Below are 121,896 nucleotides of genomic sequence, written 5' to 3' on the forward strand. Positions count from 1 at the left end.
TTTGGACAGTTGTGGTGAGAACACTTAACATGAGTTTAACAAATTTTTAAGTATACACATATTATTGTACAATATTGTACAGAGGACCTCTGGAGCTAATTCGTTTGCTTAACTGAAACTTTATGCCATTGATTAGTGATTCCTCAGCCTCTGGCAAATCACGCTTTGATTCTTGAACTTGACCGTTTTAGATACCTCATGTAAGTGAAATCATGCCCTATCTGTCTTTCTATGACTTGCTTACTTCACTTAGCATAATGTCCTCAAAGTTCACCCATGTTGTCACCAATGGCAGGATTTCCTTCTTTTTAAAGGCTACTTAGTATTCAATTGTATGTGTATATATATCACATTTTGTTTATGCATTCACCTATTGATGGGCATTGAGGTTATTTCCACATCTTGGCTCTTGTGAATAATACGGCAATGAACAGAGGAGCACTGACATCTCTTCAAGCTCCTGAAAACAAACAAGTGGGACTGCATCAAACTAAAGAGCTTCTGCATGGCAAAGGAAACCACGGAGGGAAAAAGCAACCTACAGAATGCGAGACAATATCACACACCTTACACCTGAGAAGGGGCTAATCTCCAAAATGCATAAGGAACTCCTACAATTTAATTGTAAGAACAAAAACACAAACAAACTAATAGCCAGACTGACACATGGGCTAAGGACTTGAGACATTTCTCCCAAGAAGATGTACCAATGGCCAACACGCATGAAAAGATGCTCAACATCATTCATCACGAATGTAAATGTAATCAAAACCACAATGAGATGTCACTCACACCTGTCAGGATGGCTATCCTATTATTAAAAAAAGGAAGAAAAAGATATCAAGATGACAGGTATTGGTGGGGGTGTGAGAAATTGGAACCCTTGTGCCCTGTTGGTGGGAATGCAGAATAGCGTGGCTTCTGTGGAAAACAGCACACAGATTCCTCAAAAAATTAAAACTACAACTACCCCACCATCCAGCGACCCCATTGCTGGGTAGTCATCCAAAAGAACTGAAACCAACGTTGTCAAAGAGATACTAGCACTTCCCTCCCAGTCTCTGCTACTCAGCTCCCTACAGCAGCGCACGAGTCCCTGTAGCTTCTAAACCCAACAAAAAACCTCACACCCCGGCCCAGCTCCCAGGAGGAACCCTAGGTTCTGTACCCCCCCACCCCACCCCTCGCCCAGACCTGCCCGCACGGATAATAGAATTTCGCTCCATGCCGGGAGGGGGGGGGCTCGGCCCAGGCCAGAACACGCTTGGGGAAGGCGCCCCGCGGGAAGTCGGGGCATGCCTGGCTGTGGGGCCATCGGGCCGCCGCCGTCAGGCGGCCGCGCAAGCCGGAGCCGCGTGACGGGGCGACCCGAGGGTGGCGACGCGGGGGGCCGAAACGGGCGGTGCGCTCCCGGGCGCCCGGCTTCCTGGGCTGCCGCCAGCCCAGCTCTGGGGGCGGGGGCGGGGGCGGGGCGTGGCCTTTTAAGGCCGGGAGGAGTGGCTGGCCCGGGGGTCAGCAGCGGCGGGCTGGCCGCAGTCACACGCGCCCCGCGCCCCGGCTCGGTCCCGTCCCGCGCGCACCCAGGCGCAAGGCGCACACTCGCGCTCTGGGACCGATCCGTCCCCTCTCCGAGAGCCCTCATGGGCCCCGAGGCCGCCTGCTCGGGGTGGGGCCTCCTGTCTCGCCTCCGGGTGAGGACGTGGATCGAGCCCGTGGTGGCCTCCACGCAGGTGGCCTCCTCCCTCTACGAGGCGGGGCTGCTCCTGGTGGTGAAGGCGTCCTTCGGAGCCGGGGCCTCGTCCAACCACAGCGCCAGCCCGTCGCCCCGGGGCGCCCTGGAGGACCAGCAGCAGAGGGCCATCTCCAATTTCTACATCGTCTACAACCTCGTGGTGGGCCTGACGCCCCTACTGTCCGCCTACGGGCTGGGCTGGCTCAGCGACCGCTACCACCGCAAGATCTCCATCTGCGTGGCCCTGCTGGGCTTCCTGCTCTCCCGCCTCGGGCTGCTGCTCAAGGTGCTGCTGGACTGGCCCGTGGAGGTGCTGTACGGGGCGGCGGCGCTGAACGGGCTGTGCGGCGGCTTCTCGGCCTTCTGGTCGGGCGTCATGGCCCTGGGCTCCCTGGGCTCCTCCGAGGGCCGCCGCTCCGTGCGCCTCATCCTCATCGACCTGACCCTGGGCCTGGCGGGGTTCTGCGGGAGCATGGCTTCCGGGCACCTCTTCAAGCAGATGACCGGGCACTCTGGGCAGGGCCTGGTGCTGACGGCGTGCAGCGTGAGCTGTGCCACTTTTGCCCTTTTCTACAGCCTCTTGGTCCTGAAGGTCCCTGAGTCGATGGCTGGTCCCGGCAAGGCGCTCCCCGCTGTGGATATGGTGTCGGGCACAGTTGGCACCTATCGTGCCCTGGATCCTGATCAGTTAGACAAGCAGAGTGTGGTGGGGCACCCTCTGTCTCCTGGAAAAGCACAGCCCCCAAGAACTATCATTGCCCTGCTCTTTCTGGGTGCCATCATATATGACTTGGCCGTGGTGGGCACGGTGGACGTGATGCCCCTTTTCATGCTAAGGGAGCCTCTCAGTTGGAACCAGGTGCAGGTGGGCTATGGTATGGCTGCAGGGTATACCATCTTCATCACCAGCTTCCTGGGCGTCCTGGTCTTCTCCCGCTGCTTCCAGGACACCACCATGATCATGATCGGTATGGTCTCTTTTGGGTCAGGAGCCCTCCTCTTGGCGTTTGTGAAAGAGACATACATGTTCTACATTGGTGAGTCTGGCGTTCCTGGGGAGGCAGGACAAGGACACTGCAGACCTCTAGAGTCATGGGGCTGACGTGGCGTGCCGTGGCTTAGGCATGGTGCCCTCTGGGTCTAGGTGTCCCAGCTCAGCACCAGGGATTGGACCTACTGCCTAGGAAGGGGGACAGGATCATGTGCCGTTGAGTTAATCTAGTTGCACTGTGTTGTGTTACCTACGGAAATGTCATGAGTGGTGCCCATGGCTCTAGGAGGTCAGGGGAGGGTTGGTCAGTGGTGCCTGCCGTCAGTAGGGAAGGTTTCAGATTGGCCTCAGGAGAAGGGGTTGGATTTCTTCTCTCCAATTTTAAAGGGATAAACCATTAAGGTAATCAGGCTGAAAAGGTCCCTTCAGTAAAATCATTTCGGGCCAAGCATGGGCTGTTTAAAAATGGATAAAAACTCTCCAAAAATGCCTTCCACCACCTATGTAATAAATTCTCTCAAGGAAGTAGAATGAGGTTTCCATCTGAGGACCACAAGCAGAGAGCTCTAGACCAATGCTCTAATACAACTTTCTACAATGATAGAATGTTCTAGATCTGTGCTGCCCAATAGAGGAGCACTAGCCATGTGTGGCTACTGAGCACTAGAAATGCAGCTAGTCTGACTAAAGAGCAGAATTTTAAATTTGATTTGATTTTAATTAATTTATATAGTCCCTTGTGGCTAATGGCTAACATTTTAGGAAAAAACAACTCTAGACAGTTACCAAGGGCTGTCCCTTGGCTGAGGTCACACATCTCGGAAAACACCTATAACAAAATGGCAACTTAGGTCTGGCCAACTGCCAGTTAGACGGGCAGCATGCAAAGGCCAGAGTACCCCTCTCCCCTTCTCACCACCTCTACCTCTCCTTTTCTCCCTACACACACACACACACACACACACACACACACACACACACAAACACACGCCACCTTGGGGTTATGAATAAGGAAGGAAGGTTGTGTGGCAGCTGCGTAACGTGGCACACATTCCTGGATGCAGTTCGCCAAAGCTCCCACAACCGTCTCCCAGAGGGGTTCGTGAATGGTGACAGAAGACACCTCTGTCCCAGGGACAAGGCGAGGAGTCTCGAGTCACTTCAGTGACAACAGCTCCACTTCCCTAGATGCCACTTAACTCTGCCAATGAAGACACCCTTCACGACCATGCCCGCTGTGCCCTGCCAGCTGGCAGGTGGGTCTGTGGCATCTGTGGCACCGTCAGAGCTCAGGGACTCAGCCTGCCCCGGGGAGGGGGGGTGTTAGTCTACCAGCACAGAAACCACTCCTTCCAGGGCAAGCCCATGGGGTTGTGGGGAGAGGGAGATGCCTGGTGAGGCTTTTGCTTTTTTCTGATTTATTCCTTGGCCAAAGTGGGGCACAATGAGGAGTGAGCGTGCTTGTGTGATTTCCCTCCAGCTCGGGCCGTCATGCTGTTTGCTCTCATCCCCGTCACAACCATCCGATCGGCAATGTCCAAACTCATCAAGGGCTCCTCTTATGGTAAGTAAAAGAAATCTCTCTGAAGTTCTCTGCCCAGCCCGTTTCAGAGCCCTTGGCTTGAGGCACAGGGTTCAGACTTGCAGAAGGCCCACGAGAGAGTTCCAGAAGCAGCCTTGAATACACTGGGAACACTCTGGAGCCCATCCAGGGCAGAGGGGGTGAAGACAGGAGGATGGGAAAGACTCAGAAAGTCGGTCACTGAAAAGCCACAGTCAGAGAAGGATGCTACCACCCACGGGCGGGGCTGCAAGCAGGGAGATCCAGCTGGATAGAGACAGGTCCCGGGGGAGTGAGCCGAGACTGGGAGGGAGCACTGGGAAGGATGCAAGAGTCTCCTGAGAGCTCCTGGAGACTCAGCTAGCAGGGAAAAGGGACAGCAGCACATCTTCTTGGTAACCCCTGTCCCCTCCACAGGAAAGGTGTTTGTCATCCTGCAGCTGTCCCTGGCTCTGACCGGGGTGGTCACCTCCACGGTGTACAACAAGATCTATCAGCTCACCATGGAAAAGTTCATTGGCACGTGTTTTGCTCTCTCCTCCTTTCTCTCCTTCCTGGCCATCATCCCAATTGGGTAAGACAGAAGCCGTGTCTGTGGTTGGGCCTGGGGCCCTGGGGCAGACATCTGGGCTGCTGGACCATCTCCAGCCTATTATCATAAAGATTTATTTGCAGCGTTTAGGCCGTGGGTCCTAGTCGGCTCTCCCAAAAGAAGTCCTCCTGTTCCCCCCAAGCTAATAATCTGGCAATATGGGAAACCCCCAAAGGCCTAAATACTGAACAGAGGGCCACGTGCAGCTGGTACACTTCCTGGCAGTTTGGTGGTTTGTTTCTAAGAGCCACACACACTTCCTTGTAATCAGAGGCTGGGATTAGAAGCCCTCTCGAACCACTTCCACCCCTTTTGTTTAGGTCTCTTTAGATGAGAAACATCTTGCCTCATTTCTAAGTATTCTTGGCATGGCTTCCAAAGGCTTGGCACCCAGTGGCCTCTGTACTCAGCTCCGCTCCCCCCCCCCCCCGGAAATGTCATACACCACTGGACTGTGTGAGCTCCCCAGAGGATTTAGGAAGTTCCTCTGACCTCTCTGGGGGAGTTGTCTCATTTGTCAAATAAGAGCAGTCAGGTCAGAGCTATAACAGGCAGGAAGAGCGCGAGAGAAGCCAAAGAGAGGCACTCCGCTCCCAAGGTAAGAGCACTGGCCTAGCACATCACCGAAATGGTCCAAAATCGTCTTTGACCAGCCCTCTCCAGTGCGAGTCACCAGAGCAAGCCACACTGCAAGCCATACACGAGATTTTAAGTTTTCTAGTAACGTTTAAAAATGATACAAGTAACAGGTGAGGTTAATTTTAGTAACACATTTGATTTGACCCAATATATCCAAAATATCACTCTAACACGTAATCAATTTACAAAAGTATCAATGAGTTTTGGGTTTAAGTCTTTGGAATCTGGTATGTGTTTTACGTGGATGGCACTTTTCTGTTTGGACTCAATTAGCCACATTCCAAGTGCTTGGGGGCCAGTGCGACTAGTGGCTGCCACATTAGCAGAGCCTTGGGCAGTTTGGGCCCGTTTAGCCCTTCTCATTTAGAGAGGGCCTCTCATGCTTCTATCAATCCCACCAGAGGACAAAGGAATACAGTAAATATATCCACACTAAGGGGCAAGGGATTTGATGAAGATTTGCATTTTAGGGGACCTGCCTGGTAGCACAGAGAGCTCTACGTATCAGTCATGGTGGCATTACAGACGGCCCAGTAGAAACCAATTGAAGGCAGGTTGGAAGAAGCGAGACGTGGATGGCAGTAAGGCCCTTGTTAGAATTCTCATATCGCGTCATAATGTAGGTCCCTGCCGACATAGAGGATGAACCTCTTGAGCCATCAATCATGAAGGCTCTTTGCTCTATTTCGTGGTTGAGAAAAGAAAGATATGAAGATCAGAAAAGGAAGGAACAGAGGGAGGGTGGGAAAGAGGGAGGGAGAGAAGGAGGCAGGGAGGGAGGGAGGAAAGGAAGGGAGGAAGGTAGGTCAACAGCTGAGAATTTGTGCAAGCAGCAGCACGATCAAGAGCACCCTCTTGGCCCTGTTCTTATTTTTTCAAGGTGTGGGACTCAGCCAGACCTGTCCTCAGACTGCCCAGCCCTTAGGCCTTTTCCTGGGCCCTATTTTTATGGGAGTCTTTGCTGAATAGGTTGGGCTCAGCTAGACCTAGCATGCAAGGCGAATTTCCCAGCTGTTTGCCCAAGTAAGTAATGGATTAGTAGCTGTGCCGCTTGGAAGTTACCCAGCCCTATTTGGGAGCTGGGTGAAACAGTCTCATTAACCTACACAAGCAAACAAAGGAAAACAAAAGAAAACAAGCCTGACAAATTAATGTGCGGCATAGCTAGAGAGAGAAACAGACAAATGAAAGCCATGAGAAAATACGGTAATTGGTCCCTTTCTACAGTTTCGTTGCTTCTCATGTGCACGCTCAACGGGATGCTGGGCCTTTGTTAAGAGACTTTAGGGCACATGAAGAAGGTGGGTGGCCCTCGACCTCTCACCCCAGTACGCAAGTGTAATGTGCACTTGGATTCGGTCATACCTTCCGTGCATGGCGTCTTCCGCAGGCCCTGCGGGGTCTTTGTGATCTTCTATCACAGAGGCAGGGACAGAATCTTGAATCCATCAGGTAAGTACTTGAGTGCTTATGTGAATGAGGCGCTGAAGTGGTTGATCATTATTTCTCTCTCTTGCGGTCATTTAGCAGTAAAGAGACCCATGGGCAAATAAAGCCTCTTTTGCTGTATCCTAGAATCACCTAGAAAGGTTTAAAAATCCCTGATGTCTGGATCCCACCCCCAGAGAGTCTGACTCCGTTGATCTGGAGTGCAGCCTGGGCACAGGGCTTTTTAAACGCTCTCCAGATGATTCGAATATACAACCAGGATGGAGAACTCTGGTATAAAGGGAGTGTTTCCATTACCTTTCCCTTCCATGGAGTCACTAAATGAACAGGATCCTGAAAAATTCTTACAGCTAGAAGAGGCCAAGGCTGTACCATCCATCAAGTGAGCGAACCAGGGAAAACCAGTAGAACTTCCCAACCACGAGAGAAAAGCTACATTCCAAGGATATAAAAGCCTAGGAAGGCACGTCAGAGCAGGGGAACAGACGAGGCAGCGGAGGGCAGAAGGCTGGGAGGGGAGGTCCCTGGGCCAGGGCTGCCAACAGCCTTTCTGCAAGAAGGGACTGTGCCCCCAGCCCTTCCTGGTACCGACATGAGCCAATTTCATGTTTCTGTTGAGAACCCGCCTTCTCCTGCTTGCTCTTCTTACGTGCAATTGGGAGATGCTGAAGGAGTAACCATCCGGCTCTGCCCATCCTCAACCTACTTGCCACTCTACTCTTCTCCGCCCTCCCCACCCTTTTAAAAATAATAGTAATAATAGCAAACATGTAAATAGCCCTTATTATGTGCCAGCTACGACCTACATGTTTTAATGAATTTAATCTTCCCCTAAAGTCCTCTGAGGTCATTACTATTATTATTTTTGCAAATAAGGAGACAGAGACTCTAAGGTATTCTGTAACCTGCCAGAGGTTCCACAGCCAATAAGCGGTGGAGACAAGAGTTGAACCTGGGCAGTCTCTGACCTATCACAGGACATTGCTTCTTAGAAGAGTCACCCGTGTCTGGGTGCCACCTGTCCCCTCTCCTTGGAGAGCTCACCGCGCGAGCTAGCTGCTCTCTCCTGAGCGCTTACTGAACTGACACGTGATCTACCGCCATCTCTCTCCTCAACCTCCATCCGCTTCACGGTCAGCCTCTGCAAAGGCTCGTGTGCACCTGCTGCCTGTGTCCTCACCTCCCACTCATGTTTCAACCCACCCGTCTGAGGCTCCCCATCAACCACCAGAGCTCTTCTCACTAAAGCCACTAACCGCTCTTCAAGGCTGACTCCACTGGACTCCTTGCAGCGCTCTTCCCACATGATTGCCTCGTGGTCCCCACGCTGGTGGTCACTCTTCACCATCCCTGGGCTTTCTCAACACCTCATTGCTTCTTCTCGACAAACCTCCAAGTGGAAGATTCTTTGGGGCTCTGCTGTGGGTTCTCGTTTCATATTTTCTCTCTCTAAGCAAACCAAAGTACTTTTAAAGCTTCAAATTACCATCTACGTTTCCAAAATTGGGTTCTTGATGCCCTCCCACGCCTGTTCCCTCTCCAGTCTGTGTCCCCTCAAGAAAAGGCACCACCGCTCACTCAGGAAGAGAAATCTGAGTCACCAATGTCCGCCCTCTTCTCCATCTCCCCTCACGTCCAATCCAGCAGGCCTCATTGAGTCTACCTTCAAAATAGGCCTCAATTTCATCCTTTTCTTTTTATCGCCACTGCTACCACCCCGAGGCCGGAGCACTTGAACAACTGGATTGGCCTCTGAACCATTCCCCCCATGTCCACTCTTGTCCCCACCCCCATTCTCCCTCCACCAGGTGCCCAGGGCAAGTTCCTTCAAGTATTTAAACAGATCGTGTCATCTCCTGCTCAAAGCTCTGCCCTTGGCTTACATTGCTCTCAGGATACAACCCGAATGTCTTCCCACGGACCACAAGGCCCCACATAATCTGCCCTTGCCAACCTCCCTCATGCTGCTGCTCACCACCCTCCCCAACCCCATGCGTCAGCCCCAGTGGCGGCCCTCATGTCCTTCCCCATTTTGCACCTGTGCCTCCTTCTTACCCAGCTAGCTATGGTCTTAAACATGCTTTTCTCAAAAAGGATTTGAGAAAATCCCCTTCTCAATCTAAATTAGGTCCTTCTATCATATGCTCCCAAAGCTTCCTGTACTTTCCTTCATAGCAGGACAGTTGACAGTGATTATCTTTTCATATGCCTGCCCACTGGACTGTAGGCTGCCTGGGGGCAGGAACCATGGCTTTCCGGCTCAGCACGGATCTTCTGTGTCCAGCAGAGAGCCTGGCATGTAAGAAGTACTCAAAAAGTATTTAAGGAATGATCTGTTAGAAGGGTGTGGCCCCTACTTGCCAGGCCTGCTGACCTTCCCTCCATCCCCCAGAGCTGCCTGTTGGCTGACCCTGAAGGCAGGGGCTGGCCCGTCACCTGGTGGCCGTGGGGTGGGTCTGCGCAGAGCTGGGCTGGAGTCAGGGCTGCAGCCTGCATTCACGTGGTCCTGGGGTAGCTGCCTCCATGGCTGGGCTTTCCTGCCAGCTTCGTAATACAACGAGTTTTGTTTCAAGTACAGTTAAGTGCTCCTCTCTGTAGAGCCCTGGGGCTTATGGGAGATGGGAAGTCAGAGTTTTCGGAAGTTCTCACGAAGCTCTCTCCCTTAGAAGGTGTGGATTCACACTGGCACCCCATCCAGCAGCTCCAGGAGTTGGCATCAGCCAGGAAGAGCTGTGCTCTAGCCTAGAAACAGGGGCCCCTAGAGCGCAAACATAGAAAAACTCAAGGACCCCAGAGGTGGAAGGACATGCCAAAGGTCACACAGATCCAAGACTTGGACTCAGAGCTCCTAATTCCTCTGCATTCCCTTAGCTACAAATATTTGAGAACAATGCAATGAGGATTTGTGGAAGAGATAAAGGGGCTATGGAAAGGCAGGAGATGAGGCAGCTGATTCTGCTTGGGATTAGCCAGTCTCGATCTTGAAATACACACGGGGGGTTATCATCAGGCAGAAGTGAGATGGAGAGAGATTCCAGGAAAAGGAAAATGTAGACGCAAAGCGCTTGAGATGTTGTAGGACTGGAATGGGCCTGGGGTAGGAGAAATTCCCTCGGGCCATCTCTCCACTCAGAACAGCCTTCTGGGCATGACAGACGGAGCCTCTCAGTCTACAGGTGACCAAGAGGCGGCCATTTGTGGGAAGGAAAAGGCACACCTTTTGCCCCATTCCAACTGCTGGCTTGTAATTCTGGATTGTAAATTCTTACAGAATCGTGGCCTATAAACAAGCCTCGTGGTTGCAATACAGAGACATCACGGAGACATGAAGGTGCTGTCTCACAGGAGCTGCGAGGACCAGCAAAGGAAGGGACTGGGTGCTGGTGACCAAGGCAACCCACCGCCCCCAAACCCCAAGTTCCAGCCAGAGTTAGCCTCAGAATGACCCGCTCTGGCTCAGGGGTCCCTGGTGGGTGGGGAACAGCACTTTCTTGGTGATAGAACTTTCTCAGTTTTCAGATGTCCCTGATAGACAGAGGTTGGGCTCTGGGGGCAGTAGAGTGTGAACTTTCAAGGGTTATATGCAGGCTGCATACACAGTCATGCCAGATGCACAAAGGGCTTCTGACAGCCCCCTTTCTTCCAGGACCTGTCTCCTGGGCTCCAAGGTACAGCTAACTGGTCACCTGGGTGCTGCGCTGGGAGTCCCACGTGAAAACTCAAACCAAAGCACACATTTTCAACAGCCTAAGGGGAACACAGACGGGATGTTTTATAAGAACTCCCAGTGTTTTAGAAGATTTGGGGCTCAGGCTCTTAGCTTCAGGGTAGTTTAATTGCTGTTGTTACTGTTGCTTTTAGGAAGCAAATATCAAAAGACTTTCTTTAGTGGAATATTATATTGAATATTTTCAGTCAAAAATTCCCAGAGCAGGTGGTGTGAAGAGGGATCTTAGGAGATCTCCAGGAGGAGATCTGCTAAGAGCCATTTTATGTTGCGGAACCTATTTTTATAGCCTATTTTACTTACATACAGAAAAGCAGACTCACTTCCTAATAAAATTGACATTTGTTGTATCTGTGTGAATCATTCTGTTCCGGTCAGACTCATTCTATAACTACAGGCATGGCATTCTCATACTGGGGTAAAACTTAAAGCTACCGAATGCATTTAAAGCTCCAAGGATTTGGGCTCAGAGAGTCTGCATCTCTGATCCCTTGCACGGAATAAACTAAACTTTCTGGCATGTCTCCGAAGGTCCCAGAACCAGGCTAGGTGCTGAGATATGGCAAGAATGTGACTGCTCCTGCCCTGACAGAGTGTGCTGTCTAGCAGGTGGGGCAGACAGAGCAGCCGGCAACAATGTATCCTATGATACATGCTAACATAAAGCAGCAGATAATGAGCGTATGATCCAGATTTAGCAGAGCAGGGAAGGCTTCTCAGAAGTGGCAAATGGTTAAGACTGGAAGGATAAGGAGTTACCAAGGCCAGAAGTTAAGGGCCAGTCCAGGCAGAAGGAATCACAAGCTGGAAGGCCTGAAGGTGAAAATATCTCCAGATAGAGGAATTCAATATAAGGGGAGTGAGGTAAGGAGGAACAACACACAAATAGAGCCTTTAAAAAAAAAAAAAAAGCTTCTCTTTAAAGTAATGGGGATAGCTGGTGGAAGATTTCAGGCAGGAGCATGGAACGCGTTCTGGCATCCCTGAGAATGAACTGGGGGAGGAAGGAGCAGGAGCAAGCAATACTTGCAGGAAGGAGGCAAGAGCAGAGATGCAGTAATCCAGGTGGTGGGCGATGGAGCACTGATGTTGGATAAGTAGCTACAAGGATCGAGGAAAGTAGAGGGACTTCAAGAAATCCTTGGGAGCCAGCGGTCAACGGGAGTCGGGGACAGATGAATTGCAGAGGGTGAGGCAGATGGAGGCGGGAACGCTCAGATTTGGGGTTCAGGCAACTAGGAAGAAGGCAGAGCTTCTCACTGAGACAGGCAATGTGGATGGAGGAGGGGGGATGGGAGGAGGTGTTCAAGGCCACACTCACCTCTTTAAACCCTCACCAGTTACGCTCGCTCCCTCCGCTGGACTCCTTGCCTGCCGCCCTGGCCGCTGATAGGCTCCCCGAACTAGATGAATCTTTTCATTGGCTGCTCCATTCCTGCTCCTGAAAAGCTGGCTTGCAACATCCAGAAACATTTCCTTACTCGCTCACACTCACCCCTGCCATGAGTTTGTGGGTTTTAACCGGAGCTGGGCTCTCTAAGCCCCAGCACTGGGTTCTTTTCACCAAACCGGCAGTTTTTGGACACTTGCCCCAGGTCATCAATCTTCTGAAGGATGTTCTGGCCCCTTTGATGTTCTCAAAGTGTGGTTTCTGGACCAGCAGCATCAACACCCTTGAGGAACCTGTTAGAGATGCAAATTCTTAAGCTCTACGCAAATCAAACCCTAGAGGTGCGGCCCAACAACGTGTGTTTTTCACAAGCCCTCAAGCTTAAGAACCAATGTTCTTATCTTTGGGCCTTTTTCTCCTTAAGAACCTTTCCCCCTCGCCCTCCTCCTCCTCTTCCTGTGTCCTTAATTCCCGAGACCCAGAAAGCCCTGCCCTTTGTATTCTCCCCAAGTAACCTAGTCTAGTCCCAGGGATTCCAGAATGTTCTTTCCGGCAACTGGTGGACACCTGCACCTGGATTTCCTGAAACAAAAATTCAAACCAAATTCTTCTCTCTCTCCACCATCTAAGCTTACTCCAACCTTTATGTTTTTCTCCTGATTGTTTTCAGATGTCGGTGAATGGAGTCAGCTCCCAGCTCCCAGGCTGGAAACCTCCATGTCATCTCTGAGCCCCTCACCCCGCCACAGAAATCTTTTAAATCCTTCTCTATTCTTACCTCTTGACGCGACTTTTATGATCTATTCCCATCTACTCCCCAGGGCTTTAGCTGACTCTGACCACACTCCTAGCCACAATATCCATCACCTTCTTACAGCAGGTACAAGAAATACATGCGCCACCACCCCCCCCCCCCCGCTTTAATTTTCCATCATCAAAGCAAATGGGAAGGATTGTTACAGAAATCCTTGCTACTAAGTTGGCCATATTTACACAATAGAAGAGTCTTCCAGCAAGAGCTGTAAGTAAGTAAGTAGACACTTAGGTGCTTTGTAGACTTTGCTGCTAGTCTTGTTGGCAACCCTGCTGGGAAAACATGTCTTTATTTCAAATACCAAAATACTGAAGTTCGGAGGGATGGGACTTCCCTAAAACCACAGAGCTAGCAAGTAGGAAAGCTGAGATCTGATCCCAAATCTCTTATCCCACCTTGCTGCCTCACTTTGCATGACTGTAGTCTTACATTAGTGACGTCTGCTGTCCGTAAGCTCAAGTCCACTTCTGGTGCGTCGCGGTCATCAGGTATAAGCTTAACGAGCATTCTGGTCTCTCCTTGAAACGCACTCTAACACTCTAATGAACCACAGACATTTCTTCTTGCCTTACAGATTTTTAAAGAACATGATAGCAGGGGTGCCTGGGTGGCTCAGTTGTTTAAACGTGTGACTCTTGATTTCGGCTCAGGTCATGATCTCAGGGTCGTGGGATCGAGCCACCCCTACCAACCTGCCCGCCAATCATGATGGTCACATACAGACACTAGGTAGTTTCTTCGTGTCCCCAGATGGGTGCCAACCTGTAAGACGCAGGAGAAGGCAAACTGAGGGTAAATCTACAGAGACATGAAGAAGAATTCAAATAGTTCAATTGCATTTTTTTTCCCCGGTTGCTCTGTATATCCTGATTCTTGTAGGCACACTCATACCTCTGTGGAGAAAACAAGAAAACGCAATACACACACGTTTTCCTGTCGTACAAAGTGGCGCAAATGACAACAGGACTCAAGGTAAAGAAAGCATCTTTCATAGGTTTATTGGTCCATTACTTTAAGTTAATTGAGGAAAAGAGACCTTTTAAATTTACAAGCTAATAGTTTATCAAGCAATACAAATTCTTTTGTTTACCTCAAAATGTAATACGAATTTCATAGTAAATAACGGACAGAATTTTTTATACACAGATATATGAAAAAAAGTGGACAAAAACCTCGTACCAGCATCAAAAATGCAACAAAAACTTTTATTTCTTTTTACAATCTCTGGGTTCCAGAACAAAGGAAAAAAAAAAGGTGACATTCTTTTTAAAGTTTGGTAGCTTCATGAAACAGAGACTTTGACCTGGAAATAAATCACTTTCTCATCTACACACATTCTTGAGCACTTTTTTTTTTTTTTCTTCACAGCTTTTGATTTGGCTTATTGGCAGCATGGAGAGAAGAGAAACACGTTTACATGGGGGACTTTATCAATACCTCGGGGGGGGGGTATTTTTTCTGTTAAAATTTTAAATGTAAAGAATGATTTCTACAAATAAGAAATACAGTCCATCCTTTGGACATGACGTAAGCAAAAGTTTTGAATCTCTTTTTTCAACAGTTAAAATACAAGTTAGAAAGTTGGCTGGCAGTTTATTGTATGGGAAGATATCAGATGGACATCATCTCTCAATGCATTCCCAACGCACAGACCTTAGGGGATCAGGCACGTGGACGTACAATGGACAGGGCATTTACTGGACAGGACCAAACCCTCAGGAGTGTCCCGGTGAATGGTGCTGACTGTGGAGAGCTGCTGGCTTGTTGTTCCATGAAAGCCCAGCTGACACAGGTGTCCTTTGAGCACACTGATTCACATTCTGTTTGCAACCTCCTTTCCCCTCCCTGTTTCCATCCTGGGGAAACAGCCATCCCCCTTTTGTCCTTCCAGTACCATTGTGACTGCAGGGCTGGTCTGACACTGCGAACCACCTGTCCCGGGCGGGGGTGTTGACAGGTTTTACCTGCTCTGACCTGGCCCCGGGGCCGCAGGGAGTGCCGGGATCACCTGGTGAGGGGGGCGGCGCAGCCCGGGGAGGTGTGCCTGTAATACCCAGTCACGGGCCTTAATAGGGAAAGCTCTGCGGAAATGGGCTCAAGTATGTGAGGCAACACAGTACGTTTTAGGTTTTTGGCATTTCAACTTGTGGAGAATTTCTATCCGAAACATGCTGCTCTGAGGCCCTCCCCCGCCTGCTCCCCGGTTATCTTTTAAAAAACTGTTCTGCAGAATCGGGGTAAACCATTAATATTGTCATAATCGAGAGTTCTTCGTGCCTCTGGGATTTGTCGGTGCTGACACCCTACGTGCTCTGCCGAAAGGCACTGAGCTCATCTTTCACACTTGAAAACAGACAAACAAAAACGGTCTAGTGGCCCCTGTGTTTCCTTACGTTATCAAAAATATCATTTGGCAATAGCAACACTTAGCTTCCCACTCCCAAAAGGCAGCCCCAATTATGAACCGTACTTTCTTGTTGCTTTAAGAGGGCTGAGGACGGGCTATGTTAGACCTCTAGTGTTAAGCTGAACGACCAATTACGTTTCTAAAAACTCTTTCTGTCCAGAATCTAAAACACACGAGTTGAAGAATAAGGCATATTAATAGGTGTTGACAATTCTCAAAAAGCAGAGTTAGGCTTCCAACACTTCGTGGCATTTTTAAAAGTCTGCGCTGGTTGGTTTTCAAGTGCTAACTACACAGAATGTTTCTCTGTGACTCAAATACCTTATTGGTTTTGTGAAAGTTATTTTTTCGAAAGCACTTATTTACAGGCTGCCTAGAGTAGTAAGAACTACCTGGATAACGCATTTTCGCTGCCACACAGAAAGGGTTACACAGCCATACCCAGAATGCATTTCAAACACAGAGGATTAAGGAACTACAGTCAAAGTCCCTGCGACAAAGGCCCCTCCTCCGCCTTTTCTGATGCAGACAGCCCTGTGCAGCTCTCATCTGGGCTACCGTAGGGAGACCAGCCATCCTTAAAAACAGAAAGCTAACTGTCTACTGGGTGGACTGATGAAAAAATCAGGTTTCTGGTTTATTCACTAAATCAAAAAACCATGAGGAAGCAGAGAACAACTCTGACACACCCAGCTGGATAGGTCCGGCGGGCGCAGGGGATGACATTTTCCTCAAATCTACTGACAAACGCCACCTGCCATCTGAATGGAGAAAACATAAGAGGGCCTGTCCAATCTGTTGCCATCTCGAGGACTCCTGAAAGCGAGAAGGCAAACCCAAATTTCCAAAACGTCTTGTAAGCGGGGATTGCCAAAGCAGGTGTTACTCCAGCCTTACAAGGAGATTGCTCAGTGTGCACGGGCCTTTCGAGTAGGCGTCTGGGAAGGCAGGGGGCAGGCTTGCGGTGCCCGGCCCTGACCACACCCCGGCACTCCACTTTCTGAGCAGAGGCGTTCTTCAGGGCAGCGAGAGGAGAATCCAGTTCTAACCCATCCTGAGACCCACACAGACGAGGCCAACACAGACCCGGGGGCTTGTGGTTGGATCCCACTCTCTTGCCCTTTCTCAGGACAGAGTCTAAAGAAGGACTACTCTCAGTCCAATGAATGGCGTCAGAACAAAGCCAGGGGCCTGGGATTTCAGTGCTATGGACGGCAAGGCCCAGGCGCATGGACACTGGGTGTGGCCTGGGCTGACAGCCGCCGTCCCAAGAGAGAAACTCCACTTGCAAATGCCCACCCAGCCACCATGCCCTCCTCTAAAGCAGGACTTCCTGCCATTTCAACACAAAAGCGGCCTCCTGAGAGCACTTAAATCCCTCGTGTGGATGGTGACTAACAGAACATTTAATTCAACAACATGGAGAACGCACTCCAGTTGTGGCTGAAATTTGGCATGAAGACAAAACTTCCGTTACATTCACCACGGTCCCCGGAGTCGTATCTGTTATTGTTATTCACCTAAACACAGGTGTCTGGGGAGTTCAGCGAGCAGCCCAGTGGAATACGAGCCAATCCTCTCCATAATTGCACTTATCTGAGGTCACCGGGAATCATTATTCAGTCTTATTAAAGGATACAACCCAACCCCAAACCTGGCTGTGTAAGGTGTTCCCTCCTCGTTCAGGAAGAACAGTGGTTCTTTGCTTTGGGCAGAGTAGCCTGGAATCTTCTTGTGAATCCAGCACATGAGAAGAAGAGCAGTGGCCGCATCTGCCACGAAAACAACTGCTCACCTCAGACACCTGCATCTCCCACACCTGCTCAGTGTCTAGGAATGCTCTCTTCCGCCTTTACCTGGATTTGTAACCTGAAGTGAATGAAACTTTCACTCCCCGCACCTGAGGGACAGCCGCCAGGGACCACTCTCCATTCCACGGCCACAAGCTCAAGACTCAGAACCTGTCCAAGTCTGTCTGCCTGAGGTCAAGTGTGTCCTCACACAAAAGCCCCCTGGACATAAACACGAGAGAAGGCAGTGATCTCGGCAGCACGACTTGGCGGAGCCAAGAAGGATGGGGCGAGGAAACCTCTACGAGGCAGTCTTTGGCAGAAGCCTCTGAGTCACTTCTCACAGGGAATCACCTTTGTGCCCACCGAGAGGAAGGGGCAAAGGCCCAGGGCTGCTGACCCTCGGGGGCTGCGGGAGCCTCCCTCCCTGCCTACCGTCCCTTCTGTCTGGGCCAGCCTCCTCCCCTCATCTGACGCCAGCCGAGAGGAAGGGGCGAGGGTCCTTCTCAGGGAAAAAGCGTCTCTCCAGGGAAGTCTGTAATGTGTGCTGGTTCTCCCAGCTCTGCTGTCAACGCTCCCACTCTGTCTAAAGCACAGAAACACCACATGGGGCACAAACAGAGAAAAACAAACCCCGAAGATGCCCGAATCCCCTCTGAGCTCGTCTTCTGCCTCCAATAACGTACAGAATGACTGCGCTCCCCGCTCCCTTCCCGCGTGTCCCAGAGAGGAACCCGGTGACTTTTCTGAAGGGTTGCCCTCTTGCCCCACTAACCTTCACACAGGAATGCTCCCGGGCTTTGGCAACTTAGCAGCAGACGAGGTTCTGGTCTTCCTGTAACTCTTTCCACGGTTCTATCCAAGCACTCGTTACACTGGACAACATTTTTAAAGCACACGTTCCACGAGGCCAGGCTTCACACGCTCCTGCATTTGGGCACTTGCTGCTAAGGTCAGTCTAGTGCCTTCCACGAAATATCAACAGAGGGCCATCGACCCTTTATTAGATACACAACCCTGTTCTACCGGCAAACTGTCAGGCTGCACCCAGACATCCCGACCCGCACCAACGTGATGGCGCAGAGGTAGCATGAAACACGGACTCACACTCGGGGTAGATGAACTGTCCTCACCCTTCTGCTTCAAGGGATCATTTCTAATTGTACCAAACAGAAAATTCGCAGGATCTTAGAATGGCATGAGTGGGTCTGAAGGTGCAGGCAAGTACCAAATGGTAACACAACTTCTAATTTACACCGTGACTTATTCAAACACGATGAAACAGAACCGAACGGCTCTGTGCTGTCCTGCCACCGTGCCACTGACATCACAGCAGTGGCCGCGGGACGGAACGATTCCGACATGCTGCGCGGCGCCCGGTGTCTGTGGGTTAACTTGCGTCTACACCAGCGTCTCGGCACAGCTTGCCTTGCTACGAAAATACTACCGCCTCCTCGAGGCTCTGGTTTCTAATTTTAGAGGGGATGAGCCACGGATGAAAGAACACAACGTGACCTAGGTAGCTTCGTTTCAGGAGCAAACAAAACGAGTTGGAAGACAGATCCTCTTTGCTTTGTGTTGATTTGGGGAAAAAAAAAAAAAAAAGCAAACGTGGCCGTAGTTTGAAGTGAAGACTGGCGATGCAGCTGGCAGTCCCCAGGAGTTTGGCTGCAAACAGAGCAGATTCTCGCTTCTCTAGAAGCAGAGACGGTCTCTGTCACACTTGTCATGTCTGAGGACCCCCCGGTCACTGACTTCTCTTCCTGACTGGGGAGTTATCAAGGGTTACAGCACTTCACGTAGGACATTCACGCTGAGTTTACAAAATCTCGACTGTGTCACGACAGCGTTAACAGCCTCTCACCAAAAGTTTGCCCAAACATTCAGTGGACGTGGCAGGACAACATGAAATGAGGAATTTCGGGTGAGGTAAAGGCAAACTGCCCAGGGCAGGCGTGGGGATGGGGCTTGGCGTGTGCCCGCTGATCCCAGCTCCTGGGGAGCTCCTCTGACTTCCAGACGACACAGATTCCCCACAACAGGCCTACTCTCTACTCTGACGTATCTCACAAGCCAAAGAAAAACACTGAAGAACTTCGCAGAGAAAAATGCACCTTTTCTTTTTCTCCCATTTTATGCAAAAACAAGTTTCCGATCTAGGGCATTCTAGTGTCAGAAGCAAGTTTGGGGAGCGCTGCCCCCCCTCGGCTTCCCGAGGTATCGCGTGAGGACAAGGACACTGGCTTGCTCGTTCTAGCACGGATGCATACGGACGCGGATATACATGGCCCCGAATGAACCAGAAGCCACAAAACAGGCGTCACTCATCAGAAGCGGGCCACGCTCATGGCCACAGGCCACTGTACGCACGTGAAGGACTTTCCACGGAGGTGCCAACAGCTCCTTCTGGGCTGAGGCAAGTCAACGCCCCACAGAGGTCTGTTCCGGAGTCACCACGTGTCCATGGAAAACAGGGGCTGCCTTCTGTTCATGCCTCCCTCGTGTCCTTGAAAAGCAAGACCTGGGCTCTCTTCCACCCCAGGCAACTCTGCGGTCCCCCCCAAACAGGAAACTGTCATGAGATGTCAGAACGTCAGCCGGGCTGTCTCGTCCCTCGGCTGCAAACCTCCTTAGTGTTCCATTTCGTGGGTTCCTTCGTGCCACGGAGGTATGCTGCTTTCGCTGAGAGATGAAGATGGCCTTACGGACTCCACCGAGGAATAAATACTAATGGAAAACCACCGGCAGACGAAGGGGGGAGGGACAGGAAGGGAAAGAAATACACAAAGGAGAGACGCTTCTGCGGCTGTTTGCTCAGTGCCGTCTCTCTGGCACGACGGGGGCGTTCGGGTGCGCCATGCCCTGTGTAGGTAGAAGAGTCTCTGTCCCAGGAGGGAGCTTACTTGGCCTCCTGTTTCTCTTGCAGTAGTGGAATAATCGACTCCCACGCCATGAGGCACTGAAAGGACAACACACACACACACACACACACACAGGATCAACATCAGATTTCAGGATCGGGCTCTTTACCCTCCTCTGGTCTAGCCTCTCACCGTTACTCCCACCGGGTTACTCTGGCTTGTGTACTGGCTAAGTAACATGTGTGTGTCACGTCCAATGTCTACACGTGTTATCCATCACTATGAGAAACTGGGGAGGGGACAGGTGTTTGCTCTGAATACACCATCCCCATCTCTACGCAAGACGGCAGGGTCTCGGCAAGGCCTACATGCACTGTCCCTAGAGCTCACAGCCGAGGAGTGGCACTGTGCTCACTGGAAGACATTCTTTCCCTTCAAAAAGCAGAAAAGGTGACCGGCTGCAAGCCTTCCACGCGGCCCTACGTCCTCAGCCAGGCTGAAGACATTGCTCCAAGTGTGGGGAGGACTAGCTCAGGATGCCAATCACACTGGCAGGGGCCAGCCGCCCGACCCCGAGGGGGTGGAAACCCTGCTCTTCTTTACTGACCTCAGCTTTGCTTGTATGGGCCACTCCTGGATCTCCCAAGAGGGAAAATGGGGAGGGGACTCTATTTATTGAGTTTCGTTGGGTCCAAACACCATGATGTATTTTATATTCACTACTGCTAGTCCTCACAATTCTATGAAGTAGAATTATTACTTATTACACACACACACTTCATAGATGGAGAAAACGAGACCCAGAGAGGTTATATAACTTGCCCAAGACATGCAGCTAGTAGGTAGCAGAGCCAGTAGGTGGCCAAAAGATATTCTTTCCACTACACCAATCCACTCTCATTCCAGATCCTTGTGAAGGGCCGGTGTCTGCATGCACTGAACTTAAAGCCTGACACTCTTCTCTGGGAGCATGCTACTTAGCGAAACGATCCTGCCTTTGCCATCTCTTGCATGAAGGGCAGGCCCCAAGAACCACGCAAGGCCTTCCTTAGCAGCAGCTTGGGGTGAAGCAGGACTTTGTGCTGAACCATCTGGGGGGAGTTCTGAGCAGGTAGGAGGAGAGAGGCATTCTTTGGTCAAGCTGGGGAGCAGAGTGGAGAAACTGCTCCATGCTTCCTTCCTTAGTGACTCTGAGGTTGGAGAAGAAACTAGACTCGGACCCTGCCCTCCATAAGGAAGGCTGGGGAGCCTCTGGGAGCTTGCTTGCAGTGAGAGACCCCATGCAGGGTCCATGGCACCCTGGGCCCTCCTCTCTCCCTAGGCCATCATCTCAGATCTAGAAAGGTCCTTCTATGTCAACAATGGGGAACCAAAGCCACACCAGATTTCCTTCCAGTCTTCAAATGCTCAAACTTCTTCCTACCCCAGGGCCCTTGCATATGCTGTTCCCTTGGCCTGGGACACTTGTTCTCCAAGTCTTTGTCTCCGAGACCCAGGTTAAACGTTATTTCCTCAGACTGGCCTCTCCTGCCCACTCCACTTGCCTCCTTTCATCCCTGATCTGAACTGTGTCCCCAGTATTTTCTCCCGAAGTTTCCTGTGCTTCTCCTGTAGAGCAATGTCTTACTCTGAAGTGACAGGATTTCTGGATTAATGCATATCTTCCACTGCGCAGAGGACTGCTTAATGGCAGGAGTCCTGCTGTTTTGCTTAGCAACCTATCCCCCAGTCCCTGGTGCATGGCAAGGACACAGAAGGCATTTGTTCAATATATGAGGCAGCCAAAACGAGGCCCCCGAGATAATGCCCCTATTTGTGGTATCTGGGAAGATATAAGATCCGGGTTTGAGTCCTGGGACCAGGGCCTTGGGAGTGCTGGGATTAATCATGAGGGGGAGTGATGGACACATCCCATCAGGTTGGCTTCTGTGTAGTGGGAGGGCTGTTGGACAGAGAGGGACAGAAGGGGATCAGGGAAGGTAGTACCACTTAGTATCTATCACGTGCTAGACATGTTCTAGGGACTCGGGGATACATCATTTCACTTTGTCTTCGTAATCCTTCACTGAAGAAAGATCACTCCCATTTACAGGTGAAGAGGCAGACACAGACAGGCACCCTGCGTAAGGCACAGCCAGTACAGCAATGAAGACTTGACTTCACACGGAGCAATCTTTCTATCTCTGGGCAGTCAGCTCTGGCCCCAAAGAGGCACGTCCCCCGCCCACCACAATGACAGTGTGCGTGAGTGGGAATTTTCCAACTTGTGGCCCCAGCAAGAACCGAGTCTGACCCTCGTTCAGTCACTCAAGCTGTGGAACCTTGGGCAGTCTTAAAACCTTACTGAATCTCTGTTTCTTCAGCTTTAAATGGAGAATCAAAACCTACTTTACATTGTCAGGGTGGGGGTTAAATTTAAGGAGATGACACAGGCATAGCGTGCAGCTCGATGCCAGCAGACACGGCAGGGGCTCTACAGAAACGGTTCTGGGACGAGGAGGACAGCACCTTCCTCTCTCCCTCTCAAACAGCCCTGCCCAAGGCCTGGCCACTAAGGGCTATTCCGTGACTGTTCTCCTTAGCTCTCCTCCAAAGAAAGGTGTAGAAACGTGGCCTCTCAGCAGCAGTCAGAACCATCAGAGGCTTTGGAAGACATGGATTCTTCTAGTCTGCGATGAGGATGTGTTTCTAGAATTGTGGTGGGAATAGCCGAGTTAATGCTTATCCCACTTGATTTCATGTCTGCAAGTACTTGTGGGATTGTGACTGGGCCATGCCTCATCTCTAACTTTAAGCTTTCAAGGATATTAGGATTTCTCAGCAGAAATGATCTGGGTTCAGCTATGCCAGGAGCAAACCCTGATTGAGGAGACTTTGCTGGAGCTTGATAAGCGCCCTGTGCGTGTGTGTGTGTGTGTGTGTGTGTGTGAGAGAGAGAGAGAGAGAGAGAGAGAGAGAGAGAGAGAGAAAGAGAGAAAGAGAGAGAGAAAGAGAGAGAGAGAGAGAGAGAAGGGTGCAAAGTCCACTGATCAAGGGGATTCATGGAAAAAAAAACCCTCTCTTTAATATTTTCCTTCGTAATCCTACATACTTTTGGGGGGCTATTTACAAACTGTAGTTTAAAAGTCTGAAAAACAACTGAACAGTATTTTGATAAGGACCCAGTGGACGGCAGAAGGGATCTATGGCACTATGGAAGTGAGGAGCCCTGTATGTGGAACCGCAAGCAGCCTGCCCTAACCTCAAAGCCTCCTTGAACTGGGACGAGCCCAGAGGGCAGTCCCTCGGACTCTGGGAAGCAGCTGGCTGCCAAGACCAAAGGGCACGGCAGAGAAAAGTGCCGCTTCCACGAGGCGCGTGTGCAAGGGAAGCCTCGAGGGCCCCGGGACCAGGGAGGGGCCCTGCTTCCAAACTCAGCGCCCACCTCCATGGTGGGACAAGGGCCGGGGTGCTGCTAAGACCAGACACCCAATGTAAGGGAAGCAGGTGGGGCTGGTGGGCTCTGTACTTTTGGGTTTCTGGCTGGCCCTCGCAAAAGGCTCTGGCTGCTCCGAGTGCTTCCTTCACGCGAGGGCCGGGGGGGTCACCGGCGCACTCCTTACCTTCTCATAATACTGAATGTTCTTGTCCGCCATGCCCATAAGCAGCTGCCGGAAGTCCTGCCTCTTGTTGCCCTGCCACCTCTCCAGGTCGGCTTTCAGATCGGCATTGAAACACTCCATCCGATCCTGACACCTCTCGACATCTGCCGGCACCTGGAAGGAGGGTGTAGCAATGGGGGCTCTTGATTTGGGACTGGTGACCCCACACCTCGAGCTCCCTTGCAAAAGGCCAAAGCCCTACATGAGGGGCTGCAAACACCGCCCCCTCCTCTGGGGGCATTTACTTGAAGGCAGGGCCTTGGGTTTTCAGGTCAAAGAAGGAATTCTGAAAAGTGCTATTCTGACCCAATCTTCAAACCCATCCAAGCACAACAGAGCCTCGTGGGGGAAACACATCCCTAGTTTACAAACGGGAAGAAGAAACCCTGCAAATCATAGTCATAAAACTTTGGTTCCTCCTTTTTCCCCATCTCTATGTAAAAATGTGTGTAGATTTCGCAAGTATACAGCAGCATTTGGCATTGCCCCTCTCCTCGGTCCTATAAGTGAAACCAGAAAAGGTTTTCCTACATCATAGGAACTATTCCATTACCTGTGACGTTGGATAATGCTTACCTTCATTAATCACACAATTAACTGCAATAATAAGAGAATCGGCCCACTTCTCCCTCTGAACCCCACATTACAGATCAACTAGAGACCTGTCTACGCTCCCCCAGATAGCAGACAATCAAAAATGGTGAGTTTAGATTAGGGAATTCTGAGGGAAGGGGAGGAAAATCATTTATGTGCATCAAAAGAATCTGTAATATGAACAAGAAGAAAAATATAGCAGGCTATTTCAAGTTTTTTTTTTTAATTTTTTTTTTAAAAGATTTTCTTTATTTATTTGACAAAGAGAGAGAGCACAAGCAGGGGGAGCAGCAGGTACAGGGAGAGGGAGAAACAGGCACCCCACTGAGCAAGGAGGTGGGGCTGGTGGTCTCTCTGCTTCTGGGTTTCTGGCTGGCCCGTGCAAAAGGCTCTGGCTATACGAGATGCTTCCTTCACGAGAGGGCCAGCACTTGGGGCATGATCCCAGGACCCCTTAACTGACTGAGCCACCCAGATGCCCCTCAAGTTTTTCGTAAAGGAGTTTAGAAGGCTTTCTCAAAATGGAACTCTGTCACAGTTGGAGGGCTTGTGGCTACCTGGGTCCCCAAGGCATAAAGCTGGCTCCTCTCCTCACTCAAGAGCTCCACGGGGCCCTGAAGGTGGCCAGGGGGCCAACATGCCTAAAACTGGGTCAAATACCCACTTGCCAGATGCTTCGCGACAACAAATGAAGCCCTGTGCGTTCTGAGTGCCGGGGTCTGAGATCCCAAAAGTCTCCAAGCTGTGGGTCACCATCAGGGGTCAATCTCTACCCACTAGGGAAGTTTTCTCCCCAGGCCTTACGGGCAAAGAGAGGACCCAGAAAAACCAGTAAAGGGAGGGCCAAGGCTGAGGGAGCAGGACACATTCAGGGCTTCCAGAGGTGCCGAGGCCCCCCAGGCCCCCTGCTGATGGCTACAGGACGTGGGAGCAAGGGAAGAGAGCAGCCTGGGGTTGGGGCATCACAAAGGCCTGGCATGGGAGCTGAAGTTGGGTGAGGCAGGAGGAGGTGGAGAGAAAGACAGAGGGAGGCATCCTGGGCAATTTAAAAGAAAGGAACTTTCCTTCGAAGGGAGAGGCAAGCCTTTTCCAAAGCACTTAACCTCTGGAAGAAGAAAGAAAGAGGACTTGACTTTTTCTTCTGATGCCATGACCGAAGTCACTTTTGCCTTTCCCCGCTGCCTCGTGTGTCACTGTTGTCCAACTTGGGGGAAACTGAAAACAGGTGCACCCCCACCCCCGGCCTTTGCCCCTCCAGAGCCTTCCCCACAAACGCGCAGGGAACCAGCCTCCATGGAGGCTGGGGTCTCTGGGCCTCACTCCCCGGCAGGCACAGTCCAGTTCCCTTATTCCTCTTCTGGCCACTGCTCATGTTACCCCGGGTGAAGGTTCCCTGGAGCACCTTCCTGTTTGCTTAACAAAACCGCTGTAGCCAGCAGGGAAAGCAAAGCTCTGAAAAGGGAACCACATCAAGGCCCAGTGAGAAGAGGGAGGCCCAGGCCTCTGATCCAAAGGATCCGATTCCCGGTGGGGGTCTGTTCTGAACATGGGAACTCTGGGGAACCCACAGAAGTTAAGACTCAAAACCATGGCTCTGGATTTTATGATGACCTTGAGCCTCCATCTGGGAAATATTGGTAACTGATCACTTTCACGATGCACGCTGTGCTCGGCACAGAGGGAGCCGAAGTGCTTCGGTGTCAGTGGGCAGGTCTTATCTCAGATTGCCCACAGTCTAGCTGTGAAGGGAATGAACATGCCCAGATACCATGAAGGGAGGTTACTGGTGCTTTCACTTCACTCTGAGCCCTGTGTTAAGCACATGGGGGAGGAGCTGGAGAACGAGTCCAGCTTAGATGAAGGATCAGGCCTCCGTGAAGAAATACCACTGAGGCTGGGGCGCCTGCGTGGCTCGGTCAGTTGGGTGTCTGACTCGACTTCAGTTCAGGTTGTGATCTCAGGGTCGTGAGATCGAGCCCTGTGTCAGGCTCCATGCTCAGCACAGAGTCTGCCTGAGATTCTCTCTCTCCCTCTGCCCCTTCCCCTGCTCATGCATGCATGCTCTCTCTCTCTCAAATAAATAAATAAACCTTTAAAATAAGAAAAGAAATACCACTGAGGCAACAGTAGGAGGGCACTCCCTAGAGACAGCACATGCAAGTGAGGGAGGGGAGACTGCATCTGGACTCACCTCAGGAATCGCTCACGGGCCACAGTGCCCACAAAGGACAGAGAGAGAACTCCGGCTGGCAAGATGGTGGGGGTCAGCAAGGAGATGAGAAACCTGGGTTCCTGAGTTCAGGTTTTCTCAGTTCCGCTTAACACATGCCCCCTTTTTGGAAAATAGAAAAGCCTTGTGCTTCCTCTAACTATACTGAAAGTTCTAGAGCCAGATTTCAAGAGTTGAAATACCACATCCACCACTTCCTAGATGGGTGACCCGGGGCCTCTCCAGGCCTCAGCTTCCGTTTCTGGATAATAACAACCACCTCATAAGGTTGTTATGAGGTTAAACAAGATATTATGCATAAAATACTTGGTGCCTGGCATAGATTAAATGCTCCACAAATATTTAATCGTTCTGATCAGTGTTAATATTGTAAATTGCTCTTCATAAAAGATAATCTGCCATGTGCACACTCCTCCCCCAGTCAAGAAAGAACGTTATGAAGTTCATTCCAAGTCATATAGAAAGGTTTCTTTTTTGTTTTCCACATATAAAATATTATTTTTTTTTTTAAAGATTTTTATTTATTTATGTGACAGAGATAGAGACAGCCAGCGAGAGAGGGAACACAAGCAGGGGGAGTAGGAGAGGAAGAAGCAGGCTCATAGCGGAGGAGCCTGATGTGGGGCTCGAACCCATAACGCCGGGATCACGCCCTGAGCCGAAGGCAGACGCTTAACCGCTGTGCCACCCAGGCGCCCCTAAAATATTATTAAACAGTTCTTTCAAGCTCCACATCACCCTTCACCCATGCTACCTCACCCCGAGATTTCTCCAGAGATCAGAGATGAGTTAACACCAAAATACATTAGCATGCGATCGCCCGGGGCACCCCGGAACTGGGGCAGTGGCTCTAACAGCACAAGGGAGAGGACAGATCAGGCCCGGCTGGTGGAGACGGAACTGACAGATGTGGCAACTAACTGCACGTGAGAAATGAGATACAGGAAGTCAGAGAGGAGCGGGAAGTCTGCAGTCTGGTGGCGAGGGCGGCAGAAGTGCACCGTGGGGCTCGGGACGAAGGGCAGGGGCACAGACCCGGGAAAGGAGGCAGCTACGGCCATGGGAAGGGGGAGACCCCCCTCCGCAGGAGGGGCTGAGACAACCCAACAACAACACCTGATTTTAATATGAGGACTTGAACAGATCTACCAATGGCCAGCAGGCAGAGGCAGAGGCAGAGGTGGTGCTCATCACCAATCATTAGGGAAACGCAACTCAAAGCCACAGTGAGAGCCACCTCCCACCCACTGAGCTGGCTACTCACAACAACAGCAACATAACAAGTGTTAGCTAGGGTGTAGGAAACTGGAACCTCCACACAAGCGTAAAACAGTAGGGCACGTCCCCAAAAGCTAAAAACAGAATTACCACATGACCCAGCAACTCCCTTCCGGGGGTGTGCCCAAGAGACTGCCAGCGGGGTCTCACAGAGACATCCGTACACCTGTTCGCGGCATCGTTCACGATCGACAAAGGTAGAAGCAACTCACGTGTCTGTCGATGGTCGGATGGATCAACAAAAAGGGGTATATATCCAGTGGACTATTATTCAGCCTTCGAGAGGAAGGAAATTCTGGCCCGGGCTACAACATGGATGAGCCCTGAGGACATCATGCTAAGTGAAATAAGCCAGTTACCAAAAGACAACTATCATGATTCTACTTCTAAGAGCTAGTGAAGCAGTCACACTCACGGAGACAGAAAGCACATCGGTGGTTGCCAGGGGCCAGCAGGGAGGGGAAATGGGGATGTGTTTAATGGCTACGGAGTTTCATTTCCCCAAGGTGAAAAGAGTTTTGGAGATCCGTGGCATAACGCTGCGGATTTACTTCACGCTACTGAACTGTACACTTAAAAACAGATGGTAATTTTGGTTATGTGTGTTCTGCCATGATTCAGATTTTTTTTAAACTATGGGGAAAATCAAAGAGGAGGCTGGGGGTGGTGCCTGAAGGGGAGAAATAATGGAGAAACCTAAACGTGTGGGGCTAGTAAAGGGATCAGCAAAGGTGACTCAGAAAGATGAGCACAGAAGCAGGAAGTGAGTCAGGGTGAGCGGAGCCACAGAAACACAAGGATGGAGGGATTAGGAGGAGGAGAGGGGGAAGGGCTAAAAGGAAGAGACTAAGAGGAAGGGGGAATTGGGATGAGCCGTCCGAAGAGACCAGCTAAAGGTGCCCAACTTAATGAAGAGGAAGGCGGCTGGCATTCTCACTTTTGGCTCTTTCTGGATGGTGTCCTTGTGACAATCGGTTCACTGACTTCTTAGCTTAAATGCTTAGCTCAGTGTTTTAATTTTTTGACTGAGGTGTCGTTAGAGTTGTGGTATCTTGTGTCTGAAGGATGTTGAGACAGAATCATTCAATGCTGTTGGTAGGCTATCGCTTATCACAAGACACCAACAAGAAAAGAAATTACCAGGTGGGCCCTCAAAAGACAACACTTCTAAATAGAGACACAATGGCTCCCTTCTCTCTCATGAGAATTTCCATTACAGAATATGGGTTGTTGGAGCGATGGGAGAAGGGTAATGTGAGAAGAGCTCAGCCATTTTTGTGTGTTGGGGAGCAGGGTGGGAAGCAAATTCACTCAACACTCATTTAAAAAATGAGCTCTCCTATGTACCAGGCATTTCTAGGCCCTACAATATAAATCTCTGCCTATGTTTCCTTCTTGGAGTTAGGTTGGAGATATCACATTATCTGCTTCCTTGATGACAGTAGGTTAGTAAAGTCACCAAAGATTATATAAGGCAGACATGATCCCAAGACTTGGGGGAGAGAGAGAGTTCATGGCTGCTATGGGACAGGTCCCAGGACCAACGACAAAACCAGTTCAAGATGGTGGTCTTCTCAGTCACATGCTGCTGTGTGAAAGGTGGGGCAGAGCTTCCTCACTGGTGCTGTGTGAATGAGGTAGTATCGACCCCCCACGCTGGTCACCTTGTTTCAAGCAACCTGGCCTGTCTATCCAGGCGCACTATACAAATATTTTCATTTTCTACATGAGTCAGAGATGAAAAAAAGTCGAGAAAACACTGAGATAGGGTAAAGATCAATAAGAGGCTACTGAACTGGGCAAACAGGAAGTTACTGGTTCCCTGAAAGAATGCTTTAAACACGCACACACACACACAGACACAGAAACAAATTTCAGAGAATGGCCGGTAAGGAGGAAGAAGTGAGGGCATGAGACGGGCAGAAAGCAGGTGCACTGAGAACAGAGAAGCCATGAGCTCACCTGCGTGTGACTGGCAGTTGCTCACAGACACGGAAACGAAGACCCAAGAGAAGGTCTACATTCTCTCCCCCAGCCGCACTAGTGTTCACCTGCACGTGCTTACAAAAGCCAGAACCTCGACGGAGCAAAGCTTGCTGGGAGCCCCAGAGTGGGGATGAAGGGTTCTAACGTCAGAGCCAGACACATCCGAGGGCCAGGTCCAACTCCACCGCTTGTTAGCTTTGGCACGCATACTGTGTAATTCCCCTGAGCCCAGGTTCCTCATCTTTACAATGGGAATAACTGCACTATGGAAGGTGCTGTAGGAACTACATAAGGGAGGTGACAGAGTCCTGCCCTTCCTTGGCTGACATGACCTCTGGCTTTCTAACCCAGACTGGGATCGCGGTCACCGTGGAGAGAATGGGGAGACGTCAGGCACGTCTCTCCTCACTCGTCCGAAGTGTCTGAAAACGAGAGATGACTTTGCAAAACTCTTGGGTCTGGAGGAGCTCCACGTGAAGAAGCCTCCTTGCCCACTTCTTGCTTTAGAATTAGAGTTCTTGCTCCCTGCCACATTCCCCAGCCCAGAATGGTCACCATGCTGGCGGTTCTAAGAGCTCTGAAAGGTCCATGCTCTTCAAGAGGTCTGTCCAAGTGATCCCAAGTTCCATTTCCCTTCCCTTCTTCTGCTCACCCAGAGAAGCAACAGCTCAGTATATCCTGTTCTCTGCTCCCACCCACCTCCACATGACGCACCTTCTCACCTCGAAGACAACACTACCTGTTTCCAGCAGCTTCTTCACCTGGCGTCGGACCCACTACAAGGCCACCTGTGGGTCAGGGCCTAAAATAGCATCCTTCTCCCCACCCCCTCTTTTTCAATCTTCTGAAGATAACTGTAAGACATTTATAAAGCATTCTCCCTTGGCACCCTCCTTTGTTCTTTCTGGAATCACACGAATAGATTAACACTGAAAAGAGTTCATCGTAGAGTGGAGTAAAATGTGCAACTTCCCTCCATGGTTTACTCTTATTGTTCATGTTAGCGTGTGAGCTTCCTGTCCGGTTTTAAAGGCAATTCCTCGGCCCCTCTTCGCGTCTAGTAACAGCTCTGATACCCGCCCCCCCCCCCCAGCTTCTAAGGAGGGTCACCTTTGAAGGTTTACACAAGTCCACGGTCCTGATGCATCAGAAGGCAGCCTGCAAAGTGCCTATAATTTCTCAGACCTCCAAGTTCAGACGAGGCAAGCCAAGTCCACGCAATTTGAAGGTCCACTCGCCTGACAAGAAAGCACCTCAGGCTCTGCTGAGTTTTCTCAACCTTAGAAACAAAGCAAAACCTTAAATTTTGTGACACAAACATTTGCCCTCAGCTCTAGGCCTCATCCCTGCGCTCGGCCAAGCTGCGGTCAGCAGCAGGGGCCACAGGACGTCTCTCCTTCCTCCTCACGCGGTCACCCCAGTGTGAAATTCACAGTGAGGGCCGTGGAGACCCACAAGGCCATTTCTTTCTTCTGGGTTTTGGTGAAGTGATCAGATTCTGGAACCTCTCCACGGAGGCTTCACAAGACTTCAACTTGCTCAAAACAAGGTAAGCCTCCAGGCTTGCTAAGTCCCTCAGATGTTGTTAACATGCCCAGAGCCCTGAGAAAACTGTCCGTCTGTGGGTAAGAATCCTCTCCTTCCCGGCATCCCCACGACCAACCTGCAAGCAATCTTGCTACTGCTCTCATCATGGACAGCAGAGCCTGCTGGGTCCTTGGGGTAAGAATCTGTCCTGACCTATTTCCTGACACCCTGGCTCTTCTCTCACCAACAGCAGCTCTGGGAAGCAGAGCTCAAAACCACACACAACAAAACACAGCAAGACATTCAGCTCCTCAGACGTCTGAGAGAGACGTCTCTCTACCCGCTGATTGGTTGTTAGGGAGGTCAGGCATTCGGGAGGGCTGAGAAGGGGAAACTTTAGGACACAAGGTAACCAGGCCCAAACAGTGGAGTCAAAATAAATAAATAAATAAGCAAAATTAAAAAAAAAAAGAGCCATAAGGGCAACAAGCCAGGAAAACAAAGATGACAGTCAGCATTCCTGCTAGAACAAGCGAGGCTCGTATGGAAGCAGAGGCCTCACCACGGGCATCTGTTCCTGCATCCCACACGATGCCGCCCTTCACAGCCATCCCACGTATGAAGCCCACGAGGGCTCATGGGCCAGCCAATCCGAGCGGGACGACAGAGCTGGGATGTGAACCCAGGGCCGCCTGAGGCGAAATCCTGTGCTCTTTCGGCCAAACCCTTGTCCACCTGGGGAGGCCGCCGCCCACGGAGCCCTCCGCGGCCCACCGAAATAGCTGCTGCCCCAGATCCGGAACCGGCGGCACAAGTTCTCCCACTGGGAGACCACACCCGCTGGTGCACTGCCATCGTGATGGTCCCGTTTTGTTCATGACCACACTGGCTAAAGAAGGGCGAAATTAACATGGGCCTGGCTCGGCATGCCACCAGAAAGAGGGAAGACCAAGACTGCCTGCCCACAGTGCGCTAAGAGCACGCAGGCATGTGGAGACCTACTGGTTAGTCCCGCCGGCTGGAGAGAAACCCGTCCCCCTCTTCTAGGAACTGCTGTGGTCAAGAGAAGGAGTCGCTCCAGGGGGGTGAAAACAGCAGCAGCAAGAGGATTTCAACACCCACTGGGAGGAGAAGAGGAGTCACCCAGGTCCGCAGGGAGCGTACAGCAACGAGTCAGGGGCCCCAGCTTGGGGGTGGAACGTGGGAGCCAGACAACCGCTGTTCCCTCGGCCCCATCTGCTCCAAGGTGGTGCGACCTTCGGGCAGCCAGCAAGCCAAGGCACAGTCAGCATTCCGTTTGGCCTGTTATTCATAACCTTCAGCTCCCGTCTTTACAAAGGAACCGTCCCGTACAGAGTGGAACATATATTAAATGACAACCCAGCCTCCGAGAAAGCTTGTATCCGGTGCTGAGCAGGGATGAATGCTGACAGGACATCTTTTAAATACAGAATCTTCATCTTCCAAACTAGGCCAGTGGCAGAACTTGCTGTCTCTCCCTCCCTTCCTCCCTCCCTAGCCAGGAAAAGGGACTTCTCTATTTATATTGGAAAGCGAAATTGTTAGAATGAGATTTCAAGGGGCGCCTCAGTGGCTCAGTCAGTTAAGCGCCTGACCTTGATCTCAGGGTCATGAGTTCAAGACCAGCATGGAGCTTACTTTAAAAAAAGAAAGAAAGAAATTTCGAAATATATAAACACAGTATTTCATGTCATTCCTTTAAGGGGCACCGTGTTCCAGAATACCACAGGAACGGTTAGGAACCGGTCAAGGGAACAGGCAGCTGGAAGAAAGGGCGTGGCCATGCACACAGCTACATCCCCATCACCGTCCCCTTGTGACACACAGGACGGAAGCAGACCAACAGCCTGTGGCAAGAGGAATGGGCCAGAGGTGCCTAGCCTTCTGGCCAAGTCCCAGCGGCACACACCGGGCCAATGACAAGAGTCCCTATCCCTATCCCCTGACTTTCCATCAGACGTAGGCAGCCTACTCTCCATGTCGGTCACTACAGGGGACACACGAACCAATGCAACAAACGTGTATTGTACAGCGTCCAGCACGCAGGGCAGACCTCAGGTAGCCAGAGAGCTGGGCAATTTACGGAGCTGCTTTGTGGCTCATTCCTCGCCCACGAAATGGGGAAAGAACAATGCCTTCCCTCTGGGCCTCACGTGACTGTTGTGGTGATCATGTGAAGAAATAAATAAATATATATATATGTATAAAGTACTATATGGAGTCAAGGCGTGCCATTCCTGAGGTGTGGGTTTTGAATTTCCAAAGCTGGCTCCTTTCCAGGTGCGTCTCGGCACGGCTACAGCAGAAGGAGACAAACTGTTCTGATGTCAGACTATTTCCCTGAACCGCGTGCCCCTGCGATTTAACTTTTTTTTTTTTTTTTAAAGATTTTATTTATTTATTTGACAGAGAAATAGCCAGCGAGAGAGGGAACACAAGCAGGGGGAGCGGGGAGAGGAAGAAGCAGGCTCCCAGCGGAGGAGCCCGATGTGGGACTCGATCCCGGAACGCCGGGATCACGCCCTGAGCCGAAGGCAGATGCTTTAACGACTGCGCTACCCAGGCGCCCCTGCGATTTAACTTTTTAATAACATTCCCCACCCCACCCCTTTTCTGAAAACAAATACACCTTCCAAACAAAGAGGAGCACAGTAACATCACGGTAACTCAGAGGCTGTAACACGTGCTAGCTGTGAGATCCTGGGCCTTGGTTTGCTCATCTCTCAAGCGGGAATAATAGCGGGACCCAAACCACGTGACTGTTGTATGGAATCAGTGAGATACTGTAAAGAGCTTTGCACCCAACTTGCGTGTTGGCTATTATGAATCTTGTTTTTATCTTGTTTTATCCTGGGGAGAAAAAGGCAACAAACGGCAGAGGGCAAGACAACAGATGCATGTTGACCTTATGCTCCTCTGTCTGGACCCAGAGCCCTTAAGGACGCTCAGTGCTTCTTGAACTACGTGGCAAAGGACCACGATCTGTTGGCTTCCCCGCCCAGTCCAAAAAGTCATAGACCTACTGTGCGTAACTAGAAGCGTTTGCTCCACATGAGCTAGTCGGACAACACTCCTGCTGCACGTTCAATACCGAATTGCTGTAAAGCGGTTGACTCTCAGCGTCTACACCTTCCTTGTCATGGGTCGGGAACAGTTAGCGGATGAGTTAGCAAAGCACACTTTTGAGAACAGGGATCTAGACTGTTCTTTCCCCTTTCTCCTCAATCCCATTTTACAGAGAGAGGAACTGCCCCTGAATGGCAAAGCTGAAAGTCAAAAACAAACAAACAAAAAACCAAAAGCAAAAAAACCCTCAGGAAACAGCAGAAAACTCAACCCCAAGTACACATTAGAAAGTTCCAGAAATAAGAATATCAAAGAGAACAGAGGACAGTAACAGCAAGAACGCAGCCCAGCTGGGGCTGACCACCACAGCTGCATGGACCTAGAGACAAGGCTTCACTCGGCACCAGTGGGACAGTTACGGCTGCAGCCCTGAGCAGCCCAGCCCTCCCGGCGTGGCCTCCCTGACCTTGGGGCGGTCTTCCTTCCTCAGAGCCACGGCTTCAAGTTTGGCTTCGTACTCCGCTTGCACTTGGTCCCTCTTCTTCAGGACGCTCTGCAGGAGGAGAAAGGGGAAGCATGTCACACGCGTTCACAAAGGAGCCTCCCAGCCCCGGGCAGTTGCTTCTCTACCCCATCCCTCCCCAAGTCATGGCACACCCAGGCCCCGCCACCTGCTCCCTGGACAGTCTGGCTGCCGTGTGACACGTGACATGGACTCTGGAGGAAGCGGGTGGAAGACAGGTGGGACCATTCTCCGAGCTTTCTGGTGCAGTAACTCAGGCTGATGCCGAAGGTGACGGAAGCTCTGGGCGAGGACAAGTAGGGGTAACAGCCCCAGCCATACTGATGAGAGGACTTGGCTGTGCTGAAATGTGAGGCCTGGCAGGTGACAATGCAGGATGTTCTCTGAACCGCTCATGGAAAAGTCTATGTCAGGAGAGTTCTTGACTCTGGTTCACCGAGTTGATCCCTGGTGGACTGATTTGCTCACGGATCCAGCTGCTCGGCTGTCCCCCCCGCTCTAGCCCAGGCATCCAAAGAGCAAAGAGATACCACCCCTACCTGAGCGGGTCCAGCCAGGGAAGAGGCACAGACGTAGCACAAAGCTGCATCAGTGCACGAGGCCAGAATCCCTAGAACCACACGGTGAGCCTGCGAGGGGGAGTGGCAAATGCGCTCCAACAGAGCCAGCCTCGCCAGGGCTAGGGTGAGGCAAGCCAGGTGCCCGGAACACATAACTGAAGGAGACAATCACTCTCGGGCCCCTGTAAGTGCAAGGTCGGCACCTGAGTGTCTCCCTAAATCTGTGCCCTGGGTGCCTCCCTTGGCCCACCTGGTGCTGGCTCCGCCACTGAGACCCCGCTCGGTCGGACGGAAAAGAATGCAATCCACAGCCTAGAAAAGCATCCGTCTCATCCAAGGGTTTCTTTTTTCTTCTTTTAGTGTAAGAAGCATGAGCGGCAAATCAAGAGTGACAAGAATTTTCTTTCCCACTCACTGAGAAGCCACAAAGTGCTGTCAAAGTTTCTAATCTCATTCTTTTCCCAGAGGCACCTTCCTGCAGAGTAGGGAGTCAGGCAGGAGGGAGCCATTCCTTGGCTAAGCAGTGGGCACCTTGTGTCCCTGATAATAAAAAGTGAGGAGTGGCTGAATAGTTGGGTGCGCTCTGGGGGAAACCTTCTAATGGAAGATGTCAACGCAGGGAACCTCAAGTCTTCCCCTGAAGTAAATATTTCCTTTGGGAAGTGTTTTACCCCGTGAAGAACATGAGGAAAAAACCTGCGATAGAGTAGCTTTTCTTTGCTCCTTGTCTTTCTCCTGGACACTCTGAAGGTCCCTCCCCACGCTCACCAAGCTCTGAGTAGGAACGTCTGCAGTGCTGCTCAACAGAACTCTTTATTACGATGGAAACTTTCCATCATCTGCACTTAGCCCCACCTGCTGATTGAACTCTTGAAATTGTCTGGGGTGACCGAGGGACTGGATTTAAATTTTTGTTGAACTAACTGGAATTTAAACTTCAATAGCTACCTATGGCTAGGGGCTGCCATATTGGACAGCACATAAGATAAAGTAAAAACAAAAAAGTCAGGGGTCCTTTCTGGATTTTATAGAACCCAGAAAATATTCTAAATCTACTAGTCTGGTACTAGCAGGAGTAAAAATCATCATCTCTAGACACAAATGTGGTTCTCCAAGGCACAAGGGAACAAGCAGGGAGGGGCTGACTGGAATCCTCATTCCTGCCGCGGACTCTCATCGTGGGACACCTCATCTCTTACTGGAAAAAGCACATACGCAGAGTAGGAATGGGCTGGGCTGTTCCGGGGATACTCTGTCAGTGTGGCAAGAACCTGGTAACCAAAGCTAGAAGTGCTCTCAAAGCAATGCGTTGGAACCCAGTCAGGACAGTGTGGGGCTTCCTGTCTGTCGTTCTGCCCCGGGACTCTGCTGAGGGTGCCAAGGCCCCCAGAGGGGAGGGATGGCACGAGCTCCACACAGCTAGAACAGATAAGATGCATCTCCTCTCCCTATCCTACAGCAGGTGAGGGGGCCCCAAGATTTAGCCATACTCACTTCGCTAGTAGCCTGGGCCCTCTCTGGCCCAGGGGAGAGGTGGGCCTCTGACTCCTCAGCCACTGCTAACCCCCCCCCCCCACCGGTCACCTAGAGTGGCCAGAATGCTGCCTTCTCATGCACACGGCTGGAGGGTTTGCACTACCATCCCCCACCTCTCTGGACGGCAGAAAGACTCACAAGGCGCCTGAAGAAGTGAAAGGATATTATCCCCATTTCACAGGCAAGAACACTGAAGTACAGTGGAGGGACCTGGTGGAGGCCACACTGCTAATGGCATAGTGGTGACTCAGGCATTTCCTGCCACATTCCAGGACAGCGTGTCGCTTCCCGGCCTGAGTGCGAGCCCAGCCACGCTACGGGTTGGGAAACAGGTTTCTGAATCGAGCTAAACTAAACTACCATCCTTGTTAAAAGCATCGTTGCACACAGTTGGTGATGACCCGCAAGGACCAGCCTTGTACTCCGAACAACACAGGCTATGTTGACAAAACTGGTCAAACCGGCCTATGGCTGACGGGGCCTGAGCCTGAGACTGCCAAGGGACCCGGTCAGCAGCTACAGAGAGGTCCCTCTGCCCCTGAGTGACGAGCAAAGCTAGGCATCCTTGAGCTGCTCACAGAACTCTGGAGGGTCTCTGATGCCGGAGGCGAACGTGAACCAAAAGGTGAAGTGCGTGCAGGTACTTCTCCCTGCTACTTTGCGCCCCTCTGCCGCTTCCCCATCGAGCCTTCCTCACCCAGTTTCGGCCCTGCCTTTCCATGTCTTCACTCATGACCCAGGTGCTGGGGCTCCAGGAGAGAACAAAACACACAAAACACGTACCTTCATGGAGCTTACGTTCCAGAAAGGAGGCAGATATCGCACAGTAAAATATACTAACATATGGGGAATAAGGTAGTGCTGAGTGGAGGAGGAAAAAGAAAATGGGACAGGAGGATACAAAGGGCCAAGGGTTTGGGGGACGGCAGAATTGTCCATAAATTGGCCAGGAAGGGCTCGATGAGAGAGTGACTTGTAATTAGACACAAAATACATTGTTCTCATACGCTGTGTTTGTTTGTTTGAATGTAGAACATTTCACGGTGATTTTGAAATGGCCCTAGTAATCTGGTACCTCACTACCCCTCCTTTCAAATGTAGAGACGAAAAACGACTCCATTTCCTTGACAAACAAACTGCAAGGAAAAAGAGACAGGGAGGGATTTTTTTTTTAAATGCTTAAGAAACATATCGAGCAAAGTATGGATTTTATTTGGATCACAATTTCAAAAAACACCTACAAAAGCAGTGTCTGAGACAATTGGGGAAAAGGACGCTAACTAGATATTTGAGGAAATCTTAAAAAAATTTTAGGTGTGATAATAATGTGGTTCTTTTTTTAAAAGAACACTTGTATTTTAGAGATATGTACTAAATTTTTTTGTACGAAGTGATCTGATGCCTGGGATTTGCTTTAAAATAACCCAGGGAGTGGGGGTTGGAGCAGGTGGGAGCCGAGCTGGAACAGGGCAGATCACGAGTGGGCCACAGCTGGAGCCGGCTGACGGGTACATGGGGGACCGTGGTACCTCCACTCTACTTTTGGACGGTTCCATTTTGCCATAATAAAGAAGTTAAACAATGGAACCATAATACCAGTCATCCAAACTGTTAATAACAAGCTAATAATAACCACTGAACTACAATGACAACAGTGTCTGGAAGTTAAATCACAGATACATACTGTGGTTTGGCTTTCAATCTCTATACTGGCTTTTTTCCATGAAAATACCACAACTGTCAGCATCAACTGGAAGGCTCAACATCCCTCCTCCAGCCCCAGGGCTCATGCTCACGTCTTCCAACAGTGAGACCGTAGGCTCACAAACTTAGAGGATGAAGAAGAGGGAGCCCCCAAAACAGCCCCTAGTGCAAAAGGTCAGCAGTCACCAAAAAGCTACCTCGAGTCTGGAAGGTTTCTAAGCTTCAGATCTTTGTGTAAGAGGGACATTAGGGTGCAGGGTGGGGGAAGCAGATGAAAGCAGCAGGAACAGCTCAGCCATGCATAGAGGACTGTCGAAGAGAAATGTTCATCTTCCGTTGTGCCAGGGGCTGATGACCCAAAAGACCCAAGTGGACAATAATGAGTGTTTGGTAATAAAAATGCTCAGATGGGAATAAAAATCAAATACTAACATAGCGCTGTGGCTTGTTTTTGGGTGGCCATTTAGGACAATATTTTCCTGTAGACAGGAACATGAGTCTGACCTTGGTCCTGGTGACATAATTTCTGATTAAATGATGGAACTTGGGTTGCCCCTTTTGACATGCTCTTTTTATATCTTCATTCTGTCAAAAATGGACCACCTGTGAGTTAAATTTTCTAGGGCAATGTGGGTAATATTAAAGCCACACACTTCCCTCTAGTTCTAAAACATATTTGTTACAGAAAATTTGGAAAATAAAGAAAAACATACAAGAGGGGGAAAATCTTATCTTCTAGGCACAACCAGTAACACTTATGTCTTTACTTCTAGTTTGTTCTCTGAATAGACTTCTTTGATGTTTCCCATTTCTGTGTCTTCTCTTCCTGGCAGACTGTTATTTAGATGTTGGATACTGAGGTCTGGTCCTTTCATTTGCATACTTTTTTCTCTCGAATTCTCCATCTATCTTTTTGTTTTACTTTACATGTCATTTCCTTAACTTTTTCTTCTAACTCTTCCATTTTTTTTTCATTTCTATCATGGTTTTAATTGCCATGATCTCTTTGTTCTCTAGGTACTAAAAAAAAGTCTTGTTTTATGGTTGTGCCATCTCTTTCTAAAGATATTAATGATTTTCTTTTCCTGGAAATTTTCTTCTCCCTCAATGATGTTTCACTGAATATACTTTTTTCCTTTGTTTTTACTTGATATTCACATTAGAATTGTCTCTTAAATATTCAGTGACCTTGTCTGCCCCCTCATCCACGAGGGAACACTAAAAAACTGATTGAAAGCTCTCCGCACATTAAGGGCTTGTTGACAATTCTCTACAGGGACCCTGCTGGGTCTTTTCATTGAGGATCCTTCTCCCTCGATCAGTATCTTCAAATCTCTTCTCTTGGCCTGTTTAGATTTTTACAGAAAAGGCTCTTCTAATCCTTGCAGGGAAGATACAAGGCTGAGAACCAAGCAGAGGAAGTGGACTAGGAGTCTCGGCATTCGGTAATATTTTACTCAGCATCCTGATTTTAGGATTTTAGCCCCTAACCTCAACTGTGCCTGGGGTCCCGGGTCCGGAGACCTTGTTTTACCTCCCCCGGAGAATATGCCTCCAGTTCTCCCAGAGGACAGAAGGGACAGTGGCCCCTGGGTGAGGAGGGAGGTCAGCGCTGGAAGCTCTAACTTCTTCTTAAACAGATTCCTGACCAATCTTTCTCTTCAGCTCTCTTTCCTCCCATCCCAGAGGCACTGGGTGCTGCCAATTCTCCACCTTTTTGAAGGATTCCACAGTGTAAACCAGGTGGTCTCCAAGTTTTTTCCCCCACAGTCGATTTCAAAGGCAGTTTCTTCAGTCACGTAAGCCCCTTATCACCTCCTGGTTTGCTCTCCAGTCCCTACTTTACTGCTACTGTTTCCTCTCCTGTTGCTCTTTATCTTTGCAGGCTTAGACTTCAAACAAACAAACAAACAAACAAACAAACAAACAAACAAACAAACAAACCACTCTAGTGTCATCCTGGTGCGGTTTCATGAAAAAGGAGTTTATATATTTAGTCTGCCATCACCGAGAATCTCAGATTGTTAATTTTTATATATTTGTCTTTTTAAAACATTTGAGATCATGTACATTTCTACATCCTGCTTCTTCATTCCTCCAAGAAATTATGCCCTCAATCTATAATTACTTTTATTTAGGAAAGAGGACCTTCCCCCCCCGACTCATTTTCCAGAAAATCTTCCGTTTTGGAGGCGACTGGGTAGCTCCATCAGTTAAGCATCTGCCTTCAGCTCAGGTCATGATCTCAGGGGTGCTGGGATCCAGCCCCGTGTGGGGCTCCCTACTCAGTGGGAAGCCTGCTTCTCCCTCTCCCTCTGCCCCTCCACTCCCCACTCGTGTTCACTCACTCTCTCTCAAATAAATAAATATATAATCTTAAAAAAAAAAAACAAAAAAGAAAGAAAAAGAAAAAAATCTGTTTTTGTTTTCCAAGGCACTAGAAGTGGTCAACCTGAAGCCTAGTCACTCGACTCATTAGCTCCACCTTGTGGCTCATAGGGGAAAAGGAGGGGAGGCTGGAAAAAAATCCACAAAGAACCGACATTTGGAAAAAGCTATCCGGAAACATTGTTCAAAGTATCTCCAACTCAAAGACAAACTATGTCTTTAAAACCAAACTTCTGCATCCACGTCTCATACCTCCAATGACCTCCACGCTATTAAATACAACAGTCCCTGTGGATCATGCTCCTTTTAAAAACATTTCTCTGGTCTTCCTCTACTTTTTTTCTCCTACTGCACTACCAATCCTTCTGAGTCTCCTTTTCTATTTGTTCCTCCTCCTACTTAGGTACTAGGCCACTAAATATTGTCGTGCCTCAGAGCCAGGCCTAGACTAGTTACCTGGATCTCATTTCACTAGATGGTCCACTCCCACCATCTACATGCAAACAACTCCCACATTTCTATTCCCACCCTGAACTAAACTCATAACCAATTGCCATGACATCTCTACCTTAACGACTAATAGGCATTTTGTAACTCAGTGTGGCCAAAACAATTTGATTCCCAACTGCCCAATCTGTTCTGCCCCAAACTTCCCCATCCTAATGAACAGCAACCACTGTCCACCCAGTCACTGAAGCCAAAAACCCAGAAGTCATCACCAATCCCTCCTTTCCTGACTTCACATTAATATAGCAGGAAGCCTGGTCAGCCCTTCATCCAAAATCTACCCCAATCCACCATGTAGCCCAAGCTCTACCACCATAGTTATCTGCCACGTGGCTCCCTGTGACGGTCTCTTAAATGTCTCCCTGCCTCCACTCTCAGTCCCTACAACCCATTCTCCACATTGTTGTAGCACCAGCTGTCTTCTTAAAGTAAAAACTGTATCCTGGGGCGCCTGGGTGGCACAGCGGTTAAGCGTCTGCCTTCGGCTCAGGGCGTGATCCCGGTGATCCGGGATCGAGCCCCACATCAGGCTCTTCCGCTATGAGCCTGCTTCTTCCTCTCCCACTCCCCCTGCTTGTGTTCCCTCTCTCGCTGGCTGTCTCTATCTCTGTCGAATAAATAAAAATAAAATCTTAAAAAAAAAAAACTGTATCCTGTCATTCCCCTGCATAAACCCTGCCTTCCCTTTTGTTCCTAAGACTAAAACCCAGGACTCTTTTGCCAACCATGGCCTTGAAGATGCTACTACTATGTACGTCCTGGCCCCTACCTATCTCTCTGACCTCATCTCTTCCTGCTTGCTCCCTTGCTCATTGGACTCCACTCACAGAAGCCTTTCTGATCTGCAAAGACACCAAGCTCATTTCTGCTTTAGAACATTTGTACTGGCGGTTCCTTCTGCCTAAAATGCTCAATCCTCTGATCCTTGCACAGATAACTCCTATATGTTATTCAAGTCTCCAACTGAAGCCACTTCCTCTGTGTGGCTTTTCCTTACCACCCTCTTCTGACTCAACCCACCCACAAATGACTGTTCTGCAAGACCTCTGAGTTAAGCATGTTCCTTGACTTGTAGGTAAACCATCTCTTAAAAATAACAAGATACGGGACATGCAGTAGTTATATCCCAGTTAATGTTTCAAATGGACCACGATGTCAAATTCAATGAAATATTTGCTAACCACCTTCTATGAATAAGGCAGTAGGGAAATAAGATGGTCCTACTCTAACCTTCTTAAAGCTTCCCCTACTCATGTCCTGGTCACAATGATCCAGTCCTCAAAAGGCACGCCTGAAATCCATAAGGATTCGAAGATGTTCTCTCCCAGCCCATCGCTACTGAATTATATTTTCCCCACACATAGCCCATAGGATGTGAAATCCCATATAAGGGCTCACGTGCACACGTCTTCGGGGTGCTTAATCTGAGTCCTGGGCCTGAGGGTAACTTTGGTATCTCTCCCTCTCACACGCTGTTCACTACCTCTCCTCAGCATCCCTGAAATACATGACCTCAACCATCTTTCTAGCACAAGCTGTCCCCATTGTTCACTGAACATTGTCCATGTCTTCCACATGGCCTGATAACAACCCTACTTTTTCCGTGCTTTCTTTCTACCTCCAAAGGGAACCGAGTGTACCCAGCCACAAGCGCATTCAAAGAGAGACAATTTTAGACTCAGCCTTGAAAACCAGGAACTGATCTGGTTTGCTTTTTGGCCAAGAGTAAAGACACAGGTACAAGGTGACAGCTTATTAGAATTATGGCCATGGAACAGCAAAAAGATTTACTGAGGGGGTTCTATTTCTTCATCTATAAAATGAGCAAGACAGACAAGATGATCGAGATCTAGGAGGTGAAGTCAGTCAAGAGACCTTTTCAAACTCAGAGAGGAACCCCAACCTTAGCCCCATTAGGAGAGGGCTTCGATGATCTCCAGCATTTTCTCCACGCAGGGCTCAGCTGACCCACAACTACTTCAAATTCCTAAGGCGTGGGTCTCTCGTTCCAAACGATGAGGAAGAATACTTGCTTCGGTCCACTCGAGGCCCTCATAATGGAGCAGACTGATAAAACGTCACCACACCAAAACCTCCCCACCAAAACAAAACGGGAAGGACTTGCTCTGTTCTGAAGACCACACAGTAGTTGGTACTGAACGTGTCACAGCCAGGCCTTCGGCAAGCTCTCTACACTCTATGTTTGGTTTTCATGCTGAACAGCAAAGTCGATCCCACTTAAAGTTATTTTGGAAATGGAACTATATGACTGTTGCAGAGGAATAAAATTCAGCTAAGAATTCTAAAAGAGCAGCAATATTATAAGACAAAGGCAGGGGAGCCACTTGAGACACCTAGCCCCCTCTCCCAGCGTCTTTAGACCTGGCCACGCAGACTCCGACCATCATTAGGAATGTGAAACAGCTGAACATCAGTCTAGCCTTGCAGGGAGAAAGTACTGGAGATACGGACCCACGCAGTCGTGGCTTTGGCATCAAGTCACCCCATCTTATCCAGACCACTCTGCAGCGACATTTTCCCTTTAGAAAGAATGGGAGTGGGTTGACCTCATTTCTTTCGAACGAGGCTTAGCTGAGCTCACCAAAGGGGCAGAGCTAGGGTTTCAGAGACCGCCAGTCAACACTTCCTCTTTCCTATGCCCTTCCCAGAAAACACTGCATACACTCCCCTTCTCCCAGCCCGATTAACCTGATTAATGTTTATTCAGGCTTAGTGAACAAGTAACTCAATACATATGCCTCACACAGGGGGTGAAGAAAGAGAGCAAACAAACAAATGTTTCTTTGATGTAGAACTTCAATTACTCACATAAGCTTATGCCACACTATATAATCATATTTTGATAAAGATGCCAGATAAACCTTAGCTAAATGACAATTTCAAATCCTGCTTCAAGTACAAATATATATTAAGTACTAACATACCTGCCATGTGCAAGAACAAAGTAATTTGTATTGTAATATCCCAGGACTGTGTATGCATCAGATTTTCAGTCTGGCAAGGTTAGGGGAGCATTTTTGATGAAGACTGTTAGTCTATATAAGAGACAAATTCAAAGACACCCCAGGGATTGTATAATTTTATTTTTGTCCTCAAAAATAGATACTACTAATTTTATAAGTAAAGCAAAATATCCTGGCTCATTTTAAGCAAGTTACGATGCCTTTTTTTTGAGATGTAATTGACATACATTATATTAGTTTCAGGTATACAAAATAATGATTTGTATATATTGTGAAATGATCAACACAATAAGACTAGTTAACGTCCATCACCACACATGGCTATAAATTTTTCTTTGGAAAACTTTAGGATCTACTCTCCTAGCAACTTTCAAATATACAATACAGTATTAAGTATAGTCACCATGCTGTGTATGACATCCCATGACCTATTTATTACTTATAACTGGAAGTTCATACCTTTTGAGTCCCCTCACCCATTCCACCCACCCCCAACCCCAGATTGCCTTTCTCTACCTGCTTTGGCCACAGAATTAAATATGCCATGTGTAGGTCTCATTAAAAAAAATAAAAATAAAAAAATAAACCCAATGTAATAGGGGGAAATGAGTGGGAAATTTGTGGAATCAGGAGCCGTGGTTTTCAGCCTCAGTTCCAGTAATTACCAACAAAATTGCCTCAGGCTAATGATGTCACATGTGAGTTTTATCCCTATCATCACCATGACTACCATCATTTCCACTCTACAGATAAGGAAATTCATAACATTTCCCAGCACATTGTGAGATCCAGACCCAATCCTGTCATTGAAAGTGTTTTATTATCAGCTTTATAGAGCACACATGAGACAGTGATTCATTCTAGCAGGAACATTTTCCATTGTCCACAATTTAACGTGTATCAAGAGCCTTAAAAGGTTCATATCCAGTGAAACAAAATGGAACATGGGCAGTGGGTATACGGGAGTTTGTCATACTATTCTCTTTGCTTCTATTGTATGCTTGAAATTTTCCATAAGGGCTTTTTTTTTTTTTTAAGTTTTTATAACTAGTTCATTCATTACTTTTTACTCCTCTTCTTAAGGTGTAGAATATTTTCATATTGCCATGATTTTTCTGGTTTTCCATTTTTACAACCCAAAGTTGTCTGATGAGTTTCTTTCAAGAGATTCTTGTCAATCCTCAGCCTGAGCCGTAGATCTGCCCCCAAAACAGATCAATAAATCAGAGGTCTCCTTTGGGAAATAAGAAGATGAGCTACTTAGGATGTTCAACACAGAGCGACATAACTTTTTCTATTGGTAAAGAAGCCTGACTCTTTTCTCTAACTGGTGTCGCATCGTAGGAGTCCCTGTAGCTGTGCTATCAAACAGGTCTAAGTACTGGCTGGGGTAATTTCTAGTGTGGGCATTAAAGCATCTGACCCTATCCTTATTCTGCATTTAGAATTTGAGGCTGGAAATCATTTGTCCTCACAGCTCCTGTCTTTTCTCGTCCATTGCCGCTAGATCAAAGCCATTCTGATTCTTATTGCATTTGTACATCTCTTCCCTCTCCCTCTTTCCTTAAAAGCTTTTCAAATCTTATAACTTCCATTCTACAATTTTACAGTGATATGCTGTGGGTTGGCTCTCTCTTCATTTCTTTTGCTGGGCAAGCAGTATGTCCTTTTAATCTGAAAACTCACATCCTTCAGCTCTGGAAGATTTTCTTGTATTATTTCTTTCATAAGTTCCTTCCATCAGTCTTTTCTGTTCTCTCAGGGACTCTTATCAGACAGATGCTGAACCTTTGAGAGTAAGCCTCTATGTCTCTTATCATTCTTTCACATTTTCAGTACTTTTGCATTTTTGTTCTACTTTCCAACGACTTGGTTTCCTTACTTTACCTTCCAAGATTTCCTCAACCTCATCTTTCAACTTTACTCTTCCATTTCATCTCAGCGAATCAGATTTTAACTTCCAAGAGCTCTAATTATCCACATATTCTTTTTCCACAGCATCCTGGTCTTGTTTAGATGTTATACCTCCATGAACTCTCAGAGAACATTAAGAGTTTCTTCCACACTATTCTTCTTCATTTAATTCACATACTTGGTTCACCATGTGTTCTATTTATATGCCTATGAGGTCAGTCCACATGTGTGATCCTGCCCACCCAGGAAGAAGGAAACCCATGCCATGTGCAAACAGGCAACAAATTACCTTCTGAAAATGACTTAAATAAGGAACGTACTTAAGCGCACAAGAAGTGAGCCAGCTTACCTTCATAGAGTCAGAGTATAAAATATATTCCCTGAGCACAGGTAGAAAATCTTCTGTCATGTCATCTGTCAGCTCTTCCAAGGCCGTCGAGCAGTTGCCAATGCAAGCTGACACACCCTCCAGGGGCTCAGCCAGCTCCCCCTCTAACGCACTCCACGTGGAGTACACAGGCCCATATTCTCTCAGCTCTACAAGGTACTCTAAAGGGAGAAGAGAAACTAATTAAGACTTGGTGGGTAATTAAGACAATCACTGGTATTACTGACTCAGTAACAACTGTAGCCAAGAGCTCTCTATGGTGAGATGTTATTTACTTGGCCATTCACTCACCAAAGCACGCTCTCTTTTAAACACAACATTGTTTATAATTTTTTAAAATCTCTATAAACCCATATTATAGCTAACATCATAACATCACCTGACTTCACCCCGTAATGGGAATGCCATGCTTCTGGATAATGGGGACCACGATGACTTCTGGGGGAAGTGGTAGGAGTTACATCCACCACATATCTTCAGAAATAACCACTCACCTACTCATACAGTGAAGCAGTATTTTAACAACAGTAGGGGCAGAGTTTTACATAGGATTAGGGGGATCTTTTTAAGGGAAAGAAAAATCAGTCGCAATGGACAAATAATAGGAATTTACGAAATATTATGATATGGATGTGGCCTTACATAGGCAGAATCACTCTCATTCAGAGGTCACCCCAACACTTTGGTCCCATCGGAATTTATTCCACATGCTCCTTAGATGTGGATGGTACTGAAAGCTACCTCTAGCACCTGCTGGCCCCACATAATACCATCAGTGGGTAGAGGAGAACGAAAGCACAGGGAACAAGGGCAAATGTTGATTTATTTCCCCTCGGAAGAAAATCTAGTGCATCATTTGTCACCAGGATTCTTTTTTTTTAAGATTTTACTTCTTTACTTCTCAGAGAGAGAAAGAGAGGGAGAGAGAGCACACAAGCAGGGGGAGTGGCAGGCAGAGGGAAAAGCAGGCTTCCTGCAGAGCAAGGAGCCCAATGTGGGACCCGATCCCAGGACCCTGAGCTGAAGATAGATGCTTAACCGACTGAGCCACCCAGGCGTCCCATCACCAGGATTCTTGCCATTACAATAAAATGTTGCCATTTTTTAGTAACCAATGGATAGCGACTACTGGAGAATCCTTTTCGGTGTGTTTCATAGCTTGTGCCAGCATGATCGTTAACACTGTTCCGGTCTCTCTGGCCTACACGTGTGTAAGAAGACAAAAGGCCCTAATATTCTGGGATACAGAAAAGCAGGTGACCACAAGAGGGGTGGGGAGGAAGTGGTGGCAACAACCCGGAAGGTTCCAGAGAGATCTCATAACTACCCAGGTCAGGAAGAATGGGTCTGAAATGAAGCAGGGGTGGGGCAGGTGAGTCAGTTTCAAGTTGGAGACTCATTAGGAGCACAACTTTGGCAAACACGGGTCTCCATGCGGTCCTTTTGAACAATCTTTCTGCCAGAAAAGGTACCAAAGTTTGCTTTTTAAACTATCGTTCCTATGAATGAAGGGAAGCTGAGTCCATGTCTTCACTTTTAAAGCTGAAGTTAAGAGAGAGAGAAGTGGAAACGCCTCGGGCCTGAGAAGTGGCTGCTCGCCATGGGGAAAGCAAACACAGGCTGAGGTGCAGGGCAAAGGAGGGAGCACAAAATTATACTCTGCTCACAACGTCCCCCTCCCCTCCTTGTACTGATTAGTTTCTGAGTGTGGCCTCGTCCTGTCAGGCCAGTCTTTCTGCAGTTTGATTCTGCTGAGCACACGTGAAAGCCATTTCCGCGCACACGCTCCCTGGGCGTGATCAGTATCTGCACGAAGGGCTCACCTATTTCTTCTTTGATGATCCTCTGGGCTATTCGGTCAATGGTTCCCAGTTTGAGCGCAAACGTATCTAAGTAGTCGCCGATAGCTGCAAACTCAAGAGGTCGACTCCTCAGCTTGTAGCCCCCGGTGACGTGCTTGACGGACTCGCCCACTCGGGTCAGCAGCGCCATTCCTTGCTTCTTGTAGGCGTTCAGGTCCTAAGGATGACACATGAACAAACTCAAGGGGCTGCATCACTCCCACTGCCAGGACTCGGTGAACCAACTCCTTTAGGTGGTTCTTCTTGGAAGTGGAAGACTGAAAACGAGGAGCTGAGTTACAGGACTGACCACATACACAAGAGTCCTCTCCCCTCGCCATCAGAATCTCCAAACGCGCACATCTGAGCCCTTTCACCAGAGCCAGACTCTTACCTTTCTAATCAGGTTCACTCACCTGAGCACGCTCTCCTTCAAATTCATGTTTCTAACGTGATGTTTTAAAGCCTCTGACCAAAAAAAAAAAAAAAAAAAAAAAAGTCCCTTTCTCTCATACAAAATATCCTAAGTTATCTTTAGGAAGAAAATTCTAGAGCTGAAATTCATTCCATTCATTTATTTATATGCCAAGCAAAGCCATATAAAGAAAGGAGGGAGAAGAGGGCAGGAAGCAGGAAACAGCGACAGAAAAAGCAGCACAAGAAAACCCAAGCCAAGGACAGACGCTGTAAACAACAGAACATTTTATCCTGAAGGTCTTGGTCGGGGCACACACGGGCAATATGGTGAGCTACATGACGCATTGTATCTAAAGTTAAGATGCGCATTAGTCGGCCAGGTCAAATAACCTTCCTCCTGTCCTTCAACTCTCGGAGGAGTCCACAGCATCTTCTGGTTGTTCTATGTCACCTCCTTTAACGGTGCCTTCAAAAATGGTTTTACAGAAGATCGGGTGTCTGCTGCTTATATCCACCCTCAATACAGACAGAATAATTATTCCGGGTCCAAGTAGGGCATGCCTACAGAGAGATAAGGGAACAAGGCACAAGGCCATTGCTTTCTGGTCACCTTGTCTGGTTTAGGGATGGAGCAGAGAACAGGGAATCACACTTAACACAGACGTCTGGCAGCCCCCTCCCATTTCACAGCCACAGTCATAGGCCCTGGTCTCCACAAGTGTCTGAAGGGTAGACTGCTCCTGATTTCACTTCCTTCTTTGAGCAGTCAAAGAGCACTTCGGCTCTTGATTCCACTCTTTTCCAGCTACACCTCGCTGACAAGAAAGGCCCCTGCCCACCAACCATTCCCTCACCTGCCTGTACCTTCAACTTCTAACCCTTCAGGGCATAACAGACACCCAGGGCTCACCCACCTTCAAAACAGCAGCAATTTCCTCTAGCTCCCCTCCTCCATTTCTCTTATTCCTTTCAAAGTCAGGCTACCTGAGAGAATGTTCTAAAGACTCCATTTCCCTTCTAGCCTCATGTACTCTAGACAAGAAAACATCCCTGTAGACACCTGGCCTTCGCAAGGTGGTAATGGAAGCCTTGCCATTGTTGGCATTGCTTCCACAGACAGTATTTTTTGGGGCAGGGCTTGATCCAAATGGGCTCGTTGGACTGCAAAAGCTCTATTCCAAGTAGAGGCTTAGAAGGGAATCCCCAGTTAACCAAGTCAATGTACTGAATGAGGTTATTTAGCAGTGCCTCTCTGACTGCTGTACCCATTCTACCAAAGACGAAAATACTGATCTGAACGCAGGTGATACTGAGTGTCCCCCCACCTCTCCCAGCATTACTGGCTTCTTCTCAAAGACACTTCTGGTTTGTGATAAGATCAGGTTATCAAGGGAGAGAAGAATGCTTCTTCCTTCACTGGCAGAACATGTCAAGGCCTCACTAAAGAACAAGACCAAGTTATTCAAGGGGTGTTAGAAGATGGGGAACACGGGGAGGGGGAAATGGGGAGCTCCTGTAGTACCACATAGCATAGTACAGTAGCATGTTTCAGTTTCACGAAACGAGAAAGTTCTGGAGATTATAGTTGTAAATATACTTAATGCTACTGAAATGAACACCTTAAAATGGTTAGGATGGTAAACTGTGTATTTTACCACAACCTAAAGAAAAAAAAAAAAACCACGATGGGGTTATTTAGTACATTCAGTTCAGCAAGTAAAACTGAACCAGGCTAGAATTTGTTCAGTGTTAGAGCCAATACCCCAGTGCTTACTCACGGGAAGTTGGACTGTGGTTAAGACGCTGAAGGACTTTTTTTTTTTTTTTTAATCATTTATCTGGCCCAAATACCCCCCCCCACACACACACACAAATCTTTCCTCTTTAATCTCCACATAGATTCCCAATGACCAAGGGTCCGCGTTCTCTTTCTGTGTTTCTGTGTTTCTCTGCTCGGTAAGGAGGACCAAGACTGGGGCCTCCCAGGTCAACAACCTGAATCGTGCGTGAGGCAGTGAGTTGCCCTGCTGGAGAACTGGATGGATTTCATTCTGCATAAGAACTGTATCTGAGGATCTGTTACCAGGAAATACTTATTTTGAAACAGAACAGGAGTTTGATGTGGGGGGGAATGGGCCTCTAGGAGAAAAGAGAAGATGAATTGGAAGGTCATCACTGGGACTAAAAAAATCCCAATGGTGGTTTAAAAAAATATATATATTAAAGGACTTTGCCACGTGGTTTCCAGCATCTGGAGAACGGCACCCTCTCTAAAATCTTTACCGTCAACTGATTTATCTGCAAATGTTTCTCAATTCTGCCATTTTGAAAAAGAAAACTGGGAAGTCCCTGAGCGTCAACACCCTTGCCAACATGGAACAAACCACCTATGGCCCAAGGATGGGAATGTGATTCACGAAGGTAAACAGATGTGGCTACAAGGAGCTGGCATGAGAGTCTGGGCCTGAGATCCCATTTCTGCAGACATTGAGGGCACAGTGCCTTGGACTTCCTGTCAGTTCTGCCAAAGGGAAGTGCACACAGAAGCCAGTGAATAACCAACCTGGGTGTGAACACACAGAATCTGGCAACTGTGTGGGACCCAAATGTTTCTCTGCAAATGCTTGGAAAATGCTGGTCCAACAGGAACATGGCTGTGGGCAAGTAACCCTGAACTTGTCTTGGTCAGGCAGTCTGATATGGCGGGGAAGTGTGGCCTCCGGAGCCATATACAGACCCAATCTCAAATCCTAGTGATGCCACTTGAACACGTCCCGACACCTTGAACTTCAGTTTCCTCATCTGTAAAATGAGGTTACCAGTCACCTCTCACAGGGTTCCTGGGAAGAACACCGTTACCAAACAGTCACTAGCTGTTCTTTCGCTCTGTTCTTTCCACCTGCTGTTGGTCAGAGTGGTCTCACCTAGTAATATGCCAAGAAGTGTGTAAGGAAACACTTATCCCTCCTTTCGGCCAGTGCAAAGGGGTGTTTCTCCTGAATTCTAACACGGAAACCATGCTGATGCAAATGGACGCCAAAAAAACAAAAACAAAAACAAAAAAACCCAGGAATCTGATGACATCCACTATTGTGGGCCATTCACGAAGCTGCTTTGTGAGAGATCAAAGCAGCTTTTGAGAAAGAGCCCGAAAGATGCTAATTTGGGGGAGGAATATGAGACATTCTGTTCTTACCTTAGCAGTGAGGAAAACATTAAAGTGTTCATTGAAAGACAGCACAGGATGATCTGTAATTCTTTTCAGGAATTTATCCAAAGCTTTTCTTCTGGTCTCCACAAACTCTTCTGAAAAACGATCCACAACTCCTTTCACCACAAACTTCTCAGGAAGTGGCTATAAGACAGGAAGAAACAATATCAATAGAGTAATTGATAAGACAGTGAAAAGAAAAACCGCAGGCTAGCAAATAATTCCGTCCAAGAACATATTCCTTATTCGGTTGGATCTTTACGTCGTCATCAATATAAACCTTTGTGAAACATACAGATGCGGTAAATCACAGCTACCCTTCTCAGTTTTATAATGCAAGAAGTAAAATGCTAGAGACTAGTCCCTGGAATACAGGAAACAGTCCATGTTTATCCAGTAAATCCAATATTGCTCCCGTTGGCAGCGCATATTCTAAAATTGGAATAAGACAGAGATTAGCATGACCCCCGCACAAGGATGACGGTAAATGCAACAGTCTGGCTGTCTGTACGTTGCTTCATGCACAGGTGGGATAATGAGAAAGTCAGGGCCAGAAAGACAGTCTAAGGAAAGAAGGCAGACAAGATCAACCACACAAAAATTTATTGAAATAGATTCCATTCTACTCCCAGTTCAAGGGGTAAAAGAACTTGGTGAATGGAGAAATAAGAATATTGGGCAAACCCATGTATCTAAAAAATACCTTTTCCGAGCCAATCTTTTGTGTAGGTTTGCACTCAAAAGTTCTTAAAAATGTAATTTCCTTTGTTCCTCTTAATCAAACAAATGTCTGTGTAATATTTGCTTCGAGCCAATATTGCTGGCAATTTAAAACCACCTGGTCACTAAGGGATCCTTGAGCTTTGACCTATTTCCGTAGTAGCTTGATTAAATGCTTGATTCAAAGGCCTTCCTCATTACTACCACCAGAGAGAGAGAGAGAACCTGCTAGTACACAACTTGAAAATGTTTGGGTTATGAAATATTAAAAGAACATTTACATTAAAAATTGGGCAAACAATTGGTAGATATTTTTCCAAAGAAGACCCGCAAATGGCCAACAAGCACGTGAAAAGATGTTCAACATCATTAGTCACTAGGGAAATACAAACCCAAACCACAGTGAGATACAACTTCACACCCATGATGGTCATAATAAGGGAGTAAAGAAAGAAACAAAAGCAAAACAAAGAAAAGAGCAAGTATTGGGGAGGATGGAGCCAGATTTAAGTCCACAAGCTCCTTCAGCCCCAAACTCTGGCAATAAAGAGGTCTACTTCTTTTATTTTTTTTAAAGATTTTTATTTATTTGAGAGAGAAAGAAAGAGAGCATAGGAGCAGGGGCAGAGGGAGACGGAGAAGCAGACCCCCTGCTCAGCAGGGAGCCTGATGCAGGACTCGATCCCAGGACCCTGGGATCATGACCTGAGCTTTGACTGAGCCACCCAGGCGCCCTGGTTTATTTCCTTTAAATTATAAACCTTCAAGTGCACGCACGCACACATGAAAACAGACACAAGGACTGCACCAACCCGAAGAAGTGGAATCCTAAGGTATATGGAGTGGAGAAATCAAGAAACAATCCCAACTTAGAACCCTTTCAAAGACTCAGAGACTGAGCCCTGGAATGAAGCACTTGGAAGAGCTTTGGAAAGTCAGGATGTTTTCCATCTCCAGAAGAGAGACCGTGGCTCCACGACTCCAGGGTTCGTCTTCCCCTTCTGCCGAGCTGACTTCGGTCAAATTGTACAATCTCCTGGCACCTCAGTTTCTTCTTCGTTTGTGAGAAATAGCTAACAACAGGGTCAGCCTCTCAGGGTTGTTACGAGGATTAAATAAGCTGCCAGGCTGAATGTGCTTCACACAGTTCCTGCCCCCGAGGAAGCCCCAACAAAAGTTTGGGGGGTTCTGTGTGGTAGGAGGGGCAGAGCTCCGGAGCATCATCTTCAGGGGCAGTCATGTTCAGGTGCATCTTGAAATGGTGGCAGTGTGCAGAGAGGAGGCTAAACTGACGGGTTTCTTTTTACCAGATGGGGAGTTCTAGAGGGTACAGCGGAAAGGTTTGGAAATGAAGAAAGAGAGGGGAGTAGAGTCAGGAATGACATTACAGAGCCACGTGGAGATAACACGTCCAACTTAGACACCCGGGGGGAGCTTACGCCTGGGGAGAATATTAGAAACGGGGTACCGGGGCAGATGCATAGGGCCCTCCAGCCCAGTGTTCCGGCCCAGTCGAAAGCACCAGGGAATCTGTCTTAATACGGTTTGGTTGTTCTTTAGGATAACTTCTTTATGCTGATCAGTTCTTCTCCCATTCCCTTAGGTAGCCATTTTCCTTAAACCCTCCACTCAACCCCCCAACTTTTCATGCTAAGCAGATTACCATCTCCCTGACACAGGAACCAGGTGTACAGCCATCACGTAAACATTCCCCAACCATTTTGCTCCTCCACAGAAACCCATCTCCTCTCCATTTCTCAATTCCCGTGGACAACATACCCCACCCTCAACACAACACAAAGCTAACTCTTCTGTGTCTTTGACCATTAGTTCACTATCCTGTATATGCTGTCATCAATTAATTATACTTTCTTTTCCTTGTATCTTCAACATTTCCTCCTCTCCTGGCTCTGTTCCTGAGTCTACAAAAATATAGTTGGTTCTCTTTCTACCCAAAAATAATAAACCCAACTGTTGCTTGACGTTACATCTTCTTTTCCACTCTCCTTCAGGGCTCATTCAACCTTTTTTTTTTTTTTAAAGATTTTATTTATTTATTTGACAGAGATAGAGACAGCCAGCGAGAGAGGGAACACAAGCAGGGGGAGTGGGAGAGGAAGAAGCAGGCTCCCAGCAGAGGAGCCTGATGTGGGGCTCGATCCCATCACACCGGGATCACTCCCTGAGTCGAAGGCAAACGCTTAACCGCTGTGCCACCCAGGCACCCCTCATTCAACCTTTCTGAAAGAATCATTTATCTTCACTTCCACTCCGTCCATTGATGTCTCAACCCCCAATCTTCCTCCACCCCAAAACAAAGTTGTCTTTGGTTCTGCCTTTAAATGCTGCATTTCTTTGCCTTATCCCTACCCAATGCAGACCACTCTTCTAAAGATGATTGATGGCTTTTTTTTTTTTTTAAGATTTTATTTATTCAGGGGCTCCTGGGTGGCTCAGTGGGTTAAGTGTCTGCCTTCAGCTCAGGTCTTAATCCCAGGGTCCTGGGATCCAGCCCCACATCGGGCTCCCTGCTCGGCTGGGAATCTGTTTCTCCCTCTCCCTCTGCTTCTGCTCTCTCAGTCTCTCTCTCTCTCTGTCAAATAAATAAATAAAACTTGAAAAAATAAAGATATTTATTCATTTGAGAGAGAGAGCGAGTAAGGGAGGCAGGCAGAGGAAGAAGGAGAAGCAGACTCCCCGCCGAGCAGAAAGCCCGTCGTGGGGCTTGATTCCAGGACCCTGAGATTATGACCCAAGCCGAAGGCAGATGCTTAACCGACTGAGCCACCCAGGCGTCCAGCTTTCTAATGACCAAATCCAGTGGATATTTTCCTGCTTTTATTTCCTGAGTCCTGGTGAGCACACTCTGGTTTGCTTGTGCTGAATAGGACTTGTGGGGAAAGCTTAATGAGCAAATAAGTGGCTAGGTGTGCCTCATTTAACATAACAGATAATCTCCTGAAATAGTTATTCATTCTTCAGGTTTAGTACATTGAACTTTATGTTTAGTGAATCAGGGAAGCTTGCTATTTAAAGGAACCCTGGAGTGAATCCTTCTGCAAACAGAATTTCCTTCTAAGCACTATTATTCCCAAATGTACATGGCTTTGGAAATTTGTTTCTTCCTATTTCGAGCCTTAAAGGCGATACGCCTACTCTCCACGTGACCTCCATAATTACCTTGTGGTTTCTTTATGCATAGGAATTGGGGTTGCTGATGAAATCACGTGCCTCTGCGGACTGAAACTGAGCTGTTGCAAGTGAGGAGCTCAGCACAGCTCCAAGCACGTGGTAGATGTCACACACACGCCAGCTATTTTTATGACCCTGTAAACACCGAGAACAGAAGGCAGAAGGGGAGTGGACCAGAGGGTGGAACTGCCATACATCTTTGAGGCCAAAATGTTTTTTAAAAACCCTCTGGGATACATACCATTTCACACCCACTAGGATGGCAATAAAAAAAAAAAAAAAAAGGAAGCAAGTACATGGAGAAATTGGAACCCTCATACATGGTTGGTGAGAATGTAAAATGGTGCAGTCTCTGTGGAAAACAGCTTGGCGGCTCCTCAAAAAATTAAGTGTAAGATTAGCATAGCATCCAGAATTCCATTCCTTGGTACGCAGCCCAAATAACTGAAAGCAAGTGTTCAAACAAAAACCCGTACAATCAATGTGCAAGTAGCATTATTTATAATAGTTGGGTTGAGGAAAAGGGGAATGAGAAGTGACTGCTTAATGGGCATGGGATCCCTCTGTGGGGGATGAAAATATTCTGGAATTACAGCGGCGGGGACTGTAAAACATCGTGAATGCACTAAAAGCCACAGAGTTGCACACTTCTTATAATGGCGAATTTTATGTTATTAGAATTTTACCTCAATTTTTTTAAAAAAAGCTGTGGTGATGGAAGCAAATGTCAGAGAGGAGAGAAGATGCTGTGCCGCTGGCTTTGAAGACGGCGGAAGGGGCCACGAGCCAAGGGTTGCGGGAGCTTTTAGAAGCGGGAAAAGTCAAGGAACCAGCTCCCCCCTGGAGCCTCTATGAAGAATGCAGCCCTGCCACCTGGATATTAATCCACTGAGACCAGTTCTGGACTTTTGACCTCCAGAACTATAAGGTGATAAACTTCTGTTGTTTAAATCACTTTCTAAAAAAAAAAAAAAAAGTCTTACTTGGTATGGGGGTGAGGAAGTGGATAGGATAGAGATAAAACAAGATGGGCCATGGGGATAAACGTTGAACTCGGCGGTGAGTACATGAGGGGGTTCATTGCACTGAATCACTCTACTTTGGTACATCTGACATTTTCCATAATGGAAACATTTTTTTAACGCATGACTACGTATATGCATGTACATGTTGGAACCTACAGAAAATCCTATTTGCAGGGCACCTGGGTGGCTCAGTCAGTTAGGCGTCTGCCTTTGGCTCAGGTCATGATCCTAGAGTCCTGGGATGGAGCCCCACATCTGGCTCCTCAGCAGAGAGTCTGCTTCTCCCTCTCCCTCTGCCCCTACCCACTTGTGTTCTCTCTCTCTTGTTCACTCTCTCTCTCAAATAAATGAATCAAATCTTTAAAAAATTTATTTAAAAAAATCCTATTTGTAAAGCATTACAGTAACCTATTAAATATGTCAAGGTTTAACCTTATAAAATACTTCTGTTTTTGTAAACTTGATACTTTGGTAAAGCACTTTCATATGTATTGTATTTCATAATAGTTTATAAGAAAGATCTTATAATCTGTGAAACAAAAGCATACTTCCTGTAGATTGTCATGGAGAGCTACTATTTTGGAGTGTGAAATCTGCACAAAGATTTCAATTGCTCAATTTTGAAATGATCCAACTTCCTCTTGTCAGCATTTAAATTGCTTCTTCAACAAATATTAATTTGCAATTAATTGCAAACTGCAATTAAACAAATATTCAGCAACACACCCACTACATGACAGAAAGCTATTTTTCCTAACCTTATCAAACAAACAGAAAACATTGTTCCTAAGAAAAAATAATAAGAGAGCATTAAGATTAAAAACCTCTCCATAAAAACCACCGTCAAGCCCGGTTTAACTCAAAGTACTTGAAGATTCAACAAATGTTCAACTACTTATTAACTTACCCACTGGGTAAGCTAAAAGCACGCCTATGCTTTTCTCAACAGTACAAAAAAAGGAGGAACCAACTAGAAATGAAGTTAAGAGTTTTTACTGATTATTTCCTATTAAGAAAAACAGCTGTTGCATTACAAATTTCTTATTAATTCCAAATGAGTTTACCACTACCCAAAACAAACTGGGTATAATAAATACAAATGCATCCTTCCAACAAAGCTTCCTTCACAAAAACTGAGGCAAACGGTAAATTTCCAAGTGCAATTAAACACTAAAGAGTTTAATAAATGCATGTGATTCATTTCCAAATTCTACCTGTGCCCATCAAATCACGAAACGTATCTATTGTTGTAACAAGGTGTGGCCCCAGCAAAAGAAGTAGTATTAAAACCAAACTCTGGGCCAAAAAATAAATAAAAAATCAAAACAAAACAAAAACCACGTCATAATGAAGAGTTCCTTGTGGCTCCCACTACTTGATGACGAAGTGAGTTGTCATTATGAGATGACAACTACACACATCCAGCACACTTCTAGTTGTGAGACGGCATTTTAAGAACAAATGAGCATTTCTTGCTAAGTGAAATAAGTCAAGCAGAGAGAGACAACTATCATATGGTTTCTCTCATCTATGGAACATAAGAACTAGGATGATCGGTAGGGGAAGAAAGGGATAAAGAAAGGGGGGGGTAATCAGAAGGGGGAATGAAACATGAGAGACTATGGACTATGAGAAACAAACTGAGGGCCTCAGAGGGGAGGGGGGTGGGGGAATGGGATAGACTGGTGATGGGTAGTAAGGAGAGCATGTATTGCATGGTGCACTGGGTGTTATACGCAAGTAATGAATCATCGAGCCTTACATCGGAAACCGGGGATGTACTGTATGGTGACTAACATAATATGATAAAAAATCATTAAAAAAAAAAAGAACAAATGAGCATTTCTGCTTTTCAAATTACACAGCAATGAAACAATATAAAAAAATATGCTGCAGCACACAGAAAATATCAAACAGGCCAGAATCTGCTAAAGGTATAAAACAGAAAAGACTGAACTGAGAGAAAAGTCGAGCAATACTGACCATCTTGTGATTCTATTCAGGCAAAGGAAAGGTTGGCTGAGGAAGTAAGGGGCTGGGTTTCCCCAGCACGGCCCCAGAAGCTGCCAAGTGTAGAGCCCCAGGGGCTGGAAACAGGCCTCAGGATGGGGAGAGGCCTCTCCAATGGGGAGAGGAAAATGAACGAATGTGGGTCCCTTCCCGGAACCACAGTTTGGCTGGCTCTTCACCTGCGACTTCACATGGTTCCAATGAAGCCCAGGTGAAAGGGGCACTTTATCTCCACACTCCTAACACGAGCAGCAGAAGCTGAAATCCTCACACATTTTTAACCATAGCTGACTTGAGTTGGCAAAAAACAAACAAAACAAAACGGGAACTCATTCTCCCAAATTTTCCAACTAATTCAAAAGACTCTAAAGTTCATCCTGGAAAATAAAACGTGCCAACAGCTAGAAAAGCTCTGGAAACAAAATATATTGGCAGGTGGAGACGGAGATGGGGACCTGTACAACCAGATGTTGAAATGTTCTGTGAAGTTACAGTCATTTGAATCGTGTAGAAGGGGCACCAGATTAGAAAGACCAATGAACCAAAGTTCAGGAGCAGTCCAGGGACACACGAGTCTAATGCAGGATTCGGTCTGATGCACACAAGATGGTAAAGATGATTGATTACTCATAAGTGGTTCTGGAACAACTCTCCAGCTGAAAAAAGTATGGTCCTCCCATCTCACATCAGAACAAATGCCTGATTTAAATATAAAAGATAAAGGTCAACTTCCTTTGCAGATATGTTGTTTTTACAAAACAAAACAAAGAAAATGAAGAGGTAAGTCATAAAAGAAATGCCAATGTCCAGTAAGTTCAGGGGAAGACATTGAGCCTCACCGGTTAAAGAAGGGAAAACTTACTGTTCAAAAATGAAGTCAAAATGGATGAAAGGCTGAAATGTGTGGGCTAAAACTGTATTAAAATTTTAGAAGAGGGGCGCCTGGCTGGTTCAGTCAGTGGAGCGAGCAAGTCTTCATCTCGGGGTCATGAGTTCAAGCCCCATGTTGGGTGTAGAGATTACGTGAAAACAAAATGTTAAAAAAAACAATTTTTTTAGAAGAAAACACAGGTGTAAATCTTCATGACCGAGGACTAGGTGATGATTTCTTAAATAGGACACCTTTAAGTACAAGCAATGAAAAGGAAAAAAAAAAGATAAATTGGACTTCATCAAAATTAAAACCCTTTGTACTTCCAAGAGACGCTATCAAGAAAGTAATGAGACAACTCACTAATTGGAGAAGATTTTTTGCAAGTTGTATCTCTAGTGAGGGATTTGCATTTAGATTATATAAAGAGCTAATAACAAGAAGACAACCCAGTGTAAAGGATCTGAAGAGATATTTCTCCAAGGAAGATGACAGAAGGCCAACAAGCACATAAGAAAATGTTCAACATCATTAGCTGTCAGGGAAATGCAAATCGAACCCACAATGAGATACCACCTCACACCCACTGGGATGGTTATAATCAGAGAGGCAGATAATCACAGTGTTGGTAAAGATGTGGAGAAACTGGAACCCTCGTACCCGCCAGTGGGAAGGTAAAATGATGCAGCCACTTTGGAAAACAGCCTGGCAGTTTCTCACAAGGTTAAATAAACAGTTACATATGATCTGTCAATGAGACGCCTCGAGAAAATGAGAACATACGACCAACACAAAAATTTGCACGCAGATGCTCACAGTCACACTACTCCTAAGAGCCAATAGGTGAAAACAACTCAAACACCCATTAAATGTGAGCAGACAGACCAAAAAAGGGTATATGCATACAATGTAATATTATTTAACAAGAAAAATGAAAGTACTGACAAGTGCCACAACATAGATTAACCCTGAACACATTATGCCAAGTGAAAAAAAAAAATCCAGTCACAAAAGACCATATAGTGTAGGACTCTACTTTATATGAAATGTCCAGAATAGGCAAATTTATAGAGACAGAAAGATTAGTGGTTGCTAAGCGCTGGAAAAGATAGAAGGTTTGGAAGCAACAAGGAGTGGGAGGTTTCTTTTGGGGGTGAGAAAAGGCTCTAAAATTGATTGTGCTGATGGTCGCACAACTCTATATACTAAATATATTAAAATACTTATATACTAAGTATATATACTGAAATAGTATATACTAATACACTAAATACTGATACTAAATATACGAAAAGCCCTTGACTTGTATATTGTAAACGGGCAAACTGTATGGTGAATGAATTATATCTGAATAAAGCTGTTTTTTTAAATAAAGAAATGAAAATATAAACAATAATTAGGTTGCATGTCTACTAGGTCTCCACCTGAAAATAAACTTCCCAGGCAGGGGTCTGTTGTCCATCTTATGACCCCTGACCTCCCCAACAGTACTCACCAGGCCTAATATATATTAAGACTAACACAGAGTCAATGCTTAATAACAGACAGACACTTCCTAGCCAAGTTGCTGCAGAATAACTTCTAAAGAGGAAAAAAAAGAGTGTGTTTCCAGTTTGACTTTCGTATTTGAGTTAGAGATGCTTTCCTATGTTAAATCTCTCTCCACCCCAGACCTGTACCAAGAATTTATTGAATAAATTTACGTCTCCACTTGCTTCTCGAATACCCTCCTACTCACTGCTTCTACCCTGACCATGGGAAACCATACTTAAAAATACCCTGGATCATTCCCCGACATTCTGAAGACTCTCATCCCCTTTCCGTTCTGACTTCAGGGTCCACGCATGAGTATGACCAGCAGGTGTCGCTGTCGAACAAACTTCAAAGACACTAGCTGCCAGCAGGTGGGGCATAATTCCCACTTATGCACAGTGGGAGCTAAGTATAAAGAAAAACTTCTTTCCAAACAGTACAGCATGGAACAGGAGAGAGAAAAAAGAGTAACTGTACAGTGGAGAAACCCGACAAGAACTATATCAAATAAGGTGATCTGGGTTAACCTCAACAGTGATAAATACTGTTGACAGTATGTACCATTCGTATGACGGGATGAGAATGGCACTTTTCCTCCCAAAACATGTGACCCCAATATAATCATGAGAAAAACATCAGACAAATCTCAACTGAGAGACATTCTACAAAATGCCTGACGAGTACTCCTCAAAACTGTCAGTCACTGAAAACAAGGAAAGGCTGAGAAACTATCACAACCAAGGAGACACGGAAGGTGACATCCTAGATGGGCTCCTCAAACAGGAAAAGGACATTAGGCGAAACTGAGGAAATGTGAATAAAGGACTTTTAGTCAATCATAAGTCATCATTACTGGCTCATTAACTGTGACAAATGCGCCACACTAATGTAAAATGTCAAGCAAAACCAGGTGTGGGGTATATGAGAATTCACTGCACCATCGTCACAGTAATTCTGGAAATCTAAAACTGTTCTCAAATAAAAAGTCTACTTAAAAAAAAATTCACTAGCTGCCAATTTCGCCAAATTACGATCCTATTTTAAGGAACAGTTCCTACTGTTTAAAGATGAGTTTCTTCCCCTGAGAAAGGATGCGGTCCCAGGCAAGTCCCATCATCTCTACCACAATATATGCAGCCTCTTTCAACCGTGGGAGAAAAGCACCGGAAGAAGCATTCGTAACACGAAGATTGACAAGTGCTAAGAAGTTATTCAACCAAGGTTTTTACTGAAAGATAAAGCCCTCTGAAGAGTTTTATGACCTAAGTTGCACCAATGCCCCCAAAGCCCAAAGAAACATCTGGGGTCTAAATGGTTATTATTTCTACTGGGGGAAAAAAAAAGTAGTCAGAAAAGCATTCAATATGTATGTTGGTGTAAGTAGTCTTTTAAATTTTATTTGTTCTAGTTCTGTTTTTTTAAATGCGTAGATATAGGCAATAGACAAATATTATGCTGCTTCAAGAAATGGAGTTAGGTGCCTTTTGGTTTTTTAAGTGAAAAACTGGGGTTGAGTGGGTTGTGTACAAGATTCCTGCTTCCCGAATTACCCGTGTCTAAAGAAAGCCCAGCCAGTTGTAATGTGAGGCATCGTTCTTCACCTGGTGGCAGCCACCCAAACCTCAAGAACAGTGTCTAGAAGGGTGAAACAGACAGTCTTTAAAGAGGCAGCAAATAGGAATTAGAACTCTCCATTCCTCAAAAAAATTGTCATAATGAAAGTGAAAACCTACCCCCACGCCACTGAAGAAACCAGCATGATGACAGCAAACCAGAAACCAAAACCTCAAGGGTGAAATAGATTAGACAGTATCCATGAGAATGTCTTACGTACATGTGATGGGAAAACGTGGTATGTCAGGCAGACTCTGCCCTGAATTTAGGGGTGAGAGTTGAGTGAACATTCTCAGGAAAGACGATGCAGGAAAAGAGGAAAAAGTTGCAATGACTTAGTACCTACGGGAATGAGATGAGTGGGCTGGGATTCCTCCAGTTTGTTCCTCAGCCAGTCAAAATCCTGGTACCTTCGACGGACAGAATATTCTGGAAGGTCAAACTCCACCCGTGTACTCTGCAAATAAGAAGAATGGAACAAAATGAGCATAAGGGAATAGTAGCATATCTTGGCAGAAAGGAAGGAAAAAAGCTTTCTTTGAGTAACCACGCTGGACAAGAACACACTTTCCTTCCACCAGAACACCAGCCAAAAGGCATCAATTACCAACATAAAATGATGAGTCCAGGCCCCCAGGGCCCAGTTCAAAAGTCAAGGATCTAGAATGGAAATGTTGAGGGGTTTTTTTTTTTTCTATCCTTAGGAAATGGAATTCAACTACCCCTCAGAATGTGTTTAGAAACATTTGATTCATTTCCTCCAGGCTTACCTTTGAGGATTTCTTTTAGCAGGATAATTCCACTGAGGATATTGCTACTGAATGCCGATCCATGTATCTTTTAAAAGAAATTAAGTCTCCACCTTCTGCTACATATGCTGACAAGCTTTACCAATAGGCAGAGGGGAGACAAGCAAAAAGAGTTAAGAGAACACCTGCTCACTGAGGAGCCGGCCAGACGGGATGAACACAGAAAAGGATTTGCCTCGTCCGCCATATTCTGCCAGATCCATAACCTTGGCACTATATTGTATTTCAAGTGATAAGAAAAAAAAAATCTAGAAGGAAATCACACCAAAATGTCATTGTATTACAGGAAAATATTAATCTCATCCTTTTTCTTTTTTCCTCCCATTTTTTTAAGCATTTAATGTTTTACATCAGTCATCCCTTTTCTTGAATTTAAGTTTTCTGAAATGTGATTGCAGCACTTTGATAATGAAAACCAATGTTAAATAAAATGAAATTAATTTATGCCAAAACAAGATTTTTACACATTTAATTTGCCCAAACTAAAATTGTGTCTCAGCTAAACTATTTCTCCCTATAAGGGTACAGACTATATGACAGTCATAACTCTCGGAAATGAAAGGTCAAAATAAAAATGGTTCAAGCTACATTTTATAAATTTATTCTTTCAGGACAAAAGTCCATTTTAATCCATGACACCAAGAAAAATCTTAAAAACATATAAACAAGAGTCATCCATCAAAGAAAAAGCTGTGAACACCTCTGGCATTGAAAATTATGATTTCATCCTCCCCAAAACCCATGCTCACACAGTCTGAACAAAATTTTGAAGTTAAAGGACTCCGTCTTAGACTGAGCCTCAGTTAACTCTTCCTCAATCTCTTCTCCTGTTTTCTAAGTCCCATGCATACAACCTTCCCCTATGACAGAGGGTATGAGTGGGAACAGGTGAGGAAATTCATTCAACCTAAGTATTTGTGATTAGAAGACTCCCCAAAGGAATTAGCACTACAGAATTGGGGGGGGGGGGAAGAATGCTTAAATTCAAAGAACAAATCACTGCTGATGAATTTTCGTGCATAAGGGTGATGTCAGTTTGAAGGGCATCCCTCCCGAGGCTGGGTGAGAAGAAGCCTGTGTGTGGGCAGTCCTAGCACCTACCAGATTCCTGAGACACTAAGCCTCCTGGAGCCTAGGTTTTCTCAACAGCAAGAAGAGGGTTGGAAGGGACATCCTTCAAAACCGCACAGAGCCTCCCAACAGGCTCTGTCTGAGGACCTGTCAAGATGAGGCGCCCACGAAAGGTCAACTTTGATGTGTGACGAATGCAACTCATTTTCATTGTAAATGTACTGATGGAGGGCTCTACTTTTTGCCTTCCCAAATGTTACATGATATCAACTGATCACTTCTCTTTATTACGCTTTTGCAAATCCATTTCATGAATTATAGTTTATGTAACATTCTTAACTTGGAAACCAATATTTGGTAACTACAAAGAACAGTATGATTAAACACAAGTTTTCTTTCTGCTGTAAACAATTTACTTTGGGGGAACTGGCTCTTGCTCCCCTTCCACTTATTCAGGTTAGACATACTTATTTTAAAACTTCAGGAAAGGGACACCTGAGCTGAAAGCAGACACTTAGCCAACTGAGCCACCCAGGCACCCCATAAGACATCTAATAACAAATACACTTCGATATACTTTTAAGAGAAAACAGCAAGACTAGAAATTAATTGCACACACATTATGATTTCATTAGTGTTAAAAATGTGGATATAAAAAGTTAGGAAAGATCTAGAACTCATGAGAACTGTCCTCTTTATACTCATCCTTATTTTCAAATTTTCTACCATTCTAATACTTTCATAGTCACACATAAAAATGTTTATTTTTTAAAAGTTCTTTTATGGACATAATGGATTAAATAACAATTTGTTTGATGCGCTGGAAAGCAATAAGAAAAAAATCATCATGAAGCAGAAGGATGCACACACTCTCTGACCCAATATTTGTTTTACTTACTTCCACCACAAATTGTTCTAGAAAAGATACAGAGATACATGAAATATGATTAAATGACATAAATTAGAAGTAGGTGAGAAAGATCAAGAAAAAACAAGGACAGACAGAAAAAGTAGAGCCAGGAACGAGGCTAGCAAGAGACACTCACTGTAGAATTCTGCGCACTTGCTAAAAATGGGCCACAGACATTACTGTGAACTTCTGGAGAGAAATCCAGTCAGTTATAAGACTCACAGTACTCATAAAATATGCAGTCCAATAAAATGCCAACTATGAGTCTGTAGTAAATTTTTCCTCTGTGAAATTTAGGGTCTAACTGAGCAAGGAAAATAAAGCAAAGCTCTATTTTCTAATAACAATAAAAAGAGAGAAGTATACACCCACAATTCCATAATCAGGGACAAGCATTACACTGCTTTGTTCTGGGTCCTTCCACACCACGATCCATAATCCAGAATGCCCCAGAAGATCACAAGGTCATGGGTACACACCTAAAGTCAGATCTACAAATAGGTAACTGAGCACAAGAGCTGTACGAAGAATATTCTTTTTGCCACCATCCCATGACTATCCAGGCACCCCTGCCGATTAAAAAAAAAAAATTAATTTTTATTCTTTGGTAAATTCAACACTTTCAAAGACCTAGCACAGAGCCACAGGGCAATCAATCATCCTGCAGAGCACCTGTCCATTGGGCCTCACTTTAATCACAGAGGAACTCTTACTCCCCAGGAGCTGATGCGCCTAGCGACTGTGGCCTGCAGCCCTTCCAGAGAATTCCCATTCAATCTCAAATGTACAGCCAGTTCACTCTGGAGAGGTCTGGTCTTCCTCAGAAGTGCCATCTGTCCAGGCCACAACTGGACCCTATGAAGTCTGGGTGATTGCCCCCTTCCCCGCAAAGGGACCTCCTCTTCCCTTGTCAGATATTAGCCAGCTAATCTCATTCTGCTTCAAAGCACTGCTATCCGAAGAGAATACCCGAGAGTAATGACCAGAGAGGCTTCTGGTCTCTTCTCATGCTCCTCGGGGCTCCCTATGTCTGAGCTTCACACCAAGTCTTCTAGAACACCCACTCCGTACGTTATAAACTCCTGTAGTTCTCCCAGCTGTTCAGAGTCTGAACACCGGCTCTCCCCAGAGACTACAGCCTCCCTGCTGGCCCAGCAGGTGGAAAGCTGCTCGTTTTCCCACATCTCACCCGCTCTGCCCCGGGCCCTCCAAGACCAAGAGTTGCTGTTGCTCTCCCCCTCGCTCCGCACTGCTCCTCACCTCCACTGCTCCACGGCCCTGTGTAAACCCTTTCGAGGCTCATGCCGTCAAGATACCTACATCTCTGTCCCTCTCACACCTGTCATCTACTGACACCCCATCCTGTTCCTGATTCCCAGAGGATTCTAGTGCCAAAGGGGCTTCCTCTCCAAAGCCCCTACATGACCTGGGTGCCCTCGAGATCTGTGTGTTCGCACCCACGACACCCACCTCTGGGCCAGCAGCTTCTCCTTCCACTCCCATTGCCTCCCCTCAGACTGTCATCGGGCAGAAAGTCAGACCTCCCTCTCTCCAACCAGCGCCTCCCGTATTTCAGACCCGTCCACTGCCCAAGACCCCTGGTTTTCCAGCCTCTTGGGACCTACAGTTCGCGGCGTTCTTGTCCACTCCTATCTTCACCCCCTTCCTTATTCGGCATCAATTCCATAACCCATGACTTCCGCCTCTTCTTTGCCACTATCCTCAACGTCCCTTCCCTACCGTCCACCCGACTGGAAAAAGTGCCACCGTGCGCTTCCTGCTGTAGCACAGCGGCTGTGTCACTCCCGGAGGAAAGACAAAGCGGGCAAACACACTAAAAGCCTCCACACTGCCCGGCGGTCTTCTCGTACTTCCTCCGTCAACTGCCTCCCACGTCGGTTGATGCAAAGCCTGTAAAGTTGTGGAACCCTCCCCGCCTTACTTCGAAACCTCCCGGGAGCGCTTCGCAGAGACTTCGTCGCCTATTCCCAGAGAAAACTGCCGCTAGAAGCACAGAACCCTCAACTTCCCGCCACAAAGAACAAAACAAACCAAAACAAAAACTTCCCGCTTCCACTAGAAACAATGGAAGAAGTACACCTCCCCCATCAGAGGCCACTGCTCCCTCCACCTCTGCTCAGGCTGCTCTCCTCGCCCCTGCTCGGCGGCGGCTTCCATCCTGCTCTCCACTCTCACCTTCGTGTCTCCTTCTCTAGCAACGCCAGCTGCTGCGCCCTCACACAAGTCCCGTCCATCCTTCAAACCAAACAACAAGTCCCCCCTCCAGCCCAAATCCACACTTCCTCCAGCTCCCGTTCTCTCTTCACTGCCAAACCACCAACACACAGGTCTTGTCCTCCTCACTCACTCAAACCCCACAGCACACTGGCTTCTGCCCACCACCCCAGGGAGAGTGCGCCCACCAGTCATCCATAACCCTCTTGTCGTCAAATCTAAAAGCTCGCTTTGTCATCCTCATGCAACCTTGGCCTCTGAGTGGTGTCTAGCCTCTGTGGACCACGGAGGTATCTAAAAAGGGGAGCTAGTTGGGGCGGAACACTTGGGATTACTAAGGCGATGGGGTAAGAGACAGAAGGAAGACGGCTCCTAAAGGCCAGGTAGCAGACCGAGCAGAGAGAGCTGGGGGGAGTGGGGCAGAGCCATCCCTCTCTTGAAAATCATGCCTGTTGGAAGCACTGCCACAGACAGAGCTGGATTCGAGTTCTAGCTCCGCCACTTACCAGTTGTGTGTCTTGGAGTAACTTTCTTAGTAGGTCTGTGTCTCAGTTTCCTCATCCGCAAAGAAAACCACCACCAGTACCTCCCTCATTGAGTGTGGATTAACTGGCAATATATTTAAAGGACTCACCACAAAATAAGTTGATGGCTCGTCCATATAGCAGAACACTGTTGCAGTCTTAGAAAACGATAGCACGGTCAGGCTCTGTGCTCAGTAGGGAGTCTGCTTGAGGTTCTCTCTCTCCCTCTCCCCCCCCCCCCCCCCCGCTCTCTCTCAAATAAATAAATCTTCAAAAAAAAAAAAAAAGGAATGATAACATAAAGGTGTGCTTGCTGGCATTTACTAGTACAGAAAGGTGCCCAACACATGAAGTGAATGGGCAGTGTGCAAAATGCTCATTTTTGTAAATGGACATAAATAGTTCAGAAATTTATAACTGACTATTTCTGGCTGGTGAGCTCATTGGTGTTCTTTTATTTTATTGTTTTAGCTTCCTTGAGTTTTCTAGTTTCTCTACAATAAGCACATATTACTTATATAAAAGAAAAGGTTTTCTATGACCAAAAAGTACAAGCACATGGTTAAGTGCTCAGTAATTAGCTAATCTGATGATGATACTTTCTAGGAGCCTGCAGAGAAAAGAGCCAGGATCCACTTGCCCTGAGAAGGCCGGCCTGGCTTCCCACCATTGGAGAGGAAAGGGACCCATGACTTAGATTTGAGTACATTGCTTTGCCTATGTTGGCTCTCAGCCGTAGGTTCATTTTAGCTCAGGCAAAAGCAGCTCTGTACTTTGTCCAGCTTTGGTCATCAGAAATCTGAATTAGGAAGGAGAGTCAAAGCTCCAGGTATTAAAGTATTTGTACAACCTCGTCCTGTGACCATTAACCTTGCTTGAGAACCACAGCAGAAGTGGAGGTCCCAGGGCAAGATCAGTGTGTGAGACCCTGCGTTCCTGTGTATGTAACTATGCTTTAATGCAACGTTCAGAAAGAAGGTTCCAAGATATTAAACCTGGTGTCGCTACCTGCCACAGGAAAAGAAAAGGACTCTGGTTTGAGATAGAATTGACAGTAAGAAGTAAAACTTAATTCTGCAACGAGTTCACCAAGGGGTGGTGGCGTCACAGTCAAGGGAACACGGGGAACTGGAAGTTGGAAGAGTTCTGACTTAGAAAATATCAACCCCAGGAAGAAGGGACCGAAATAAGAACACCGAGGGAAAAGAATGAGGAAGGAAGGAAAGAGAAGAGGCACAGCAGAGCGCGTGCGTCAGCTTGTGACTCTGGGAACAGAGGTCCTGCAGGACTAGCATTGCAGGAGGTGGGGGAGGTCGACTGCAGGGCAGAGGAGTCAAGCAGGGGGGCAAAATGTGAAGGCAGGCAAGCACTGCCGTGCCAGCTAGGCAGTCACCTTGTCCTTCAGCTGTTTAGAGCATAAATTCAAGAAAAACAGGTTTTGCATTTCGCTGACTACAACGTAAAAAATAAGTTGAGCCTGGGGGCGGTGGGGGGGGGTGGAGTGGAAAGAATTCACGGGAATACATATATCAACCTAGGACCTCTGAGGATCTAACATACATTTAAGGGCCTAGCCACGCCTGGGAAGCAGCAGGCACCCTGGGGCCAGGGGGATGGGGGGAGACTGTGTGCGTGCACGTGCGTGTGCACACGTACATAGACAAGTTTTCAAATGTGAACCAGGTGCAGAAAGGACAGGGAAGGAATATCAAAGAAATACCTGAGAAAGGCTTACATGTCCACAGAGAAAAGATACTGCATAATCACTGCATAAATAATTGGGCAGAGATCGAAAAACTAAGCTCTCTATTCATTCGAACATGGAAAAGCCTTCAAAAATACTGTAGAGGGGAAGGTTAGAAAACAATATTATAGTGAAATCTGAATTACATATATTTTAACTATATATGTGCATATGTAAATACAAAAAAAGAATGGAAACAACCAAATTTTAGCAACGGTTGTTTTTGGCAAGAACAACGTAAGTGAGGAGGGCTAAGGAAGGCTTATATTTGGTCTGTATCATCGTTTACTTGATTGTTCGCAATAATGTATTTATAATACTTGCATAATTTTTAAAATATAGCATTGTCATCCAATAAAAGATGAAGAGACAGAATTCGAGTGTATTTTATTCTCTGCTTTTTCCCTCCAAAGAATTTAGACAAGTACAGAACCTACTAAAATTTTCATAGTAAAAAATGTTATCTTCGATAATGAAAAAGAGAAAAGGCACAGAAGAGACAGATGATCATAAATGTTTCTCTTAATACCCTCCACAAAGGTGCTCTCAATCTATTAAAACTTCTACAAATATCTGTAAACCCTGCTTCATCACGTGGCTTGTGGTGGAGGAGAGTACCAACAAACAGGACGGTTTCCTGAATAAAACACTTTCTTTATTCAAAAATATAAAGTTATGACTCCTAGGATAGGTTGAAACTATAATTCTTGGTTTGCTGTAGTGGGGGGCAAGCAACTCCATTTTGGGTTTCTTTTTTAACATATCCTTTTACAATAAATTGGTAATCAAGTAACACAAGTTAGAAGTATACATATATATTAATATATATAAAGTGATCATGTATATTTTCTCCTAATAGTATAAATATTTTTGCTCTTCCTCCGGATCAGTGACTCTCGACCAGGAGTAACGCTGTGCCCCAGGGAATACTTGGCAATGTCTGGAGACAATTTTGGTTGTCTCCACTGAGGGTTGGGGGAGGGTACTATTGGCATCTAGGGGACAGAGGCAGGGGGTGCTGGTAAACACCCTACAATGTAGGGGACACCCCCCTACAACAAAGAACTATTCAGTCCAAAAAGTCATTGCTGCCAAGGATGAGAAACCCTGCTCAAAACCTAAAATTGTAGTGCTGTTTTAATAATATAATTTAATAATTTAATAAATAATTTTCAAGAGTAAAAAATGACACATTAAAGTTATTCTTTTGTAAGTGGAATTAGGTTAAAGAGTATGGGTTTGAAAATAGAAATGTGGACTTGACAGTCATAAAAATTCAAGTTAGAATCCTGGTTACCAACTTTGTATCCATGATCCTTTAATTTTTTTCTTCAATATCCTCATCTCTAAAATTATACCTACAAGATCTACCTTTGAGGGTCACTGTGTCAATCTCAGCCCCCTGCTGACCACCCACATGGCACAGAACAGAAAGGCAATCAGTCTTCATTCCCATCCTTCTCTTACACCCCTCCCCCTGTGATCCATTCCAATTATGCCAAATTACAATCACGGTCTCACCAGAGATTTAGGATGATACAATGATTCATCAATTTCAATAGTAATATGATACTAACATGTTAAATAGTATCATGAGCAAAAATAAGTGAAAGGAGAGGGATTAAATGTTTTATTTGAGGGGCGCCTGGGTGGCTTAGTCGTTAAACGTCTGCCTTTGGCTCAGGGCGTGATCCCGGGGTCCTGGGATCGAGCCCCACAACGGGCTCCTCTGCTATGAGCCTGCTTCTTCCTCTCCCACTCCCCCTGCTTGTGTTCCCTCTCTTGCTGTCAAATAAATAAAAATAAAATCTAAAAAAAATAAATGTTTTATTTGAAGGACTATAGTCACAATTTCTCCTTCATTTTAAAGTAAAAAATTCACATAGAATCCTTTTAATCTGAAAACATCCATTCTCTCAAAAAGCCACACCCACCATTGGAAGGAAGGTGAACAGAGTCCTACAAAGAGAGGGAGAAAGGGAGGCAGGCATCATGATGGTAGGTCTTCAGCTCACCCAGACCACTCCACGGGGGCAGAAGATAATGAAGGGACCTACTTTGGTGGTGATTCTATACGTGATGTAGGTCTCCATCGTGCAGACATGCTTCTTGGGATCGTCAACTGTGACAAAGAGATCTCTGGTCTCACCATCGATGTCATCATCCAGCTGAAGTCTGTTGAGAAGGGAGGATGAAGAAGCGGGACTGGAAGTACCTGCCGGAGTACCACCGTTGGGCAAAATGAGATCCTGAAAGAGGAAAAGAGTCACCTTACAATTAAAACGAAAACACGTTCTCTGGAGAACATCAGCAGAAGTGGCTCGGCTCACGTAGCCAAACCAAGAAACACCTCTACCTACAAAAGTGAACGTTCGAAGACACTGAGCCTCCACTTACTAAGTGTTTCTTAAGCGAACAGGTCTTCTGGGACAGAGGGAAACAAACCATGGGAGTGCTCTACGCCAAATTCATGCTGCTCATCTTCCAGCAAGCACTGGAGCGGCGTCCGGAAGCACCCAGCCCAGGGGCAGAGAACGGAACAGCGCCCCCTCCCCCAGTCAGACATCGACAGAGAACGCCATGAGCACCCCAACAAGCGCATTCTCTTTCTCCCCCTTTCTCAAGACCACCACCTGGGCCCAGGTAAACAGGAACAGATCTGAACCATCTTAAATACTTGGCACATTTAAAAACTCAATCAACCATCACAAAGAGACAAGTGAACAGTATACCCTCCAAAAGGAAGTTCGCGCCGATGCCTAAAGAGGGTACTTGCCAAAAAATTGCATCTGAATCCTGAACGAATCTCTAGACACAACATCGGTTTATAGGAAATACAGAGGAGTGAGGGAGGTGTCAAACCATAGTATAAAGATGCCATCAACAGAAACCCACACTGTGTGAAATTAAAGAGATCCGAAGACCCAGTTTCTTCAATAAATGAACTGCAAGGAGGGGAGAAAAAAAAAAAAAGACAGAGGAGCACCTAGAGACGCGAAGCAATTTAGAGACTGAGCAACAATCGCAGTGGATCCTGATTAAAACAAAGTGTTAGCAGATTCTGCAATATTCGGGGAAATGTGAATATTGATCAGTTATTTGCAGATATCAAGGAATTATCAGGCATGATAATAGAAATATTATGATTTTACAAAGCCTTCATCTCTTAGGAATATATGCTAAAATATGCATGGATGAAATGATAGGATGTGTGGTATTTGCTTCAAAATAATGATGCGTAGGTAGACGGGGATATAGATGATACGAGATATGTCCCAGAGTTGATAACTGTTGAAGCTGGGACTTGCAGGTTCATGACACGTTTGTCTATGTGTAAATCTATCCACAATTTTATAAAAGCTTTAAAAGGGGGGGAGGTGTACAAATGCCAGAAAAGAAAGAGAAAGAAACATTTTAAAATTATGGACTCTTCCTCTTTAGGCCTTAGGAGGAGCGCCCTTGATTAAGTTATGTTCCTACAATATCCAAAAAGGTGCGGTCTTACCTTTCTTGGTGTTTAGGTTTAATAACAGACAAGGCTCTGTCTAGCAGATGTGAAAGCATCTGAACGTCCCCAGAGATTCATCAGGAGGCAAAGACAGAAATAAGGCAAGAAAGTGACATGACACCATGGAAAAGACCTTGGAAACATCCTTCACCTGTTGGTCATCAGGTCACAGGCTGAGGGTGGGGCGATGCCTTCCCTGAATTCTTTCTTCTCGTATGTAGGTTGGATTTGACTTAGCCCCCAGATAAGAGAACACAGAGGAAACGAGAGGTCAACCTAGCAGTCACATCCATGAGCTCCAGCCAATCACGGGACATCTGGGAAGAGGGCTGTGACAAGGCAGAGGGAAGTATGGTCTGGAGTCAAGGGCAATGTCACCCAACTCAGGGGATGATGGAAAGTAAGCAGATAAGCCACCTTCCTTTGTCTCCATTTCTACGGACTGTAGAGAATTTAATCACATGCATATTTACGCAATGCCAAAAATATTTTTGTAACTACTGAACGGATACCGTTTTCACAGAAGATACTTGTGGGAATAGACCCCACTCTCCACTCCTCCTCAGCCCGGGGGCTTGTCAAACCCCATGGCAGCTGCTCTCGGTGTGGACAGGCCTGCAGAGTCAAGTAGCAGCAGCGACCAGCTGATCTGACTGCTCTGTCAGCAGACACACACCACAGGGCGTGCACCGTCCATACCCCAGTGTCTGGGGATCCGAAAGGACATCTTCTCTGGAACTCTGATAACCACCGTGCCTCCCTCGTTTCACTGACCTCAGGCAAGGCCATGCTAGGCATTGCAGGGGTCCACCCTTGCTTACATTTCATCAACACTAGCACATGGGGCCCCAGATCGGCTCTACTGATGGCTGAACATTGCACAAGAGAAAGAAAGAACTCAAAACCTTTAGTCAGATAAGCCAAAACAGGCTCTGACAGCAGCCTTCCACCGTCTGGCCTAAAAGGATCTTACCAGTCTTGTTTCTCATGGCATCAGTTCCAGAACCCACCATGCTGTTTCCTACCCCTCACCTTTGCTTGCAAAGCAACCCCTCTTTTTTATGAGGTGGTCTCCGAGTACCTCACTGGAATCTGCTCAAATGCCCCCTCCTCTTGGAATCCTTCCTTGATCTGCCCCCTGACAGGATTAGTCCATCTTCTCAATCCACTTTGAAGGTATTTCCACTGAAGCAGTTTTCACGGTTTTAATCATTTATTTATAGGTAACATCCACAAACACCACGAGTCCCTGACAGCCGACTGTGCCCTGTTCACCTGTGTGTGTGTCGTGCGCGTGGCTGGCTGGCTGTCTGTTTGCAGGTCTCCCGGTGACTCCAAGCCAACTCGCCTGACCTTTGCTCTGGGGACCGCTGCCAATAACTTTCCAAAAACAGCTCACACAAAGGTCTGAGATGTCTCGGCCGGACAGCGGGAAGTTAACTTGTTCTCAAGTCAGTTCATGGGGGTGGGGGAGGGGAGGGGAGAGTCAAACAGATCTTGTCACACGAAGAGTCCTTCCTCCTGGGACAGTGTGACCAGGGAAACTCTCGCACCCTGACCATTAGGTATTTCCCAGGCTATTATGTAAGTGCATACGAATAGCCAATGAACTAGAAATGTCTACGATTCCCTAAAACTGGACCCCGCCAGCTGGGCTTGCCATGGCACATGTGTACACAGTGCTTCCACGTTCTTACTTCACCGCAGCTCTGGGCAGCCTCGTCAGGTTGGCAAGACAAGATACCGTCTCTACAGAGAAGGAGGCAGCCTCCAAAAGGTCACGTATCATGTCCAAGGGAAGCTAGTCATCGCTATGCTAAGAGCGGAACCCAGGTTTCTAGTTCCGAGTTCAAGGTTCTTATTAAGCTGAATGTCTTCTGTGTGGCTTTTTCCAACCCAACAATGCCCCATTCTCTGGCCATAAATCCTTCTGGGAAAATATGAAGCTTCTGTTTTTAACACCAATCAAGGAAAGCTAACATTTCCCTTAGGGTCTTACTACAAGTTATGCCCCAATGACTCCCCCTCAAGATACGGTTTCCATGAGGAGTCAATGTGGAAGGAAAATATGAAAATCTTAGGAGGAAAAGGACAGAGGTCAGAGTCCTCTAGCAGCAGGTGTGCTATGCTGAGAGACCTAAGTTCGAGAGCAGGCTCTGTGGAATGGCAGCACCTTTCTGACCAGCAGGAATCACAGAATGCAAGACGTGAGAGAATCCTTGGCTCAACACAAAAGCCTCCTGTTTCATTTTCACTACCCTATAGTCAGGCTTCCACCCTGCAGCCAGAGAGCCCTTTGAAAAATCAAAGCATGTCACTCTCCTGCTCAAAACTCTCCAAGACATCCAATCGCATTCAGAATGAAATCCAAATTCCCTCCCACAACCCGTAAGGACCAATGGGACCTCATCATTCTCCCTGACCTCATCCTTGACGTTCTCCCCTAGCTCCTCCCACTCCAGATGCACAGGTCTTGGCTCCTTTAGCCCTCAGGGCTTCCGTATTCGTTGCCTACTCTACCTGGATCACTCCTCTGTCCTCACGTTCCCGTGCGGCTGGCTCCTCTCTTCAAACCAGTTTCTGCTCAGATGATACCAACTCAGAGAGGCCTTCTCAGCCACAAAATCTAAAAATATCCCTGCACCCCTCCTATCACTTTCCAGCCCCTTCCCTGGCTTTATGTTAGTCACAGATATCACTATCTGACAACTTATTATGTATTGACTGATTGTCTGAAAAGAGCAGAGACATTGTCTTATTCACTCCTCTATGCTCTGGCACATAGTAGGTACTCAATAAGTACCTGATGAATGAATGAGTCTTAGAAATGATCCAACTCAATCCCTTGCCAATAGAAGGTACTCAATAAATATCTGTTGAATGACAAGGAAAGGGAGCCTAGCAATGACTAGGCAGTTCTGAAGCCCAGTTCCACTATTTACAAGCCGTGTGACTTCAGCAAGTTTCTTAATCTCTCCATGCCCTAGTTTCCTCATTTATGAAATGGGTATAATGGGATTGAGTGAGTTAGTATACGGAAGCAATTGGAACAGTGCCTGGAACAGAGTGGGTGCTACACCACTATTAACATACTAAAAAAAAAAAAAGTGAAATCAACTTGTCTGCAAGTACTCTTGCACCCCCCAAGAGACTATGGGGCTGGGTTCACAACAGACACTTAATAAATGCTGCTGAAAATAAAAATTGTATCAAGAGTCAGAGTTGGTGCCTCAAATACACTTTCCTTAATGATTTTACTGTAGCTACAGTAACCCTTGTGAAAATTGCAACTACACAGCTGATAAATAAATGAAAACTTCTCATTGTTCCAAAATACCAATTCTCACTTATGCAGGTTTGAGTTATAAGTGAATTTCTTCTCCCCCTCTACCCCTGTCTACCTAGGAAGAGAAATACATACACAAGCTGTCTCAGAAACCCCTCTGGTTGAAAGAATTTCAGTTATAAGACCTACGTTGTAGTCAGCCAGCCATGAGATAGATTATTAAATTAACATAAGTCATTGGCAAAACTCTATTTTACATTATACATATGGCTTATGAAAAGAAAGTGTGAGCCAATATGGACTTAATTTTTTAAAAGTCATGCTTAGGAGGAAAAAAAAAGACACAAATCAGGAAACAGACTCTTAACTGCAGAGAACAAACTGATGGTTACCAGAGGGGAGGTGGGCGGGGAATGGGTGAAATAGGTGATGGGGATTAAGGAGGGCACTTGTGATGAGCACCTGGTGACTAATAAAACCTTTAAAAAAAAAAGTCATGCTTAAATACTCTAACTCTTTTTGATACTATTAGAGGAATGTGGGCAACACGATAATCTAGTTTCAGAAGAGCTTGACACATCCTTATCCTGAAGGGGAGAAGGCCCACACTGTACCTGACTTGTCTCCATTCCCCCCTCCTGTCAAGCACACAGAAGGTGCTTGAAGAATGAGTATGTCCTAAACAAACTGAACAGAACACTCTCGATTGTTGACTTTGTTGTAATGTTGAATTTAAGCCCACTTTAGAGAATACATTCAAAGGGAAAATCCCAAAAATGTTCTGTTCAAAGATGCTCATAACAGAACAAAGAACACAGAATGAACCCTGGAAAAATCCCAAGGGCTCAATAACCAGGAAAGGATTGTGTTTACATTAATAGGAATGTTACACACTCATTTAAACATACAAATCTAGACTCCTAGATAAACTCCATGAGCTGGGCACACACACCTTTGCTTTCTCCCTCTTTCCATTCTCCAGATACTAACTTAACAACCCAGAGAATGGAAAAGAAAGAGCAGCAGGGGGGAAAAAAGAAAAAGCAAAGCAGTGACTGGAATCAGACCAGACTGGAAACCAGCAAGCATGCCATCCAAATGCCAAAATTCCCAAAGGTTTTCAACTGTATCTAACTGGGACACAAGTGAGGAAAGAACTAGGAGGTATCTTTTAACCCATGTCCCTTAGGTCACTTAAGGTTATCAAGGTTACCAAAGAAGTAGAGAATGCCCTGAAGCCCTCACGTACACTCTAATTTGAAAGTGCAATCTTCTGGGGGGTGGGGAGTGTGAAGGGCCAACAGTGGGGCAGAGAAGGACCACCAGAGTGGCTGGCTGCTGTGCGCAAGGGGATGCCACACACAGGCAAACAGGCCATGTGAGGACCACCAGTAGAGGGAGGCCTGGCCACAGGGCTTCCTCTCTCTGTGAAGGGTGGAGATGCAAATGCAAGACAAAGGTCAGAGGAACGTGAAGGCAGCTAGTCAGTTGCCTTGGGGGGGTCCACACCAAGCACAAGCCAGACAAGACAGCAAACTGAAGGAGCTAGGCCCTACTGAGATGGGGAGAACACCCGAAACAAGAAGGAAGCCAGGCTATGCTGGATCCAGACACAGAGAGAAATGAAGCCAAATTTCTAGAGCAACTAACCAGGACCCTGGCTTTCTTCCTTCTGACTTTTCCCCACTGACAAATCACTCAACTCATCTGTCAAATGATTACTCAACTCAATCTAAGATCCAAGAAGACAATTCTAACATCATGGAGAAACAGAGGGGATCCAATAATTCACTTGCTCTCATAGGAGGCAAATGGCAGGCCTGCATTACCTCATCAGACAAAAGAAAACCTAAAAATATACCCAGCCTATGTTAACTCATCATTCAGACTCAAGACCAAAATACAAAGAAAGTAGCACAGTCCTCAAGAGTAGATAAATATATGTATTTGAAAAAGGTTTAGCCCATGAAATAGAACACTTTAGACCACATCTACTTTGTGCTCCCATTTAAAAAAAAAAAAAGTCAAAACTGGAAAAAGGAATAAAAAAGTTAAAGTATAAATTGAAAACATAAAGGAGTAAAAATTACAAGCCTTCTAAAAGATAAGCTAGATAAAACAACTTAGGAAACCTGATTAATACAGAAGGGGCAGAGGGAGGGGAGTAGGCAATAACTATTTAAACTTTACCTCTATGTATGATTATAAATTATAAGGATATGCTATGAATAACTATGCCAATAAACTTATAAGTCTATATGAGATAGACGCCTTTCTAGGAAAATACATAGACAAAATGAAATTTAGTTGAGGTAGAAAATCTCAATAAATAACCACAGGACTGTTGTCAGAGAACTTTTACTAAAAGGTAAGCTAAGCCCCATGGTTGCACAGCTGAGTGCCACTGAATATCACGAAGTTAAGTTCTGTTTTATTCAAACACTCTAAGACGCATACTTTTAAAAAATGGAGAAACCTTTTAAATCATTTTATGAGGATTAACTATATCTGATATAAAAATATTAGGACAGAAAAGGAAATCAGATACAAGCATAAACACTGTCAATAAAGTGACAGTAAGTGGTATATTAAAAAAATTTTTAAAAAGAATATACCAGGATCAAGTCAAATATGTTCAAGGAAATCAAGAATAATTTAACATTAGGAAATGTATTAATGCAACTTACTACATTAACTGATTATATAATCATTGTTGGATATAATCATGTCCTTATACAACTACCAAAATGCTTATTGGTATCATCCACTGGTAGTGAATTGGTATCAGCCACTCCATTAAAATCTCTAAGTAAAATTAAGAAATAAAAGTAAAGTTCCTAAGGGGCATGTGGGTGGCTCGAATGGTTGAGCACCTGACTCTTGGTTGTGGCTCAGGTCATGATCTCAGGGTCATGAGATCAAGCCTCTCATCAGGATCGGCTCCCGGCACAGGATCCGCAGGAGATTCTCTCTCCCCTCCCCTCCTGACTCTCCCTCTCTCTCAAATACATTAAATTTTTAAAATCTTATAAAAAAGTAAAGTTCCTAAGAAGTGAAACTTCTTCACAGTTACATTTCTATACACTAATCATGAAGCAGCAGAAAAAGAAATTAAGGAAACAATCCCATTTACAATTGCACCAAAAATAATAAACTACCTAGGAATAAACTTAACCAAGGAGGTAAAAGATCTATACTCTGAAAACTAGAAAACGCTGATGAAAGAAATTGAAGATAACACAAATGGAAAAATATTCCATGCTCATGGATTGGGAGAACAAATACTGTTAAAATGCCCATACTACCCAAAGCGACCTACAAATTTAATGCAACTCCTAGAAAAATACCAACAGCATTTTTCACAGAACTAGTACAAATAATCCTAACATTTGCACGGAACCACAAAGATCCCAAACAGCCAAATCAATCTTGAAGAACAAAGCTGGAGGCATCACAATCCCAGATTTCAAGATGTATGACAAAGCCACAGTAATCAAAACAGTATGGTACTGGCATAAAAATAGACACATCGGTGGATCAGAATAGAGAGCCCAGAAATAAATCCATGATTATGTGGTCAATTAATCTATGACAAAGGAAGCAAGAATATGCAAGGGGGAAAAGACAGTCTCTTCAACAAATGGTGCTGGAAAAATTGGACAGCTACATGCAAAAGAACAAAACTGGACCACTTTCTTATACCATACACAAAAATAAATGCAAGATGGATTAATGTGAGACCCAAAATCATAAATTTCTTAGAAGAAAACATAGGCAGTAATATCTCTGACATCAGTCAGAGAAACATTTTTATAGATAGGTCTCCTTTGGCAAGGGAAACAAAAGCAAAATGAAACTACTGGGACTATACCAAAATAAAAAAACTTTTGCACAGCAAAAGAAATCATCAACAAAACAAAAAGACAACCCACCAAATGGGAGAAGATAGTTGGAAATGATATATCTGATAAGGAGTTAATATCCAAAATATACAAAGAACTTATACAATCAACACCAAAAATAGTAACAACAAAAATCCAATTTAAAAATGGGCAGAAGACATGAACAGACATTTCTTCAAAGAAGACCTACAGATGGTCAACAGACACATGAAAAGATGTTCATCATCACTCATCATCAGGGAACTGCAAATCAAAACCATGAGATAATCACCTCACACCTGTCAGAATGGTTAAACTCAGGGCACCTGGGTGGCTCAGTTGGTTGGGTGTCTGCCTTCTGCTCAGGTTGTAATCCCAGGGTTCTGGGATCAAGCCCACATCAGGCTCCCTTAGCAAGGAGCCTGCTTCTCCCTCGGCCTGCTGCTCTCCCTGCTTGTGTGTTCTCTCTCTCTCTCTTTCAGTGTCAAATAAAATCTGAAAGAAAGAAAGAAAGAAAGAAAGAAAGAAAGAAAGAAAGAAAGAAAGAAAGAAAGGGAGAAAGAAAGAAAGAAAGAAAGAAAGAAAGAAAGAAAGAAAGAAAAAGAAAAAAGAAAAGAAAGGCTAAACTAAAAAACACAAGAACCAGCAGGTGTTGGTGAGGATGTGGAGAAAAGGAACCCTGTGCACTGTTGATGGGAATGCAAACTGGGCAGCCACTTGGGCAGCCCCAAAATTAAAAATAGAATCACCATATGATGTAGTATTTCCACTACTGGATATTTACCCAAAGGATATGAAAACGCTAATTCAAAAAGATAAATGCACCCCAATGTTTAGAGTAGCATTATTTACAATAGTCAAGATATGGAAGCAACCCAAGTGTCCACCTATAGATGAATGGATACAGAAGATGTGGTGCACATACACAGTGGAATATTATTCAGCCATAAAAAAAAGAATGAAATCTTGGGGCGCCTGGGTGGCACAGCGGTTAAGCGTCTGCCTTCGGCTCAGGGCGTGATCCCGGCGTTCTGGGTTCGAGCCCCACATCAGGCTCCTCTGCTATGAGCCTGCTTCTTCCTCTCCCACTCCCCCTGCTTGTGTTCCCTCTCTCGCTGGCTGTCTCTATCTCTGTTAAATAAATAAAAATAAAATCTTTAAAAAAAAAAAAAGAATGAAATCTTGCCATTTGCAACAACATGGATATATCCAGAAGGTATAATGTTAAATGAAATAAGTCAGTCAGAAAAAGACAAACGCCATATGATTGCACTCATATGTGGTATTTAAGAAACAAAACAAATGAACAAATAAGAAAAGAGACAAACAGGGGCACTTGGGTGGCTTAGTCGTTAAGCGTCTGCCTTTGGCTCAGGTCATGATCCCAGGGTCCTGGGATCGAGCCCCACATTGGGCTCCTTGCTCAGCAGGAAGCCTGCTTCTCCCTCTCCCACTCCCCGGCTTGTGTTCCCTCTCTCGCTGTCTCACTCTCTGTGTCAAATAAATAAATAAAATCTTAAAAAAAAAAAGAAAAAGAAAAGAGACAAAAGCCAGACTCTTAAATACAGAGAACAAACTGATGGTTACCAGAGGGGAGGTTGGTGAGGAGATGGGTCAAACAGGCGAAGGGGATCAAGAGTATACTTATTGTGATGAGCCCCGAGTAATCACTCTATTATACACCTGAAACTAACAGAATATTGTATGTTAACTATACTGGGATTTTAAAAATAAATAAATATATAAATAAACAAAATAAAACAAAAACCAATACCAGTGCCATGGCAGACTTTTCCAGGAACCAGGCTGGGTATCTTGAAACTTTTGAAGAGAACGTGGGGGTAGGGTGGGGGATGCACAACAAAAGTTAAGTTCCCAATGTTTTATAAGAGTTTATGTCAGAAAACATCAACAGTGAACCTTGAAAACATTATGTGAAAGAAGCCAGGCATCAAAGACCACATGTATCATTCCATTCATGTGCAATGTCCAGAACAGGCAAATTCATAGAGACAGAAAACAGATTTTTGGTTGCCAGGGGCTTGAGGGAAGGGAGAACAGGGAGTGAATGTTTAAGGAGTATGAGGCTTCTTTTTGGGGTGACAAACATATTCTGGAATTAGACAGTAATGATGTGTGCACAGTGCTGTGAATATACTAAAAACCACTCAACTGTATACTTTAAAATGGTGAATTTAGGGTATGTGAATTAGATCTCAACATTTTTTTTAAGAAGCAGGAAACAATGTAAAACATTCAAGGCCTGTCTACTAAGCTCAGAAACAAGATCCTGATACCTAATATCACCCCATTATTCAAATTGTTCCAGAAGACTCTAGCTAATGCAATGATGTACGTACAGGAGAGCTCTCTGCGCGGAGGTACTCAAGAAGAATGCTTGAAAACATGCAGGGACCCACCATATCACTCCCTGGCAAGAGGTCAGTTCCCCCCTCCCCCACAAATTATCTAAAATGGAAATACACATAATAGGGAGAAGATGTATTTAAAACATTTAAAATGATCAGTCTGAACTGACGTCACTAAATAATGTTCAGTGACAAGGGAAAGGACACAAGCTAGATGGGGGATGGCATTATATTTGCAGTTATTAACTTCCTTCAAGAGGATTAGACATTCTTACTCTTGCCAAGTGACCGTCCACAGGAGGGCACATCCCCCACCCCTCCGCCTTTTGGCTTGGCTACGTGACTTGCTCTGACCAGTGGCACACCAGCCAATACGACACACACACCAGATGGGAGCAGACAGTATTAGAGACACTGCCCCTTTTCACCAGCTCTCCGGCTCTGTCTCCTCTGCCTTGACACTGGCCACAGCAACTGACTCACTGCCACTGACCTACACCGTGACCTAGAAATTAATGTTTGCTGCAAACCTCTCAATTTCTGGACCTATTACCGCAGCAAGGCTGACTAATATATGTAATTATAAAAATGTCTATATAATTTTTTAAATCTAGCTAGGAAATAGTGATATAAACAATATTAAAGCTGAAGGTTAGAAATTTATCTTTTTTTTCCCCCGTAGAGTTATTCAAACGTAGTTAACTATATTTCCTAAGTTCCAGGACCCTACTTGCTTATTAGTAGGAAGCTCAACCCTCCTTCCTTCCTACCTCTGCCCTGCAATCCCTATCACAAATATTCTCCAAAACCTCCAACGTTGGTTGCACAAGCATCTCCAAGTTCCCAACGCCCACCAGCCCGTGCTTTCCAGGTTAGTGTCTTCCCTGAACTTCTGAACCTTTTCCTCCTCTGGATTCTGGACCATTTCTTATGAGGTAAAGACTCTTCTTTAGACACGGGTTAAGAAACCACCTGTTTCAAAGCTTTATTTGTAGACAAATAAAAGTTGTGTAGAAACTGAAAAGATTGGGGCGCCTGGGTGGCTCAGTCGTTAAGCGTCTGTCTTCGGCTCAGGGCGTGATCCCGGGGTCCTGGGATTGAGCCCCACATCGGGCTCCCTGCTCCACTGGAAGCCTGCTTCTTCCTCTCCCACTCCCCCTGCTTGTGTTCCCTCTCTCGCTGGCTGTCTCTCTCTGTCAAATAAATAAATAAAATCTTTAAAAAAAAAAAACATGAAAATATTTCCCTAGATTTTCTATTGGAAAACCTGCCCTTCAAGTAAAATCCACCTAGTGATTTGCTGCAAAAGAAGACCTCACAAGAGCACAAATGAAGTCAAAATGAAGGAGCACAAGTCCACGTTCTTTGGCTCAGATCCCAACGTGTGTTACTAGCTTTTTCTAAGAATCTCCAGACTAGCAATCACTTCTCCAGACATTCTTGTGATTCTTGGGAGCAAAGATTTTTCTCCCAGTCTTGGATGCATTTAAACACGATCCCTTGTCATTTCTTCTACGGACGATACTCTGTGTTTCAACCACATATGGAGCGCCTCACACATATTAGCCCAAGTGCTAATGCGGAGCCACCAAACAGAAGTGCTACCAAACACTTTAAGGTAGTGTTTAAGGGACTCAGTCTAGCTGGACACATGGGCGTAACCCTCCACAAGGCGATGCAGTACGGGTTGTAATGGAACTCTGTGCAAAATTAGGAGGGGAGCAAAGCCTGCTGGGATAACTTGAGAAGAATGGCTGAATTTGCCAACTGGCAAAATGAGGCTGTGGGAGAGCTTGGCGTGGGAAGGAGGAGAGGTATTTGCAAAAGCTTGTCCCTAACTGAATGATTACTAAGACTCACGGCACAAAGGTTCTGCCTCTATTGCGAGTCAGGGATGTGCCGGCCATCTGGAGGAGTCCAAAGCCCAGGCAGACAGCTCTCTAAAAACACAGATTGAACCTCCCCGAAAAACACATAGTCAAGGAAAATGTGACTCTGCCTAAAAACCTGCTCTCTTTTTGCCCTCCCTTGACCCACTCTGCTGATTGAAAGCTAAGGAAAGGCATTCCTCCACTGAAATTTCTGCACCGAAACCACAGGAGGGTCTGGGGCATAAAGCCCCTCAGGGACCACCCAAGGTGTCTGGGTCATAAGAAGGCTTAGAAGTGTCATGCATGGGGTCACTCAAGCAGAAGCGTGCGGAATTCAGGTCTTTGTCTCTATTCTAAAGCCGCGCTACATAACCTCGATGCTCCTCCTTGTACCTCCCGTAAGAAGGGGAGTGATGGAGAAGACAAGCAGAAAAAAGACCAACTGAGAAAAACTTGTATTATGACTGGTAATCAACAGAGGATAAGTGAAGTTTCATAAAGATCATGAAGCTAACCTACTGAGGACACTCCGTCAGAGGTCCTCCTCTCTATGCTCTTCCTACCCTGGCCCACTCCCTCCACTCTGCTCTGTACCAGGAGACGCAAAGAAGGGAGACGTAGGCTTAGAGTCCAAATGACTGGGCCTGGATTCTGGCTTTGTTCCTTGCCAGGCCTGGGGTTAGGCACCTAATCTCTCTGAGCCCCCATTTTCCATTGGGACACGGAGGGTGTAGAGATTAAAGAAAACACATAATGTGCCTAGTAGAGTCCCTTAATAAATGTTAGTTCTTTCCCACCCTCAACTGTACCATTCATTCATCGTACAAAACCTGGTTCTAGGGGCGCCTGGCTGGCTCAGCCAGTGGAGCATTGTGACTCTTGATCTCAGGGTTCTGGGTTTGAGCCCCATGATGGATGTAGAGATTACTTAAAAACAAAATCTTAAAAAAAAAAACAAAAACCAACAAAACACCTGGTTCTAATTTTCATGTTCTTGTGCTACCATCTGACACAGTACTATGTGTATGGAATGCACCCCATATTCAATAAAACAAGTTAAAGTTTAAGGAAGGGGCATTTCTGGTTTTCAGAACATGGACCTGGAGGAAACAGTATCCTGTACGAAGCTGAGTATGTACTAGGTGACCAAATACCTGTTGATGAATCATCATCCCAGAGCAAAGACTTTCAAGGGTAACAACCTTCCAAAGGAGGAACAGCACAAGGCAGGACTCCACGACCAACAGCAGGTGCCAAGGGGCTCCCGCGGAGTCCATGCCTACAGCCCACACCATTCAGCTATGCTTACAAAACCTTGCTCTTTGGGCCACTGGCCGGCTCAGCCAGTGGAGCACGCGGCTCTTGACCTTCGGATTGTGGGTTCAAGTCCCACATCGGGTGTAGAGATTACTTAAAAAATAAAATCTTGAGCAACCTCTCAGGTCCCTTCTGTCTTCGGGAGCTTTGTACTGTCACTCAATGAACTTTGTTGCCCACCAAAAAATAAATAAATAAATAAATAAATAAATAAATATATATATATATATATATAAAATAAAATAAAAAATACAATCTTTAGGGGTGCCTGGGTGACTCAGTTAGTTAAGCATCTGACTCTTGATTTTGATCAGGTCATGATCTCAGGGTCGTGAGATCAAGCCCCATTTTGGGCTCCTCGCTGAGCATGGAGCCTGCTTGAGCTTCTCTTTCTCTCCTCCCTCTACCCCTTCCCCTCGGTTCTGTCTCTCTCTCTCCCTCTCTAAAAAAATAAAAATAAAATCTTAAAATTAAAAAAAAGTGCACATTTAGTAAGACTAAAAGTGTCCTTGCCTCAAAAATTACCTAAAGTTCACCATTCCTCTATAACAGGGACTCTTTCTCAGGAACCCATGAGCCCCTCATGCCAAAAATGACGTGCACATTTTGTGTATGCACGTGAGAATTTGAATCTTCCTTCAGAGAGAACCTGCCATTTTTAGAGTCCCCAAAATACCCATGGGGAAAGAAGTTAAGCACTATAGATTCTAAACTCTCTAACTTAAAAAGAGGAAACAGAAGTACATTTCAATTTTCACAAGCTCCCCAAGTTCAAACCGTCCTCTTACAGGCTGCCCTCATGTGCCATGAGGTGTGGCACATATACCCCACCTTTGAGGGTGGGGATGTCCTTAAACCCTCAGCCCAAACCTAAAACTAACCCAAGATGAGAATTTGTTAAATAAAGAAGAAATATGTGACTCTATTCAAAGAGGTCACACTTGCTCAAAGTTTCCCTTGTATAGATGCAAACACAGTATTCTCTCAATACTACTTTTGTTGGTGTTAAGCACAGTTGTGTTATTCAGGAATATGCATCTTACCACAAAGGACTAAAAAATGCTTTTCCTCCCCTCCTCCCCCCCGCCAAAAGAAATTTTTTCTGTGGAACTCTTCAAAGCCTGACACAAGGCTCCCCCACAGCATCCTTTTGAGAAGCCAGAAGTGCACCCAGCTCTCACCCAAAGTGCAAATGCATTTCCAGGCTTGAGGTCCACCTGGCTCCCCAGTGGCTCCAGGTCTAACTTCCACATTCCTACTGACGTGACTCAGACAGGATGTGGGGGATTTCTTTTTATTCCCAAGGTTAACAGATTCACTGGCAAAGAAAAAGGCACTCGCCGACCAAGAGTCTGACCGTAGTCTAAACAGCAAAAGAAAGAGCAGGAATAGGACATTCTAAACCAAAACAGCTCAAAAAGCGTTTTGCAACTAAGTAATGAGACGAGGAAAGTAGCAGATAAGACAGGAAGGAGGGACACACGAGGAAAGGGCTCTGACATGGGTCAGTCTGGCCCTCAGGACGTTCTGAGCACAGAGGCAGACACGAGCCCTGTGAATAAAGCCAAGTGGAAGGATTTCAGACCAGATACAGGCAGAGGAGGGACAGAAACAGAGGAAGGGACAGAGTCCAGGAATGGATGAGGAAAAAATCTTACCACCTTACCAGCCTATCAACAAGGAGGTGGCAGCCCCGTGGTGGGCGGGGCAGTGGCCGTGGGATAACCACCTGCATGGGGGGGGGGGGCGCGGGGGCTTGTCTTGAAGCCCACAGACAAGAGATCGATAAACAGTAAGGATTTCTCAAGATGTCTTTATTTACACTTCACATATGCTAGAGAAGAACATCAACTGTCCAAGGTGAAGATAATTACTTTGATGTTGTTGTTGTTGTTAAGGTTCCTGGGCGGGGAGGCGGGGATTGCCAACAGATGAAGGGAGAGCTAACCTCTCTTCAAAGCCACTCCTAGGCATAGCTGTTGTTTGACAAAACTTAGCTAACGATTATATTCCTCTCTTACGTACATAATTAAATGTTTTAAGCATCTTTCTTCAAGTAGTAAAAAAACCACGTGATTGTCTCGATGAGATGGCAGAGGGAACGGGACAAAATAATTATCACTTTCTATTTATTCTACAGACCAAAAGGGAGATGTTTTCCAACACATGGGAGAGTTAAGTAGCCTAATTACCAGGGTACTATCCTCCTCCAAACTACGAATTAGAGGATGCAGAAAGAAAAATCCATTCATTCATGTATCTGTCCAAACAAACACGGAGTTCCCGCTGAGTGCCAGGTACTATTCTAGACGCAGGGGAAAGCAAGCCGGCAAGGGATTTACTTGAGGAATCAAGTGTTAGGGTGGCGTATGGGGTGCGGCACAGACCCAGGACGAACAGCAACATGATACGATGTGATTCCTGCCGCGCTCGAGTTCCAGGGAAGGCGAGGGTAACTCTGTCTGCTAAGGAAGGCTTCAGGGCGGACAGTCAGACTGGGCTTTGTAGGATGGCAGAAGGCCCGGCGTAAAAGTCCAGCTCTCCTAACAGCTATGTGGCTGCAGGAAGACCACTTAAATGCGCCCAACGTCCACTGGAAAATGAAAGACCACGCCGTCCAGGTGGCCGGGCTCTTTGGAGAGTATTGAGCACGTCTGTATAAACAGTGGGGAAGAGCCACTTAATGGAAGAGAAATGGGTTCTGGCGTGGAATGCTGCATCAGCAACACTGTCACGGGGTGAGGTGCAAAGACACAGCTGGAGAACATCATCATGGACAGGACGTGGACGTGAGCCGTCCGGGGGAGCAGCAGGCAGGAAATAGGGCCCGGAGGGCAGACTGGCTCCAGACTCTAAGGGATCTTAAATACCATGCTTAAGAATTCGAGGTACGTCCCGTAGGCAGCGGCTAAGCCTTTAAGCAAGAAAGTGCAAATCAAATGTTAAATTTTACAAAAAGACATCAGACAAAGCGCACGGAACACATAAGAAGGGAAAGAAATAACAGATCAGAGAGGAAATAGTTCGGGGGCTACTGTAACTGTCCAGACACACTCTCCCTTCCGAATGGTACCTGAACCAGGTGGTAGATGCCAGGAAAGGAAAGGGAAGGACTGATGAGAAGTGTCACCAACACTAAGGTCAGATGGCCCGAGACACTCTGAGGAATGTTTCCTGGCCAGAAAAAAAACAGTCTGGCCACACCGGGTCATGTTTCAAACACAGGCAAATTACAGAGGATCAGAAATTGCTGCAGTTCCAGCAAAATCAAGTAAACCCAAGTTCAACAGCCCTGTGTGCTGTCCTTAAATCCATGGAGCCCACCCTTAGGACAGGAGGGCAGGCCCTATCAAAATGACTGTGTTCAGCCAAGACTCAGACCAAGGTCACCAGTACCTGACATTCTTACCCACATGGGAGCTGCTTCCTTGGGTGGATTCCTCCCACTCACCTTTGGGCACCTGCTTCGGTGATATCTGACCCAAGTTAGGTTTCCACTGTCACAAGCCAGCACCCCTCAAAGCGGAAACTCCCCTGGGGAACATCATATCCCTGTCCATTTAAGAAGGCCAGATGGACCAACAGCCCACAGGCTGTCATCATGGCCTGGCTCGGACACCTGGCCAGAGGGTGCTTCTCGGGTCACCTGAATCCACTCTAGGCAGGGAGCAAAAGACGGCCAGCTAAGTACCCTGCAAGCCTGGGCTATGAGGTGACTCAGAAACACAACAGGACCCCCTGATAGAAAGCAAACTCTTAGGGCTAAGAAAGATTACAGGACTTGGAGACAAACTCCATACTTTTCACAGCCGTCTACATATCCACCTCTAAGTCAATGGAAGGGAAGGTAAAGACATGAAATGCCTTAGGCTTATACTCCCTGCCAGGCACTACCCAAGCTTTAGACACTGCATCTCATTTAACCTTAAATAACTCAGGGCTTAGGGAGGAAGGAGAAAGTGAGCTTTATTATCCCTGTCTTCCTACTAAGAGAACAGGCCCAGGGAGGTTAGAGGACGGGCCCAAGGTCACTCAGCCAGGAACAAGCAGAGGCAGAGCCTCAAAAGTGCAGGGCAGAAGCTATCAGCCCTCCACTACCTGCCCCCTTGTCACGGATTTCACTCAACAGGCCCCTCCTGGACAAGAGAACCCCACAACCACCACACTCATGTCTGCACCTGCACCTGGGGGTACGCAAGCCTTCATAGGGGTTTCTTAAAAAGAAGTCCTGATCCACCAAGTGTCAGAGAAATAAATCAAGCCACTTCTCTCAAAAGATTCTGAGAGCCAGCCAGCTCCACAGAGATCCAACAAAAAGGACCAAAACCCATTCACCAACAGCTCCACTGGGCTGTCAGCAACCCCCAAAGACTCCAGAAAAATAAAGCAAGACCCCACCATACTGTCTGCGCTTAGAACTAGACCTGAGTGGTTAGATACCATTGGGCATGGACACATCTGGCTTGAACACTGAGTGCTAATGCAGGGAATAAGGGCTTCTCATCCCCAGAGAACTCTTGGGTAACATATATCCTGCCCAAATAGCTTGATGATTCACCCTGTCATTCCAGAAATTGACGGAACGTGATCTGAGTTAATACACGGTTCACTACGGTACTTCAAATGATGAAGAAAGAAGAGATTGTTCAATTAGTGCTGGTGGAGAATTTGCTTAACCGTCCTGAAAACAATTAAGTTATAGGCCTCTCTAACGCCATGTGCAAAAATAAATATCAAGAATAAATATCCAAAAAAGTAATACTATAGGATGATTTATATCGGGTTCAGCAAACGTTTTTTGTAAAGGACCAGAGAGTAAACGTTTCCTGCTCTGCAGGCCAGGGTCTCTGCTGCAGTCTCCCGCGTCTGCTGTTGTAGGGCAAAAGCAGCCACGGGCAGGAGGTGAATAAATTAGTGCAGCTACACCCTAGTGAAATTTATGTGAACATGGAAACTTAAATTTCACGAATTTTCAGGTATCATGAAATATATAAATCTTTTCTTTTCCCCGACCCATTAAAAAATGTAAAAACAGGGGCACCTGGGTGGCTCAGTGGTTAAGCGTCTGCCTTTGGCTCAGGTCCTGATCCCAGGATCCTGGGATCCAGGCCCACCCATATCAGCCTCCCTGCTCAGCGGGGAGTCTGCTTCTGCCTCTCCCTCTGCCCCTCACCCCCAGCTTGTGCACGTGTGCACTCTCTCTCTCTCTCAAATAAATAAATAAAATCTTTTGTAAAAAATGGAAAAACAACTCTTAAGACTGCTGGTATCCGGGGTGAGGGATGGGGGATGGGGTGGGGTGGCTATAAAAGGACGGTGGGAGGGAGCCTCCTAGTGATGAAACGCTCTGGGTCTTGATTGTGGCGGTGCTGGTTACAAATATCTACATGTGTGACAGAAGTGCACAGAATTAAATGCACACGGGCACCCCCCCACACATGAATGCATGTAACAGCGGTGAAATCTGAATGAGTTCTGTGGATTACACCAATGTCGACTTCCTGGTATTGCTAAGATATTACCATTGGCGGAAACTGGGTAAAGAGCACCTGGGACCTCCTTATACATTTTTGGTAACTTTGCATGAGTCTATAATTATTTCAAAACAAAAAGCAAGGAAAAAAATTGTTAACTCATGAGCTGTACAAACATAGGCGGCTAGCCAGATTTTACCTCTTGGCCTTAGTCTGATGATTCCTGATTTACATGACGAGTACATACAATCCCGTGCTTGGGAAGAGCTTTCTTTTTTTTTCTTAACACTTTTTAAAAAAGATTTTTATTTATTTATTTGACAGAGAGAGACAGCCAGAGAGAGAGGGAACACGAGCAGGGGGAGTGTGAGAGGAAGAAGCAGGCTCCCAGCAGAGGAGCCCGATGCGGGGCTCGATCCCAGGATGCCGGGATCACGCCCTGAGCCAAAGGCAGATGCTTAACGACTGAGCCACCCAAGAGCTTTCTAAACCCAAAACCAAAAGCAGAATCCATAAAGGAAAAGACTAAAAGATTTAACATTTTTTCCTCTATGCCAAAAACACAAGATTAGTAAAAATGAAAAGATGATGGCAATCTAGGAAAAGAATTTGAACATATATGACCATAAGTTGTTTGCTTTAATATATTAAGGGTTTTGAGAATCAATTTTTAAAAAGAGCCTGATCAAAAATGGACAAATGATATAAATATGCCCAATAACCGTTCATGTCAATAACAAAATGAAAATGAAAACAAGGTATTTTCCCCATCAAATTGGCAAAGATTAAAAAATTTTTACCTCTGGAAAAAACAAGTAATTCAATTAAAGAATGGGCAGAGGACCTAAATAGACATTTTTCCAAAGAAGACATAAAGATGGCCCACAGACACATGAAAAGATGCTCGAACATCACCCAACATCAGGAAAATGCAAGTCAAAACCACAATGAGATACCACCGCACGTCTGCCAGGATGACTAGAATCAAAAAGACAGTCACAAGTGCCGGCAGGGACGTAGCAAAAAAGGAACTTAAGCTTAAGCACTGTTGGTGGGAACGTAAATCAGCGCAGCCACTGTGGAAAACACTGTGGAGGTTCCTCGAAAACTTGAAAATAGAAATACCATATGATCCAGTAATTCCACTACTGGATATTCACGCAAAGAATATGAAAACACTAATTCAGAAAGATACATGCACCCCTATGTTTACTGCAATATCATTTACAATAGCCGAGATCTAGAAGCAACCCAAATGTCTATCCACAGAAGAATGGATAAGGAAGATGTGGTGAACACACACACACACACACACACACACACACACACACACACACACAGGAATATTAGCCATAAAAAAGGATGAGATCTTGCTGCTTGTGACAACATGGATGGACCTAGAGAGTATTATGCTAAGTGAAACGAGCCAAAGACAAATACCATATGATTTCACTAATGTGTGGGATCTAAAAAAACAAATAAATAAACAAATAAACAGAAAGCAGAAACAGATCCACAAATACGGAGAACAAATTGATGGTCACCAGAGGGGAGGGGTGGGGGACAGGCAAAATGAGTGAAGGGGATTGGGAGGGGCAGGCCTCCAGTTAAGGGAATGAGTAAGCGGGATGAAAGGTACAGCGTGGGAAATAGTCAGTGCTGTCATAATGGTGGTGTGTGGTGACACACGGTAGCTACACTGTGGGGAGCAGAGCATGACGTATAAACCTGTTAAATCACTGTGTTGTACACCTGACACTAATGGAACACTGGGTGTCAACGAGACTTCAATAAAACGTGTGTGTCAGCAAAAAAAGAAAAAAAAAATCTAAGAAAATCTTTAAAAAATCTTCTAAAGCCACAGTTTCTCCTATACCACACTAAAAATTACTTAGGACAACTACAAAATAAAATGTCTTTTCAAAGCTCTGTTCAGAGTCAAAAGAGCAAGGAAGGAGTTTTCAGAAGTGAGAATGCGGGATGGATAACAATCCTCTCTGTTTAGGGGATTCTGTGACCGGTTGAACTACCGTAGCTGAAGAGAAAATACCGATAACAGAACTGATGTCCCCTTCTTTAAGCTTCAGCCATGCCTAAGTGTCACTGAGGCCCACGCCAAGGACGAAAATGCAGGAGACACTGCCCACATCCCTTTGTCTTCACTGACCCAAGTGCTCTTCCTCTGGCGGTTGTGACTCTGGGCAGATGGTAATCTTGACATCCAGTGAATGTCATCTCACTGTGAAATCCAAGCCCCAGGAAAGCAGACGGTCCTCAAAATCCCCCAAGGAAGCAAAGGACACAAACGGCAGTCAGCCAAATGCTGTGCTGAAAAGCGTAAGGAACATTTTTAATTCTGTGCACGTCTCAGACGGAGACGTGGTGCAGATACGCCCTGGGATGCCTTCTTCCTTCTTGTTCAGCTAGCCAATGCCCATTTGGGCTTCAAGACTCAGATCCCAAAATACCCCTGGTAAGACGCCTTCTTTCTGAACCGACCTCTCCACCCCCAGCCCACCGGCCCTTGCCCAGTACGGGGTAGATCCCCCCGCCAGGCTGTCGTCGGGCCCCTGTGCCTACACCTTCAGGACACTTAGCATTTGCACTATCACGGCCTAGTGACCTATCCGCTTCTGCCACTGAACCCTGACGGGTGAGGAACCAGGACCTGGATCGGCGGTCTCTGTGCCTTGGCATCGTGCCTGTGGCAATTCGTATCCCGCCTGCTTATCCGCAATGTCACTTGGCCGCTTCCCCATCAAGGGTTGGAGTCTATCAACCCACCCTGTTGAATCAAGGTGGTTCTCTGACCAAAAGAACGGGGCAGAAGTGATGCTGCATTTCCCGTCTCTTGGAACGCTCATTCTTGGGCCATGTCCTCCAGCAGCCCATTTGCCATGCTACGGGTGGCCCGAGCCACACAGAGATGGCACTCGAGTCAACTGCCAGCCACAAGTGTGTTATCTCAGGCTTCCAGCCTGGCTGAACCCTCGGATGACCACATGAGAGACCTCAAGCAAGAACCGCAGAGCTGAGGCCAGGCAACTCACAGAACAGCAAGAGATAAGGATAAATTTGTGCTTTAACCCACTTCACTTGGGGCTGGGTGGTGAAGCAGCCGTGCGTAACCAGCAGCGTATCTGCCCGGTACACAGGAGGCACAAAAATGAAGAAACAGCTCAATCGGCTCTGACGTGAAACATGAACACAGCAAACAATTTAGTAGCTGCTGCTATTATTAAAATGTTGTGGACAGAGCACAAACGAGGAGAGAAACTAGTTACAGAGGCTATCAACTCCCGGCCAGGGAGGAGTCACGAGGAGCACGGAGTCGGCCATGGCGGTGCGCTGAGCTCTGTATTTCACGCCCGGGTCACTCAAACCCCAAGGAAACGGCAAACGCAACATAACAATCAGAATAAACCCATTTCAGAAGCCATAAAGCAGGGATGGATGCCACCGGTCAAAAAAATTGTGAGGAATTTCTGGAGAGGTAGAGCAGACAGGATCAAACCTACAGAAAACAAATCAAATTTAGCCAGAGTTGAAAAATCAAAACCCAAATGGGCCCCAGTGAGAAATGGTGGATGTGGAGAGAGATGGGATTAGCTACACGGGCCCCGGGAAGAAAACCCAATTTGGAAATGACAATGACTGAGAGCGGAGGCAGGCCCTGAGATGGTTAGTGGGGGTGATGAAGTGCAGCTTGAATAAAGAAAAGAGGAAGCATATTTTGGGATCAGCTGTGAAATTCTCCATCTCTAGGGCAATTCTGTTCCTACTTCCTCAATCAAGAACAGCCCATCCAGCCTCCTGTCCTTTATCAGCCACACGCCCTGACAGGAAGCCCAAGAGTAATTCCAAGCATCTCTTCTCCATTCTCTCCCGACCTCATTCCATCCCCACCCCCATCACGGCAGTCAGGACAAAGAGCACCGAGTCTCCATGCCCGGCTCGTGCATGCGTATGTACGTGTTGATACAGACGCACACAGACACGCGCGTGTGACCACACGCGTACACACGAAGAACCGGTCTCCTCGTCCCAGGCCACGGCATGTGCCTCTCCCAGAAGGTAGAAGCCACAGGGCCCCACCTGTGCAGACGAGAAACGCAGCACACTCTCGACGGTAGGAGGTCAGTTCCTGCCCTAAGTCGACACTGTCATCGTGGACGTCCCATTCTGAGGGCAGGTCCAGACACGAGGGCTAACACAAAGAGACGCGAGATTGAATTTAAATTAAATAGAAAAGTACAAATATGGGAACGGAATGAAAGAAAAAAAATAAAGCCATCATTCAGGAGATTCAATCAAAGAATTCTCCCATCACAGTGAAAATAGAATGGGATAGACTGAGCCAAGAAAAAGTGAAACCCCAAGAGGACAGACTAAAATCCATGTAGTCCTTTCCCCTGAAAAGCGGAATGAAGAAGGAAAAGGATAGAGACAAAGCAGTGAAACTGCAAGGGCATCAAGGGGAAATACCTAAGAAAAATACACCTCTCAATACCAACGGGCTGGTGAAGTTTCTAAATTTAAGAAGAAAAATACAGAAATATGTGGAGGATTAGGTAAAGAAAAAAAAGAATCAGCAGCACAGGCTTCTTATCTGGGAGTATAAGTGCTACACTCAATGAAACAAGGGAACACTATACAATCATTAGAAGAGGAGCAAAGAAGGAGAGAAAGAACCTTCTGTCGCAATATGGAGCAATCTCCCAGATCTACGGCTACGGGTAAAGCAAGGTGCAAGCCACTGTAAGGTACGCTACCACCTGAGTTTTCAACAGAGATGAGATGTATGCATTTTCATATTTATGCATAACATAGACCTCTAGAAAGTTTCTCCAGAAACTGGTCACAGTAGTTGCCTCCGTGGAGGGAAACCTGCTGCTAGAGGAAGGGAGGTGATGGGCAAAAGGAAGACTTTATCACCAGATAAAATTTTGTATCTTCTGAATTTTCTGCCATTTGAATGCACTGCCTACACACAGAGAAAAATCTCAAGCTCAGTCTCTCTCTCTCTCTCTCTCTCTCTCTCACACACACACACACACATAAATTTAAAGTAAAAAGACAAACCACAGGATGGAAGAAAATGCAACACATGTATCTGACAAGGACTTGTATCCAGAAATATATCAAGAGCTCAGTAAGAGTATATATGTCACGTGTGTGTATGTGGACACACACACACAGAGGAATATTAGCCTTAAAAATGGAAATCCTGCCATGTGCAACAACATGAACAAACCTGGGGGACGTTATGCTAAGTGAATTAAGCCTGAAACAGAAGGACAAATACTACATGACCCCACTTACATGAGAAATCTATGACAGTCCATCTCATAGAAGCAAGGAGTGAAATGGTGAGTGCCAGGGGATGGGGGAGGGGAAAATAGGGAGGTATTAGTCAAAGGGTACAAAGCTACAATTATGCAAAGTAAATAAATTCTAGAGATCTAGGGGTGCCTGGGTGGCTCCGTTGGTTAAGCGTCTGCCTTCGGCTCAGGTCATGATCCCAGGGTCCTGGGATCAAGTCCCACCTCAGACTCCTTGCTCAGCAGGAAGCCTGCTTCTCTCACTGCCTTCCACTCCCCCTGCTTGTGCTCGATCTCTCTCTCTGACAAATAAATAAATAAATAAAATCTTTAAAAAAAAATTCTAGAGATCTAAGGGCACCTAGGTGGCTCAGTCAGTTAAGCGTCCAAACTCTTGATTTTGGCTCAGGTCATCATCTCAGAGTCCTGAGACTGAGTCCCGCGATGGGCTCCATGCTCAGCACAGAGTCTGCTTGTCCTTCTCCCTCTGTTCCTCTCCTACCCCACCCATCTGCTCTCTCATAAATAAAATCTTAAAAAAAAAAAGTACAGCATAGTTGCCTACAGTTAACAATACTGTATACTTAAAAATTTGCTAAGAGGGTAGATCTTATGTTAAGTGTTCTTACCATGAATAATAACAATAATAATAAAAACAATAATAATACAGAGGGTGGAAGGAAACTTGGAGGCGATGGATATGTTTGTGGCATAGATTGTGGTGATGGTTTCACAGGTGGATACTTAACCCCAACTCACCAAGTTGTATACATTTAATATGTCCAGCATTTTGTATGCCAATCGTACCTCTATAAAGTGACTTTTTAAAGAATATGTAAATAATTATCTGTATGGGTGTGTATATAATCTCAATAATAAGGAAAACAGCCCAGTAAAAATAGGCACAAGATTTGAAGATAACTTCACAAAAGGCAATATAAATGGCCAATCAGCATGTGAAAAGAGGCTCAACATTATTAGTCATCAGGTGAAAACAAATCAGAACCACAATGAGATACCCTACACGTTCACTAGAACTGATCTGAGGAAAAGGCTGACAATACCAACTCCTGCAACTCTGCTATTAGGTACCTGCCTGACAGAAACGAAAACATGCCAACCAAAGGCTTGTACGTGAATGTTCGCAGCAGCTTTCTTTGTGTCTTGTGTCCACGCCATCTAAGTTATATAAATTACTGGCACAGAATTATTCACAGTGTTCCTTTATAATCTTTTTTTTTATTTGTTAGTTCAGTAGTAATGTCTACGCTTTCATTTCTGATTCTAGTAATTTGAATCATCTCTTTTTCTTGGTCAATCCGGCTACAGGTCTGTCAGTTTTGTTGATTTTTTCCCAAAGAACCAAGCAAGACTTTGGTTCCACTAGTTTTCTTTCTTGTTTTTCTATCCTCTAGTCTTTCCATCGATTTCCACTCTAATCTTTGCTATTTCCTTCCTCTGCTTACTTGAGGTTTAGTTTGCTCTTCTTTTTCCAGTGTAGCAGCTTAATTTTTAAGAGCCCCAAACTAGAAACAACCTACATGTCCACTGATGAATGAATAAATAAATTGTGGTATGTTCGTTCAATGGCATGCTAACCAGAAATAAAAAAGAACAAGCTACAGATGTAACAGTATCATGACGATCATTACGTTGAGTGAAAGAAGTCAGGCAGAAGAGTATATATTTTATGCTTCCAATTATACAAAATTCTAGAAAATGCAAACTAATACAGTGACAGAAAGCAGATCAGTGGTCACCTCGAGCCAAGAGTGGAGGAGGGGATGAACTAAGAAAGGGGCAGAAGAAAATCTTTGTAGGCGATGTTCTGTATCTTGACCGTGACGGTGGCTTCACAGGTGCATACAACTGTCAAATGTAGTGAATCACACACTTAAAGAACAGTTATTTTATATAAATTACACCCCAAAAGTTGATTTTCAAGTTAATCTTTTTTTTTTTTTAAAGATTTTATTCACTTATTTGAGAGAGACAGAAAGAGAGCACGAGCGGGGGTTGGGGGGGCGCAGAGGAAGAGGGAGAAACAGGCTGGGCTCAATCCCTGAACCCTGGGATCATGACCTGAGCCGAAGGCAGATGCTTAACTGAGCCACCCAGGCGCCCCTAAAAATGCCTTAACCTTCTTAAATATTTTTAAAGTAAAAAGAAGACCTGTAAGTGTCTTAAGGAGAAAAACTCAGGCAAATTACCAATCAGAAAAGAGTAATGTATACCACTTAGGTGTTGTTATATAATATACACCATCCCAGGTTTCTTTTTCAACTTCAGTTACTCACAGACATAATGCAGCACACTGAAAAATAAATCAGAATAAAGCTTTGTTACAGAAAGAAGACATTCATTTAATGGAAAGCTGATGTCATTGTGAGGTTCAGTGCAATTAAGAAAAGAATTAATAAAATAGAAGAGGCATTAATTTTAAAAAAGGACTGATTACAATCAAGAACTAAAATTTAGGATAATTTCAATAAAACCTAGAAGGGGAAGTAAAAGCAAGCCCAAAGGCTTCTCTTGTTCTGGAGAAAATTACAGTTACTAATTAAATCTCACTTATGGTAGAAAAATATAATTGTAAACATTAGTCAAACAGAAACAGGAAATAGAACTTGGAGGAAAATAAAACTGAACAAAGCATACTTGATCAATCCAACGAAAGTCAGGAAGGCAAAAAAAAGTGATAGAATAAACAGAAAAGAGTAAATCTAAAATTTGATATAAAACATTAGCAAACTAAATCCCAAACTAAGTGGAATTTACCCTAAGTATTAAAAGTAAATATGGTTCAGTATTAAGAATCAACTAATTATATTAATGCAGAAAAATCAAATGATCATTTCCATAAATGCTAAGAAGGGATTTTATTAAATCCAAATTCCATTCCTGATTTTTTTTAAATAGTAAGCTATGAATTTAAAATTTTTCTTGATAAGAAACCAACAGCAAACATTATACCTAGTGAGAAAATACTCAATACATTTGCTTCAACAAGTAACAACATAAGCATGCCCTCACTATTTAAGAATAGCCATTCGGGGGCGCCTGGGTGGCGCAGTCGTTAAAGCGTCTGCCTTCGGCTCAGGGCGTGATCCCGGCGTTCCGGGATCGAGTCCCACATCGGGCTCCTCGGCTGGGAGCCTGCTTCTTCCTTTCCCACTCCCCTTGCTGTGTTCCCTCTCTCACTGGCTGTCTCTCTGTCACATAAATAAAATAAAATCTTAAAAAAAAAAAAAATAGCCATTGGCCCTGACCAATGCAATAAAATGAAAGAAAAAAAAAAAACAAACTCTTTTGAAAGGAAGCACTGAATTGCTAAATACATTAATCCCTTGTTTTTTTCTAAGTAGACAATGAACTGAAAAATAATTTAAAATGTGTTAGGAATTCAGTACGGTGGCTAGATGCAAGATAAAATTACAAAAATCGATAGCTTTCCTACGTGCTGGCAATAAGCTATAAGAGGATAGCAATAATTTTGATTTTAGACATTTATCTTTTAATCTTGGGGTAGGGGAAGAGAAACAGGAACCTGAGAAGCCCTGAAACACATTAGACTGTCCGAAGAGGATTTGGCTACGAGCACCCAGAACAGTGCCAGGCACTAGATAAATATTTGATGAATAAGTGAATGGAGTATGAACTTCCTGATTAAGTCTGGTTCCTCTCATCTATTTCCTCTGGGAGGGAATCCTGTTTTCTTACCAGCTGAAATAAACTTTTCTTCTCAAGGTATATAGCTCATGCATCAAAAAGATTCCTCTTTTGCTTTATGTTGAACGAGCCAAGAGTACTTCACTTTGGTCAAACAAAATGAAAATCAAATAAAAAGGTGAAATGAAAATGTCTGCCATAATCAGTTCACGGTAATAATCAGATCAATGGTAATGTAAATAGAACATAATTGTGAAAACGTATTGTGGGTTATTTATGTAAGGTTTCTACGATTTGGCCTTGAAATCATATTTACAGAAAATAATCCTAGAGAGGACTCAAGATTTTCTTTACCACAATTATGTACTCTTCTGAAGAAATGGGTCAATTTTCTCTTCCTTTCTTCTGTTGTTTTATAAAAATCCTTCACCATACAACCTTGCTGTTCTAGAAAGTAGCATTTTTCCTCTCTTTCATCTTTTACTTTCTGGATATTTATACCACAAGGTGCACCTATCCTTACTGTCAGCATCTATCAAAAATAGGCAAAGAATATTTTCTGTAGCCATCTAAAACATGTTGCCCATCTCCGTTATAAAAACCAGCTATGAGAATAGCTTTTGAGGCCTGCAGTGCATAATCTCATTAAGTTATCAAGCAACCTCATGAGGTTGGTATTATTGATATTCCCATTTGTTGATAGGATAGGAGGTTCAGGGCAGGTAAGTGACTTGCCAGCACTAAGTGACTATCAGGAACCCCCGACAGACTCCAAAGGCTCCATTCCTTCCCCTCGGCTGCACCTGCTGTGAACCTACGCTCCTCTAACCCCTCCAATGTAAATTCTAAATTTCTTTACCTAGAGTACCTCCTTGCTCTGGAAGCAAAGGTAGCAAATAAACTGTATTCCCTCGGCCGCTGGTAACACTGTTCCTCAAGATTAACGGATCCTCTTCACCCACTTACTGCAAACTCATGAATCTACAGATAGATGTTTCCTTGATTCATGTATAAATCAACAGCAAGACTTTCCCGTCAGCCTCATCATAATTTAACCACAAAGAAAGTTTAAAATGGACCGTATTGTGTTTTTGTTTGTTTTAAATTAAGTAACAAACACACCAAGGTCAAAACTTGAAAACATATTCCTATGTAGGATACCAAAACTGATCTTTGTAAAACGTAAACATTGCTTCTACAATTTATAATCTTGGAACACCCAAATACGTCTTTCATAAATGTGGCCCTTTCCACTCATACTCAGCACTGGACACGGCAAAGTCCAAGAGAACAACAGTGATTTAAGAAAAACAAAACAAACACCACCACCAACCATAAACAGTGGCTACCTTGTTCTTCAGAAGCAGTTGAAAGTGGAGATGGGACCATTTTGCTCAAGCCATGGCACTTGAGACATGCTTAGAAATCTGCAGATATGCATGTTGGCCCCAAATTTGGCTCTCATTCTATCTAGAAATCTACACAGTCTAGTCTATCATACTCTATAAGATACCTTCTAGATTGCTCAAAAAGCTTCACGGATACCTAAAATAATGGGTCAAGCCTCCCCAAGAGAATTTGTTACACCAGGAGAACCAAGTCAACTCAAATGCATCAGCTTACCAAGAGGTGTCAGCCTCATCACTAACGTACCCACCTCCCCGTCCCACTTCTTCCGCTTCCACTTGTTAGGAAGTTGGCCACCTCTCTTTCTAAGAAGCTACAATGAAGCCCAGGGAACCATTCACCAGGGTCAAGACTGCGATCAGGGAAACTGGGAAGGAAGAGAGCTAACGTCACTAGGACTGAAAAAACACCCCCCCCTCTTTCACCAAGACAGGCAATGTCCCGGGCAACCCATCTGCAGGGAAGGACAGAGGCGGGAGCATGAAATGGGCGTCCCAGAAGTCTGGACAACCACTGAGACAACGGTTGACTTGGACCAGGAAAGAAAAGACTTGCTTAACCCAGGAAAGAAAAAAAAAAAGACAGTTCAAAAAACTGATGGAAAAACGGGTAAAGATCGCTCTGAGCCAATATTCACCCGCGTTTGATGAGAACAGATTAAAAACTACCAGAAGAGCATTATCCCTTTCATCCCCTCAGTCAACACCTCAGCCTTCTCCCTTTCAGGTTTCCAGCGGGCACGATCCGGCTTCCAAGCAGGGACAACATACGCGTCTACTCAACAGAACGATGAGGGAGAGCCTCTTTTTTTTTTATGTTTGTTTGAAATACGATCAGGGTTAGTCAGGGGCTGGTTAGTCAAAATTTTCCTTTTAATCAGCATTAACTATTATTAACCAAATTAGGAAGAGAGCAGGAGAGTTCTTTCTAATTTGGTCAAATAACCGCCGGGGCTGGGAGATTCCACTCTCAAAGGGTCAGAAAATGACCCTTCTGAGAGGTAAAGCTGCAACCTTCCTTCCAAGGCGAGTATACGCATTTCCACCTACACTCTTAAAAAACACAAAAACGATAGACTGCACAAAGTTCGTATGTACCTTTTCTTTTTTTTTTTTACTTAAAAATATCCTGCCATTGATGCATATCAGTGTCTATAGGCTTTCTATTCCCCCCAACACTGCATTCTGTAAATTACCACAGTTCACAACTAGCTCCCTACTGATGAATATTTGGGCTCTTTCTTATCTATTGCTATTAGAAATAATATTGCAACAAATACATACACATCATTTAGCACATGTCCATTTATTGAGTCAGCAAATATCTGTACCTACCCCATCCTAGGCTTTGTTCATGCCCTGAAATTACAGCAATAAGCAAATCAGATAGAGTCCCTGCTCTCGAGGAGCTTATAGCGTAGTGTAGGAGACAGAATACACGTGTGATGATGGCAAACTCTCACTGGGTGAATCCGAGAATTCTTCTAAGGCAATTGATCTCAACCTTGGCTGCACATCAGATGCACAAAAACCTTTTTTAAAACACTAGTCCGGAGCACCTGGGTGGCTCGGTAGCTTGAACGTCTGCCTTTGGCTCAGGTCAAGATCCCGGTGTCCTGGGATCCAGACCCACATCGGGCTCCGTGCTCAGCAGGAAGCCTGCTTCTCACTCTGCCTGCCGCTCCCTCTGCCTGCCGCTCCCCCTGCTTGTGCTCTCTCTCTCGCTCTCAAATGAATAAATAAAATCCTTTAAAAAAATGCTAAAAAACCCCCCACTAGTCTCTGGACCATCCTAGATTCTTTTGATCCAAATTTTTTGAGGTGGGGCCCAGGCATCAGTATCATGTAAGAAGTCCTCCGATGATGTGAACGTTTTGTCAAGCCTGATCTGATAAGCTTGTTGGAAGACAGTGCTTCTCAATTTGTAATGCGCATGTAAATAATTTAGGGATAACGTCAAAATGCAGATTCTGATTCGGTAGGTCCGGAATTCGGCCTGAGATTCTGCATTTCCAATGAGCTCCCAGGTAATGTCAACGGCACTGGTCCACGGAACACACTCTTAGGAGCAAGGTTCCACAGCCACAGGAGGAGGCGGCTGGAAACGCAAACGCGGAAAAGGTGGGCAAGCGAAACTCACGTGTCAAGCAGCTGGTGAGTAAAATCATTTGGCGGGGGTATAACTAACTCCCTAGGAGAGGACCGGAGTCGTAACTAGGTACCCGAACACGGAAGGCACGAGCTCGCCCCATCACCGCGCCGGCAATGGGAGGCCGCTGCAGGTCTCCGGAGGTGGGAATGACACATACAAGGGAGTGTTTTCGGGAAGGGAACTCCGGCTACAGCGGCCAGGAAACAGCAGACTGAGTGAAAGCAGGGAAACGAGAAAGATAATCAGACACCTTCACTAGGATGTTGACGAGGACAATGCAACCAAGAAGAGTACGACAGCGAGGCTGCAGGACTGAGATACCTGAGAGGCCAAGAAAGGTATGATTTTAAATACTCTCACCAGAGTGATTTTAAGGGTGCTAAAAACCAGTATCAGAGAAACGCCTGGAAAGATGCATTTGAAACCAGACCCTGAGGTTTGGGAATCCTACACCTTGGGGCAGTCGTGAAGTCCATCCAGAGATGGTATGGAAGGAACTAGCAAAGGGCAGGGACCGAGGCTGGTCCCCAGTTAGACCTGGAAGGGAAATGAGGCGGATCCAGAGAGGCAGGCGGAGACCAGGGGAGGACCAAGAGAGGACAGAATCCATTCATTCAGCGAGTACTTATTGAGCCTCCGCTATGTGCCAGGCGCTGGGCTAGGAAGATACAGCAGTGAACAGAATGAGACCCTGAGGAAAAAAAAAAGAGAGTGAAGAAAATTGAGGGGAGTCTGGTTAATGTCATGAGTCACAGAAAACAGGCACCGGACCACGTGGTCTGGAACCCTGGGTCCCAGGCCCAGTTCCGCCAGGAGCTAGCTGGGTGGCCCGGGTCTGACAAATCGCTTCTCTTGCAGGGCCACAGTTTCCAGTGAAAAAAAAAAGAGGGTCTTGGGGTGGATGCCCTTCCAGGTCTCTGCAGCTCTAAACGCCTGGGCGCCACAGCCCAAAGAGAGCCGCTGCGGGTCTCTGCGGTGGTGAGTGGCAGGTTGGGACAGACCTGGACCGCGGGCCTTGACGCCGAGGCAGGAGGAGGCAGATGGCGAGGCAGATGGAGGCAGTGCGCAAAGACTGCTCACCCGAGGAGCCTGGCGGGGACGGGGAGAGCGAGCCGGCAGCGGCCAGCAAGCCCTGGGAAACTTCCCTGACAAGCGAGACTGGGATGGTGAGGACACAGGCTGAGTAAGCTAGAAAGTGAACTGAGAGAAGAGACATGAGCTGAGACACAGGGAGACTGGTTTCAGTTCCCCTGTGCGCGCAGATGTGCTTTGTAGAGGGAATGCAAGGTACGGTGCCTAAGGTGAGCCAGGGCTCAGAAATCGGGGAGGGGGCTTGCGGAAGGAAGCCAATTCTACAGCAGCGGTGCTGGTGAAGAATGGGCTCTGAAGTCAGACAGACCCAAGTTCACATCCCGGCCCCACGCTCCTCTCGCTCTGTGACTTGGAACAAGTTACTGCTCCTGGAGCCTACGTTTCCCCAGCTGTCGAAGGGGAACAAGACATTAACTACGTCGTAGGGGAGGGCACGGAGATGATCCAGCGAGGCAAGGCTCCCAACCAGAGTCAGCGCTCTGTAGATGTCAGCAGCGATTGTGCGCACCCCCTGCCATTATCTCTGGGCAAAGGAAAGGATAACTGGGGGAGCATATCTGCTGGGCACCTTCTGTAGGGGAGAGACCAGAACAAAGGGGAAAGAAAGTAGAAGCAACGGTGAGGGACATGGAAAAGCGGTCCAAAGCACACATTAAGCATGAAAGGCTGGGCACAAGGGGAGACTACATTAAGTTCTTGAAACAGGAAATGCTAGAACGTTGACAGGGGATGGAGGAGAAGTGCCACGGTCAACCAGACTGCAGAAACAACCCTGGGGAAGCTGGACTCATGACAAGCACACCCAAGGAATCCAACAGTCCTGACCTAGAACACCAAGATGGACAAGAGGTGATTTGAACAGGACTTGGCAACCAGTACCTCTAAAGGATATACTCGGGGCCAGCTCCATGGGCGTGCAATCTGCGCTCACACAGGAGTCTGTGCTCAGAAGGGCTCCACACTGGGTTGAATGCTCTGCTGTCACCACCCTGATATTCTTTTTTTTTTTTTTAAAGATTTTATTTATTCATTCGACAGAGATAGAGACAGCCAGCGAGAGAGGGAACACAGCAGGGGAGTGGGAGAGGAAGAAGCAGGCTTCCAGCGGAGGAGCCTGATGTGGGGCTCCATCCCGTAACGCCGGGATCACGCCCTGAGCCGAAGGCAGACGCCCAACCGCTGTGCCACCCAGGTGCCCCCCCACCCTGATATTCTTAATAAAATCTTCACAAGGGGACAAGCATTTCAATTTTGCACTGGGTCCCACAATTACATAGCCAATCTTGGATATGCTGCTAAGATCGTTCGCTGGATTAACACACGCATAATAAAATCTAAGGGCTGAAAGATAGTAAAGAATTTCCCATTATTATCAGACCAGAATACAATTACTCAAATTCTCACTGAAATCCCAACGTTGACCATGAATATCAAGGACAAAACGTGTAATAGGTAACCCAATGCCTCGTTCAAACATGCTTTACCCTGGACTTTAACTGGGAAGAAATCACTCTCGCTTACCCTCGTGGCACTCTGTGTCACCCCTACCACCATCTTCAACTGCAGTCCCTCACTAGAACCTCCTCTATCTCCGTCCCTGGGCCTTGACTGCCTAAAGGTAAGGTCATCTGGTTCATCTATGTATCCTCAAGGGATGGCACATAATGGGCCCGTATAAATCTTTGAGAAAAATGCACAAAAATTTCAAGTGCCCTTCACAATTGCTGATGCAAGTCATGAAATAAACAAGATTTGCTTGACCGGACAGCACAGAGAAAGGCTGCCATATTGCACTTTTTTGCAGCATAAATGCTGATGCCAGCAGGATGCCAGCAGGCCCAGTTCCTTAGAACACACCTCTGCCCTCATTAAATAGCTCTAAAGAAAGTCTAGGCTTCCATTTTTGCAATAAAACAGCTATTCTACAAGCACATCTATTTTTTTTTAAGATTTTATTTATTTATTCAACAGAGATAGAGACAGCCAGCGAGAGAGGGAACACAAGCAGGGGGAGTGGGAGAGGAAGAAGCAGGCTCATAGCGGAGGAGCCTGATGTGGGGCTCGATCCCATAACACCGGGATCACGCCCTGAGCCGAAGGCAGACGCTTAACTGCTGTGCCACCCAGGCGCCCCAAGCACATCTATTCTAATTACAGACCTGTCCCAGGCTGATGTCATTTCCAGGATTTAGATATCTTGATTCCCACACAGGGCATAGTACAGAGAAGTCACTCAAACATTTGTAGAATAAATCCATCTTAGCATTTCAACTACTACGTAATTTATTGATTTTAGTAAGAAATTAAGTTTAAAAGTATATACATCCTCTTAAAATCTTTAAAAAAAAAAAGGGGGGCGCCTGGGTGGCACAGCGGTTAAGCGTCTGCCTTCGGCTCAGGGCGTGATCCCGGCGTTGTGGGATCGAGCCCCACATCAGGCTCCTCTGCTATGAGCCTGCTTCTCCCTCTCCCACTCCCTCTGCTTGTGTTCCCTCTCTCACTGGCTGTCTCTATCTCTGTCAAATAAATAAATAAATAAAATCTTAAAAAAAAAAAAGTATATACATCCTCAATGGGAAAAGGACAGTCTTTCCAAGGGTGTGCTGGGAAAACCAGAAATTCACATGCAAAAGAATGAAGTAGGACCCTCGTCTTACACCATCTACAAAAATTAACTCAGAATGGATTAAAGACTGAAACCTAAGACTCCAGACTATAAACTCCTAGAAGAAACACAGGAGAAAACTTTCATGCCATTGGACTTAGCAATGATTTCTTGGCTATGACACTAAAAACACAGGCAAAAAAGTAAAAATAGACAAATGGGACTATAGCAAACTTTTAAAAATTGTGCAAAATACACAAAGGCAACCTGTGGGATGGGAGAGAATATCAACAAATCATATATTTCATCAGGGTTAATATCCAGAATATAAAAAGAGCCCCTACAACTCAGCAACAAAAAATCAAATAATCTAGTACAAAAATGAGCAAAGGACTTGACCAGACATTTCTCCAAAGAAGATATACAAACGGCCAGAAAGTGTAGGAAAAGACACTCAGCAGCACCGATCATCACAGAAAAACAAATCAAACCTCACATCCATTAGGACGGCCGCTTTTGTCAAAAGAATAGAAAATACTGGGCGCCTGGGTGGCTCAGTTGGTTGTGTCCGACTCTTGATTTCGGCTCAGGTCATAGATCTCAGGGTTGTGAGATCGAGCCCCACCTTGGGCTCCACGCTTGGCGCGGAGCCTGCTGAAGATTCTCTCTCCCTCTGCCTCCCCACCCCCTCACTCTTCCTCTCTAAAAAATATTAGATTAAAATTAAAAATAAAAAATAAAAAGCTTTAAAAAAAAAGAGAGAAAATACAAGCATTGGTGAGAATGTGGAGAAATTAGAACCCTTGCGTACATTTGGTGGGATTATAAAATGGTACACCCACACTGGAAAACAGTATGAAAATACCTCAAAAACTAAAAATAGAAACACCATATAATCCAGCAATCCCACTTCTGGGTTTACATTATTTTTGTTAATGAGAACAGGATCACAAAGAGCTATTTGTACATCCATGCCCACTACAGCATTACTTACAGTAAGCAAGAGGTAGGGGCAAACTAAATGTCCACCAGAAGATGAACGGATGAAGAAAATGTGATCCAGCCATACAATGGAATACTATACAGTCTTTAAAAAGAAGAAAATCCTGTCACATGCTACAACGTGGAGGAAACTTGAAGACATTATTCTAAGGAAATAAGCCAGTTACAACAAGACAAATACTGTATGATTCTATTTATATAAGGTGTCAAAGGTGAGGTATCATATATATATAAAGACAAGAAATAGAATGGTGGTTACCAGGGGTTGGGAGGGGGGGAAATGGGAGTGTCTGTTAATGGGCATAATGAGCTATCTTGGGGGTGATGAACATTCTGGAACTGGAAACTGGTAACAGTTGTGCAGCCTTGTGAATATACTAAAACCACCGCACTATATGCTTTTAAAAAGTGGATTTTATGGTATGTGATTTATATCTCATTTTTTCTTTTGAAAAGCAACTACGCCTGAGGCACCTGGGTGGCCCAGTTGGCTAAGCATCGGCCTCTTGGTTTTGGCTCAGGTTGTGATCTCAGGGTTGTGAGATCGAGCCCCCGAGTCAGTTCCGCGCTCAGGGGGGAGTCGGCTTGAGATTCTCTCTCTCCTGCCCCTCCCTCTGCTTGTGTGCTCTCTTTCTAAAATAAATAATTTTAAAAAATAAAATAAAAAATAAAAAGCATTAGAAAATGTATAGTTTAATTTTTGACCTATTTCTCCCAAAATTTGTTTTATTCTTGCCAGGGTGATTCAGCCAGTCACAAAACCCTGTGAGTCCAGAGTCTGCTCTGTGAGTAGTCTTCTACTGTTTCCCCGAGCACACACACCTCAGAGCCGCTCCGGAACCCTGCAGCTGGAAGGAGGGCTGCCTTACTCTTTCAGACTCCCTCCCCCAACCATGGTCGAACCTCTGGGCCCAGCTGATTGGTCTCAGGCTGGGTATACGACCAAGCCACGTCTCCCGGAGATTCTTCACTGTGTAAGAGATTTACACCCTCTCTGGAGGCACAGCTGTCAAATGGGAGGGATGGGAGCTGCCAGTCGCCCCACTCCCCTCCCTCACGGATAAAGCTGGCCTGGTGCATGAAACTGACCCTCGGGAACATTCAGACCCCTGCCTGCAGCTCACTCTTGTGCTGAAAGCGAGCCTGTCGATAGGTTCACCTTTTTTGCTTAACTTAGAGCCTGAGCTCTATCATTTGCAAACAAAACTCCTGAGCAACACGCTCCCTGAAATCGGTGAGTCAAAACTCCACTAAAACTGCTTCCCCCAACCTTCTGCTCCAACAGTCTTCTCCCTGAACTCCCGGCCTCTTGAGTCCACCCACCCTATCCCAGCTAGGGGCTCGGTCACAGGGACCGAACAAGTATGGCCCTGCACCTTCCCTGCTTAAAATACAACTGGCCTCCCAATCACACAGGATAAAGCCCTCACTGTCTGCCATTACGGACCCCCATCTGCCCACTACCCCCCCTCTCCGGCTGCACTACTCAGCTCCCTTTCCTGGGCCATTCCTGTAACCAGACATTGCCGAGCTTTGGCACCTGCTGGCTTTTCTGCTCTGGTTACTTTTCCTTGCTCTGTCCATTTGTAAAACACCTACTTCTCCATTCTCCACCTCAAACATCATCTCCTTGGGAAAAGCCACCATTCTCTTAAGCACAGTCACTCCCTACTTCTATCCCTGTACCTTACTTTCATAATAACTGTAGTAGAGAAGGCCGGTGCCCCACCCATGTCCCCTCGCCCTGACCCGTTCAGTGCCCACTGGCCTTCCGCTAGCCCAGTGCCCACTTCCAACCGCCAGCACCTGCATTTCTGGGCCTGACTAGCTTCCCCTACTTGGCCCACTCACACGGCAGACTGGAAAGTGCTCGGAGATTAAATGCCCGAACACGCCATCCGTGGAGCTCTCAACCAATGACGGATAAAGGTTGCTGTTTGAAGACCCCAGCTGCCTCACCGAGGGTGTGGATAAGCGAGGTGTGTGTTCTGTACAAGTTCCAAGGGGTGGAAACTGGTTTGGTAACTTACCTTTTCCTGGTGCCTTCCCTTTCCTGTCTCCCTCTCCTTTCCTCTCCAATAAACTACTAGCGGTTAAATTCTTTCTCGGGGTCAGCTTCTAAGGCAATACAAACACCTAGCATTTGCACAGCATTTACCATAGGCCAGACACTATTCCACACAAGCATTCCATCTTCCGAACACCCCCGTAAAAATAACCCAAAATTTAGAGAGGGGGACACTGAGGCATTACAAGGGTAAGAGACTTGCCCAAGGCCTCAGCTAGTAAATACATTTAAGATTTTTCACATTCTACTGTAATCATCTCTTGTCCACTAGATCAAGAGCCTCTTGAGGGAGGTTCCTTTTATTTTGATCTTTTTCCATGTCCCCAGCATCTACCAGAACCAGGCATACGAGCACATGTCGATACAAAAAGGTTTTTTTAAGCGGCTGCACTCTGCTCCCCAGACACGCTGTGTGCCTTTCTTGCCTCTGCGCCTTTACTCGAGCAGGGGTCCTGAAACATCTCTGCTCACATCCCTCTTGCCCTTGTCCACACACCCTCGCCCCAGCCGCGCACACAGAGAACAGCATCCTCACTGCCGCTCTGGCAGGCGGAACGAGGAATTCTGTGGGGCAAGGCAGACGAGGCCGCGTACGCCCCCTCTAATATCTAATAAACAAACCCAATTACTCAGACACGAATTAGTGCACCGTTGCCAAGCTGTTCTGTATTTTAACACAAAACATCTGTCTTCTTCCCTGTAACCTTTACTCACGCCCAAGTCTCCCCTCTCCTAAGTGTCTTCCCTCAACCCTGTTTTTCTCCCGAGCCACCACCCTTCCTACCAAAGCGCTACAAGCCCTGCCTTCCATGAGACTGTCGACACCCACCCCAGCTTCTGTGTCCCCCTCGACCAGCTCCACCTGGATCTGCTGGGGTTGCGCGTCTATATGCCAAGGAAGGGCTTCCTGGAAGCAGCTTCTGGGCTCAGCCTTGAACTTGGAGGAGGCTTCCAAAGGTGAGGTTCAGACCACCTCTGTCCTAACCGCTGACCTCACACTGCACCCCCACTTCCTCCTCACACTCGCTTCCCAACCTGTGCACAGCCTCTCCGCGAGGGCGCCAGTCATCCCCCCTCTACCAAAGGAGTCATCTTTACGTTTTCTGATCTTCCTTCTTGCAGCAGCAACTCCAACCGAGAGCAGGCTAACATCCTCCTACTACTTCTCTCACGGCCAGCCACTCCCGTCCCGAGCACGCGCCGCACAGGTCTCTGCTCAGAACCCTCTAGGTGGACTCCTGCTTAAAGAATAAAAGCTCACCCCCACATCGCCACAGGCAAAGCAGTCTTGCGTCTGCTGACCTGCCTCCTCACCTCTTCTCTCACTAATCCCCACCTCCAGACCCTCAAAGCTCATCCCAACACATGACCCGACTCGATCCAATTCCAGCGGGCACAGGTCTTTCCCATCTTGGGACTTTCGCTCAGGCTACTCACTCGGCCCGTGATGCTGTCCCCCACCTCGTACCCGAAAGGCTCCTCAAACTTCAAGGACCTGGTGAAAACACCACCTCCGCCACCTTCGCTGATTTGCAGACAGGATTCGAGTGATCCTCAGGGCCTGTCCCCCCCTTTCTCTCCTGGCTCTCCTCTCCTCTCTGGCCCCTTCTTAAGCAGCCCCTCTCCACACCGCAGCAAACAAAGGTTCACAATCTAACAGAAAGAGATACCCCTTCCCCCAGCATCCATCTGAGCAAATCTAAGGAAGACTGTTTGGCTCCCCTAGAGTCACATGCCCACCAAGGAAGATATTTTGGCCAATGGAAGATACTGATGAAAGATCAGAAGACAGGATGAGAAGAGAAGCCAGGGTGCTTCTCCCCCTGCCCAGAGCCTGGCAGCAGCTGCTTCCTCTGTGGACCCCACCCTCGTTGAGCCCCCCTGCCATGGTTCTAGTTCCCACAGAAGCTCCTGGATTTTAATATCACCTCCTCCCGTTGACCCTCCGGCCCTGAGGATGACAGCAGTTTCCTGCTGTTGGTACTCTCTTAACCTCACCATCTTCTGCTTGATGTCTCGTATCTTCCATCACCTATGTAACTAACTCCCTGTATTATAGCCTTTCAGTTTGAAATACCTACAGTGGTTTTTCACCCCGATGGGACCACAACTGATACAGACACGGACAAAGAACAGGCAGAAGCGCAAAAGATGTGGAGAATACAACACCGAGGAATAACCTCTGTCACCACCTCACATTCACTGAAGGCTCGCTACGTATCAGGCCCTACTCTAAGTATGAACTCCCGGATCCTCACATCAGCCATGAGCTAGAGGTGTTTCTGCTGTCCCCTCTTTACAGATGAGGAAACTGAGGCTCAGAGAGGATAAATGATTGGCTGTTACAAAGACTGCAGGCAGGCAGAGCTAGGATTCAAACACAGACAGCCGGGCTCCGGAGTGCCAAGCTGAGAGAGTTTCCGGCAGGATTTACTCAACAGCGTCAAGTGCTGGCGGGAAAAGAGGTCGGGATAGACGAGGACGGTGAAGCGGCTACCGGATCTTGCAAGAAGGAAGCCACGGGTAAAGTCAGACACCAGACAGCAGGGGGTGGAGGAGTTAGCCGGCAAGACGAGAAGGGCAGGCCATTCTTTCAAAAAGTTTGGCTGGGAAGAAGAGCCACAAAACAGATGATGAGATGGGGAAGAAGCAAGCCTCACAGCAGAGTTTTCTTTACTCCTGGTTTGTTTTACAAGCGAGGGCGACCTGAGCATGTTTAAATATCGACGGAATGAGCCAGGCGAGAGGGAGTGTGAAGACACAGGAATGAATGAGGACGATGAACAGAGCCAGGTCTCGGAGAGGCCACACAGGGAAGGCCCCACGGTTCAGGAGCGGCCTAGAATCCTTTCTATGGTACCTGGGGGCAACCAAGAAATGATGGCTATGGATTCGGATCATTCCGTAGTCTGGAAAAAGGAAGTTCTTTTATGGTGGCTTCTATCTTCTCATCAGCACAATGGGAGGCTGGAGTAAGGGGCGGAAGGTGTGAGGAACAGAGAACAGCTTTAGCTCAGCCATGGTGCACAATGGGAGCCTCTGTGGAAAGAAAGGAGCGCCCAGCACGACTGAGGCCCCTGCTGGGGTTGGTACCCGTGAATCGACACTGGCAGCCATTCTCAAGGTGTGTTCGCGCCCTAGGTGTAGGCAAAAGACCTGAACCCGTGGAATGATCCAGGCTGGGTGGAAAGGAAGGAGAGCATGGGAATGGAGGAAAGGAAGTAGCAGGAGGAACTGATGAGATGAGCCATGCACTGTGAAGGACGGAGGTGAAGAGAAGCAGTCAGGAAACAGGTGCAGTCGGTACTTGCTGACTGGGAGGAGGGGAAGGCAAGAGACGATGAGATCTGGTGGCATTAACTCAAACCCAAACCATTCTGGGTATTACAACACAAGGGTGTGGCCAGGGAGAGGAAAGCTGAACTGAGAAAGAGGTCCAGGTGTGTGGAGATAAAGTCCAGAAGCTGATAGTTTTGAAGGTTTGAACAGAGTCCCTTGAGGGGAGGGCATGATTTGAGAAGACAGTGAGTTGAGGTCTAGAGATTTTTTTTTTAAAGCTTTTTTTTTTCTTTTTTTTTTTTAAGATTTTATTTATTTATTCGACAGAGATAGAGACAGCCAGCGAGAGAGGGAACACAAGCAGGGGGAGTGGGAGAGGAAGAAGCAGGCTCCTAGCGGAGGAGCCTGATGTGGGGCTCGATCCCATAACGCCGGGATCACGCCCTGAGCCGAAGGCAGACGCTTAACCGCTGTGCCACCCAGGCGCCCCTAGAGATTTTTTTTTAAGATTTTATTTATTTATTTGACAGAGAGAGAGAGAGCACAAGCAGGGGGAGCAACAGTGGGAGAGGGAGAAGCAGGCTCCCCACTGAGCAGGGAGCCCGACGCAGGGCTCAATCCCAGGACCCTGAGATCACGACCTGAGCCAAAGGCAGACCCTTAACCGACTGAGCCATGAAAATCTAGAGACTGTAACGCACGAGAAGCAGGGGAGTTAGAAATGACAGGGAACGAGAAGGTCGTGGAAGTCCTGTAAACTGGACACTTGTTTCTGCTTGTCCCCCATTCATTCATCCCTCCTTCTGTGAGCAGCACCCTGATTCTGCTTTGGAAACCACCTCCATCCTCCCCAGACACACCCGGGGCTTCTAAGATACTAATAATGTTCTCTTAAGCTGGAGGGTAGGAGGAACATGAGTATCTATTATTCTTTAAACTGTATAGATACATTTTGTTCTTCAAATGCTTTATATACTTTACGGGTAGATTTCACAATTCAAACACACAGACCTACAAAAAATTTCCTTTCTCCGCTCTCTAAAGATAAGGACCTGGTACAAACCTGGGCAATCAGAGTTAACAAAGCTTGGTTTTGGTGCCTGACCCAACTGAGGCTCATGAGACACCAGCCCAGGGCTTTGGCTGGAGCTATCAGGAAAGAGGTACTCTCTTTCGGATGAAATTGAGAGGCTTATTTGTAGAACATAGTCCTTCGCTAGCTTGAGAATAAAACTAACACAGAAGAAAGCAGAGCCAAGAGACAGAGAGTGATAGACTTCCGAAATCATTTGAATACCTAGTTCCAGTCACTCCCGAAGCCGAATTACCTGGGGCTTTCCAAAAACATAAGCCAGGAGATTTTTTTTTTCCTGTGCCAGTTTGCATTTGGTTTATGTCCTTTTAACTAAAAGGAAATGAATTTCGGTGGAATAGCCAAACAAAGGATTCTCATTTCAACAGCCCATGTGACCCTTTACAACACGTAAGTCAAATCACACCCTTCTTCTGCTCAAGACCCTGCAGTGGCACTCAGAGCAAAGGCCAACATTCTCAGGGTGGCCTATGAGGCCCTACACAATCCGGACCCTCCCCTCTCTGCTGCCGGCCAACAACTCTCCATTGTCCACTCTGCCCCAGACACAGTGGCCTCTGGGCTATTCCATAGCATACCAGGTAGATGCCTGCAGGCCTCTGCTTGGGCTGTTCCTTCCAACTGGACACTCCTCCAGACATCCACTCGCTAACTCCCTCCCTCACCTCCTCCGCGTCTCTACTGAAACCTCCAGTTCTCAGGAAGGCCTATCCAAATCCTCCCACAGCCAGTGATCCTGAACCCCCTCCCCAACCTACTTTTTCTCCCTTCCATAGCATTTATTACATAACATAGGACGTGCTAAGAAGGACCCAATGAGTGCAGGGGTCTCCAACCGGCTGACTCATCTCAAGTTCCTTGGACCAGTGCCTGTCTCGTGGTAGGCCCTCAAATATGTGAATGAACCAATAAAATGACATGGGCCCCCAGGGAGAAGAGCTTGGTTTGTAAAGGGCAGTGGGGAGAAAGGACGCTGACGCCCATCTCCTGATCCTGATAGTGAAGCAGACGAGGAAAAGACACCTCCATTTTGAAGACTTCGGGAGAAGCAGTCACCAAAGAGGGCAGGAAGCAGGCGGAAGAGCTCAGTGAAGAGGTTGAGGAAGTGGGAAGGGGTGTTAACCACAGCTGGGGCTTGAGTGGGCTTGGGGTATGAGTGTTAGGAAGCACACAGAAGTTGGAGGCTGAGTCAGGGGAGAAGCAGCCCAGAGTGGTTTGCAGATGAAAGTAAGAAAAGAGTCAGGCCAAGTGGTTTATTTACATTTCAGGTAGAGATGAAGGATGTAGTGACAGAAGGCCTGGCGGGTTCATCTGGCATGAAAAGAATTAGTCCTCGCAACCCTTGGGAGAGCGGAAGGATTCTCCCACAACTCTAAGGTTTGAATGATTTTAGAAGTTAGTGGATGAAAAAGCCCATCATATTTGGTGGTTGTTTCCTTCTCCAGCAAGCATCCCAGACACCCCTCAGAAGTGTCTGCTGGACCAAGACACAAGGCTTCCCCGTTCTTGGCAACATCCTGGGTCCACAGAAAGCAACTCCCCTCTGCATAATACAGCAACCCCGTGCCATGAGCAGCCTGTCAAACCCTCATTCTCCAAGCCCAGGACTGACTCTGAACCAGACACCCAGGGTCACAACTCCATTGTCCAAAAAGGTGAGAAAACAGGTTTCTTTTCAAAGACAGATCACAGCACTCAGCTTTCCTACCTGTCCTCCAGTGACCCCCCATGCTGGCGTGCAGGAGAAAGAGGCCAAAGGGAAGGCTTCCTTCCACTGGTCCTGACTCACCTCGGTTGAATGCTAGCTTCTCTCTACAGAAATTTCTCCACAGTTGCTAGAACACACGTGCATGCCAAGATTCAAGGAAAATGTTACTTCCAGTCAGGGAAAGAAATTGCATTACTTAACCTCTAAGGAAAAGTGGCTTACTATAAATCAGGCCCTTGGGAGTGATGTCATTTTGATGCTTCTTACAGCTGTAAGGAGACTCATTAAATATTCAATAATTAATAATAACGGCTTCAACATGGTCTTTCTCACAGAACTGTCCCCCTAAAGGAAGCCAGCAGTAATTAGACTTGGGCCTGACTTCCCGCCCACCAACAAGATCTTAGTGGCTCAGGGCGTTTGTCCTCCCCGTATTTATTAGTAAAATGCCCATATTTCTGAGACAGGTATCCTCCAAGAGTGGATCATTAAGCAAATGTTTAAACCAGTGGGGGCACCTGTCTGGCTCAGTCAGAAGAACACGTGACTCTTGATCTCAGAGTCATGAGTTTGAGGCCCACACTAGGTGTAGTGATTACTAAAGGTAATAATAATAACAGTAATAATCATGCATACAAACTTTTTGAAAATAAATAAAATAGCCATCCGTGGCAGCCAGCATTCAAGACGGCTCCCATATTTATACCTCCTGGTATTTATACCCTCTTCCCACTTTGTACTAGCATTGGTCTGTGTGACAAATAGCATATGGCAGAATTATGTCCCTTCCAAGATTAGATTATACAAGAGTGTAGCTTGAGTCCTGGGATCTCTTGCTCTCTTAGACCACTTGTTCTGGGGGAAAACTAGCTGCCATGTCAAGCAGCCCTATGAAGAGGAACTAAGGCCTGCCACCAGCCGAGTGAGTGAGCTTGGAAGCTAATCCTCCCCCAACCCAGCCTGCAGATGACTGAAGCCCTCGTCAACACCTTGACCGCTACCTCAAAAGAGACCTGAGGTCAGAACCACCCAGCTAAGCTGCTCCTACATGATACTGTTGACCCGCACACATTATTTTCAGGTGCTAAATTTTGGAGTAATTTGTCACACAGCAATAGATACTTAACTCACTATCCTGAGAAGGAAACAAGGTTTAACTTGGGTCCCTGTCCTACATGCATGTAGGAACCGTTTCTCGGTCTAGAAGAAAGCAACAAATTATTCATTCAGTCACTCAACAACTACGGATTGAATGTCAAATATGCACAAGGTATTTCCAAGCAGCATAACCATTCATATAGTTTATCATCTGTAAAATAAAGAGAAATAATCACAAACAGCCCTCCCCCCAACACACACACCTCAAACTGCTCAATCCATTGGTTTCGTTAGCTTTTTAAGCTTTTTTGCTCCTAATGCTCTACTCCCCACTCTTGGCTTTCAAAAAACTCTTTTAAGAAGGTACGTCAAGTTCCCCTCAATAGCTATTTTGAGTGTTCGGTGCACTAATACTCATTTTTATTGTACCACATGCCCTCCCATCTATGGGGGAAAGAATTAGGTCCTCTGATTCCATGTAATATTGGGACTAGGAGGAATTCATGTAGTATTTAACCGGGAGGAGGGAATTCTGATCACAAGTGTTAAGAACAATTCTAATTTACGCAATTAGTGAGTAGGTGGGCACCACAGCGCTGACAGAATCACAGCTCAAGTCTGGTCACAGCTGAAACGGAGGGGTAGGGGGATACCGCCCCTCACCCTTCGTCGGACTCTGCTGTCTCTCAAAGCCGCACCAGGATTATGCTGCTCGAAGAAAATCAGGGGCCTCCTTCTGCACAAAGAAGGTCAAAGGGCGAGCTTTCTCTCCATCAACCACAAAACGGGCCTCTGCCAAAGCTAACCAGTGCGGAGGGCCGTCAGAGGTGAACCGAGCCCCAGACAGAAAACCACAGCGAGACGCTCCCCTCGCCGGCTGGGGTCGGAGTCAGGTGACTCCTCAGGGCACACAGCAAACCTAAACAAAGATCACGCCCCACAAATGACTCTGGCAGTAAGACCAAGGCTGCCAGTCCTATCACGGAAAACCATTAACTCTTGCTCCTTTGCAGTCCCAGGAAAGTGGGGGAGCTACAAGTTACCCGGCAGCTCAGCCTTCGGGGATGCACCCGGAGGAACTTGGGACCCCATCCCCGGACACACGCGCCGGGCACCGCACACCCGCCACCGGCCCCAACACGCGGGCAGGACCCCTCCCCACCAGCTGTCACCGGCGCCCGCGACCCGTCACGGCCGGCATGCCCGCCCCCTCCCGCCGCTCTCCCCGCGGCTGCGACCCCGCGGGGGCGGCAGGGAGGGCCGCGTTTTCCGAAGGCTCTGGGGCCCAGGGCACACCCGCCCCCGGACAGGGGCGCCAGGGTGGGCGCGGCCCGGTGCCCGGAGGGAGCTCCGGGTCCACCATCCCCCCCGCAAAAGCGAAATGCGCCTCCCGGTCCCCAGCCCCGTGCGCCCCACCTTGTCGCCGAAGCTGCGGGCCATCAGCAGGTCCGGGCTGGGCGTGCTGTCGCCGCCCACGGCCTCCTCGCTGCTGGAGCCGGCCAGCGGGTGCGGCATGTCGAGCAGGGAGTGGGGCCCGGTGGACGGCAGGCCCTTGGGGGGCCCGCCCGACATGGCGCGCACGGCTCGGGAGGCGCCGCCGCCGCTTCCTCCTGTGCCCGCCGCGGCGGGGGCTCCCCCAGCGCCCGCGCCCAGGCCCCGCTCGCGGCCGCGGTCGGTCGGAGGCCCTGCACCGGCAGGGCTGGGAGCCGCCGCCGCCGCCAGCCGCCGGCTCGTCTGTGGCCTCGCGGGGCCGGGCGGAGCTGCGGCTGGGCTGGGCTGCTCCGCACCGCGCGCCCTGGCTCCGCGCCCGAGCCCGCCGCGGTTCGCTCGCACCTTGGCCGGGGGCGCCCAGCCCGCTCCGCCACGCCGCCCAGCCCGCTCGCGGCCCCGCCCCCGCGGCGCCTCGGCCGGCCCGGGAGGGGGAGGAGGCGGGGGGGAGGGGGAGGAGGCGGGGGGGAGGAGGAGGAGGCGGGGAGGGGAGGGGAGGGGAGGGGAGGACAGGAGAGGGAGGGGAGGGGGACGAGGAGGCGCGCCCGAAGCCCCGCCCGCCGCCCGCCGCCCGCCGCCCCGCAGGAAGTGCGCCCTGAGCCTTCGGCCGCTGTCCTCCGCGTGGCCAACCTTGCCTCCGAGAGGCCGCGCTGTGGGGACCGCGCGCCGTCCGCAGACAAACGCTTAACGGAACTCAGCGGTGGAAAAAGACGTTGGAGCATCCTGTTCCGTTCCAGCCGCGTTGGCTGAGGCGTCCGCGGCAGCCACGCGGGGGGCTGGGGGCTTTGGGGCCCGCACGTGAGTCGGGATCTTCTGGCCTCGAAGATAACGCGCCACGCATTATAAGAATGGCATAAAAGGCTCCGGGGCGCAGAGGAGCTGGAGGACATGGGGTGGGGAACCCAGAAGGGAATTCAAGGAGGCTGTGGGAGGTTTGTTCCCATGCGCGCCGAGATCCCCAGGCCATCTTGCTTCTGTGGTGAAGCCCACTTTGTGTAAGGCTAAAACCTCAGTGAGCAGCAGAAAAGAAAGGGAGTGCTGGAAATGATGTGTGATTCAAACTCACACCTTGACCCAACTGCCTTTTTGGAGAACCGTATTTTTCATGCGTTTGTGCTTCCTTTCCAGGCCTTTGGCTGAGCTGAATTCTCATTTTTATTTGTTAGCAGAGTGGAAATAGTCAAGGCGTTCCTTAAGCTCTGGGGTGGAAGTTCGCCTCCTTTTCCCACCTTACCTGTCTCTGCATCTTCTTTTCTTAGGACCGAGTCATGGAGGGCATCCGTCCGCACAAGAAGAGATGACTTCTAGCAAAGTAAAGGGTAGGGTGGCTCAATGGGTGGGTGTTCTTGTCGATTTCCAACCTCTTTAGGTTGGTCCAGTTTCACCTGACAAATTTTGAAGCTGGTTCACCATGTTCTCCGCCACACCTTTATCGCAAAACAAGTAATACTTAAGCAGGAAGAGAATGCAGAGAGTTGAATCTGACCCAAATATCACTCAGAGACTCACTGAGCTTCAAAGAGCTTCCCTTATTTCCCCTGGTGTCGTGCACTGGGCCTTAGCCCTCACGTTATCTTTTCTCTCCCCGACATGGGTCTGCCTTGGTGGGGGGAGAATAGGATTCAGAGGGCACCGGGAACAGTTTTAAATGCTGCGTCTGTCTACCTCACAAGAATGCCAAT

General features: G+C 46.7%; 2 protein-coding genes and 1 pseudogene across 6 annotated transcripts; 2 read left to right on the forward strand and 1 right to left on the reverse strand.

The window, feature by feature from the left end:
- Positions 1–1,505: 1,505 nt before the first annotated feature.
- SLC46A2 (solute carrier family 46 member 2) lies at positions 1,506–11,041 on the forward strand. The gene is made up of 4 exons (XM_045814792.2): positions 1,506–2,769; positions 4,204–4,287; positions 4,702–4,858; positions 10,236–11,041. Exons 1-4 carry the CDS (start codon positions 1,641–1,643, stop codon positions 10,291–10,293), a joined length of 1,428 nt encoding a protein of 475 aa, XP_045670748.1. The 5' UTR covers positions 1,506–1,640; the 3' UTR covers positions 10,294–11,041.
- Positions 11,042–11,134: 93 nt separating this feature from the next.
- SNX30 (sorting nexin family member 30) lies at positions 11,135–121,475 on the reverse strand. Of its 5 annotated transcripts, XR_015727345.1 has the most exons (10): positions 120,143–120,465; positions 72,585–72,776; positions 63,581–63,691; positions 52,255–52,413; positions 48,624–48,819; positions 46,762–46,961; positions 34,763–34,849; positions 23,556–23,708; positions 13,325–13,657; positions 11,135–12,374 (listed from the first exon to the last, which is right to left on the reverse strand). XR_015727345.1 is itself a non-coding variant. In XM_045814795.2 (9 exons), the coding sequence occupies exons 1-9, from the start codon at positions 121,458–121,460 to the stop codon at positions 13,580–13,582; spliced, it is 1,188 nt and encodes a 395-aa protein (XP_045670751.2). In that variant the 5' UTR covers positions 121,461–121,475; the 3' UTR covers positions 13,169–13,579. The 5 variants fall into 5 exon arrangements, 4 of the variants coding, with proteins under 4 accessions (XP_045670751.2, XP_045670749.2, XP_045670750.2 ...); XM_045814795.2 differs by lacking the exons at positions 11,135–12,374; positions 120,143–120,465 and adding an exon at positions 121,449–121,475 and having other exon boundaries at positions 13,169–13,657; XM_045814793.2 differs by lacking the exon at positions 11,135–12,374 and having other exon boundaries at positions 13,169–13,657.
- On the forward strand, positions 52,680–52,778 carry LOC123803420 (U6 spliceosomal RNA; annotated as a pseudogene).
- Positions 121,476–121,896: the final 421 nt, after the last annotated feature.

The sequence above is a fragment of the Ursus americanus genome, chromosome 18 (genome assembly GCF_024610735.1).
Source record: "Ursus americanus isolate L20-20 chromosome 18, mUrsAme1.1.p, whole genome shotgun sequence".
NCBI lineage: Eukaryota > Metazoa > Chordata > Mammalia > Carnivora > Ursidae > Ursus > Ursus americanus.

Excerpts from the sequence above, each read along its gene's own strand:
- SLC46A2 (XM_045814792.2), top strand. The coding sequence starts at position 1,641 with ATGGGCCCCGAGGCCGCCTGCTCGGGGTGGGGCCTCCTGTCTCGCCTC. Across the intron at positions 4,288-4,701 it reads CATCAAGGGCTCCTCTTATG|GAAAGGTGTTTGTCATCCTG; the intron begins GTAAGTAAAAGA and ends TCCCCTCCACAG. Across the intron at positions 4,859-10,235 it reads CTGGCCATCATCCCAATTGG|AATCGTGGCCTATAAACAAG; the intron begins GTAAGACAGAAG and ends AAATTCTTACAG.
- SNX30 (XM_045814793.2), bottom strand. The coding sequence starts at position 120,298 with ATGTCGGGCGGGCCCCCCAAGGGCCTGCCGTCCACCGGGCCCCACTCC. Across the intron at positions 72,777-120,142 it reads CCCGCAGCTTCGGCGACAAG|GATCTCATTTTGCCCAACGG; the intron begins GTGGGGCGCACG and ends TTCCTCTTTCAG. Across the intron at positions 63,692-72,584 it reads CGTATAGAATCACCACCAAA|AGTACACGGGTGGAGTTTGA; the intron begins GTAGGTCCCTTC and ends TCTTATTTGCAG.